The sequence below is a fragment of the Culex quinquefasciatus genome, chromosome 2, assembly GCF_015732765.1.
Source record: "Culex quinquefasciatus strain JHB chromosome 2, VPISU_Cqui_1.0_pri_paternal, whole genome shotgun sequence".
In the NCBI taxonomy this organism is placed as follows: domain Eukaryota; kingdom Metazoa; phylum Arthropoda; class Insecta; order Diptera; family Culicidae; genus Culex; species Culex quinquefasciatus.
In genome coordinates, this window is record NC_051862.1 from 19378949 (window position 1) to 19523127 (window position 144179).

At 33.8% G+C, this 144179-nt stretch overlaps 2 protein-coding genes across 3 annotated transcripts in view; both read left to right on the forward strand.

The window, feature by feature from the left end:
- The first annotated feature begins 37092 nt into the window (after window positions 1-37092).
- Window positions 37093-91642, forward strand: LOC6053881. 2 transcript variants are annotated; one of them, XM_038256192.1, is made up of 5 exons: window positions 37093-37236; window positions 78175-78381; window positions 78444-80061; window positions 88584-89286; window positions 89671-91642. In XM_038256192.1, the coding sequence occupies exons 1-5, from the start codon at window positions 37182-37184 to the stop codon at window positions 90871-90873; spliced, it is 3786 nt and encodes a 1261-aa protein (XP_038112120.1). In that variant the 5' UTR covers window positions 37093-37181; the 3' UTR covers window positions 90874-91642. The 2 variants fall into 2 exon arrangements, with proteins under 2 accessions (XP_038112120.1, XP_038112121.1); XM_038256193.1 differs by having other exon boundaries at window positions 88614-89286.
- An 18824-nt stretch (window positions 91643-110466) lies between these two features.
- LOC6051224 (tetraspanin-2A) overlaps window positions 110467-144179 on the forward strand; it is a 108195-nt gene continuing 74482 nt past the window's right edge. The window contains exons 1-2 of the mRNA XM_038254638.1: window positions 110467-110689; window positions 110759-110917. Of these exons, the coding sequence (XP_038110566.1) occupies window positions 110819-110917 (99 nt within the window). The 5' untranslated portion in view covers window positions 110467-110689; window positions 110759-110818. The remainder of the gene's footprint in view (window positions 110690-110758; window positions 110918-144179) is intronic.

Sequence of the window (144179 nt, forward strand, 5' to 3'; positions counted from 1 at the left end):
TGCAATGTCTGTAACAATAAAGTTTTGTATTTTTGCATTTTTGTATTTTAGTATTTTCATATTTTTGTATTTTTGTATTTTTGATCAATCATCATGACAGTCTTCAAAGTCAAATCTTTCAAATCAATCAAACTCTTTCAGATCCTTTCACGAGTGATGATGAATTTCTCGCTTCATTTCCGCCACACTTTTTATTCTGAAATGTCACCTTTCCGTTGATATCTCCACATACGAAACCCCTTCAAACTTGTCAACTCTTGCGTATCACCTGTAAACATCGCCGCGCGCGTGTCTCGTCGCGTGACGCCTCCCGAAACTCATGAGTAATGAAATTGACTTGAACCCCCTTCTGTCAGTCACGGAAAAAAACCCCACGCGCACGGAAATTGATTGAGTTTCGGTAAATTTCGATTCCAATCAAAATGCAAATCATATTACTCGACGGCGGGGCTCTCCGCACCATATGTGGAGGATCTTTTTCTGGCAAACAACCCCCCTCCCAGAATGTTGAGTTTTCCTACCTGGTGTTTCCAATATCTATTTTTGAGGGGTTGATGTTTCGACCGCGACGATGTTTGCATTCTATGAATCTCTGATGTTGCACTGCAGCGACGAATCAACGTCACAGATTGAGGCTCTTCTCGAATCGAGTGCAACTGCAACTCGTGGTTGATGGCATGATCAATTAGTTATAATGGTGGAGTGTCTGAGGGAGATCTAGGGCAATCGACGAGTGGATCGTTGAGGTGACATTAATCGACTAGACGATGCGAGGTGGTAGAATGCTGTCGGCAAAATCTCTTGATCATCGATCATTAGAAGGTGATGCGCTGAAGTGGAGCGTGAACAAAATAGGTGGTAATTCTAGAACTCATCAGGGAGTGGAAATGGTGCTTCCAAGGCCTTCGAGTTCAGATTTACTGTTAGATAATTTTGAGAGATTGGGGCATGAGTAGAGCATTCATGAAATATCAGAGCAATAATATTTCATAACTCTTAACATAACTTAAAAACTGAATAATTAACAGATTTGACAGATATTACTTACGCAAAGCTAAAACAAAGATATCAACAAGGGGAACAATATCTAACTCCATCGTGCCTCTAATGTTGCCATATCAGCACATAGACGTTCAATTGCAGCTCATAAAAGACATTTCCAACTGAAATCGAGTGATGAATTGCGCAATATGAAGGGAGCAAGCAAGTTTCTACCAAATGTTTTTGTAAAGTCTTTAGTTGTTTAAATAGTGAAAATCAGTAAATTTGATGGAGTTAGGAGCAAATGTTTATCCTACCAAACATACGAAAATTTCCCTTACATTTTTTTTAAGGATTCCTTGATAAAAAATAAATCTCTTCAGTCTTAAAAACTCGCTGAAATTATCCTTTGAAGTAAATTTAAGAAATTCTTCTAAAGAAAACCCACAACAGACTTCCAAAAGTCAGATTACTATTGATGGGAGCTGACAAACTTTTCAATTAATTTCAGAATGCAGAATAAATATTTTAGTGATAAAATCTTAAAATAAATAAAAAAAACTCAATATTCTCAACCCAAAAAAAAATAATATTTAAGTTTTTGAAAAATCATATGAATTATGAAATGTTAAGCTTAAATTTGCAATTTCAAGCTTGAGATTCTGCGAAACCAACCAAATTATCTAAGAATTTATGGAAATATTCAAATCTATAACTCTATTTTTTTATATTAAGGAATGGTTTAACATAACCCTTTGGCGGCATCCATAAAGTATGTCACGCAAAAATCGGCCAAAATTAACCCAATAGTAACTACAGGGTGACCACCCAAATCCCATTTTCAAATTCCCGACTTTTTCCAGACTTTTCCAGAATGCTCAAATAATACGCATTTCTTATCTCAAGAATGATTTCAAACAAAAAACTTTCCATAAGAAAAGTTAATATTAACCACCGTAAAAAAATTAAGTTAATTTAAAAATAATCCAAGCATAGGCATTTTTTGTAAATACAGAAACTAAACAACAATTGAAAAAAACATCACAAATGGAACTTCATTATTATGATTCAGAGTAGAAACAAAAACAATCAGTCTTTGAAAAAAATATCGAAATTTCAGCAATACTTATACATCCATGTTATTATTTAAATTGGCAAAAGTATAGTTTTTGATACTTCGTTTCAACTGGAAATGACAAAAAGTTAAAGATAACTGCACTTAAAATTTCGTTCCTATTTTTTTTTAAACTTCATCATCATTTTAAATCAAAGAATGATTAAAACATAATTCCTGAAATAATTCATTCAAAGGATTTAGAAAAATGTCAACCAATTCATAATAAAATTTTCCTGGTTCCCTTTTTAATTTTATAATTTTTGATATTGTTTTTTTAATTCAATGTTAATTTATGTAGTGGTCAGTATTTAACTGTTTTTTTTTTCAATGAACATTCAGTTAGATATGACCACTTATTTTAAGCAAAATGTTTGAAGAGACAATTTTTCTAAACAGTTTTGCAATAAATCTAAATTTCTTGGATTTTTTTTTGCAATTTCAAAATTTTCTTTATGTTTTCAAAAACGTAAAAAAGTTTTTAAATTTTTGATTTTATTCGATATTTAAGTTTTCCGAAAACTGAAAACCAAGCTTTATGTATATTAGTAATTTAACCATACTCACAAAAAAAGTTTAACGGCAACATTAAAAAAAAACATATTTTAATTACTTAAAGAATTTAGCTAAACAATTAAAAATATTTACCAAAAAACCATTGCCAAACTTAAATTAGAATCTGTTTTCAAATATTCAATCTATGTGACAAAATTAATTAGAATCATAACTCTAAGCTGGCCATAAGGCTCTATTTTTACAATAGTTTTTACTAACTTTACCTCTTGTATTATAAACAAAAATTTATAGAGATCATATGATTCATGAAAAATATTATGAAGATCTGTGTCAAAGACTCCAATATTAATTAAGATTTTGAATGTCTTAAACAGCTTTTCCATACTCAAATATATAGAAATAGTGAAAAGAACCTTAAATTTAAAGTAAGTTTATTGAAGCAGAATTGATTGAATTCAATTTGAGAATTCTGGAGTTTTTTTTGAAAAGGTCCAATAAACCAAATTTCCAGTTTTTGTTTTTTGGGTGTTTTTGTAACCGCCTTGAGTCAGGGGTATTAAAAAACACCCAAAAAGCAAAAACTGAAAATTTGGTTTATTGGACCTTTTAAAAAAAACTCCAGAATTGTACAAAATATTACAAAATTATTTAAGAGTTAAGAAAATAATTTTCAATCAAGCATGCTTATAATTCCCGACTTTTCCCGACTTTTTGACAAAAAATCATAAATTCCCGACTTTTTCCCGATTATTGGCGGATTTTGGAGAATTCCCGACTTTCCCGATTTCCCGACTTGAGTGGCCACCCTGAATATTATAGGAAATTTTTGGAATTTTTCGATTAAAATATTTTTAAGTAATACACAAATTAAGAATTAACTTTTAAAAAATCAAAAATCTAGAATCCCCTGAAATAAAATTAAAAAATTACAGAAATAAAAAAAAATATTTTTGTGTAAAATTTTAATTTTTGTTCCTTAGAAACTGAACACAATGCTTCGTATTGTAATGACTCTTCAAGTTAGAAAAGTTAAAATCTCTATAAATCGACGTAAGTCGCATATTGACGTTTTAAAAGAAACCTGAGGGCTTTTGTTATTTTGATTTGGTTAACCGTGGCGGATTTTCTTGAAATAATTCGAACTGTCAAAAATCCACCAAAGCATCTACCACATTGATCGCACAAAAATCTGTGGTAGAAAAATATCCACCGGTAGATGCTTTGGTGGATTTTTGACAGTTCGAATTATTTCAAGAAAATCCACCGCGGTTAACCAAATCAAATTAACAAAAGCCCTCTGTTCTAAAAATAAACAAAACCAGGAGCACGCACATACTATTTGGCTGATATAAGTCAAATGAACTCTGACAACAAAAATTGGCCGTATAATTAACATTCCGTCATTAGTTAAGCTTTCACAATGAAGATAAGACTGCTTGGAATGTCAAAACAGCAATTAAGATTTAGAAAATACCCTTTGTAAACAGATAATGACAGAAATGATAGAATTAACTATACAAAAATCTACAGACACTTACCTGCACTTAGGTTTCAAAGTTTGATGTTTGTAAATTATCAGCACCTTCTCTTTGAAGTCCGTAATTGGCGCGTAATTTCAATTCAATCCCTTCGTTCACCTCATTTGTCTAACTTTAGGCGCATTTTTAGCGCATTCCTTCGCCTCACCATTAATTATCCGATCCCATTACGCTGTCAACTAGCGCTCATCATCGAGAGGATCTCTAGTTTTTCCCGCCGCAAAAGAACCCTTTGACGTCAGCCGTCTTGCCTTTTTCCTCGAAATAAGCGCCTCGCGTCGGCAATCATCTACCTATTAACGCGCCAATCTCCGTGCTAGCTGCTTCCCTAATTATGCAAAAATATGCTAATGCCGATTTATTCCTCCTAGTTTTCGCGTCCCACCCATCAAAAGTGCCGTGAAGCGTGAAGCCGTGAATCTTCCGCAAAGTGAGGAAAAATCACTCAGTTTTTCCGATGTTTGCACTCACTAAGCTAAGTTTTGCGCTGAGCGATGCGAAATTGATGGCACTCTCTTTGCTCAAATGTGGAACAAATTTGCACTGCCACTCGAGAGCGGTAGTGCCATTATTTTAATTTTCTGCTTTTTTTCGAGCAAATGAGAGACTTACTATCCCCCTCACCAGGTTTCGAAAAACTTGGCAAAACTGGAAGGCGGAAGTCGTCTCAAGTGGAGTTGGAAGAAACGGTCGCTCTTCATGTCCAACAAGGAGTAGTAAGGAAGGAAAAATTCGAAATAATTATTCATGCCACAATTAGTGTGGTCTCTCTCTGCTGGAGCTTTTCCAAGGAGTGCAAACCGCTGCTGCTGCTGCTGGTCAAAAAACCGGAAGGAAAACCTGGAGCGCTGCAGCCACGAAATAATGAAATCAATTTAAATCCCTGTCAGAGCAACGTGGGACGACCCCATTGTGTAAATTTTAAGGGCAGGTCTCGTTAGCAAAGGAACATTTGAACACCCCTAGCAACCTGCGTTGATGCGTGCAACTGACTGTGAAGAGGCGACCTCTTCCCCTCCCCTCGGGAAAACTCAAAGAAAACTGCATTATTTTCCGTTTTTAATTTGAGAAAACCGCAACACGGACAAATTTTACGGTGCACTGGGTCCCCCCGGCTTTGGTTTGTGAGGTTTGACAAAGCGGTTGACGGCTTTTGTTGGACAGAAAATGGGGGCGGTTTTGCCTTCGACAATGCGCACTTTGAAGGAAGCAGGGATCTTGACGGGGTCATTATGGTGGGTTTTGAAGAATTGTAATGGTTTGAGTGGAAATGCTTTGAAGAAATCTTGAAGTTCATAAACTTAGAAATCTGAATCTGCTAAATGGATTAGATTGATAAAACTTTTTAATTTTAAATGCCTCGAATATTTTCATATTTCTATTTCCAATAATCATGTAATATCAAATCTCCTCTTGTTATTTTTAATTGCATTCACATGTTTGATTTGATGAAAACTAACGCCAAATCTGTTCCAATGAATGTCAATCTATAATTGGAATTGAAATTGAGCCCTCGCCTACATTCCAATAACTGTCGATCGGACGAGTGTTTGACATTCTATTGAGTTGTGACTTTGTTTCTCTTTTCTGAAAACATAAGTCCAGACTACAATGATTGCCGATTCGGGATGAGTTTTGAAAAATAAACGTTTACGTCAATTTTATCAATTTTGTCAATTATGTCAATTTTGTCAATTTTGACAATTTTGTCAATTTTGTCAATTTTGTCAATTTTGTCAATTTTGTCAATTTTGTCAATTTTGTCAATTTTGTCAATTTTGTCAATTTTGTCAATTTTGTCAATTTTGTCAATTTTGTCAATTTTGTCAATTTTGTCAATTTTGTCAATTTTGTCAATTTTGTCAATTTTGTCAATTTTGTCAATTTTGTCAATTTTGTCAATTTTGTCAATTTTGTCAATTTTGTCAATTTTGTCAATTTTGTCAATTTTGTCAATTTTGTCAATTTTGTCAATTTTGTCAATTTTGTCAATTTTGTCAATTTTGTCAATTTTGTCAATTTTGTCAATTTTGTCAATTTTGTCAATTTTGTCAATTTTGTCAATTTTGTCAACTTTGTCAACTTTGTCAACTTTGTCAATTTTGTCAATTTTGTCAATTTTGTCAATTTTGTCAATTTTGTCAATTTTGTCAATTTTGTCAATTTTGTCAATTTTGTCAATTTTGTCAATTTTGTCAATTTTGTCAATTTTGTCAATTTTGTCAATTTTGTCAATTTTGTCGATTTTGTCAATTTTGTCGATTTTGTCAATTTTGTCAATTTTGTCAATTTTGTCAATTTTGTCAATTTTGTCAATTTTGTCAATTTTGTCAATTTTGTCAATTTTGTCAATTTTGTCAATTTTGTCAATTTTGTCAATTTTGTCAATTTTGTCAATTTTGTCAATTTTGTCAATTTTGTCAATTTTGTCAATTTTGTCAATTTTGTCAATTTTGTCAATTTTGTCAATTTTGTCAATTTTGTCAATTTTGTCAATTTTGTCAATTTTGTCAATTTTGTCAATTTTGTCAATTTTGTCAATTTTGTCAATTTTGTCAATTTTGTCAATTTTGTCAATTTTGTCAATTTTGTCAATTTTGTCAATTTTGTCAATTTTGTCAATTTTGTCAATTTTGTCAATTTTGTCAATTTTGTCAATTTTGTCAATTTTGTCAATTTTGTCAATTTTGTCAATTTTGTCAATTTTGTCAATTTTGTCAATTTTGTCAATTTTGTCAATTTTGTCAATTTTGTCAATTTTGTCAATTTTGTCAATTTTGTCAATTTTGTCAATTTTGTCAATTTTGTCAATTTTGTCAACTTTGTCAATTTTGTCAATTTTGTCAATTTTGTCAATTTTGTCAATTTGGTCAATTTTGTCAATTTTGTCAATTTTGTCAATTTTGTCAATTTTGTCAATTTTGTCAATTTTGTCAATTTTGACGATTTTGTCAATTTTGTCGATTTTGTCAATTTTGTCAATTTTGTCAATTTTGTCAATTTTGTCAATTTTGTCAATTTTGTCAATTTTGTCAATTTTGTCAATTTTGTCAATTTTGTCAATTTTGTCAATTTTGTCAATTTTGTCAATTTTGTCAATTTTGTCAATTTTGTCAATTTTGTCAATTTTGTCAATTTTGTCAATTTTGTCAATTTTGTCAATTTTGTCAATTTTGTCAATTTTGTCAATTTTGTCAATTTTGTCAATTTTGTCAATTTTGTCAATTTTGTCAATTTTGTCAATTTTGTCAATTTTGTCAATTTTGTCAATTTTGTCAATTTTGTCAATTTTGTCAATTTTGTCAATTTTGTCAATTTTGTCAATTTTGTCAATTTTGTCTCGTTTCGTTTTGTTCGTTTTGTTCGTTTTGTTCGCTTTGTTCGTTTTGTTCGTTTTGTTCGTTTTGTTCGTTTTGTTCGTTTTGTTCGTTTTGTTCGTTTTGTTCGTTTTGTTCGTTTTGTTCGTTTTGTTCGTTTTGTTCGTTTTGTTCGTTTTATTCGTTTCGTTTGTTTTGTAGATTTGTTGATTTGTTGAATTTAAACGAACTTTTCAGCAATTCACTTCATTTTTCTAGGTTCACTCTACACATTCACCTGCTCTCCTCAGCAACCCCGTAATTAATCCATTTAAAGATTCGCCAAAGTAAGCCGGTTCATGCAGCCCAGGTTTCACTGTCATGGCCTGCTCAGTGATCGATCGGCGCAGAACCGCTAGACGGCCTCCGCGTCTCCGCGAATGGAAAGTCAAGGCCTGCTGCACTGTATTTTGACGAAGCTTCCTTGGCATTGCTTTGGTTTTTGTTTCAACCAGCTTAAGTCAATCCTAAGATCATCGTCTGGCGGCTCGCGTCTGTAGGTCAATATCGAGAGTAGCTGAATTGACCTGATTTCGCTGTTTGTTTGAACTACTTAGAAAGGAAGTGAGAGGTTCAGACCGGTGACCTTGCCGTTGAAAGCGGCTCATCCTCGTGGCTTTTTTAAAGAGTTGACAGCTTTGCTTACTATTCGGTGCAAAAAAAGCGGCCCACCTGATTTGCTGAACCCTTCTCAACGCTGCTGCCAGGTGCCTCATTAAAAGCAGGATGACTTATGACGAAGCATTCAATTAACTTGATGTCGAGCAACTAAGATCGACCTGAGCCCCGGAGTCCGTCTGTTGAAAGCCTACCTCGCAAACGGATGGAGTTGCTGGCTGTCAGTCAAAGTGACAGGCCGGTGCTAATGAGGAAATTAGAAATGTTACAAATGATATGATGAGCTCGGTGACGAGAGGAAGACTTATGATGGCTGTTAGTAAATTCATACACAAGGTAATAGTTTGTTAAGAGCAAGTCTTTCAAGACTGGTTTAGAACAATTCAATGCTGGTTCAATTGGCAGCAAATGATTTCAGACAAATAGAACTCGTTGAAACTTTCCCCTTCAATAGAGATTCTAAAATCGCTATCGCCGTACAAGAAATAAGCTCTATCAGCCTTCCCTTGGGAAGGAGGGGGACCTTCCCCTAATTCTTATCAAGCCCCCACTCCCCCCGTTCGATTATCAACCCCGAATGCTTCAACTTTTGATTATTTTCTGCATAGAAAAGTTGATTCCCTTCCCCTCCCAGAAAGATTCAAGATGGCGCCACAGATTGTGAGAGGTAGAAAAAAGAGTCGAAACTTTGGCAATAAAAATAGATCCTTTCTCCTTATTCTTTTTTTTTCGATTTCGCCTTGAAAAAGAAGTTTCCCAGAACGAGCAAACAATGAGAATTTCAATTGTTGTAGAAAGTTTTATTTGCATGAAGAGATGGGGGGAACGCTTTCTCTCTCTTTGTCAATATGTTATGCGGGTTAAAAGTTTCTTGTTTTTTCAAACTCATTTGAAAACAACTCTTTTCAAAATTCATATTTTTTTTTGCTAAATTCTTTCATTATAAATTCAGACAATAAAACTAATCATCGCCTTTTGTCATCATCATTACCGATTCTGAACGGATTTCTTTCTTTTGTCCAACTTGTCACTGATTCGGCCAAGAACCGAAGTTTAACGACTGGGCATTAAACTTTCTCTTTCTTTCGCCGATAATACCAATAAAACTACAGCAACAACTTCTCCTACTCCAACTTGTCCAGCAAAGTGGAGGAGGAAAGTACCTGTTTTGTGCGGGGAATGGCTCCTGGAGGATTATTATTATCGGGACATTATATCATCTCTTCGTCTGCTGGAGACGATAATCGGTTTTTGCTTGGTTCGTACGACACGACACGCAGGCAAACACAATGTGCTCCACACCGAAGACGAAGCCGAAGGGATAACAATAGGTAGCAATTTGCGAACGTGTCCGGAAAATGAGATCCGGGAACGCTGGCGGTGACAGGATTTTCTTTTTCTTTTTTTTTTGTAGGGAAAAGAAAAAAGGGGATAACTTGTGAGAAAAGTAACGTACTCATTGTTTGCAGGGAGGATATGTGCGTTGATTGGGTCACCGGAGGATTATCTGATGTATGCTCGAGTGAATAATATGAAATTTTATTGAAGGGATTTAACTAACTACTTTTTTTCATTTCTCTTTTTCAGATACTCAATACTGTTATTGTAAGTATTCATTTTAATGTAAATAATTTTTATGTGTATTAGCCCTAAAAATTCTTGTTTTATTTAAATTTAAATAAAAAAAGTTCTCCGATCGGGCTCAAAACTATTCTACGTGTTCTTTGGCCAAAATAATGAGAACCGTATTTTTTGTGATTGGCCATTAAAGTATATATCGTGCTAGGGTAGCAAATTTTCATCATTTTCCGCAAAAACCACTTTTTTCAAAAAATCATATCTCCGCGCCATTTTATCCGATTTAAGCTGTCTTAGACGCAAAAAAAAGGTAATGAGTTTGGCTATCTAGCGTAACATTTTCCTGTGTTTGAAAATATTGTTATCGGATTCCTCGGAAAATTTCACATAACATATTAAAAAATTGGCGATGCCGAACCGTACGTTTTCGAGATATGATTTTTTGAAAAAAAATTAAAAGCTAATTTCTTCGACGCGTCACGCACAAAAACAGGAAAATTATAAAAAAAAGAAAAAAAAAACTAATTTTCGTAAATGAGTTTGGTGCCCAAACATGTATAGGTCATCACTGAAATTTTGAAGGTATCGCAGTTTTAGTGAAAACAGTTGAGCAACTCTCTACGAAATCGGCTGATTTCGACCATTTTTATTTTTGTATTTTTTTTTTATTTGACTTTAACTTTGTATTAAATATTCAAACAGCTGTAACTTTTGAGTGAATTTTCTGATCAATTTGGTGTCTTCGGCAAAGTTGTAGGTATTGTTGAGGACTTTTGAGAAAAAATAGGTACACGGAAAAAAAATTGCTGATTTTTTTATCAACTTTTTTTCACTAAAACTCAATTTCCCAAAATACGTATTTTTTGATTTTCGAGATTTTTTGATTTGTTTTAAGGGACAAAAATCCGTAACTTTTGAGCCACAGCGAAACTTGGTCAAAAAATCTGCCGCCGAGTTATGAATTTTTGAAAAAACAGTGATTTTTGGAAAAAATCCAAATTTTTATGCAAAAACAAGTTTCACATTATTTTTAATGCAAAATTGAATTTGCAATCGATTTTTTGATAAAGGGCTCCGTTTTCAAGATATAGCCACCGAAAGTTTGATTTTAGCGAAATATATGCAGTTTTTCAATTTTTTAAAATAGTGACCATGAGTAACCATTTCTAAAAATATTTTTTTGAAAAGCTCAGAAAATTTGCTATAAAACTGTCAAAGAGACATTGAAGATTGGACCTCGGGTTGTTGAGATAGAGCCGCTTTAAGAAAAAGAAACACGAAAATTGAAATTTTCTTAATCTCATCAAAATATCCCACCATTTTCTAATGACCATATCTCAGCAAATAATGGTCCGATTTTCAATGTTAATACATGAAACATTCGTGAAATTTTCCGATCTTTTCGAAAAAAATATTTTTAGAAATGGTTACTCATGGTCACTATTTTTAAAAATTGATTTTTTTAAATCAAGACTAACATTTTAAAAGGGCCAAACATTGAATATTACGCTCAGTTGATTTTTTGTCGATTTCGTAATTTTTCCTGTTTTTGCGCGTGGTGCGTCAAAAAACTCAGTTTTTATTTTGAAAAAATCATTTCTTTGAAACGTACGGCTAGACATCGCCAATTTTTTATATGTTTTGTGAAATTTTCAGAGGAATCCCACAAAAATATTTTCAGACATAGGCTCTTTGGTCCAGACACATTGAAATGCCATTTTAAGTTTTCATTCGACTTTTTGAAATATTAAGCTACAATTTTGTAACTTCTTACTATTTCCCCCAAATAGCCAAAATCATTACCTTTCTTTTGCATCTAAGACAGCTAAAATCGGATGAAATGGCGTAAAGAAGATGATTTTTTGAAAAAAGTGGCTTTGCGAAAAATGACGAAAATTGTCATTTTATGAACCACCCTAGAACGATGTAGGTCACCCTACTGGCCAAACAAAAAAATACGGGTCTTATTATTCTGACCAAGGAACCCCAACAAAAATTATGAGCCCGATCGGAGAACTTTTTTTCGATTTAGGTTCTTATCAAATGGAAATACTGCTATGATGTTTCCAAATATAGAAAACTTTTTCCAATTATCAGGTTGTGTTTTTTTTTTTTATATTTGCCATATAGTTTTTGGGATTCAACAGTTTGCATATATTTTTTTCTTTAATTTAAAGCTCGCAAACAAAAAGTGCCGATTTGTGCTCCAGGCCATACATTAAATGTATTTATAATTTGACTTTAAATTTTGGAGACGATTTTACATAAATTTGTTCTACGATTTACTTTTAAGCTGACATTTTTTTTTTGTTTTCACTGTTAAATAAATTCATAAGGTAAAATGAAAAATTATATTTTTTTTATAAGTAAACAAATTATAATTTTTACTGTAGTTCATTTTACGTTCTAACGAAGTATTTTTTTCGAATTTTTTTATGGTTAGGAAATCATTTTTAGCAAATTATTGTAACACTAAAATTTTTACTTTATTTGTTTTATAATTTTCTTCATTCATTTTTTCTATATTTTATTGCATTTATCTAGCTAACTTTCTGTGTTTCTTAGTATTAGGCTTTTTCTACTATCTTCTTTCATTTTCTTTTGCATATTTACTGTTTGTAATACTTTTCAGCTTCTTTTTTGAAGTTTGTCTTTTTTCAATTTTGTATATGTCAAGCTTTTGGTTAATTTAGCTTTCAAGTCTCATCAAACTATGTCAAAACATGTTGTGAGACATACTTATTTTCTCTAGAAATATTTAAAATACTAGTCAATAAACACAGCATAGGTAATCCTAAAATGATTTTTTTTTATCAAAACCCGTCTAGAGGTGAAAAATATTGCTTAATAATATCAGTATTGATACTGTTTTCCTAACGTGTATAAAATGAGATAACATTTTCAAATAATAAAAGGAATACTCATTATTTACATGAAAGCTTTACTTTTATAGTATAGATTTTTTTCTTTGTGGTTTTTATAGTTTTATGAAACATGCTTAGACAAATTTTTTTTTAATATTTTGACTGTATGTAACATAAAATTTTCACAGCAATACAAAAAATTACAATTTCTTGGTAATAAAAAATGTGCTTAAATTAATCACAAAATTAAGCTTATAATTTTGTTTGAGATAGTTACTGAAAAGTTAGCAGATGTTTCGGATTTAAAAATAACCCCTTGACACAAAATATTCATGAGCAATTCTCTCAGATTTTAGTCATTCGATTTTTTTTGTATTTTTTAATCCGGCTTAAACTTTTTTGGTGCCTTCGGTATACCCAAAGAAGCCATTCTGCATCATTAGTTTCAAAATCGCAAAATATAGAGAATTTTTTCAGTTTTACAAAAATATTTTTTTCACAGGTGGGCAAACATGTGCACTTATTTAAAAAATTAAAAACTACGAGTATTTTCAAAAAAGTTACTTAAAAATGGCTTAAACTTGAAAACGGTGCACCTTATCAAAATTTCACTCAAGTACTTTTTGATTGCAAATTTGATTTTACATTGAAAAATGAAGATGAAAATTTTTTGCGATGAATATTTCGACTTTTTGAAAAAAAAATCAGAATTGATTAAAAAATTCATAACTCGGTCGAAGATTTTTTGCACAACTTGGAAATTTCTGAAAAGTTGGCATTTGAAGTCCTTTAAAACATATCAAAAATTAAAAAATGTGTTTTTTTTTCGCAAATCAAGTTTTAGTGACAAAAAGTTAAATAGAAAAATAACCAAAAATGTTATACCGTGTATCATATTTTTCCAGTGTAGTCCATTTCCATTCCTACAACTTTGCCGAAGACACCAAATCGATCAAAAAATTTCTTCCAAAGATACAGATTTTTGAATTTTCATACATCGTTTTTGTATGGACAGCTGCCAAATTTGTATGGAAAATTATATGGACAAACTAATGATGCAAAATGGCTTCTTTGGGCATACCGAAGGCACCAAAAAAGTTTCAGTCGGATTAAAAAATACAAAAATTAAAATTGTAGCAAAAAGAACGATTTCGTAGAGAAGTGCTCATGTATAAAAGAATTTATATAGAGATTTTTGTATCATTTTTTGCATTTTTCAGAACAAAACATTTTTGAATGTTTTGAACAAAAAAATCCGACTATTTGTTTACATTCTGATAAAAGAAAACATGGAAATCTTCTTTAAAGCGTATTGTGCCTAATTTTTTAATTTTTTTCTTTTTGTACAGTTAAAATAAAGATGTTTGAAACCAATCATTGACGCACAGAAAAAAAGTTGAATTTTGAAATGTTGAAAATTTGGGAGGTGGAATATTACCTTTTTTTTAATATTACATGAAAATGTGTAGAAATGTGAACCTGATGAATATTCATTGAAAACTGATGTCGAGTTCATGTCAAGTTCAACACAAGATTTGAAATCTCTTAATCCAATATCATTCAGCAAATACAAATTGCCAATTCATTGTGTGAAGCAATAATTGAATCGAATTCCTTCCATTATTCGATTGAGATGAGCGCGATGAACCTTTTATTGAAGAAATCGTACAAGTCCGATTAAATGCAATATCATCTCTTACAAAAGTGAAATGCTCAAGGATTTAATCGGAGTGTTAACTGACGTTCGACAGCTCTTGGTTGCGAGCTTTTGCTTGGTGAATGTTTTACATGTTCTAAAACGTCAGGCAAGAATAAACTTGCCGATTCACTGCACTTTAGCAGAATCAACTCAATTCCATTAGCAAAATAAGTTCAAATCGCGTCACGCATCAGTTGAACTCCAATCCCGACTAGCAAAAAAATAAAAAAGATTGTAGTCCAGCTAACTCTCTTTTGATCCACTTTTCAGATCGGTATTATTTCAGGTTTTTCCCATTTCAATAATGGAAATGTAATCAAGAGTTATCTCCGCTGATGCACTCTTCTTTTCAGACAAACTCCGTTTGAATGTTTGGAGTGCTGACCAAATATGCAAAAAAAAAACAAAAATAAATAAAACAAATCTCAGCTTATCCAGTGCGCGAGCGTGAGATTTAATAACAGTCACTAAACGTGTGTGCTCCAGTGTGAGATGACAAAGAGAGTGAGGAGGTGTGCACGGCGAAGCGTGAGATTTAATTTTCAAATAACATTTCTGGTATGTTACCAGTTACAGAGTGTAACCCACACACAAGCGCACACATGTTCTGGCATCGTGAAATGCGATTCCCGGTGCTTTCGCGTAATCAAATGGACGTTTTTAATTTCATTAAGAGCACTCTTTCCATTTTACGCTGCAATTGTAGAACCAAATATGGGTGTAAACTGTTTGAGTGGCTCGTTTTGTAAAATTCAAATTTTGAATTTGAAAATAAAAATGACAGCCAAACAAATCTGGCAACACTGCCCAACACTCTTTCAATTTGAATTTTGATTGATTCCCTTGCCAAAATCGGTTCAAAATCTGCCATCACTGCACTCATTTCGGTTATGAAATTAAACACACAGAATTTTATCACCCCCCACCACCATCACCAACTGTATGGCGGGGTTGTAATTGTTGCCCTGAGAGTTTCCTTCTTTTTTTTTTTTGCTCTCTTTTGAGGGGAAGCAACTTTCGACCGGTAATAATCGTAAAGTGCGGGACGCGAAATTAAATTTACTTTTTCATTCAAATTGCAGCTGCCGAGAGTGGTTCATAAAAAAAAGTGCTCACACAAATCGGAAACGGGAATTATGGTTTTCTGAGCTTTTGAGAGATGAGTTGAGTTGAGTGCGTAAAGTGACTTGGTCTTTGAGTGGATAATGGATGGTGATAAAATGAATAATGTTGGAAAATTTTGAATGGTTTTGGATGCTTTTATTTCAAAAGTGCTGCAATTGGATATAACAAAGAAAAACAGTTAATTTACTTGTAAAAAAAGGATTGCCCCAAAATGATATCATTTATAAATTGAATAAGATCAGACTGCTCAAATTAGGAATTATGTATCCAAACCGGAGGCCGCTTTCAAAATCAAAACATGTTTTCAATAATCTTTCTGAAAAATCCACCCCACTTCGTCAACACTCAAGGAAATCTTGAAATCATCATCATTATTCGCATTGGACCATCAAAGCAGGACTCGAAGATTTAGGATATTCCTCTCACGTATCACCCGGTGAGGAAAGGTTATAGTTTTGATGGAACGTTCCCGCTCACTAAGCTGACGATTGCCGATTCTAGTCCTGGGGCAGGCCCTTCAGACGATGAGTCGCATAAAAATTTCGAACAAGGTCGAGGGAATCTTCTTCGTAATCAGCGATTGCAGGGTGTTACTTCAACTTATTTTTGTGAAATTTGATGCAATTGAGTTAATATGTTTAATTGATAGAATTGAATTTGTTTTTAATCTAATTTTAATTTTTTGGATTCTTGCATAAAAAACCAAATTTTTAATTTCTAGCCCAATTAACAAAATAACAAAAAATCGCAAAATACTGTCTGAAATTTAAAATGTCAATTCATAAAAAAATATTTTGTTTCTGAATTTATTCTTGAGAAAAAAAAACTTTTTTGTTCTCTTATTTTATAAAAATATTCGACAGGAGGAATGGGTTAAGACAAAAACTTGAACAAAATTGAAACTTAAATTACATGAATTTGAATTATAAATTGTTTAAAAAATTGTCAATTACTCAGTAACGTTGTTTTACAATCATCATTAAATACCAAAATAAATTTTTTACAGCAAAACGAAAAAAAAATCCTTGGTTTAAAAATTTTCATACTATTTTTAAAATTATTATTGAGCAAAAGTGTTTTTTCACGACATCCTGAAATTAGTCAAATATGATAATTATGTGAAATAAAGTGAATTTAAACAACCTTTTTAAATGAAAAGAATAATTCACAATGCCTTTTAATTTTAATTACAATAGTTTTAAATTGGAAAACGTCTTATTCAAAATTTGAAGAATTATTTGGTTAGTTTGCAAAAGGTCGTAACAGCCACAGCGTTCACCGACACTTTGATAGATCTAATTTTATTGTTTCTAAATTGTTCGAAGACCGATCGGAAAACGACTTTATTTACAACTGTAGCATAGGACCTTTTGAAAACTAACCCAAGAATTGAATGGAAAAAATACATTTAGAAAAAGTTAACATTAACTAACAAATGTAGAAATTTTTTAATTAGGCCGTTGCAAATATTTTTTGGAAGTTCATGTCGCCTTTCCCCCTCCCCCACTCTCCCATTCAAAATTGGTACGTAAAATCAGGGGACAAAAATTTTTTTTTTCAAAAAACTTAAAAATTTTCTTGAAAAAAAGAGGTTTTGCAATTCCGTCGTGAAACTATTTACTTTTCCTGTCATTCTTGAACGACGAAATAGCCTACTTTTCTGTACCAAAAATAACAGAATCGAATAGCAACACTTTTCAAAATAAATGCTGAAAAGTTCTACTTTTCAGCACTCAAATGGGTGCTAAAAAGTTGAACTTTTCAGCACTTGGTTCGAAAAGTAACAATTTTCAACATTTTTTTGATTTAAACGATTTATTGACAAAATGCATGAAAATTTGACATAAAATTTCACTCAGTGTGTGTTTTTTGGAATTGCATAAAATGTTGTATGGAACTCGTTGCAAAACCTGATTTTTTCAGCACTCTTCGTATTTATCCTACTCGGTGAACCTCGTTGGATAAATGTATGACTCGTGCTGAAAAAATCCTCTTTTTGCAACTTGTTGCATAAACTACTATTAATGAACTGAAAATTATTTGAAATACGACAATATTTCAGTTTTTTTTGTGAAATACTGTTGTACAGTGCTGCAATTTTTTTTCGACATAAAATATTTCCGCAATACTTTGATAGTTTAAAGACTAAAGATTGCTAAACATCTGGTCAGGTGTAAAATGCATTTTAAAACACTTTCATTATTTTAATACCAATTTAATTTAAATTTTAATATTTTTTTATTTGTTTGAGGGACATAAACTTCAAAAGATATTTGCAATGGCCTTATTAAGTCATCCCAAAATGGAAAAGAAGGAAAGATTGCATTTTTTCCCTTAATTGAACATAATTTCAACATAATGATATTTTTTTTATCTTAAAAATATTTTTTTCCCGAGTCCCGAGATTTTTAACAAAATTTGATGCTTTGGTTTAATGGTCGCCGTGATCATTAAAAATCTAAAGTTTATTTTTTAGTTCAAAGCTGTTGTTATATGAGTCATTCCATGTCAAGTGAGTAGACTTTTGAACTCGACCTTCACCGATTTGGACCATTCCACGATTTTTGGCATCACCCTCTTTTTTGAGATTTTCTAAGCAACTTGTTTTTTCATTTACTCATGATTTTCCAACTACTTAGCAAATCACTTTCTTCAGGCTTCATGTTATAGCAAATTGTTCTAGGGATTAAAAAAATGTTTCACAATAAAACTCCCAGCTTAGGCTTGAAAATGTGGTTTTGACCCATTCCCTATTTTTGCATTTTTTACCATCGTGTTCCCCGGACAATTTTACATAAAAATCGGAGCAAATCTCAAACTTAAATGAAATAGCAAATCAGAGTAAATATTCTAACTTGTTTAAAAAAGAACAAAAATGTTCAAATTGGTTATAAATTTGTCAATTTCTTTTTAAATCATATGTTTAGATTTTCTTAGGTGGCTGGTTCAATTATATAAATCAAGAAAAAATTTAGCTGATTGAATAATAACATTAATTAAACTAATAAAATGACTCTCAGCAATTTTACAAAAAAAAAATCATGGTCATAAAAATATTTTTGACGTTCCGTGGAATTTCCTTGGATATAGCAATTTTTGTGCGATAAAAATAATCAAGCCCATTTATTATAAAAGCAGGGAAATTTATTTTTAAAGATATGCAATTATTTGCAATTTCTGTGCAATAAATTTTGGAGACTGAAAAAAAAAGCTCCAAATTTTCAAATCAAGACTAACATTTTAAAAGGTGTTAGTCTTGATTTGAAAATTTTGAAAATATTGTTTTCGAAAAGATCGGAAAATTTAAAAAATATTTGATATTTTAACATTGAAAATCGGACCATTAGTTGCTGAGATATCGACATTAAAAAATGGTGGGCTGTTTGGGTGAGACTTAGAAAACATCAATTTTCCTGTTTTTAAACCTTTGCATTGCAATATCTTAGCAACTAAAGGTCGTATCAACAAAGTCCGAATAAGCAAAATATAGAGAATTTTCTCAGCTTTTCAAAAATATTTTTGTCAAAAGTGGACAAACATGTACACTAATTAAAAAAAATGAAAAACTTCGACTATTTTCAAAAAAGTCACCTAAATATGGATTTAACTTGAAAACGGTGCACTTTATCAAAATTTCATCAACATACTTTTTGATTGCAAATTTTATTTTACATCGAAAAATAAAGTTGAAAATTTTTTGCGACCAAGATTTCGATTTTTTGAAAAAATCAGTATTGATTGAAAAATTCATAACTCGGTCAATGATTTTTTGCACAACCTGGAAATTTCTGAAAAGTTGGCATTTTATGTCTTCTAAAACATATCAAAAAATAAAAAAAAAATTAAAAAGTGTAAAAATCAAGTTTTAGTGATAAAAAGTTAAATAAAAAAATCACCAAATTTTTTTACCGTGTATTATTTTTTCCCAGTGTAGTCCGTATCCATACCTACAACTTTGCCGAAGACAACAAATCGATCAAAAAATCCTTCACAAGATACAGATTTTTGAATTTTCATACAACATTTTTGTATGGACAGCTGCCAAATTTGTATGGAAAATTATATGGACAAACTAATGATGCAATATGGCTTCTTTGGGCATACCGAAGGCACCAAAAAAGTTTCAGTCGGATTAAAAAATACAAAAAAATCGAATGACCAAAATCCTAGAGAACTGCTCTATTGTAAAATGGGGACTCGACTGTACGCTTATATCCCGATGGTTATAATTAAAATTGTAAAAAAAAGCGTAGAGGCATAGTCTGGGACACAACAAAAATTACTGCATACTTCATTTTATTTAAAATACATATAGGAAATGTAAATAAAAAGCACATCCAAAGTTGACCCCAGAAAAAAAAAACATTTTTTAAAACATTGACAAAATTACTTAAAACAAGTCAAAATTCTAACCCTAAAATTTTAAAACATGTAAAGAGTTCTTCTTTCTAATGCTCTTTAAAGATTAAAAATTGGTTGAAAATATGATTTTTGCATTTTCTTTAGATCGAAACTTGTCTAGAGGCGAGGAAGGGTTGTAGAGGGTTAATATTACCTCTTTTATGATGTTATATTACGACGATTAAGATTAAAAAAGTGGCATTACAACGAAAAAATGATAAATTTACATAATTTTAGAATTGAAACTACACATTTTTCCTGACATAAAAGATGTACTCATTCCCAGATGTCTTTGTCAAACTACCCGAGCAGACGGAAATAACTTGGGAATGACAATATTTGATATTTAAAAATTGTTTTTTATTTATAACAAGATTTGTTATTCGTCGTTGTGATTTTTTGTTATTTGATTGTTATTGTAGTAACAGACTAATAACATTTTTATTTATTCTTCGAACAAATCTTTCTTATTATTTTTTGTTATTTTAACAATTAATCCGATCAACCCAATAACAGTTGGCGATGTTCTTGCATAACAAAAAATGTTATTCCAAAATTGTTTTGGCATTCAATCAATATCAGACCAATAACAAATTGTGTTATGATAACATGAACTGTTATTCGACTCTTATGCAAAAATGGATTTTGCAAAATATTCCATAACACTTTCTGTTATTTTAACAGTATTTGTTATTGAAATTGCATGAATTTTGTTATTACCGTCTGCCCGGGTAACGGGTACAAACGTTGAGTTTATCCAGTTATTTCGGTGGAGACAGCATAAAATGCAAAAATTAGTAGACACCATGTTTCACGTAAGCAATTTTTTGGGAATGGCCTAAAGATTACATTCCTTGATTTATAAAATTGAACAAACACAACCACGACGCAAGGGGATCCAAATTTCGCCACGTTACACTATTTGCAGAGGATTTTTCCAATCTTCACGCCTCACCCAAGGTTGCCCGCCAACCTTCGGGGCCCACACCAATCCGTTTCGGGACCGGTTTTGAAGAGGTGTTTCAATTAATCGAGAGCCAACACCGACCGTCATCAGCGAAACCCGGACAAGAGGCAACCACTAAACAGCTCGTTAGTGGCAATAATTCAATTAGCAATTCGATGGCGATGGCGGAAAGAACGGGTAACTGTACTCTCTTGGTTCAAGGGGGCTTGGTCGATTTGTTCAAGGCTTGTCAATTCTAGCTGACCAGCACCAGGTCTCTGGGGGTGGTGCGCCTGATACACACGCCTAATTGCTCTTGTGGCTAGGATCATGGCCCCTGCAGAACCACATGTCAACATGCACTTCTAACGGGGGGTTTCGCGCTGCTGTGCCATTGATCACATTTGGAGGAAAATGTCATAAATTAATGCGCCTTTAGGTGGGGTTGCACGGAAAAAAAGGACTGCGGAGTCAGGTAGCTTTTTTGACGAGTCTGATATCAGAGTCAGAGTCAGAAGGCAGAAGTCAGGAGTCAGAAGTCAGAAGTCAGGAGTCAGAAGGCAGAAGGCAGAAGTCAGAAGTCAGAAGTCAGTAGTCAGAGTCAGAGTCAGAGTCAGAAGGCAGAAGTCAGAAGTCAGAAGTCAGAAGTCAGAAGTCAGAAGTCAGAAGTCAGAAGTTAGAAGTCAGAAGTCAGAAGTCAGAAGTCAGAAGTCAGAAGTCAGAAGTCAGTAGTCAGAGTCAGAGTCAGAGTCAGAAGGCAGAAGTCAGAAGTCAGAAGTCAGAAGTCAAGAGGCAGAAGGCAGAAGTTAGAAGTCAGAAGTCAGAAGTCAGAAGTCAGAAGTCAGAAGTCAGTAGTCAGAGTCAGAGTCAGAAGGCAGAAGTCAGAAGTCAGAAGTCAGAAGTCAGAAGTCAGAAGTCAGAAGTCAGAAGTCAGGAGTCAGAAGTCAGAAGTCAGAAATCAGACTCAAAGTCATTCGAAGCAAGATGAATGATTTTAATTTTTTTTCCGTGTCTCTGGTCAGCTGCCCGGAGGTTTGTTGTTTTTGTCACTGCAGAGCAGGCCGCACTGCAAGATCAGAACCGGTGTGATAAATGTCCCGGAATGGGGCACAGTTTTACGAAATCCTAGGTCAACACAACATACACACTCGACAATGAGCTGTGCGCAATTTGATAGTTTGTTTTTTATTTCTTCTTTTTTACTAAGCCTAAAGTTTGTCGCTGGTATGTTTTTCAAATGGGAATAAATTTGTGGTAAAATATTGGTCATTTGTAATTAGCTACTGCAGTGCCTAGTGCCTAATGCTGCTATTCAGAGGTGGACCAATCCTTGATTGCCGAGCTTAATGACAACGGCGCAATTGCAGCCAGCCCAGCAAAGCTGGCTCGGATTTGGACTATTTGGGGCTGGCGTTTCAAATTACGCTGTTTCTCACGCGCGTTACGGAGTTGTCGTGCAACACCCCCCCTGTGGAAATGGGCTGAGTTGTGGCAATTATAAAACGATAACTTTCGACAACGCCTGAGTTTGGTGTTGTTTTTAATTACTACATCACAGAGGCGAATTGGACAAATTATTGCACTTGATTTAGATCCAACAAGGGGACCAAATGGTATCCATTAGGTTGTAATTGTTAGCAGTGATGTGTTGGATTTTGTTTTGATTTCAGCTTTTGGACAATTTTTATGTGGTTTTACTTTTTGAAACGAAGCAATGGCTTGGAGATACAGCAATATTCAAATAGTTTACGCCCTTTTCAAATGTCATTCTCGTATGCAACTGGCTGCACACCACCAACAAACCAAAAAGGTTCTTCACTACACTGCGTTTCACAAACTCATTCGAAGATGTTGTCACCGCAGTTTTCATGAGATCTCCAATCCCAAACTCTTCTGGCTTGAGCTTTCTGCCGCAACCGTCATTAATCTTGTGGCCAAGCTTTCAAGCTCTGTGCGCAATTGTTTTGTAATTTTTTCCCCGCTCCAAACCCGTCCAAGTGGTGGAAAAACCTCGACGACAAGATAATCTGCAACGGTTGGGCAGCAACTCTTGGAGTGTCGTTTTTCCTAAAATGGCTTATCAAATGTGACTCGCTGGTTCGATTGTGCTGGCAGCACCGTCGAGTAGATGAAGATGACTCTGTTTAGAGAGGTTGTGATTGCGCCAAGTTGGGAATGAAAAATCTGCTTTGGAGGAACATATTTCAAGAAAATGGTCGTTTGTAAGGACCGTCGATGGGAGGGAAGTTGTCCTGTTGAAATTTTTTTGGTCAACTGAAAAGTTTAATTTTCAATCTTTCCCTTTACACAACTCAACAGTCTTCAGTACCAAGATTGTCACAATTGCCATCTCCAGTTCAACGATATAGGCAAACTCTTCGGTTGAAGCTTCCCCCTAACATTAGTTAAGCTCACTGCTGTGACAGGTTTCGCTTTTTCAGACTGAAAATACAGAGAACAACCATTGATGATTTGCGCAACACCCGCAAAATACGTCGCAAATGTTTAATGTCAGGGAGTCGATTTGAAAAACGAGGGAAGAAACAAAAAAGTGCAACCTTTTCGCGAAGCAATTAAATCCAATCCAGTAATTACGAGAGGTCTCTCGACGGTGCCAAGGAAAATCGAGAAAAACTTTTCTCCTCTCCTGACAGGTGTGGGAGCTAGTCCGATGTACTTGGGGGTGGAACTTCTTTTTTTTTCCTTCAACTTCCTTGATGGACTCCCGGGAATCTTGGCGAATCGGAAATTAAACGTCATATAAAGTTTTCCTCTCGATGTAACTCTGGGGCTGCTGCTGCTGTTGCGACGTTCAAGGTGAGCGGATGCAGTTTGATAACAGGGTGGCAACTAAATTTAAAATCGTTCTATTTTCATCCGTAATATTTATGAAAATTGCGGACCCAATTGAGTCTCTCGATAGGAACCAATCGAGCATTGAATCTTTTGTGGTTTCTATGGCAAGTTTTTGCTCGAAGCTAGGCGTTTAAAGGCTTGAATGGGGAGAGCACCCAAACCTCTTTCCACTCCAACGAACCTTCCACCCCAGGGTTCGAACTGACGACCTTTGGATTGCGAGTACAACCACCGACCAACGACTCCACCGTAGCTACCATTTTTATTGGTTGTCTAATTTAAGTCAGTCTTCAACAAAAAAAAAAAAGATAGTTCTAAAAACTAACAAAAAGAAAATTAAACGAAATTGTTTTACTCCTTTTTTAACTTAAGATTTAAACATTCAATGCAATATAGCAAAATCATTTTGATTTTGAATCCTTTCTACAATATTGGTCTAAGTTTGGTCACTTTCAAAATTTTCACAAAACTTCAATACTTCATTCAACAAATTAAGGCAAACGATAAAAAATGTGATAGAATATATATTTTTGGATGCTTATAACACCGATCTTCATTGAAGTTAGGTCATTTTATGGACTCTAAAACAGTTTCAAAAATGTTTGCCAAAAAAGGCACTTTTGAACCTAAAATTAATTAAAAAAAAACTAACTTAATCCACCTATGTGGTTGGTGCCTTCCTCACTCATTTCCAACAATGGGTGATATGTGATATGATGGGTTTGGACACAAATTTCGTCTAATTTCGTTAAGTTCTGGAATACAAAAACAAAAATTCGGTCAAGTACAAAAAGAACAAAAAATATTTTTTTTTATTTAAAAATAACTCAATTTATTGACAGGAGACCAAATAATGAGTTTTGTTATTATTTTTTTACAAAAAAACAAAGAGGGACATTTTTTGTTACCATTCTGTAACGACATCCTGCTCGGGCGGTTGTACAGTCATGCCTTGGTTTAGCACCGCATATGGGGGAGGCAAAACCGAGGCGTGCATAACTGAAGCACAGAGCTTATAGGATTTTGGCTATATGGGAAACATTGGCTATAATCGAATAAAAAATCATGCAAACATCAAAAAATTATAGTGTTTTAGAATCGGGATGGTTGCCGCTATCCATTGTTATCAAAGTTACATGAAAATGTTTACAAAAATCCGTATTTGTCCTGTATTTTGAAAATGCAATTTTTCGCTATAAAAAATCATCAAAATATTTCTTATTGCAATGGGTTGAACATTTTGAATGTCATACAATTTTTTTTGAAAATACTGATTTTTTTCACAAAACAACGTATTTTTGAAAAAATAATCAAAATTTCAGTTTTTTGCAATATAGGTATCAAATGATTGGGACTTTTCCATACATTTCGAATGTAATAACATTTTTTTTTTGAAAATTCTCAATATTTTCACAAAATTACGTATTTTCGGAAAAATACTCAAAATTTCAGTTTTGTGCAATATGGTTGTTAAATTATAAAGACTTTTTCATACATTTCGAATGTAATAACAACTTTTTTAAACAATTTTAAATTTTCACAACGCGTATTTTCGATAAAAAGACTGAAAATTTCAGTTTTTCACAATATGGGTATCCAATGATCGGTTTTTTTTTTCGAATTGTAACAACAACCTTCTATGAAATTACTCAAAATTTTCACAAAACTACGTATTTTTGAAACAAAAAACACTCAAAATTTCAGTTGGGTAACAAATGATCGGATTTTTTTCAAACATTTCGAATGTAATAAATTTTGAAACATTATTTTTTTTGAAATTTACGTAGTTTTCTAAAAAAATGTATTTAAAAAATATAGTTGAAAGCAATTCCTTAAAATATCTCGATCATTTAATCATATTGTGAAAAACTGAAATTTTGAGCAATTTTTTTTTCGAAAATACGTCGTTTTGTGAAATTTTTTAGTATTTTACAAAAAATGTGTTACAACTTTCGAAATGTATGAAAAAAATCCCGATGGTTTGATATCCACATTGTAAAAAACTGATATTTTGAATGTTTTTTTTTTTTTTCGTAAATATGTAGTTATGTCAAAATTTTAAGTATTAAAAAAAATGATACTTCATTCAAAATGTATGAAAAAATCCCAAGCATTTGATAACTATATTGAAAAAAATGAAAATTCCATTTTTTTTTACCGTGCATCATTTTTTTCAGCGTAGTCCTTATCCATACCTACAAATTTGCCCAAGACACGAAATCGATCAAAAATTCCTTCAAAAGATACAGATTTTTAAATACTTATACATCATTTTTGTATGGACAGCTGCCAAATTTGTATGGAATATATGGACAATATGATGCAAATGGCTTCTTTGAGCATACCGAAGGCACTAAAAAAAATTCAGCCGGATTGAAAAGTACAAAAATTAAAATTTAAGAAAAAAAGCCGATTTCACAAAACATATTTGTGTATACAACTTTCAATCTTTAAAACGGATTGAAAAGCAGTTAATACTTGGCTTGTTTACCCGCTTCTCACAAAAAAAATCAAAACAGATTGATACTGAGTTTCATACAGGAACATGAAATAATCATGCCGAATTCAGTATTTTTCCTGAGGAAATGATGCTAGAAAATATTATCCAGAGAGTTTTTTGTGTATTTATTTTTGTTTAAAAATATTTTAAAATATTAAATTTCATTAATGTTTGGTTTATTTTTAACAGTGGTACAAGGCTAATGAAGCGTTTTTGACAATTTCTGCTTATTTTTTTTGAATTTGGCTTGAAATCTGAAATTTTGCTTTTAATTTATTTATTCTAGTCTACAGTAGTTAACATTATCTTCTTTAAATTTGTATATTCTAGCGTTTTAATTAGCAAACTTTTCATTTGATGCATGTTTGAATACTACAACAATTTGTAAAAAATTAAATGTGAATTTTCCGATTTTTTAAAGTACATCTTAGGTTTGATCAATTTGCTGAATTCATGTTACCGTAAAACGGGGTGACTTTGATAGCCGGGGTGACTTTGATAGGTTTGCGATTTTTCCGCAAAATGAAGAGTACTATCAAAATACGTAAGGAATGGTTTAGAAACATACTGACCGTGGTAGAGAAGTGTTCAAAGTACCTCAAGAAGAACTTTTCATAAAATTTTGACAAGTTTAAAAAGTTAGTTAACTATAGTTAAGAAAATGTTGATGAAAGTCATTATTTTAAACTTCTCAAAGTGTCATGATTTTCCCAATGAACATTATTTTTAATCGGAAAATGGAATGCATTTTCGGATTCTTTGGACAATTTTCCACTAGAAGAAGGTTAAAAAAGTTTGTAAATAATAAATAATATGTATTTTTGAAACACATTTAAAAAAAATCTCCAAATTTATATGCAATTTCAGTTGAACAAATTTCATGTAAAATGTGAAAACTTGTAATTCGTGCTTTGAATTCAGTATAAAATGCAATATAAATCGATAATTTTATAAACAAAACTAGTTTTAACAAATTTCAAGCAAAATTCCGACTTTTTAACAATTTTACCTAAAATTTATATGTATTTTGCTTAAAAGCTTATACATTTAGTTAACTAAATATAAACATTGATTTTTTTTCTCAAAAACTATATCAGCTTCTTTAGTGATGGTACATTCAACGTACAAATAATATTTGAACATCTTAAATATGATTTTAACAAAAAAAACTATGACTATCAAAGTCACCCCGGAATTAAAACTAAGAATTTTTAACGTAAATATTTTTCTAAACATTATTGAAAAAACTTTTATTCCGAAATAGTACATGGACTTTGTGTAATCTACCCCAGTACATGTTTTAAAAATAATAATCTCGAGAAAAACCTTACCTGTTGGAAAATATTCTAAAAACAAATTGAAATCCTATCAAAGTCACCCCGGTTTACGGTACATAGATCGTCAGTTTTGCAAAAACTTATGTTTATGTTTATTCGTCGAGATTTTTCAGACAAAAAAATCTCGTATCAAGCTGACACCGCTTGCAAAGAGACCCTGAGCATTGATATAATTAAAAAGAAATTATAAAGTTTATACTTGGAGATTACTTTCGATTCGATTCGCACAGAAGAAAGCATACAGCAAAAGACCGTCTGACTGGAAGAAACTGCCGGAAATAGTTGCTTCCACTCGAACGATGACAAAAGGTCTAGCGGAAAAACGGAACTTTCGGTGAAAACTATTTCCCCGCAGTGATGGATGGGAAACCCATTCATCAGCAGTAGGGGGAAAAAAACTTAAACTTTTCAAATAAATTTCCCGCATGCACCTCCTTTTGAAGCGCTCGCGTTCGTGACTAAGTCTCTCTTGCTTCAGACAAATTAAATATTGAAACTTTTTCTGCACCCTCGTTTCATCAAAGTTCTAATTCGTTCCACCTTCGAGTAAAGGGTAATTTCTCACCACACACACACGGTGTGTACTACAACACAACCCCTTCTCTAAGTACAACTTGTCAAACGTAATTACCCGTGACGGTGATTGATAGCACACGGTTTCTTATCACCTGCCAGCATGGAGAAGACCACCGAAGCCCAACCTGTCTGTCCCTTTCAGTGGGAATTGCAGCAAAAGGGTAAGAAAAGCTTCAAACGTCAAACCATTTTCCACGGCTTGACGGCCAGCCAGAATGACACAATCAGCCGGGTCTCCTCCATCGGGGTTTAGCTTTCAGTAGCTTTTCCTAATGTGGCTCATCAAAGGTTTATTGCGGTGTGTTTTTTTTTGTAGAATTTTTCATAAATTTTCATACATTATAATTATTTTTCAAAAAAACAAAATCAACCCCACCGTGAAATTGGCTGAGCCTAATACCATCTTCCTACAAGTATTTTTTTTTTCGCTGTTCAATCCAAACCGCTTCATGCCCTGTCAATCATCGGCCGTTCAGGCTCAGGCCGTTTCCGTGACATGGCAAAGGGCCTGGCCAGCAGCACCCTCACCACCCCCGAAATGACTGACAGTCAGTGTGGTGGAAAACGCAAACCACCGAGCAGAAACCACCAGGACAGGTGAATTGTTGGTGCCATTTCCGATGAGGAATGCCACCGCGATTATCGAATGAGAATGAACCCGCGGCTTACGGGTTGGATAATTGTGGCTTGGCGTGGCGTGGCAGGGGGCCAAAGTCAGGCCGACAAAGAAGCCGAGCTTTTCCGGTGCTAAATGTTTGAAAGGGGTTCCTATTCTTGATGAAGGGTGGAAGAAGGCTAATTGTTTCAAAATCAACTAATTTCAACACGTTTTAGCGTTGAGTATTTTAGTCAGGATTGAGGAAAACAAAATTGTTCAAAATTGTAAATAAATAAAAGAACTAGTGTTGCAAATAAGAATCATATTACTTGCTTAAGAATGAAAAGCAAACATAACTTTCAAAAATGTGTTTATTTGACTTATTTAAACATTTGTTTGTTTAAAATTTATTAGCAATTGTTTTTGACGATTGTAATTATATACCTTGATATGATTTTCTCTTTAAAAAAACAATCAAATGTCAATGGTAGTTACCATTTTTTTTTTAGTTTAATTTCCTCAACACTACAATGTGAAAAAAATGGATTCGAATATCCTTTACAAAAAATACACTTTTTGCGTAGTTGTTTTCCTTTTTTTCAAATATTTTCAAAAATATTTTAAAATGATTTCAAACACACACCAAATTTAAAAAGTGTGAAAAAATAAAATCATTTTCAATTCGTTATTCTTTGAAATTCAAAGTTTACAAAAAAAATATATTTTTTGCTCTCTAAAGTCAAGAGCCTTAAAGTCTTTTATTATTTGAAAAATATTTGCAGCGATCTATTTTTCCAGTATGAATAATTTGCTTTTTTAGGCTTTTTTTTTTAAAAAAACTTTATCACTGAAAAGTTGTTCTTGAAAAATACGATAGTTTTTGCTTACTTATTCATTTAAAAACAGAAAATAGAAAAAAAAAACTTCAATTTGAAGTAAACGGAGCATGAAAGAAATTTAAATTTTGTGTCTTTTTGTACATTTTTAAACAACAATTCAAGTATTTTCATAAATTTCATAATTTTTGGAAATAGATAATTTTGATTTCTAGTGCCATTTGTCAGTTTAAAAATACAAATTTATAGTTTTAAACTAAAAATGGCGCTAGAAAACAAAAATATCCATTTCTAAAAATTGTTAAATTTATGAAATAACTTATATTGTTGTCTTAAAACGTACAGAAAAACACTTAATTTCCATTTTCTTTAGTATAAAAATTATAAAAATTAAATTCAAACATGAAGAATTTTCTTGTAATATGTTAAAAATTTGATTTCGAGCTTTTTTTTTTAATTCAGACAATCAATTTGTTTATTTAATTTTTCATGAACAGCCTTAAGGGCAAGTCATGGATCTATTTTGAAAAGTCGTAGTGGGCCGGATAAAATGGCATCACGGGCATTTTCAAAAAATACAGTATTCTTTGTAAACTTGGGAATTTAAATTGAAAACTCTTCAAAGATAAAATCAAACCAAACCGCATCGTTTGTTTCCATATTACAAATTATGACAATTTGTTTAGGATTAATGATTTGTTAGTGAAAAAAATGGTAATAAACTCATATGGTGAGAATTTAGATAAAAATCTAAGAATCTAAAACAAAAAAAAAATCAAGTCTGAAACACATTTAGCAAATTAAAAAAAAAATCATTAAAAAATTTAGAATTTTGTTAAAATAACTTTAACTTTAAACTTACTTCATCAATAAGTGAGAGATTATTTTTTCAAATAAGTTTATTTCAAACATTTCTTCAAGCTAGTTTTTGTCGATAATTGCTGATAAAATTATCGTATTTTTTTTCTTATCGTTATTGCCTAGCGATTGTAAAATGGCAACATTTTGTTTTGTCCTGTAAAAAACTATCTATTGGTTGAAAAAAATCTTCTCACTTTTTTTCTTTCTTATTCACGTATTTATGTTATTTTCATCTAATAAAATAGGCAATTCAACAAGCTTTTTGTTATTTTCTTAATGTAGTTTTTGTTGCAACAAACTTCCAAGGACTTATTATTCAGGGCATAACAAGTAAGGTTATTAACGATAAAATTATCGACAATAACGATAATCTATCATAATCGTATCGTCATTTCGATATTTTAATCGGCGATAATCTTACCAACTAACCAATTTTTCAAATCATTCTAAAATCGACTTAATTTAACCATATCATTTTAAATTTTCATTGCTTCACTATGAATATATTTTTTGAAATTGTAGTAGAGCAATTCCAGCTAAAATCAGGATTTTATCTTGTATTTTTGTACCCGACCCTCTCCGATTTCAATGAAACTTTGTAGACATGTTATCCTAGGCCTATATAAGCCATTTTTGTGTATATGGAGCCAATAGTACTCGAAAATAACATTTGAGAAGGGCTTAAGGTATTTTATATTTTAGTTTTTTTTTGTAATTTAAAAATTACTGTATCTCGAAGCCGTTGCGTCGTATCAAAAAGTGGTCAAAGACAAACTTGTAGGAAATTGGACGGGCTTTCTGAAAAAATACACTGGAACAAAAATACACGCCACATCTGTGAGATTTTTTGATTTTTAAGTCTAAAACTTAAATTTAAAGGTGATGTCACGATTTTTTTTCGTTCAAAATGTTTGAAGGAATAGCCTAAAATGTTACAAAAAGACTCACTAAAAACGCAGGATGGTATGTCTCTCCTAAAAAATACCAAAATCATTTACTAAAACTGTTTTTTGAAAAGTGGTCCAAACGACAATATTTTTGAAAACCGGTAGTGGGAATCGATTTTCCAGACAATTTTACATAAAAGTCTTCATATTGACCATTTTCCTATGTCCAATTCTTGGGAAGATACAGTGGTTTTAAAAATGAAAATGTTGAAAAAACGGGTTTTTTGGTGGTTTTTGGCAATTTCTATATGACATATTTGGTTTTTTAGTCTCGTAAATATTTTTAACGGAAAGCTCGTCCAATTTCCCATAAGTTTGCCCTTAACAGCATTTCAATTGGATGTAAGGGCTTACAGATATAAGCTTAATTACATTGCTTATAACTGAAAATAGAATATTTTTTTTCAGTGTGGTAGAAACCAGGATAGTAAATTTGATTACGTAAATATAAAAACGATATAAAATAAAAAGCTGTCAAAGGCATACTTATGAGAAATTGGACGAGCTTTCCGGTAAAAATATTTACGAAACTGAAAAACCAAGTCTGTCATATAGAAATTGCAAAAAAAAAACACAAAAAAACCAGTTTTTTCAACATTTTCATTTTTAAAACCGCTGTATCTTCCCAAAGATTGGACATAGGACAATGGTCAATATGGAGACTTTTATGTAAAATTTTCTGGGGAATCGATTCCCACTACCGGTTTTTAAAAATTTTGACGTTTAGACCACTTTTCAAAAAAAAAAAAAACAGTTTTAGTAAATGATTTTTGTATTTTTTTAGGAGAGACATACCATCCTGCATGGTATTTCCTCAAAAATTTTAAGCGAAAAAAATCGTGACATCACCTTTAAATTTAACTTTTAAACTAAAAAATTGAAAAATGACATAAAAATGGCGTGTATTTTTGTTTCAGTGTATTTTTTTTCAGAAATCCCGTCCAATTTCCTACAAGTTTGTCTTTGACAATTTTTTGATACGATGCAACGGCTTCGAGATACAGTAATTTTTATATAACAAAATACAAAATATTTAAATATCTTACGCCCTTCTCAAATGTTATTTTCGAGTACTATTGGCTCCATATACACAAAAATGGCTTATATAGACCTAGGATAACATGTCTACAAAGTTTCATTGAAATCGGAGAGGGTCGGGTGCAAAAGTACCAGAAAAAATCCTGATTTGAGCTGAAATTGTTCAAAACTACCATAATTTTTCGAAAGTAGGTACTCAAATTTTATTTTGATGGGTGGGTATGAAACGAAACGAAATTTCGTAGGCTTTTAAACTTATTAATTTTTTTTTAATACTGAAATTTTCACTAAATTCCGTGTTTCTACGAATATACTAATATTTTTAAGATTTACAATGAGGGTATAAAACGAAGCGAAATTTTGTATGCGTTTTTACTTTATTAAGATTTTTGTTGAAAGAATATTTTTTGCAATAAAAAACTTATATGAAAAACACTTCATTTTTTTTAAATTTGCAAGGTATCAAACAAACCGGAATTTTGTATGCGGTTTCATATTATCAGAGTTTTTTCTTGTTGAATTCTAACTTTTTCACAATAAACCGTATTTTTTAAGAATACTCAAATTTTCAAAATTTTGTTATATGGGTAAAGGAAGTGAAATTGTGCATGCTTTTTCATCATATTGAACAAGGTTTTCCAGAAGCGTTTATTACTTGCCAGTTTGCCAATTAATTACTTAAATTACTGGTCCAAAATGATTAATTTCATAAATTATTCAATTACTTTTCACCGAGAAGGAAAAATATTTAATTTATTATAAAATAAATTTAAGTATTCATTTCTACGACATATTTATTAAAAGCTCATTCGATAGCTCTTCCAAACATAAAACTTAATAAAATAAAAACACTCAATATCAAGCAAAGGACCGACAGTATTGTTTTGTTCATAGTCTTAAATTATGCTTTTTATTTTATTTTTGTACCAATCTGTATATTGGGAATTTTGCGTAAATTTTTTATTGAAAATAACAGAATATTTCACAAAAGTTTTTCTCAGAAATATTTGGATTTTTTTTTCAGGAAAATAGCTCAGCTCTTAAAAAGGGATCTTACAGGACTGTGAATTTCTGCAGATTATGAAAAAATATAAAAAAAACGTAATTTTATTTTAATTGATTTTCAAATGGCTTTCACTTAAAAACTTTGCTTTTATTAGTAATAATTAAGTAAATTTTGGTTTTATTTATTTGATCGACATAAACTTCAAATAATTTTGACTACCTAAAAGAAGGAAAAGCATAAAAAATTAATCAACTCTAATGCAATTCTTGCAAAAATTTCATATTTTAAAATGGATCGATTTTGGAATCATAAAACATTTTTCACTGGGTAATATATCATGGCTTTGCCTTTTGTTATTAATCAGCTTCGCTATTAGGATGTAACAAAAATGACTTTTTGGCGGGCATTCAAGGGTTTGTTCCGGTGGGACGTGATGAGCGTTCCGGCCTTCAATTTAAATGGGATTAAACCAGTAAAAAGATTTTTCAAAAATGTCACTTTTGAGGCATTTTGCCAATGCGTTTACCAAAACATCACTGGCGTGTAGGCCAGATCCTTGCGCATCTTTTGGTATGTATAACTGGAGCTCGGTACAGGCCTTCAAAGTTTGGCATTTTTTCAAAAAATCGGTCCCGGCAAAAAAGATATGCGTTGCGCCTCGCGACGCCCTAGACGCCATTTGATTTTGCCGGGCCGATTTTTCGAAAAAATGCCAAACTTTGAAGGCCTGTACCGAGCTCCAGGGTTCTCCAAATGTCAATGTTATACATACCAAAAGATGCGCAAGGATCTGGCCTACACGCCAGTGATGTTTTTGGTAAACGCATTGGTGGCCAAAATGCCTCAAAAAGTGACATTTTTGAAAAATCTTTTTTTACGGGTTTAATCCCATTTAAAATTGAAGGCCGGAGCGCCAGCTCCTGTTACGTCCAATCAAGCTCATATTTTGGATTTGAGCTTAGTATGCCCACCGGAACAAACCCTTGAATGCCCGCCAAAAAGTCATTTTTGTTACACTCTATTCGCTATACATCATGTTGATTATAAATTTAAGGAAAGTTTTAGGAGAGAGCTATGGCGAATTAGGCCTTATAACCTTATAACCAGCATAAAGTCAAAGTAATTACTAATTACTTGCCAGTCTGAGGCCTTGCTGGAAACCCTTGATATTAAAGTTATTTTTTTAAATACGCAAAAAAATCACAATATACCGTATTTTTTCGAAAGTTCTCAAATTATCAAACGATGCAAAAATTTTGTATACGGTTTGACTTTGAGTTTTTTTTTTTGATACAAACTAAAATTTTCACAAAATCCCGTATTTTTCAAAATACTTAAATTTTCATTTTTTTTTAATTTAGTTAAAAAAAGAAACACTAAACGTAAATTTCCGCACTGTGATCCAAGGCTACGCCCATACAGTCCCGTTGGGATTTGGGAGGGGATGTATTTGTTTATTTCATTTTTAAAATATCCTATGCCTAACATTTGAAAAAAAAGAATGATCAAAAACTAAGCAATGAACAATTTTTTTTTGAAACCATTTTTTCTTCAAATTGATGGTTAGAAAGAAATTATTTTCAAATCACACTTCATCCCTTCTCAATCACGACCACCTCGCCAGCCAGGAAGACTCAATTAAAACAAGGTAATGGTAATTTCCACATCATTTCGCTGAAAAGTCGGTGCGGGGTGGTGCTGCTGCTCTGTCAGTGGGTTGGGTCTTCTTTGAGCAACTTTGTGCCGACCGATCTGGCTCGCATTAGCTACCGTTTCAAGTCGTCAGCGGAAAAAAGAGTCTAGTTGAAAAAGGCACTCTTGGAACGTTAATTAGTCCCGCGCTTTCGCTTCACCACGTGGACTCGCACCGGCGCGAAGGATTTTTTTAATTGTCTTGCGGTTAAGCTTTCACGATTAAAATGGCGAGGGGTAAAAATTGCAAGAATTGCAAAATTTCAGCTAATCGCTCGGCAGACCTTTGGGTGCAACCTTTCAGTTTATTATCCAATCAAAAGAGGGGCGCCCCATCCTTAGAAGCGCAGCCCGAAAAACCTCAATTTTAGAGGCAAAACCATGGGCAATACTTTGGACGGAAACCGCAAACAAAATCTGTTTGTGGATGCTTCTTCGGCCGTTTTGGACGGGACTTGTGTGTTTTCCTGTCCAGCTTTGGAACGCTTTGTTGGCGAAAAAACAATTAAACACAAGCGGTAATAGCTTCCATTAAAAGTGTTTAGTGGTTTTCACCTCCCGGGGACCTCCACCACCGCCAACCTGCTGTGCTCTGTACTAAAAGTGAGTATGCTAAAACTCCCTTAAACTACCCTCCCCCCGCCTGACCTGACCTGGTGGTTGTGGTGGATGGCAGCAGCATTTTAGTGTGCATAGACTCATAAAAATCATCGCCGAGGGCACACCGAAAAACGGTTTTGAAACGTTAAATTTAGTGACATTGTTTTAAAATTAAAATAAAGAATTAAGATAAACTTTGGAAAATTATAAAATTAAATTTAATTCAATAAATGACAAATTAAATAAACGACAAACTCACCCAACTTAACGGTTCCCATCCCCGTGGACCAAACCCAACCACCCCCTCTGGCAAAGTGTTGGTGGTGGTCGTGTAACGGTTTTATCGTTATTGGAGTTGGTTAAGCAGTTTTGTGCACGCGCGCTTTCGAGGGAGGGAAGGTTTTTTGCTCCTTGCTTCCTACCTGGCTCTTTCTAATTAAACAATTAGAAGCACGAGAAATGGCCCGGTGAGTGGAAAGGTTATGTAAAAATAGAACTTTATTGAATGTTTAATAATTTAGCTTGAGCTGAAATTCACAAGGATATTTTGTAAAGGATGATTTATTTTTAACTCAAAGTATTGAAAAAATACAACGATTTCTTGAAGAAGTAAAGTTTGAAAAGTTCAGCCCCGGTCATAATTTCTTTCACCGTCCAATCGATCCCATTAATCGGCCTTTTCTCAAATCACAACCTCACACACACGCGTCAGTCTGTGTTCACCTCATTACACGGATCACCAATCGGTCAGTAAGTCTCGGGCACCTTGCTTGAGCCGGGGCGTGTCAATTCCTGAAGCCCCCCGGCCAGCACCCATCGATGACCGACGAAAGTAAAACTCTCCTTCGACGTCAAACGTGCCGCGAATGGCCAATTTCTGTCCGAGTTTCGAACCTGTAACAAATTATCTCACCTTTTTTTTTTTTGTTTTGCTTTTTTGCTACCGCACCTGACAGCCAACTCCGCGTTACGTCACTCTTTTACGCGGACCTCCATTTGCCGACAATTATCCGGTCCGTGACTTTTCCACAGACCGCCTCCCTCCTTCGTTTGCTCGCGAGGGAAAATTGATTAGGGAAAATCTTTTTCTCTAAACAGGCGACAGGGGTGTGGTACACACCTAATTGTCGCAATGTTGTCTGTAAATTGCACAAATTCAATCGGGGACACGTGTTGAATAAATTCAATTAGCTTCACTTGTCTCCTGTCATAAAAAAAAGTAGCGAAACAATTTTAATTAACAGATTTTTCCGGTTTTTCCTCTCCGATTTCGTTACAGATAACGGCGCAACAACAACGTCTGCAACACCTGTGCAACATCTTGACTTAACTGAAACAAACGCCTGAGTGACGCAACCGGAGCGACACCCGTTCGAACATATTTCGTGTAGCACGTTCCGACTTGAGTTGGAATTTTGTGATCTATAACCGTTTTTCTTTTATTTTCCAAATTTAGCATTAAAAAGATTTTTTTTCGGAGATTGTGTTAAAATTAAAAAAAAAGAAGGAAGAAAGTGTTTCAGGAAGGTTTTTCAGGAAAATCAGGAAGAAGGAAAACACACAAACGTCGAGTTTGGACGAACCGTCTCATCAAGTAGATGGTCACAAAAATGAGGCTCCACGTGGAAGTGGCGCTATGCGTCATGATTAACGGTGAGTGTTTGTTTATTTTTACAATTTTATTTTTTATGCGTTCTTATTTCCCTAGTATAAAAACTTGTATTTCTAGCATCTAAAAAATGTCATAAATCTCTAAAATCTCTAAAATCTAAAAAATCCCTAAAATCTCTAAAATCTCTAAAATCTCTAAAATCTCTAAAATCTCTAAAATCTCTAAAATCTCTAAAATCTCTAAAATCTCAGAAATCTCTGAAATCTCTAAAATCTCTAAAATCTCTAAAATCTCTACAATCTCTAAAATCTCTAAAATCTCTAAAATCTCTAAAATCTCTAAAATCTCTAAAATCTCTAAAATCTCTAAAATCTCTAAAATCTCTAAAATCTCTAAAATCTCTAAAATCTCTGAAATCTCTTAAATCTCTAAAATCTCTAAAATCTCTAAAATCTCTAAAATCTCTAAAATCTCTAAAATCTCTAAAATCTCTAAAATCTCTAAAATCTCTAAAATCTCTAAAATCTCTAAAATCTCTAAAATCTCTAAAATCTCTAAAATCTCTAAAATCTCTACAATCTCTAAAATCTCTAAAATCTCTCAAACCTCTCGAATCTCTAAAATCTCTAAAATCTCTAAAATCTTGAAAATCTCTTAAATCTCTAAAATCTTCAAAATCTCTAAAATCTCTAAAATCTCTAAAACCTCTAAAATCTCTAAAATCTCTAAAATCTATAAAATCTCAAAAATCTCTAAAATCACTAAAATCGCTAAAATCTATAAAATATTTGAAATCTCTAAAATCTCTAAAATCTCTAAAATCTCTAAAATCTCTAAAATCTCTAAAATCTATAAAACCTGTTCAATCTCTAAAATCTCTAAAATCTTGAAAATCTCTAAAATCTCCAAAATCTCTAAAATCTCTAAAATCTTTAAAATCTCTAAAATCTCTAAAATCTCTAAAATCTCTAAAATCTCTAAAATCTCTAAAATCTCTAAAATCGCTAAAATCGCTAAAATCTATAAAATATTTAAAATCTCTAAAATCTCTAAAATCTCTAAAATCTCTAAAATCTCTTAAATCTCCAAAATCTCTAAAATCTCTAAAATCTCAAAAAAAACTAAAATTTCTAAGATCTCAAAAAATTCTAAAATCACTTAAATCTCAAATATTTCGAAAATCCAAAAAAAATCAAAATATTTTAATAAATTTCAAAACCTAAAAAAAAGAAACTCAATAACCTCAAAAACCTCAAAAATTACAAAAAATCTAAAAATCTCAAAAACCTTAAAAATCTCACAAACCTAAAAAATCTAAAAAATTTTTAATGAATTTCAAAAACCTTAAAAAAAGACACCCAACAAACTCAAAAATCTCAAAAAATTCAAAATTGTGAAAAATCTCAAAAATCTTAAAAATCTCAAAAATCCCAACAATCTGAAATTCTTGCAAAAATCTCAAAAATTTCAAAAGTCTCAACACTCTCAACAATTTCAACAATCTCAAAATCTCAAAAATCTTAAAAATCTTAAAAATCTCAAAAATCTTTCAAACCCAAATATCACAAAAATCTAAAAAAAAATCAAAAATCTTAAAAATCTCAAATATCTAAAATATCTCAAAAATCTAAAAAATCTAAAAAATCTCAAGAATCTCAAAGATCTCAAAAATTACAAAAATCTATAAAATCTCGACAATCTCGAAAATCTCAAAAATGTAGAAAATTTCAGAAAAAAAATAAAAAAAATCTTAAAAATCTTAAATTTGAAAAATCAAAAAAAAATTTTTAAAAATCTCTATAATCTTAAAAGTCTCAAAAATCGTAACAAATTTGAAAAAATTTCAAAAATCACAAAAATCTTAAAAATCTCAAAAATTTCAAAATTGTAAAAAATCTTAAAAATCTTAAAAATTTAAAAAATCTCAACAATCTCAAGAATTTCAAAAATCTCAAAGACCTCAAAAATTTCAAAAATCTCAACACTCTCAACAATTTCAACAATCTCAAAATCTCAAAAATCTTAAAAATCTTTGAAACCTTAAATATCTCAAAAATCTAAAAAAATTCAAAAATCTCAAAGATCTCAAAAATCTCAAAAATCTATAAAATCTTGACAATCTCAAAAATCTAAAAAATGTAGAAAATTTCAGAAAAAAAATATAAAAAAATCTTAAAAATCTTAAATTTGAAAATCAAAACAATCTGAAATACGAAAAAATCTAAAAAAAAATTAAAAAATCTTAAAAATCTCTATAATCTTCAAAGTCTCAAAAATCTCAACAAGTTTGAAAAAATCTCAAAAATCACAAAAATATTAAACATTTAAAAAAATTCAAAAAAATCAAAATTGTAAAAAAATCTTAAAAATCTTTAAAATCTTAAAAATCTCAAAAATCTCAAAAATCTCAAAAATCTCAAAAATCTCAAAGATCTCAAAAATCTCAAAAATATTAAAAATCTCAACAATCTCAACAATCTCAACTATCTCAAAAATCTAGAAAATCTCAAAAATCTTTCAAAAATCCTTACTAAATATCTTATCAACTTACCATGACAACAACATAATGACCCGGCTGCACTACTCATTCTCTAAACAAACCTCCTCGGAAGCAACTCCCATAACTTAAGGCCGTCCCACCACCACGTGTCCACATGTCCTTTTTCCCTATCGCGAGCACCTTAAGTTGACCTCAACAAATTGGTTTGCAAATGTGGCACGGAAATTAACGATACATAACGGCCAGCAGCAGGCCAAGTTTGTCCCCACGTACCGTGCTTCCTTGGGACAAAACTTTTTCCCCAGGTCGCGCCACGGTGGGTTCGTTTTCAGTTGACATAAATAACCGAAAGGGAAGGGGGAAGAAAAACCGGTTCTTAAGAACCAACAGTCGGTGTGTTGAAAGGCCCAACCCCAAGGTTCCGAGACCGAGCCCATGAGAAATTAGTTTCCACAAAATAAACTGTGGAAAATAAGTCGTCCCGGTCGTCCCGCCAAGCTTTCTTGCTTGGCCAGGAGTTCACCGGGAGGCAAATTATTCCCCGGGGACCGGTAGATGGCAGTTTTCATTAAAGTTTCCACTTTTCCGTCGGCCGAGGACGACTTGCCTTTTTGCTCCCAGAAGGACCCCCCGGTGAGCAGTTGCAAATTGCAGTTTGTCGTCCGTCCCACCACCCGGTCCCAGTCGGCAAACCGCCGCCGCCGTCACCGCGGTGTGTAATGACATTTGCATAACTCTTGGCGTGACAGTTTTCGTTCGACTTTTCTTACATAATTTTCAAGTGGGGGGCTCGGGCCTTGTTGTTGGTGGAAAATGGCGTGCTTGTAATAAGTCAGGCTGCGGTGGGACAAAAAATGAGGGAAAGGGGGCTTGGAAAAAGTGGGACAAAACCGCATCAAGGAATCGACCAGGTGAAGGACGATTTGTGGAAGGTGTCTTGACTGAAAATCTACAAGCTATGGATGTGAGACAAATTTAACCACTTTGTCACATCGTTTAATTTTAAAATTATTCAAATTCCTCCTTGTTCAAGCTAACTTTAATGCTTTGAGCAATTCAACTCAATATCAAGCAGCACTAACTTTAATTTCCCCTTTGTCCAACCTTGCCCTCACCCCCCATGGTGGGACAACCTGACCCATTTCCGAAATGCAGCTAAAATTCATTATCTGTGGCCAAGTCCTGCCCGTTCCCAACTCCCCAGAGGGACACTGTGTAGTCCTTGTCGGAAAAGTGCAACGCTTGCGCTTCTTTCTTCGTTGGACTGCAACGCCGTGGCCGTCCCACCGGAGGGTGAAGTTGACCAGCCCGGACTGCAACCAGGCGAGATAAAAGGAAAACAGCACGCAAACATTTAATCAAGAGCAAATTACTCCCCGAGCTGCTGCACTATACTTCTTCCCGAGAGTTGCAACAGGCGAGGGGAGGGTTGTCCCAGCGGGCCCCAGTTCAGAAGACGTTGTGCATTGTGTATTGTTTTTTCCCTGTGTAAGTTATGCATAACTTGACGGTTTCGATAATTAATCACTTCTGCTGGTGGGGGGCTGCTTCACAGCAGCACAGGTCGTCTCGACCGAGTTTTCATCAGCGACGTTGGAAAACTCGGGGAAAATCAATTTTCAGCATTTCGTAATTCTCGTTTGAGGGGGGGTTGGGAGGCGATACTAAGTTGGAATTACTAATAAGCTGCTTGCTGGAGAAGGAATTGGGAGGAGTTGGGAGAACGGGGTGTATAATTGAAGTTGCTCCTCAAAGAACTCTCATTACAAAACAGACTTGGCGCACGTGGGAGCACTGCGAGTGGGAGCGCAAGTCATGGCGTTGTTAATCGGAAAATTGAGTGGAAATTTCGAAAAGGTTTCGCAGGCAGGGAATGGAGCCCACACACAGTTGTGCAAATGCAAATGAAGAAGGTGGTTGATGTTTGAGGGTTATTAGATGAATGAACTTTTTGCAATTTGAAACAAAAGTTGCGTCATTATATCAATATTTTAAATTATTTTTTTTGTCAAAAATTAGAAAAGGATCCTCAACAACTTCAAAAATGCAGACATGTTATTTAAAAAAAAACAATTAAATTTTTCTGAATCTTAAATATCGAAGAAGGTGAAAAAAATAGTAAAGATAAACATTTTTCAATTTCATGTTTTTGAAACTAAACTGGAACTTTTTTAAAGTGTAACTTTATTCCAAGTTGTATAGCAAAAAATAAATACAAATTGTATTTGCATGAAAAATGACAATAACATTTAATTACAGACTTTTGAAATTATTTGAAACCATCAAAATTGGCAGAAAAAGACTTTTTTTAAATTGTAGTAATTCTCTACCAAAATCAGAAATGGATTTAATTTGTATTTTTTATTTTGCTCAAACTTTGTGGGGCCCTTCCCTTTGACCAAAGAAGCTTTTTTGTGTCATCTCCATACAATTTTGGCTGCTGTCCATACAAAAATGGTCCGTACCTATTCAAACAGCTGTAACTTTTGAGTGAATTTTCTGATCAATTTGGTGTCTTCTGCAAAGTTTTAGATATTGTTAAGGGCTATTGAGAAAAAATAGGTGAATACACGGAAGAAAAATCAAATTTTTTAATCAACTCTTTTTTCACAAAAACTCAATTTCCCAAAATACGTATTTGTTGATTTTTGAGGTTTTTTGATATGTTTAAGGGGACAAAACCCCGCAACTTTTGAGCCATAGAGAAACATGGTCAGAAAATCTGCCGATTTTTGGAAAAAAACGAAACAAATTAAACTTAATTTTTTAATGTAAAATTGAATTTCCAATCGAAAAGTTCTTTCCAGATTTTTTGATAAAGGGCTCTGTTTTCAAGATATAGCCACCAAAAGTTAGATTTAAGCGAAATATTTGCAATTTTTCTATTTTTAAAAATAGTGACCATGAGTAACCATTTCTATTTTTTTTTTTTTTTTGAAAAGTTTACATAATTTGCTATAAAGTTGTCTAAGAGACATTGAAGATTGGACCTCTGGTTGCTGAGATGCAGCGGCTTAAAGAAAAAGAAACAGGAAAATTAAAGTTTTCTAAATCTCACCCAAACAACCTTTGCTATGATTTTCAATGTAAAAACATGAAAAAATTGTGAAATTCCGATCGCTTCGAAAAAAATATTGTGAAAAAATAAATAAATCAAGACTAACATTTTTAAAGCGCTTAATGTTTGGCCACATACGATAGGCATCACAAATTGCAAAAATATCGCATAACCGAAATATCAGAAAATTGCTCAAATATGAACTTCATTTAAGAAAGTAAAATCAGATTTCAATTTAATTAGTACTTTACAGAATTGCGAATAAAGTGCACCGTTTTGGAGTATAATCCACGTAATGTAAGATATTTGTGAAACGATGATTTGCAAAAATTTAACAATAACAAAATGTTTTTGAAGTACTTTTTAAAACTAGAAATGGAGTTAAATTATTTATTGGATCGTGATTACATTTTTTTTTCAATTGGGACGTTTTGGTAAAGTGTCAAACTGCCAAATATGATTTGCCTTAACTGGATCCAAGCAAATTTAACTTAAGAATGTGTAAAAAATATCGCTTTTTGTTAATTTTTAAAAAATGTTTTTAATTTAATTGCTTTTTGAGTGATTACCTGTGATTTAAACAACTAGGTATTTTTTAAGAGTATACAAGCAACTGTCGAATTTATATACAAACATGTATGGACTAACAAATGATGCAGAATGGCTTTTGAGGTCATTATGGAACACTCCTACAAAATTTTGCGCAAATCATAAATTCAAAGAATTAAATTCAACAAAAAGTACTTTTTTATTTGAGTTCTGAAAAGCTAAATTTTTTAACACTTATTAAAAAAATTGAGCAATTCTCTGAGATTTCGGTCATCCGATTTTGTTGTACTTTTTAATTCGGCTGAAACTGTCCATAAAAATGATGAAAGAAAATTCAAAAATCTGCATGTTTTGAAGGAATTATTTGATCGATTTGCTTTTTTCGGGAAAGTAGTAGCTTTTTGAATAAGGGCTACACTGAAAAAAAATGATACACGGTAAAAAAACTTAGTGATTTTTTATTTAACTTTTTGTCACTAAAACCTGATTTGCAAAAAAAATACTATTTTTTATATGTTTTAGGGGACATCAAATGCCAACTTTTCAGAAATTTCCAGGTTGTGCAAAAAAACTTTGACCGAGTTATGAATTTGTTAACCAATACTAAATCGAAATATTGGTCGCATCATATTTCGATGTAAAATCATATTTGCAATCAAAAAGTACTTTAGTGAAATGTTAATAAAGTGCACCGTTTTTAAGTTATGGACATTTCTAAGGTAACTTTTTTGAAAATAGTCGCAGCTATTCATTTTGAAAGAATTGCCCATATTGGACCTCTTTTGAAGAAAGTATTTTTGAAAAGCTGAGAAAATTCACAATATTTTGCTTTTGTAAACTTTGTTGATACGACCACGATTTTTCATAATTTGTCCCGGGAATTTCCAAAATTAAAAAAAAAAACATCTGGACATTTAGATTTGGTTGTGGAAATAGATGAGCAGTTAAATACCTCACAACAGATAAAAATTTTAAATCATTTTAATTTGTATTCGGCATATATCAGCATGATTTGGTGTAATAGGGAAAACTATTGAAATTTTAGTTTACCGATCTGCAAAACGCCCAGCAATTTAAAAAAAATGATTGAGGTATCTAGGTATATTTATGATTTGAAATAAAAAAAAATCAAATTATTTTTCATCAAACTCTGCCATGTGGGAAATCAGAACAAATGAAACAAATATTTGACCATTTTTTGCATGATGTTTTGAATAACTTTGGTTAAAACAGGAACAGAACAAAACGATTTCACAGAACACCGATTTTTAAATTTATTGCTCTAAAATCTTCTTACCTATTCAGACTGTATTCCTGTTTTTTTCCTAGTTGGTGATAGTAACTTAGAGATAATTTGTAAAATATGTTTTTTGCAAAAGTTTTTTGAGAAAGTTGAACTTTTCAATACAAGTGTCAATAAGTATTTCTTTTTCAATTTTAACGGTGAATTTATTTAACACATGGATGTTTGCAAAAATCCATTAAAAATGCGTTTATTTAAATTCAAAAATTATCTAAAATTTTATCTTGACTGGTGTCGTTTTATTTGTTGTCGCCTCTTATTTTTTATAGATATTGTCATGTCATATAAAAAAAAACAATATTTATATTAGTTTATTTATTTTGAATCACCTAGTAGTTCCTTTCAAATCCAAATCACAACAAAGAACAAAAAAAGTTATTTTAATTCCCTTTAAGTAATTTAAAATGTGTCATCCTTGTTTAGATATGATTGAGCTGATTCTATGATTTTTAGCTTGAAAACATAACAAATATAATAAAAACATAGATTTTATGACTGTTTCATAAATTTCCCGGGATCTCGGGAATTCCCGGGATTCCAAGAATATTTTTCACGTTTCCCGGGAAATTCAAAACCCTGGAAATTTGGAAGCCCTAGCTGAGATATTGCCATGCAAAGAAATTAAAACAGGAAAATTTATGTTTTCTAAGTCTCAAACAACCCACCATTTTGTAATGTCGATATCTCAGCAAGTAATGATCCGATTTTCAATGTTAAAATATGAAACATTCGTAAAATTTTCCGATCTTTCCGAAACCAATATTTATTTTTTTTTAAATCAAGACTAACATGTCAAAAGAACGTTATATTGAATGTTTGGCCCTTTTGATTTTGTTGCCACTAAGAATGTTTTTCAAAATCTTGGAGGAATCATGAGTGTAACAAAATTGAGTTTTTGGCGGGCATTCAGGGATTTGTTCCGGTGGGCATACTGAGCTCAAATCCCAAATATGAGCTTGATTGAACGTAACAGGTGGCCACCAATGCGTTTACCAAAAGCATCACTGGCGTGTAGGCCAGATTTTTGCGCATCTTTTGTAATATATAACATTTAAGTTTGGAGCACCCTGGAGCTCGGTACAGGCCTTCAAAGTTTGGCATTTTTGCCTTTCTTACTAAAGAAAGGTATAGGGTTTGCTTTTGGCTCCGACGCCAAATCCAGCTTCGTTCCCAAATCATTTCTCGAGAAATATTCATTCGAAAAATCTGCAAAAAATCATGGACGATCGATTTTCGTCGACAAGTTGTCAAGTTGAGCTTTACATGCAGACGCGAGCAATGCTGGCGCTTATAGAGTTTTGATACTAGATTACCCCCTTTTAGTGCAAGTTGCTTTATCGATTGCTCGTTCTAAAGCCCTATGCTCATTCTTTTGCCTTTCTTTTTTGTTTTGCTCATTCTCTGATCTATCTCTGAGTGAACGAATTTCTGGTGAGCGTCCAAGCTGCCCATGCGCCAGTGACAACGCACATCACGGGTTTGGTTTTCTAGCTTCGGTACGAGCCTTTTTGTGTTTTAGTATTTTGGTTCATCGTATCGGCTCGTCGGCAATAGAGTTATCTACGTGCGCATGTATTGCGTATACGTACACGAAAAAGATTGAGGTAAAATTTTGTACCGGCTAGCAAAACTAATGGTGTGCTAGTGCGTGCGTTTGTCGCAGCCCCCTGGCACCACTGTAAATGTCTAGAACGTTTGACAGTCACCAAAACCTCGAAGAGCCCACGCATTAGTATGTGTGAAGAGCCCACCATAAACAAAGCATCGGATAGAGAATGTGCATAAGTATGTGTGAAGAGCCCACCATCAACAAAGCTTTGGTTGAATTAGTATTGGTGTTTTCTGATTGTTTACATCAAAATAGGGAAATGGCGAACGCGAAAGAGGTTAACCAAAAATAATATTTGGTGTAAATTTATTATAAAATTCACGCGAGTGGCCTTTTTATCTTGGGCAAATTTCCGGGCATATAATGTGTGTATGAGGCCGGAGTCGAAGGAGCTCTTGAATCGGATGGCGGGATGAGCAACCGGAGAAGCAGGAGTAGTTTTAACCAATTTAGAGGAAAAATCTGAATCAACCGGGAAAATCTGGGACTTGGGATCGAAAATTTCTTGGAATCGACTCGGTTGGAACATTCTTTAAAGAGTCCTGGACATGCAGCAAGTGTTACATGAGAAAAAGTACATTTTTAAGAAACGTCTGTGCACTTTGTTTATTTTTCAAAATCTGACAGTAGACACCTTCGTTTTCTTCTTTGTTTTCTTGATGTTCGTCATCGAATATTTTGGTTTCATAAACATGGCGGCAGTGACAGAGGGCTGGTTTGTCGTAGTGAAGTCTCACCGAGCGCTCAGTCGCAGTATGCTTCCCAAACCTAAAAACGCCTAAATGCATACTTCATCATTTTCTGGCTTGCTTATTGAAAGCTCACAATTTTGCCTGACGCCTAAATGTCAATTTAGTTAATTCCAGCAGGCGTTTCAAAGCTTTCAAGAACATTTATGCGGTTTAACGTTACATCGTTTACAACACGGCAAATTCTCGGGTGTGGAAAAACTTCCTGCCAGTCATTATGTAACCACTTTAACGCTCTGAAGCAAGAAGGAATTGTTTTGTTTTCTCGTTAATTCTTGATATTTTGAAAAGTGCAAAAAACACTCAGAGAATACAAACAATTTAGCGATAGGCAGAAAACATTACGAACATCGCAAATTGTGAGCTAATTCTCTGCCTCACAAATAATTTGTTCTGATTTTAAAAATCGAAAATGCTTGTGTGCGAGCACAGCTTACACCCGGCCATGGCAAATGAGGCAAAAACCAGCGCTTTTCAGTTTTATGAAAAAATCATGTTGAGTTTTGAATTGATTCATGAATGGACCATTCTTTATTTTGCTATTTCTTTGAAAAAAAAAAATCAACTGCCGTTATCTTCCTTTTGTAAGAAAGGCTCTATCTCACCCCAGGTGGGATTAAATCGGGTTTTTTTTCGAAAAATCGGCCCCGGCAAAAAAGATATGCGCCCGAGACGCCATTTGATTTTGCCGGGGCCGATTTTTCGAAAAAATGCCAAACTTTGAAGGTCTGTACCGAACTCCAGGGTGCTCCAAACTTCAATGTTATATATTCCAAAAGATGCGCAAGGATCTGGTCTACACGCCAATGATGTTGAAAATAAACGCCTGAGTGGCCAAAATGCCTCAAATAGTGACAGTTTTGAAAAAAAAGTATTTTTACGGGTTAAATCCCATTTAAAATTGAAGGGCGGAGCGCCAGCTCCTGTTACGTCCAATCAAGCTCATATTTGGGATTTGGGCTCAGTATGCCCACCGGAACAAACCCCTGAATGCCCGCCAAAAAGTTATTTTTGTTACATCCTAGTAATAAGGTTCAAAATTCTTCCGAGTAGTCCAGTATCAAATGTTATAATTTGCTTCAAAGTACACGTGGGACAAAAATGTTTTTTTTCTGAACAGTTTAGACATTTTTTTTAAATTATGCATTCGACCTTCTCTCCACAGGACACACACGCTTTGTGATCAACCTTGTGTGTCCTTCTTCTAGGCTCGATTTCCCAAGCACCAGTGCCATCTAATTTGAATTTTTAATCATCTGCTTAAGAATCTATTCACGTCCCGTTGGTGTATCAGGTCGGTGTTTGACCAAAGAAAGCGGCTCCTTTCGGAAAAACCTTGACACCAAGCTTAGAAACTAGAAAAGAAGGTACCTTCCTCTACGTTGCACACGGTGTCTGTGGAGGAAACACACGCTACTTTCATGGCCGTCCGGTCTGCTTTGGGGTGGCTAATGAAGTGGAAGTTTTATTCTTTCCGTTTTTTTTTTTGAAAAAGGAATTTTCAATTTCTACTCCAACGGGTGGTCGTTGCAAAGCTAATTCCACTCACAACCATGTATGAGTTTGTGGTGCAGGGTTGGTGAATTTCGCAAATTGCTGGTTTGCGTGACGAACTGAATTTAAATAAAATTACGCTTCAAGGCGAGGAGGAAAGTTTTCAGTTTGAGTGTGGACTCTATTGTGGATTTTTCTTTCAGGATGGTCTGCTTCGAGGGCAGATTTTGAGTTTTGAGGTGGATTATAAAAGTTTCTAGTTTTAGTTACCCGTGGAGTTTATTACTTAAAATCTGTTTTTCAACTTCTGCAATCTCTCAAATGTCTTGAGTTTCTGGAATTTCAAAAATTCAACAGCTTCAATCCAGAAAAAATGACAAAATGCTCAGCTTATTTTCCCTCTGGACACATTTGCACCAACGCAGTTGCAATTCGCAAAATGCAACGTCTATTTACCCAGAAGGATTCCCCCCTTCGTGTGTGCTTGTGTGATTCTGATAAACATCGCCACTGACTGTGGCGAAATTCCGCAAGGACGACTTCATTCAGATCCTGAGCGCACAATCCCAGGCTAGTTCCTCTAGTAAGTAGCAGCTACTAAGCAAACATCACTCTTCATGAACACACACACACCGATTCGAGAATGGTTTGCATACATGCGTTTTGTTCGTCCAGCTTTGGAGGAAATGCAGCTTTGTTTTTCGTTGACAAGTTGATCTTGGATTAGGGAATGCTTTCGTTGCTGGCAAGGGAAACGAGAGAGCGGATTTTTGTCGGATTTTTGCAACTGTACTGCACAAAAAGAAGGGTTTTTTTGCTGTTGTAGAGTCTTTTTAAAAAGAGATTTTCAAGCAGAGCAACATCGTTGGACATTGGAACTCAACGGACAAAGTTGAAAAATTACAATTTTGTCAATTCGGTCATAAGATGCTCTTTGTACAACTGATTAACAGATCTTCGTGTAGGATTGGGGTGTTTCTGGATGATCCATAATATTCCAACATGTCTGAAAGATATCCATCGTAGAACAGTGAAGCTACCTTAAGCTATTCTAATGGTGAATACACCCATATAGACCCCCGTTAATCATGTAGATATGACTTCTGGGAGTTCTTGAATGACCATGAACATTCCAACATGCTGCAAAATATCCATCGTGGCTCACTGAACTACCTCAAGCTATACCAATAGTTAAACTACCCATAAAGACCCCAGTTGATCAGGTAGATATCCAAGTCATGACTTTCGGGAGTTCTTAGATGACCAAAAGCGATCCAACAAGTCAGAAGTGTATCCATCGTGACTTCACTGAAGCTACCTGAGGCTAAACCTATGGTTATACTACCCATATAGACCCCCATTGATCAGGTAGACATCAAGGCTCTCATGTAACATTTTTAAACCAACTAGCCATCTCCTCCTGGTTTTATTGAGGTTTTATGGTAGCATCTTGATTGCTTATTAGCTTTATTTCGGCAATCACGGCAACCAATAATCGAAAGCTAATAATCAGGTTCTAACAAGGTTTTATGCATCGGACATAAAACTTGGTGACAGTATAAGCCAAATGGCTTTTTATATGGTTTTATGAAAGTTTTAATAAAGTCTTGAAACCCAGATGGCAATGCCATGTCAAACGATTTTATCGCATGCTTCTTTAAAACTAAGGGTGTTGTAGCTGTCAAGTGCCGCAAGGCATGCAAAAAGCTCACTTAAAACCATAAGCTCCTAAAAGAGCATTTAACGCAGCCAAATAGCAATGCTTAAATATGGCGCTTAACGCGTGGTCTGATTGAATGTTATTGACCGCCATTTTGGAAAAAAATAAAAAAATAGCAAATTTGATTAAAATTGGATGAAAACACACATTTACGATTAATTTAAAAAAATGCAAAAAAATGTAATTATTTTTTTATTTAAAACCGCAATTTTCTTCGTTATTGGTTTTATTTCGGCATATTTCAGCATGAGCTAATAAAAGGTTTTAAGAAGGTTATTATTATTACGCCTTGGACATAAAACTTAGTGACCATAAAACCCAAGTAACATTTTTATCCAGGAGTTCTACAAGAGCTCTTCAAGATAGCTACAGCGTAGCAGTTTGGACCGCGGTAGGATTAAACTCTCTTCAAGTACTCTTCCAATCTCCTGAAGAAGTTTTGAAGAGAATTTTATCCTACCGCAGTCCAAACTGCTATGCTGTAGCTATCTTGAAGAGAAGTAGAACTCCTGGAAAAAAATGATACTTGGGAAGCCAAACGGCTTTCAAATAAGGTTCTTCCAAAGATTTAAGAGTGTCTTGAAACCCCGAGTGATGCCAAACGGTTTTATCGCTTGCTTCTTTAAAACCAGCTGTAGTTGTCAAGTGCCATTAGGCATGCAAACTGCTTACTTAAAACCATAAGCTCCTAAAAAAGCATTTATCGCGGCCAAATAGCAGTGCACAAATACAGTCATGCCTCGATTTAGCACCGCATTTGGGGGATGCAAAACCGAGGCATGCATAACTGAAGCACAGAGCTTATGGGATTTTGGAGACATTGGCTGTAATCGGATGAAAAGTCATGCAAGCGTCAAACAATTATAGTGCTATCCGTTGTAATTGTAGTTACATGAAAATTTTCACAAAAATACGTATTTTCCTGTATTTTGAAAATGCAATTTCAAATATTTCCGCAAAAATATTCAAAATTTAAGTTTTTTTGCAATATTGGTATCAAATGATTGGGATTTTTTCATACATTTGGAATGTAATAAGAAGATTTTTTGAAAATGTTCAAAAAATTTACAAAACTACATATTATAAAAAAAAATACTCTAAGTTTCAGTTTTTTACAATATGGATATCAAATGAACAGATTTTTTTCATACATTACGAATGTTATAAAAACCTTTTTTGAAAATACTTAAAATTTTCACAAAACTACGTGTTTTCGAAAAAAAAACACTCAGTTGGGTAACAAATAATCGGATTTTTTGCAAACATTTCGAACGTAATTGAATTTGAATCTTTGAAATTTTGAGTATTTTTTCAGAAAACACGTAGTTTTGTGAAAATTTTGAGTGTTTTCAAAAAAAAAAGTAAAAGCTTTCGAAACTTTTTGAAATTTCTCGATCATTTGATAGCCATATTGTATAAAACTGATTTTTTCAGAATTTTTTTAGTATTTAAATAAAAGTGTTGCAACTTTAGAAATGTATGAAAAAATCCTTATCGTTTGATAACCATAATGTAAAAAACTGAAATTTTGAGTGTTTTTTTTTTGAAAATATGAAGTTAAGTAAAAAATTTGCGCATTAAATTTTTTTAATACAATATTAAAAATGTATGAAAAATTCCCAATCATTTAAAATCCATTCTAAAAAAAACTGAAAATTTGAGTATTTTTTCGAAAATACTTAGTTTTGTTATTTTTATGTTTTAACAAAAAAAAAACATTGTTATTACATTCGAAATGTATTAAAAAATGTAATCATTTAATACCCACTTTGTAAATTTAAAAAAAAAACGTAGTTTTGTGAAAAAAATTGTATTTTTTAAAAAGTTTGTAATAACCTTCGAAATGTTTGACAAATTCCCGATCGTTTGATACCCAGTGCGCAGTGGCAGTGCGTGGCCGAATGGTTACGCTGTCCGCTTTGTAAGTGGATGATTCTGGGTTCGATTCCCGTCTGCTGCAACCTTCCATCGGATGAGGAAGTAAAATGTCGGTCCCGGCCTTGGTTGTTAGGCCATTAAGTCATTCCAGGTGTAGGAGTCGTCTCCATGCCATAAGTACAAACAACACACCAAACCAAGCCTACTCCGGTGGAATCGCTGGCGGCGGTTGGACTCGCAATCCAAAGGTCGTCAGTTCAAACACTGGGGTGGAAGGTTCCTTGGAGTAAAAGAGGTTTGGGTGCTCTCCCCATTCAAGCCTTCGGACTCCTAGGTTCGAGCAGAAACTTGCAATAGAGACCACAAAAGACCCGGGAGTCGTTAATGTGGATGGTTTGATTTTTTTGATACCCATATTGTAAAAAACCAAAATTTTGAGTATTTTTTTTTCAAAAATGCGTAGTTTTGTGAAAATTGTTAGTATTTAAAAAAATATTGCATTCGAAATGTTCAAAAAATCCCGATCATTTGATACGCATATTGTAACTGCAATAATTTTGAGTATTTTTTCGAGACAAATTGCATTTAAAGAAAAACAGGACAAATACGTATTTTTGTGAAAATTTTCATGTAATTGAGCAATTCTCTGAGATATACGTAATTCGATTTTTTTTGTATTTTTTAATCTGGCAACGTTTTAAGACGTATGAAGTGTAATTTTTCCATAACACCTGAATAAGGTTTAAAAAAATATTTTATTAAGGCTTTAAGGAGTTAGTTAAAGCTCATCTTTTTAAGTTCCTATGAAGCTTTTATAAATAGATCGTAACAACTTTTTGCGTAAGCCCTTTTAAGAGGGGTTTGACAGGGTTCTGGTATTCTTGTTACGATTAAGGTGAAGCCGTTGATCATTTTCAAAAAAATATAAAAAAATGTGTGTGTTTAACGAATTTCAGCACCAAAAGGAATCAACATGTGCCGGTTGTTGCCTTCTTGAAGCCACTGAAGGAATTTTTGATCTTAATCAATTGTGCTTCAAAATTTATATACTTTTGTGGCACAGTCATTGACGTCCTAGTTGGCAATCATTGATTAATAACGATTTTCATAACTTTACAAGGAATGGGATAATCGTTACGAAAAGGAATCAGCATGTGTAGGACACTATTCTAAACAACTTGTTGAAGGAATTTTGTCAAAATATTGAAAGCGACTTTGAAGGAAAAATCATGACAATAATGGAAGTCTTCACGTTAAGTGGTTTTGGCTGATAGGTTTTAAAGCTACGATAAAGCTTAAAATGTTACTTGGGGCTATAACTTCAGGGAGTTCTTAGTTCCCCAAAACAAGGTAAAGTGTCAGCAAAATATTCTTGCTCGCCACTAAAGCTACCTAAAAATGGCTCGAGTTCTTCAGCCATTCAAACCAACCGTCAAACCCTCAGTTCAACAAACTCCACAATCTCTGCCAACCCTGTCCCTAATCAAACCAATAACGATTCATAAGTGACGCAAGCTGGCACCTGTCCTTAATCCTGACCACCACCACAACCATGGTGCTTCGCCGTCGTTGTTCTAGCCGTCGTCGTCGTCGTAGAACTGGGATATTATTGGAAATTGGTTAACACAAACGATTGCCAGGACCGCAACACAGAACGGCGGACAACACATCTGGTGCCGTCTGTCGGGGAACAAGCTTTTAAGGTGAGAATGTTGTGCATTACAACAGGACAGAGCGTTGGCGTTGAGTTGGGTTTAGGAGAGGGTAGGGGTGCAGTAGGTGTCGTCTAGCCTGTACCCATTATCGTTATTATCAACATCCTTTGGTTCGTGTAGTTCGGAGCGCTATGCTTGAGTGGTGGAGCGCACGTGGGTTAACCCTCGATTGACGCTTTTGATGGTTGTTTGTAGCAAATATGTGACCATGAAGATGACCGTTAGAAACGTCGAGGTCTAAAAAATTGAAGAGTTAAGAAACGTAACCTCAATTCAGTTCCAGTGAAGTACCAAGGGTTACTAGATCTCAACTGCCAAATGTTGTCGAACTTGTTCGAGGGGAGCACATTGCACACTGTGTGAGTGTGTGCGTGTGCGATTGTGGTCATTAATTTGCCCACACAGAGAGCATTCCAGGCATGTCCTATTATCATGGCGTCATGTTCGAGGTAAATTTATTGGAATTTGATACGGCTGAGCTGTGTCTTCTCGGGAACCGACAAACCGCCTGCACAATCCCCTGCTGTTTGCAGTGTTGTTTTCGGAGATAATTGTTTGAATGGATCAAATCGACCCCGGACTCTCTCTCTAAGGATGATGCCTTCAGCATGAACACCTCCTTGCTCGGCTTGTAAGCTTTTCTAAGCTTGACAAGCAAACAAGCACCGGCGATAATGGAAACTACACAAAACCACGTGGCCATTGACACCTTCTTCGGTTGTTGACCACCGTGCTCGTTTGCACTCCAAGGATAAGAGGATTAAGGTGACAACCATGCTGTCAACTTTGAAAAATAAATCACTCAAAATGACACCAATTTCATGCCACCTCAAATTTAAATGTCCCTTTTCCATTACCACAATATGACAAATTCATGTTCTAAACATTCCTCCAAACGACCTTCTCTTCAACTCCCTCAAGTCACATATCCCCCCTCGAAAAAAATAAAACATAAAAATAAAATCCTCCATGTAAATAAACCTATCCCTTAGCCTCAATTAGCCAAATGCAACCGCCCCAACGTCACCGTCATCGTCGTCGTTTTGGTCAGAGTGCTTTTTTATTAGCCACTCTAAAATGTTTATCCTCGACGCCACGTGGAAAAACCTTGTGACGATGTCACCGAAAAACCCGTGTTTGCAAGCAGCAGTCCTCGAACGGAATTGTCGTCCCATTTCGGGTTAAAATCCTTTTATGGTGCTCGCTTCCCCTCAGTGCAGTATTCTTTTCTTTTATTTTTATTTGCAAATTTAAAAAAAGGTGGAGTGATACTTGGGATCTCTTTGACAGGTGGCATTACCTTTTAGCAGGGAATTAGCACCGTTAAGGGGATGAGTTGGAAAGGGATCAATTCATCTTGAAGTATTGCTTGATTTGAGATGAAATATTTGTAAAATTATTTAAATGTTTTTTTTTTTCTTTTTCTTGTTATCCATGTTTAAAAGTTAGTAGTTCTCTACGAAATCGGTCTTTTTTCTTTAATTTTAATTTTTGTATTTTTTAATACCACTGAAACTTTTTTGGTGCCTTCGGTATGCCCAAAGAAGCCATTTTGCATCATTAGTTTGTCCATATAATTTTCCATACAAATTTTGCAGCTGTCCATGCAAAAATAATACATGAAAATTCAAAAATCTGTATCATTGAAAGAATGTTTTGATCGATTTGATGTCTTCGGCAAAGTTGTAGGTATGGATAAGGATTACCCTGAAAAAATGATACACGGTAAATTTTTTGATGATTTTAAATTTTACTTTTGGTCGCTAAAACTTGATTTGCAAAAGAAAAACACCTTTTTTTATAAAAAAAAATGATATGTCACATGCCAACTTTTCAGAAATTTACAGAATGTGCAAAAAAACTTTTTTTTTTTCGCAAAAAAACTTTGACCGAGTTATTTTTGAATCAATACTGATTTGAAAAAAAAACTAAATATTGGTCGCAACAAATTCATTTTTCAGCTTCATTTTTCTACGAAAAATTGAATTTGCAATCATAAAGTACTCCGGTGAAATTTTGATAAAGTGCACCGTTTTGAAGTTATAGACATTTTTAAGGTAACTATTTTTGAAAAAAGTCGCAGTTATTCTTTATTTTTATATTAGTGCACATGTTTGCCCACTTTTGAAAAACATATTTTGAAAAGCTATGAAAATTCTCCATATTTTGCTTTTTTGAACTATGTTGATACAACTTTAAGTTGCTGAGATATTGCCATGCAAAGATTAAAAATAACATGAAAACTTACGTATTCTATGTCTCACCTAAAAAAACCCACCATTTTATAATGTCGATATCTCAGCAACTAATGGTCTGATTTTCAATGTTAAAATTTGAAACGTTCGGGAAATGTTCCGATCTTTTCGAAAACAATATTTTCAGTTTCGAAATGTTACTCTCGATTAAAAAATGAAAATATTGTTTTCGGAAAGATCGATAAATTCATAATTGTTCAAAATCAGACCATTAGTAGCTGAAATATCAACATTAAAAATGGTGGGTTGTTTGGACGAGATTTTGGAAACATAATTTTTTTCTTTTCATAAACCTTTGCATGGCAATATCTCAGCAACTAAGGGTCGTATTAACAAAGTTCAAAACACCAAAATAATTTTCTCAGATTTTCAAAAAAAATTCCAATAGTGGGCAAACATGGGGATTTATTTAAAAATAGAAAAACTTGGACAATTTTCAAAAAAAAAAATACATTAAAAAAAGTTTTAACAATATTTACGTAAAAAAGATTTTTTTAAGGAACTTGATTAAAATTGATTTTTGAAATAAATTAGTTGGCAATCAAAAATCATTTTATTTTTTAGAGCAACTTTTCAGTGATAAAGTTTTATTTAAAAAAAATGGTTTAAAAACCATTAATCATACTTTAAATAAAGAATGCTGCAATTTTTTTAGCAATTAAAAAATATATAAATGGGTCAAACAATTGATTAGCAACAAACAATATATTTTTTTATAAACTTCGAAATTCGAAGAATAACCAATTGAAAACTATTTAATATGTTTTTCTGTGTGTTTTTATTTTTATTTATCAAATAGTTTTAAAATAATTTGTAAAATATTGGAGTAAAGGTTGGCAAATAATGTTTTTTTTTTTTTTGCAAAGAAGATTTGAATCCAACTTTCGCTTGAATAAATTTTATAATGCCTTTTTTTCATATTTTGTGTATATCAGGGTATTCAATTTCAATCAACAAAAACAATTATAATACAATATTATACAGAATACATTACAAAATAAAAACCTTTTTGAAAGTTATATTTGTATTTCTTTCTCAAAATCAAAATATGTGAATCATATTTGCAACACCAGATTACTAATTTGTTTACTAAAAAGGACCGAATTAAAATTATATCATGAGAACAAATTGTTTACTTTTTCAACTATTATCAAGCATTACATCCGGCCCGCCACTGCTTCAGAAAAATCAAATCTGGTCAAAAGATTGGGCACCTCTGCTCTAGAGCTAATAGTTGGCATTTTTATATCCACATATCTAAATATAAAAAATAAAGAGGTGAAGTTTGGTGAAGTTGAGTTTTTGTGATGAAAAGTTAAGTTTAAAAATAATTGTTTTTCAACTGTACATGTTGTTCGAATGGTCCCAATCATAACTAGGCTTACCCTAGTAACATTTTTAAACTTATAGGTTTTATCATGGTTCTGAAAACCCTCATACGGCCTAAATAGGCTTTTATGGCCTACTTAAAACCTAAAATGTTACTAGGGTAGTGATGATTTTTCACGCTCGAAAATTGCAAATTTCACGGTGACCTCAATTTCAAAACACAAATTTTCACGCAAATTTCGCGGAACGTGAAAAATGTTAAAATAACTCTGAAAATCTTATGTTTAAACTACTTTTCATGCTTCATTATAAATTATTCTTCAAAAAACAAAAAAATCTTTCATAAATTTGAACGTGACACAAAAAAAAATTCTCTTAATTTTTAAAAAAGATTCCACTTAGTTAATGGATGGGCTCCAAATATATTTTGAAATTAACTGCAAGGCATGCGTTTTCTCATTTATTGAACTGCTTTTTTTAATTATTCGACTTATAAAGTTTAAAAGTTTTCGCTGATTTGCTTCATTTTATTGAATTTAATATCAAAGCAAGATTTAACAATCTTGTCCACCAAAAATTAGTGAAATAATTTGAATGTTTACCAAATTTACATTTTTTAAAAAAGTTTTCATATCCTTTTTCAAAATTTAAATTTTACTCAAAAGTAGAAAATAATATAGTTTGTAACGAAATCAATTTTTTTATACAAAATGCACATGAAAAAAGGTCGCTATTTTTTTTAAACTTTAACAGGAATTATCCACCCAATTAATCAAAAATCGTTTAAATTACACAGCACTCAGAAAAAATCTGTTAAGCTTAAAAAAATAATAATTTCAAAGCTTTCATTTTATTTTGAATAATACAAATCATGATTCTTTTAATTTATTTTGAAACCACACCTTTCAAATAAAATAGCGGTAAACTTGTTATTACAGCGAATAAAAATATTACTAAACTTAGTAAGTTACTAAAAACACTGAAAAATCTGAACCATTCTTCAAATGATTCTTATCAAACTATTCAATTGAAAACTAATAAAATTCACTTAAAGAGTATGTATGGATGAAATATTTACTATGTTGTTATTAAAAAAAAAAACAAACATGATTTGAGAAAATGGATAAATTTCACGAATTTCATGCCGTCCACGAAATCGTTAAAAAATCACAAACCCTATGTTAGTAATTGAACAAGGGAATTTACTCACTTAATTCTACAGGCGTTCATAAGATTATGTTTATTCCTATTTGAGTTAGATAAATCATTTTGAGAAAAAATCGTTACAGTTTCACACAAACATAAAATTTCACGGGATTTCGCGGAAAAAGCCAAATTTCACGGATTTCACGCTGTCCGCGAAATCGTGAAATTTCACTAACCCTAATCATAACCTACATTTTTTCCAAGACACCAAATCGATCAGAGCAGCGTTTCTCCAGGTAAAGATTTTCGAATACTTGCATAGCACGTTTTTATGGACAGCCCCCAAATTCGCCCCGTATTCGGAGCTATCGAATAGATGGATAAGGTTGAATCCAAATCAAAATTACAAAAATTTAATACAGTTATCTCTTCTGTAATTCTATTGAAATGCTGTTTTTTTTTTTTTTTTTTTTTTTTTTCTAGGCACTTTTTTATATTCTGCTCGCTTTTTAAAATTATCACCATTAAATGAAATCGTTTGCCTTTCTGTTACAAAAAAATGCATAAACAACATCCAAACAAGGGCAATTTAAAGGCAATTTAGAAGAAAAATACTGAATTCAAACATTAAACATATCAAATAAATTCTAAAATACAACATTTTGTGACGTTTGTTAAGATCAAGTTAAGATTAGGCAAAGAATCTGGTTTTCCACATTTGAGCCATAGAAAAGTATGAACAAAAAGTTTTCCACCGAGTCTTGATTTTTTGAAAACATGAGTTTTTTTTTGGAAAATAATAAACATTGCACTTGACTTTTTCTATTTAAATTTTTAATGTAAAATCAAATTTAAATCGAAAAGTATTCTGCAGGTTTTTGATAATGAGCTTCTTTTCAAAATATAGCTACTTGAAGTTTTATTTTAATTGAAAAATTCAAGTTTTTTGATTTATTCAAGTAGTGTTGATGATTCAAGAATGGGATTACACTTTTTTTCAAAAAGTTGAGTTCCAAAATGAAAATGCCTAAGAGACACTGAAGATTGAACCTCTTGTTGGTTGCTGATTACAGCGAATGAAAAGGAACTGAGAAACTTAAAGTCCTATTTTCAATTTAAAAAAAAAAAATAAACTTCTGAGAAATTTTCTGATCGTTTTGAAGTAAAATGGCATCAACTCTCACATTTTATAACGAGCGTAAAATTGAATATTTAAAATTATTGTTGAATAATTATTAAGTGTAAGTCTTGCTTCCACAACCTCAAATTTTTTTTTCAAAAAGATCGGAAAATTTCATAAATTCTTCATTTTCTAACAACAATTTTCCCGAAGACACCAAACCGGTCACGAAATTCCTCCAGATTTTTGAATATTTACCTGAAATTTTGATTTTATAGTCATAGGAAAAGTCCCCAAAAAGTTTGTGCCAATCCAAAAAACATAAATTATATCAATTTCTGATTTCGGTGGATTGGTTTTCAGATGTATTTTATATATATTTTTAAATATGAATGTCCAGAAACCGTCGAATAGAAAAAAAGCTAGTGAGTGTATGTGTGTTATTTGTTAAAATTGATAAAAAAAATAAATTTTTGATTTATTTTTAAAAAAACAAACGTATCTCAAATTTAACAGATTTAACCACAAACTTCAACAACACCTACTTTCCGCCACGTGGATGTCATCATGTTCAGAAAGAGTTTCCTTTTCTGCAAGCGGGGTTGGTAATTGTTCTCCCTCCCACCTTCCCAACCCCCTCCCCACCAAAGCACCCATTTGTCACTCACCCTAATCCTCACGTGAGTGATGTGAGTTTTGAAAAGTGGTCGGAACCCATAAAAAACCGCGTGCGTGTGTGCGTTTTCGGAAATAAAAGTGTTGTTGAAGGATTTCTATTTGCACGACTGTTTGCAAAGTGTCGTGTTTTTTTCGGTGGTGAAAATGAAATCGTAAAAATCGCACCGCTCCTCCCCCTTCTTGGGAGGGGGGTTTCGCAAGCGAAAAACGTTTTTCCGCCCAATGAGCGCGTTAATGGGCAATGTATGCGGAGGGGCAGTAAAAATTCACGACCACAATAAAGGAGCGAGCAAGGTGAGCTTTTATCAAAAGGGTTTATTAGGGGGAGGGTGGGTTTTTCGAGGGGAATGATATTTTGTAAGGCTTTTATGGAGGATAAGTTTTGATTTGTTGTATTACCTGATGGGGTAATGGGAGGGTATTCAAAATTAAGGAGTGTTTGAAATTTAAAATTTTATGATCTTAATTTTGAGAGGTTATCAACCATTTCAAAGACAGTTTTCTGAATGTTCCTTTAATAACTTGTCATTGTGAAGTTTTTAAGAGTATAATCACAAGACAAGATAACGAACAAAATTTGGAAATATTAATCAAAAACTTATTTTGAAATTCTTGCTAAATAATACACAATTTACTTTTTAAGCGAATTAAACTGTATGAAGAGCTTCGACCAGTAACAAAAGGGTTAATTAAACGGTTTTCCACAAACAATCTCAGCTCAAACTGCCACTTAAATCCCATCAAACGGCATCGCTCCCCTTATCAAATCGCCCATTTCCCACCAGAGAGATTACACCTTTAAAAAGACATTTTCATTTGCCTTCCCAGGGCTCATTAGGCCCCCTTGAAAAGCCCAAAATTTTCACCCCGGACCTAGCGAGACAAATAAAACCAGCGGAAAAGCGCAACGAGTGGAAAATCTCTCCCCTTTTTCACGATTTGTTTTTCCCCCCGTCGAACTCGTCTCGCCAGCTTGGCGTCAGAGGATTTTTCTCCTCTGCTCTGAAATTTGGGATGGGGGTGGAAATTCATCGCGAAAATATGAAACAATGTTTCTGTTATCGGTTTTTCCTCGCGCGCGCGCGGAAAAGTGAAAGTGAGAGAGATCTTTCAAGAGGGTTGATTCCGACGACAGGATAACAAGTGATGTAGAAAAATGGAGAAAGCCAACGACGACAATCCTTTTCAGCGCGAGGATTATTGCTTTGTTGTTTTGTGGGGGAGGTATTTGTTAGAGGAGATAAGCTCCGGAAGCGTTAATTTGACAAGTCGACCAGAATAAAAGGATGGAATTTGATGTTTAAAGAAATTTGGGCAACATTAAAGCATAAATCAAGTGAAAATACTTAAAAACAAATGAAACGAAAATGTTATCTTAATCATTTGGACGTTTTGACAAATTATTCCCCAAAACGCCTAAGTTATGACAGAAATGACAAAATTTGACAGAGTTGACAGATTGTACTTACCTGAATTCCTATCACAATTTTACACTCTTTGTACTTACCATATTTCCGGATCTCGACACATCGCTGAACATTCTTATGGAACTTTGCCCCTAAATGTTGAAGTCCGTAATCGAAGTGAAGAAACTCAACTTTTGCTGGCAGCACCGTCCACCCGTCGTTTTCTTTGTTCTAGACACTTCTTCCCACCAACCCCAAGTCCGAGGTCCCTCCCCACACGACGCCGTAACTCTGTAATATCCGATCCAATTCAAACAAATTTACATAAATATCCCACTTTATTGTGTCCGACGCCCAGCACGAAGCCACTCGAGACACGTGCAGTCTGCAATTATTAGCCCAGTGTGCCACCCCACTTGAAGCTTCGAAGGGAAGCTAGCAGTATCGATTTCGAGGCCCAGACATCCTTGTGGCAACCCTTAATTGCCACTCAACTGTGTGTGTGCGGAGTGATTAAAGTCGCAAATGCGCCTACGGTTAGGCAACCGGCACCGCTTTGGTTTGATTTAAGTTTTCTTTCGAAGCGGAATTCAATGAGTTGTGGGTGCCCAATTATATGCAAATTGAGTTGGCGAAACTCTCTAATTAAACTTAAACGTAGTTCCCTTTCAGGAGCGATTTCCATTCCCGATTGCGCAAGTGTTTTTGGAAAGTTTTGGTTAGCTAATTTTGCGGTCCGTTTCCTGTTTTTCAAAGGATCTGATGCAAGCTTAGCTGCGCAGTGATGCAATTAAGCGATTGTTTTCGAACGATTATTCGCTAATTTTTATTCCAGTTTCCAGAAATCAGTTACTTGAAATGTATAAAATTTAGTGCCAATTTTGTCAATTTTGTAAATTTTGACAATTTCGAAATTTTTTTCAATTTTGTCAATTTTATCAATTTTGTCAATTTTGTCAATTTTGTCAATTTTGTCAATTTTGTCAATTTTGTCAATTTTGTCAATTTTGTCAATTTTGTCAATTTTGTCAATTTTGTCAATTTTGTCAATTTTGTCAATTTTGTCAATTTTGTCAATTTTGTCAATTTTGTCAATTTTGTCAATTTTGTCAATTTTGTCAATTTTGTCAATTTTGTCAATTTTGTCAATTTTGTCAATTTTGTCAATTTTGTCAATTTTGTCAATTTTGTCAATTTTGTCAATTTTGTCAATTTTGTCAATTTTGTCAATTTTGTCAATTTTGTCAATTTGGTCAATTTTGTCAATTTGGTCAATTTGGTCAATTTTGTCAATTTTGTCAATTTTGTCAATTTTGTCAATTTTGTCAATTTTGTCAATTTTGTCAATATTGTCAATTTTGTCAATTTTGTCAATTTTGTCAATTTTGTCAATTTTGTCAATTTTGTCAATTTTGTCAATTTTGTCAATTTTGTCAATTTTGTCAATTTTGTCAATTTTGTCAATTTTGTCAATTTTGTCAATTTTGTCAATTTTGTCAATTTTGTCAATTTTGTCAATTTTGTCAATTTTGTCAATTTTGTCAATTTTGTCAATTTTGTCAATTTTGTCAATTTTGTCAATTTTGTCAATTTTGTCAATTTTGTCAATTTTGTCAATTTTGTCAATTTTGTCAATTTTGTCAATTTTGTCAATTTTGTCAATTTTGTCAATTTTGTCAATTTTGTCAATTTTGTCAATTTTGTCAATTTTGTCAATTTTGTCAATTTTGTCAATTTTGTCAATTTTGTCAATTTTGTCAATTTTGTCAATTTTGTCAATTTTGTCAATTTTGTCAATTTTGTCAATTTTGTCAATTTTGTCAATTTTGTCAATTTTGTCAATTTTGTTTTGTCAATTTTGTCAATTTTGTCAATTTTGTCAATTTTGTCAATTTTGTCAATTTTGTCAATTTTGTCAATTTTGTCAATTTTGTCAATTTTGTCAATTTTGTCAATTTTGTCAATTTTGTCAATTTTGTCAATTTTGTCAATTTTGTCAATTTTGTCAATTTTGTCAATTTGGTCAATTTGGTCAATTTTGTCAATTTTGTCAATTTGGTCAATTTTGTCAATTTTGTCAATATTGTCAATATTGTCAATTTTGTCAATTTTTGTCAATTTTGTCAATTTTTTCAATTTTTTCAATTTTGTCAATTTTGTCAATTTTGTCAATTTTGTCAATTTTGTCAATGTTGTCAATTTTGTCAATTTTGTCAATTTGGTCAATTTTGTCAATTTGGTCAATTTGGTCAATTTTGTCAATTGTCAATATTGTCAATTGTCAATTTTGTCAATTTTGTCAATTTTGTCAATTTTGTCAATTTTGTCAATTTTGTCAATTTTGTCAATTTTGTCAATTTTGTCAATTTTGTCAATTTTGTAAATTTTGTCAATTTTGTCAATTTTGTCAATTTTGTCAATTTTGTCAATTTTGTCAATTTTGTCAATTTTGTCAATTTTGTCAATTTTGTCAATTTTGTCAATTTTGTCAATTTTATCAATTTTGTCAATTTTGTCAATTTTGTCAATTTTGTCAATTTTGTCAATTTTGTCAATTTTGTCAATTTTGTCAATTTTGTCAATTTTGTCAATTTTGTCAATTTTGTCAATTTTGTCAATTTTGTCAATTTTGTCAATTTTGTCAATTTTTGTTTATTTTTGTTCAATTTGGTTCATTTTTGCTCATTTTTTTTTCATTTTTGTTATTTTTTGTTCATTTTTGTTCATTTTTGTTCATTTTTGTTAATTTTTGTTAATTTTTGTTCATTTTTGTTCATTTTTGTTTATTTTTGTTCGTTTATGTTCATTTTTGTTCATTTTTGTTCATTTTTGTTCATTTTTGTTCATTTTTGTTCATTTTTGTTCATTTTTGTTCATTTTTGTTCATTTTTGTTAATTTTTGTTAATTTTTGTTCATTTTTGTTCATTTTTGTTCATTTTTAGTGTATTTTTTCCATTTTTGTTCATTTTTGTTCATTTACAGTGTATTTTTTTCCATTTTCAGGCATTTTTTTTCAATTTTTTTTAATTTTGTTCAATTTCGACAAAGTTGCTTTCAATAATGCATTTGCAATTTTTTTAGGATTTTTTAAATTTCATAACTTCTAATGATTTTTTTTCTACTTCTCCAGCTCCAGCAAAATAGCTGCAAATCAAGTTCAAACGACAAACTTGTCTCAAAACTTTTCCTCAAAACTGCAAACAGCAGCCAATTATTGGCGTTTGCATAAATCAACAAATTTTTGAGCAAACAACAATTGATATAAATTTGCTAATCAATCTTCTTCACACAACCACAAATTCTTCACCCTTCCCCTCTCCTCCTCTAGTTTTGTCGCAATCCCTGCTCGAGTGTTGTAATTTAGAGTTAGAGAGCTTGCTCGGGCAAAAAACTCGATCTTCGCCCCAAAAAGCTCGTAATCCCCGTCGCAAACGCAAAATCCCACCCTCGAGCGATTCTGATTCCATCCAGCCAAAATAAAAAAAAAATAAAAAGCTGGAGATTGGGGTGAGTTCTCTCGAAAAGTTTGTCTATCAGTTTGAACCGAATCAGCCCGGAGGGGGGAGGGAGCAAAAGTGTTGGAAATTGGTACTCGAACTGAAAACTTGCTCGATGTCCCGGGTTTTGCAAGGAGTGCAATGTTTGCTTTGAGTGCTTGGCAGTTGAAGAACAACCTGATGCTGCAATTGGTACTTTTTGTGATTTTGGGTTGTTGGTTGGGGGAGAGGGGTAGGGATTTGGAACCAGCAGCAGTCGTCAACGCAAGTGCCATGAGCATCAATTTTTAACTGGAACGAGCAAATTGTTATTGGTTTAGGGAAAAGTTTAAACGATAATAGAGTCTCGTTGGTGAAAGAATCAATAAAAAAGTAAAAGATAACATGTAAACGACTTACAAATTTAGGAAAAAATCAATTATTCAACATAAAATAAAACAAGTACAAAATTGACAAAATTGACAAAATTGACAAAATTGACAAAATTGACAAAATTGACAAAATTGACAAAATTGACAAAATTGACAAAATTGACAAAATTGACAAAATTGACAAAATTGACAAAATTGAAAAATTGACAAAATTGACAAAATTGACAAAATTGACAAAATTGACAAAATTGACAAAATTGACAAAATTGACAAAATTGAAAAATTGAAAAATTGACAAAATTGACAAAATTGACAAAATTGACAAAATTGACAAAATTGACAAAATTGACAAAATTGACAAAATTGACAAAATTGACAAAATTGACAAAATTGACAAAATTGACAAAATTGACAAAATTGACAAAATTGACAAAATTGACAAAATTGACAAAATTGACAAAATTGACAAAATTGACAAAATTGACAAAATTGACAAAATTGACAAAATTGACAAAATTGACAAAATTGACAAAATTGACAAAATTGACAAAATTGACAAAATTGACAAAATTGACAAAATTGAAAAATGAAAAATTGACAAAATTGACAAAATTGACAAAATTGACAAAATTGACAAAATTGACAAAATTGACAAAATTGACAAAATTGACAAAATTGACAAAATTGACAAAATTGACAAAATTGACAAAATTGACAAAATTGACAAAATTGACAAAATTGACAAAATTGACAAAATTGACAAAATTGACAAAATTGACAAAAAAAAAATAAAAATAAAAAAATGACAAAATTGACAACGTTGACAAAATTGGCAAAATTGACAAAATTGACAAAATTGACAAAATTGGCAAAATTGACAAAATTGACAAAATTGACAAAATTGACAAAATTGACAAAATTGACAAAATTGACAAAATTGACAAAATTGACAAAATTGACAAAATTGACAAAATTGACAAAATTGACAAAATTGACAAAATTGACAAAATTGACAAAATTGACAAAATTGACAAAATTGACAAAATTGACAAAATTGACAAAATTGACAAAATTGACAAAATTGACAAAATTGACAAAATTGACAAAATTGACAAAATTGACAAAATTGACAAAATTGACAAAATTGACAAAATTGACAAAATTGACAAAATTGACAAAATTGACAAAATTGACAAAATTGACAAAATTGACAAAATTGACAAAATTGACAAAATTGACAAAATTGACAAAATTGACAAAATTGACAAAATTGACAAAATTGACAAAATTGACAAAATTGACAAAATTGACAAAATTGACAAAATTGACAAAATTGACAAAATTGACAAAATTGACAAAATTGTCAAAATTGTCAAAATTGACAAAATTGACAAAATTGACAGAATTGACAAAATTGACAAAATTGTCAAAATTGACAAAATTGACAAAATTGACAAAATTGACAAAATTGACAAAATTGACAAAATTGACAAAATTGACAAAATTGACAAAATTGACAAAATTGACAAAATTGACAAAATTGACAAAATTGACAAAATTGACAAAATTGACAAAATTGACAAAATTGACAAAATTGACAAAATTGACAAAATTGACAAAATTGACAAAATTGACAAAATTGACAAAATTGACAAAATTGACAAAATTGACAAAATTGACAAAATTGACAAAATTGACAAAATTGACAAAATTGACAAAATTGACAAAATTGACAAAATTGACAAAATTGACAAAATTGACAAAATTGACAAAATTGACAAAATTGACAAAATTGACAAAATTGACAAAATTGACAAAATTGACAAAATTGACAAAATTGACAAAATTGACAAAATTGACAAAATTGACAAAATTGACAAAATTGACAAAATTGACAAAATTGACAAAATTGACAAAATTGACAAAATTGACAAAATTGACAAAATTGACAAAATTGACAAAATTGACAAAATTGACAAAATTGACAAAATTGACAAAATTGACAAAATTGACAAAATTGACAAAATTGACAAAATTGACAAAATTGACAAAATTGACAAAATTGACAAAATTGACAAAATTGACAAAATTGACAAAATTGACAAAATTGACAAAATTGACAAAATTGACAAAATTGACAAAATTGACAAAATTGACAAAATTGACAAAATTGACAAAATTGACAAAATTGACAAAATTGACAAAATTGACAAAATTGACAAAATTGACAAAATTGACAAAATTGACAAAATTGACAAAATTGACAAAATTGACAAAATTGACAAAATTGACAAAATTGACAAAATTGACAAAATTGACAAAATTGACAAAATTGACAAAATTGACAAAATTGACAAAATTGACAAAATTGACAAAATTTACAAAATTTACAAAATTGACAAAATTGACAAAATTGACAAAATTGACAAAATTGACAAAATGACAAAATTTTATTTCTCTGACATTTTTAACATTATTGACATTTTTGACATTTTTGACATTTTTGACATTTTTGACATTTTTGACATTTTTGACATTTTTGACATTTTGACATTTTTGACATTTTTGACATTTTTGACATTTTTGACATTTTTGACATTTTTGACATTTTGACATTTTGACATTTTGACATTTTGACATTTTGACATTTTGACATTTTGACATTTTGACATTTTGACATTTTGACATTTTGACATTTTGACATTTTGACATTTTGACATTTTGACATTTTGACATTTTGACATTTTGACATTTTGACATTTTGACATTTTGACATTTTGACATTTTGACATTTTTGACATTTTTGACATTTTTGACATTTTTGACATTTTTGACATTTTTGACATTTTTGACATTTTTGACATTTTTGACATTTTTGACATTTTTGCCATTTTTGACATTTTTGACATTTTTGACATTTTTGACATTTTTGTCATTTTTTACTTTTAAGACTTTTTGCCTTAAATGTTGTGAGAGAATCAATGAATATGAAATGAGTCAGTTGGAGAGTGAGTCAATTGGCAAGTTTTTATTATTTATCTTTTCAACAGGTTAAAACAATATTGAAGAAAATAATAACTTTGACATTTTCAGCCCGAAAATAACACTTCCAAGTTGACTCTATTTTTACGCTCCTAATTATTACGCACGTACAACTTTTGCAACAGATCTGCTCACACTTGTTATCGCAAAAGCTCGCTCGTCATTAGCCTGAAACTGAGCTGAACCAAATCGCTGTTTATTTATTATTAGAGCCAGCACCATCTCCCAGTCTGGGAGGCTGCCAGCGATCCCCGCTGAAAGTCTTTCCTATTATCCACCGGGGAGCAGCAGCATCCAGCATCCTCCAACCAAAGAAACGCCAGTTGATCCCCCGATGGCGATGAAAATGATGCAAATTGTTGGCGTCAATATTTGAGGAAATAATTATGAGAACACGAACACAAACGAGCTCGAGCTCCCCGAGTCCCCTGCCCTTGGGGAACCGGAGAACTCTCGGAATCTTTGCCTGAAACGTAGCTTGGTGCGTTATGCGCGGTGGGTTGAAGTGAAAGTTATGTAGAAAAAAATGATAAAGCACAAAATTTCCTGAAAGCTTTATTCAGTATTACCAATGTTGCTAGATTTTCACAATATTTTTGAAATACGCCTCTTAGTAAACGGATTCGAACAAACATTTAATCAACTTCACTTTAAATGTAACATCACATTGCAGAATTGCCAAAATATATGTTATGTTCAAAACGATAAACACAAACTCAAAACAAAAAAAAAATTCAACGACAAGATAAGTATTTATTTCTTTTGGCAGGGTTGCTAGTTTGTATTTTTAAAATGTATCACTATTGTTTCATTATTTTTATTTCCCCTAAGTCATTGTATCTTATGACAAGGTTGCCAGATTTGTAAAACATTTTTGACAAGAAGTTAGGTAACAATTTGTATTTAGATGGTTGTAATATTTTCAATCAAAAAGCATGACGTTCAACTTAGAAAAATGATTTAAACTCCACATAGGTGCTCAAAACATCAGGCAGGGTTGCCAGCTACTCCAAAAAAAATCCTTGCTGGATTTATTTTCAAATTTATTGAAACGTTTGAACTGTAAATTTAGAAAATATTTTTAAAACAATCTGTTTAAAACACACCGCCAAATCGTGCTCTTTGCATAAAACATTAATATGGCACCGATTTTATTAGTGCTTCTCGTCCGGGTCGTCCCCGGCGGGATTGGAGGCACAGAATTTTGTTTGAGTTGTTTGATATTGATGAACGTCGAGGATGAAGGTGTGACTTCTCCCCCCCTCCCCAAACGCCCCCAGATTTATGCAATCGCGACACAGTTTGCAAGCGCCCCTTTCCAAAAAAGGCGTGATTGACGGTGCGGAAATACTCAATTTGCAGGCTCCAGTAATTGATTATGAACGCGAGCGCAGAGTTACAGAGTATCCGGAAACCGTGGCCGACGACTTCGTTACAGGATATGTGTATTTTCGAACAACTCAAACACGTGATTTGGAAATTTTCCGCTGTTTCCACGCTCAATGGGTTTGTCCTCCTCCCCGCCATTGTTGATTGTGATTGATTTGCCCAAAAGCGGAAATCGAGTGGCGTCGATAATTGCCACGAATGTAACCATCAATCAATTGGCGATGAGTGATTGGGATAATTTGTGGAAAATTGGGCACTCATCAAAAACTGTTGTTTTTGTTTATTAGTCCAGATTCTGTTTTGGTTCTCCCTATTTTTAAATTTCACAAAAGCGCAATTCTCTGAGATTTCGGTTATTAGTTTTTTTTTTGTATGTTTTTTTAAATCCAGTTGACACTTTTTTGTTACCTTCGGAATGCCCAAAAAAGCCATTTTGCATCATTAGTTTGTCCATATATTTTTACATACAAATTTGGCAGCTGTCAAAAATTTAATGTGAAAATTCAAAAATCAGTATCTCTTTATAACATTTTTTGATCGATTTGGTGTCTTCGGCAAAGTTGTAGGTATGGATAAGGACTGCACTGCCCATGTTCGCATGAATGTCCCATATGCAAAAACAGCAAGCTGAGAAAAACGCATTTGAAGTTTGTCCCACACATAAAGCTACGAGTTAAGTTTTCACGAAAAAACTGAATTTCCTCCTGATTTATAGAACAAAGTACTGGATGTTATAAGCTTTTCTGAAAGATCACACGATTTTGAACAAAACTGCATCAATAACTCAAAAGCGATGAAAATGCATATGGGACATTTATGCGATCAGGGGCAGTGCACTGAAATGAAAGATAGGGCGAGAGGGGGTAATATGCATCCCCGAGGCAAAATGCACCCACTGCTTTTCTCGGTATTGGGAAGAATTTTACGGGAAAAAATCATGGAAATTGGAAGCTTAACATTGCAAAACTATGCTGGAAAAATAAGAGCATCGTAGTATAAAAACTGATTAAGTTATTTGCAAAACTATAAAATTTTGTGTTTTCATCTAATTTTTATTGAACTTTCAAAATGATTTTTGGATAATATAAAAAGCATTTATTGATATTGTAAGTGTTGATTTATATAGTTTTCGCCATAATCTTCAGTATTCTTGAGATAGATGAGTCCGAAAACATTAAAAAATTATTTTTTTATTTAATTTTTTGCAAAAAGCGTGATTGGGGTAAAATGCACCGTTGTGATGCTCCTTTGTAAAAACAGCGGTGTCATCTAGTGGTGACTAGTGAAAACTGCTTCAACCCGGTGCATTTTGCCCCGTTGTTGTAGTGCATTTTGCCCCAAAGTTGGGGTGCATTTTGCCCCGCGTGGTTATTTGAAATGAATCAAAAATGTTTTTAGAAATTTGATATTTTTGATCAATTTTGAGGTTTTTTAAGACTGTTTTTTTCACATGGATGCCGAAGAATATTAGTTGTTTTGTAGCATCAAACAAAATTCTTCCATAAAAATGCTGTTACAGTTGGGAAATCACAGTTTTCCCTTGAGGGTTGCATATTACCCCCTCTCCCCCTACATGGTCGAATATTTTTTGGTAATTTTAAATTTCACATTTTGTCACTTAAACTTGATTTGCAAAAATAAACACTTTATTTATAAATGCCAACTTTTCAGAAATTTCCAGAATGTGCCAATAATCTTTGATCGAGTTTTGATTTTTTGAATTTCAGTGACAACAAGTGAAATTAAAAATCATTTTTGTATGGATAACTGTTTCAATTTCAAACCAAATCGGTTAAGGTTGAAGGATGGCTATAGTCGCTAATAACTCGTCAGGGTTAATTCGAATCGTTTTGCGGTCTTCGACAAAGTTGTTTGTCGTAAAACTTTACATTTGAAAATAATATTTCTCAATAATCCGACCCATTTAACACCACTTTTTCCTGGATTTTTGGCTCAAAATTGGCACAGTTACTTATTTTTGCCTTAAGAGTCGAGTGATTTTGCAAAAAAAAAAAATCCTTGTCACCCTAATGAACAGTTGCCAAATTTGTATGGAGGCTTGTATGGACGATGAATGATACAAAATGTTCTTAATGAACAAATTGAAAAAGGAAAATTTTAAAGAATATATACATATATTTACAAAATGATATAGGGTATATGGCCCTATTTTGGACCTACTATGCAAAGCGTCAACATATTTCGCATAGTTCTCAGGAACGGTCTAACTAATTTGGCTCGTTTCAGGATTGTTTTGTGCCTTAATTTATGCTTAACAAAGTGTACTATTGAAAATTTAAAATAATTTAACCATTCTATTGTAATAAGCATTTCAAGTAAAACATTTTTTGGATGCTTTTTGGACTTATTGAATGTATTTTGGAGACATCGCTGAACCTATTTTGGACCCACACTCTGATTGGTTGAAATTTGGACAACTCGAATTGCGGCGTGCGGCGGCAACACTCACACTTACAAAAACTCGGTTTGATAAACCAAAGGGCCTATCCACGATTATAATTTGGAAAATATTTATTTCAGAAATTAAACAATTATGATGAAACAATGGATTTGAATTTGAAAACGTGTTTTAATCATGTTTAATGGAAACTCACGCATCTTTAGCAGGTCTCTGTCCTATTTACAATTTGCATATTCTTACGACCTAATTTTTCTAGCATAAGAACATAAAAGACAACCCGTTATTACTCGCAATAAAAACACCTTATTTTAAAATTAAATGAATGACACAGATACATAACAAGTTACAATGAAAAAAAGTTCTAAATTTTACGCAGAGCTTATGTTCAAATATTATTAAACAATCAAGAAATTTTAAAGGGAGATTATAGCTTGTAACTTGGTGTGAAACTTTCTCATCTGTCATGTTAAACTTTACAGTTGCTTGACAAAAAGTTTAACTACATGTTGCACTTTAAAAACAATGTAATATTTGAACAAAATCTTTGTTTGAATACCAAGGTGCCTTTGATAGTCATAGTTTGTCTTGTTAAAAGCAGATTTGAGGTTTTCAAACATTATTTTTACTACGAACTTACCATCACTTAGGTTGCTGATATAATTTTTAAGAAAATCATTTATGTCAATACTTAGTTAATTATGTTTATAAGCTTTTAATATAATACATATATATTTTAGGTAATATTGCTTAAAATTCAGAACTTTGCCTGAAATTCGTTGAAACTAGTTTTGTTTATTAAATTATGGATTCATATTACATGTATAACTGAATTTAAAGAATGAATCAAAAGTTTTCACATTTTAAATGAAATTTGTTTTACTGGAAATGCCTTTAAATTTTGAAATTTTTTTAAATTATGTTTCAAAAACAAATAATATTTAATAATATTTATATTACTTATTTTACCTTTTCCTTGTAGAAGATTGTCCGAAGAATCCGAAAATGCATTCCGTTTTACGATTCAAAATCATGTTCATTGAAAAAATCATGACACGTTGAGAAGATGAAAATAATGCTATTTATCAACATTTTCTTAGTTATAGTTAACTAACTTTTTATACTTTTCAAAATTTCATGAAAAGTTCTTCATGAGGTACTTTGAGCACTTCTCCTTCACGGTCAGTATGATTCCATACCATTCCGTACGTATTCCATTTTTACTCTTCATTTTGCGGAAAAAAATCAAACCTATCAAAGTCACCCCGGCTATATGTCTCAAATCATAAAATTCATAATGTTAACATCGCATTAACCTCTTATGCTTATTTTTTCGAAGATTTTTATTTTTCTAGCTGGTTTAGTTGTGTTTCTAACATGATTGACACGGTAAAATTTAAAAGTGTAATTTATTATAAACCAAAGCTGCCAATTGTGAAAAAAAATCGTTATACCTATATTTTTAAAAATTATATATAGATAAATGTGCAAAAATCAGATAAAACTTACAAAAAATATATTTTCCATATGTATATTTCTCTGATTAGTTTACAATACGTCTTAAAAGCCATCACGATCTCCGACACATATTTGATTTTTTTTCTGAACCAAACCAAATTTTGTTTGTTTTCCAGTAAAGAGCAGTTAAGAGACGTGTAGATGATAATTCAAAGCATTTTTAATTTATAATTCGTAAATTGATCGAGAACTAATCGAAAAATTGATTTGTTTACAACTAGCGCATAGGATCTTTTTAAAACTAACTCAAGATTTTTAAATTGAATTCATACGACTTTTCAAAAACCACTCGTAAGCGATGTTGACAGCTCCTGTCACGGTGACAGCTGACGATTAAATGAACTAGACCCTTTAGGTTTTTCAATCGTTTCCCCTTCAATTCCAACAGGGTAGCCAGTTTGCATTTTTTGAAGCAAAAATTTAAAATATATGCGGCTAAATTGGTGATAATGATGTTAAGACAAAAATAAATCAACATCAGTTTAAATTTTGGGATACTTTGAAATCGGTCCTAACAATCATCTAAATCTCTAGCATCAATTTGCATTTTTATCGTTTAAAAGACATATTTTCATTGTTTCTGTTAATCATTTGCTTTTTAAGGCTTAGATTTCATTGAAATAATTACAGTAAAGAAATTCAATTCAAAATATTAAATTGAAAAATTTCAATCAATGAAATATCGAAATAAATTGATAAACAAAACTGGCAACACCTTGTTATGCATGTGTTGGTGATAGCCTTGAACCGACGGCAAAGTAGCTCCAAAAACTGATCCAACGCGGCTGATTTGAAAAAATATTTTGAAATGAGTTTTTTTCGATAATAGAATAGTTATTTTAATGGTTTAGTGACGGAAAACCAGAAAGAATTAAATAAACAACAGTTACATTGCTCGCAAACCGGACGAAATTGCTTGGTGTCAGTGCAAAACAGAAAAAATCATCAAGGCGTCCCCGCATAATCAAAAACCATCGGGGGAATAGTCCAAACTATATTACTACTAAAAGAGATGTAGTTACCACATACTTAACCATTATCATATAGTTACGGCACTACACAAAACCATAACGAAACTGATCGTCAAATGATGACGTTTTTATTAAAGTAAATCTAATGATTCTAACTAATTTTGAACTATTTGGGGTACAATAACCTTACACTAAACAGTTCGGATTGTTTAGACAACTTGACTCAACGAAAAATGTACAAGTCCAAATAGTTCAAACAATTTATCAACTTTATTGAGAACAATATAGCAAAATTCCACAGATTTTAGATTTTTATAGTCAGAACCTGTAAGAACTAAAAACCTACTATAAATGCTATAGTAGAACACAATTGATGGCGGCCACATTTTTTTCGATAAGTTGGTATAATCCAAATAATTTGTCAACTTACATGAAGTAAAATTACTATACCATACTATTTTGAATTAAAAATTTCTATAAGTCCAAATAGTTCAAACAATATTTCAACAGTATGGAGTACAATTACAGTTTGTTATATAATCCAACTATATGTTAAACGATTGGTACAAAAATTTCAACTTTTATCAAGTAAATTGATCACAGTCGATTCCTCTGGATGATAGAGAACCTTCAACACCCCACTTCTCCTCAGATTATCAGAAAACTCCCCAAAAGAAGAAAAATGTTACGAGGGCTCATGAAATTGACTTTCACTATTCCAGAAAAAGTAGGCATGCTGTTCTTACCATACACCAAAAATATGTGTACTACATGGTGGACTATTACTGTTCACTATAAAATGAGTCAATTGTTTGGACTACTTGGACTTATCGAAAATACTTGCCCCGAGCTTGCTCCCTTCTAACACAACATGTCACCAAAACCACTGAAAAACCACCAACAGATATAGATCAATCGGATAAGGCGGCAGCAGTTCGGCAGCAACGTAAATAACATCACATATAATGGCGGTAAACATTCACCAACTATCGATAGAACTTAAAATCAAATTTGATTATATCCGAAGTAGTTATCACAACAATAGTAGGGTTCATTTTTGCGGTCTTTTTTAAAGTGTCGGCAAAGTAGTGTCGGTAAAGTAGTTTTTCAGAAACTATATAGGGAATAGTCAATTTTTGGGCAATGACTATTTGACGTAAAATCCAAGTTTATAAAAATATTTACATATGTATGAAAACCTCATATAGTTTTCTGCCTAACAACTAATTTCTCATATAGTAAAATCGACCAAAACTATTTTGGGAATGGAATTAATGGTTTGATATATCGTACATATATAGTTGGGTTACAATTTAATGAATAGTAGAGACCATTTGATAAATAGTTGAGTAACTATTTGTCATAAAGTAGTTATATAGTTCATGACTATGCGGGTCGCGAGCCAAATCTGATAACCCGCATAATCAAAAACCATCGGGGGAATAGTCCAAACTATATTACTACTAAAAGAGATGTAGTTACCACATACTTAACCATTATCATATAGTTACGGCACTACACAAAACCATAACGAAACTGATCGTCAAATGATGACGTTTTTATTAAAGTAAATCTAATGATTCTAACTAATTTTGAACTATTTGGGGTACAATAACCTTACACTAAACAGTTCGGATTGTTTAGACAACTTGACTCAACGAAAAAATGTACAAGTCCAAATAGTTCAAACAATTTATCAACTTTATTGAGAACAATATAGCAAAATTCCACAGATTTTAGATTTTTATAGTCAGAACCTGTAAGAACTAAAAACCTACTATAAATGCTATAGTAGAACACAATTGATGGCGGCCACATTTTTTTCGATAAGTTGGTATAATCCAAATAATTTGTCAACTTACATGAAGTAAAATTACTATACCATACTATTTTGAATTAAAAATTTCTATAAGTCCAAATAGTTCAAACAATATTTCAACAGTATGGAGTACAATTACAGTTTGTTATATAATCCAACTATATGTTAAACGATTGGTACAAAAATTTCAACTTTTATCAAGTAAATTGATCACAGTCGATTCCTCTGGATGATAGAGAACCTTCAACACCCCACTTCTCCTCAGATTATCAGAAAACTCCCCAAAAGAAGAAAAATGTTACGAGGGCTCATGAAATTGACTTTCACTATTCCAGAAAAAGTAGGCATGCTGTTCTTACCATACACCAAAAATATGTGTACTACATGGTGGACTATTACTGTTCACTATAAAATGAGTCAATTGTTTGGACTACTTGGACTTATCGAAAATACTTGCCCCCGAGCTTGCTCCTTCTAACACAACATGTCACCAAAACCACTGAAAAACCACCAACAGATATAGATCAATCGGATAAGGCGGCAGCAGTTCGGCAGCAACGTAAATAACATCACATATAATGGCGGTAAACATTCACCAACTATCGATAGAACTTAAAAATCAAATTTGATTATATCCGAAGTAGTTATCACAACAATAGTAGGGTTCATATTTGCGGTCTTTTTTAAAGTGTCGGCAAAGTAGTGTCGGTAAAGTAGTTTTTCAGAAACTATATAGGGAATAGTCAATTTTTTGGGCAATGACTATTTGACGTAAAATCCAAGTTTATAAAAATATTTACATATGTATGAAAACCTCATATAGTTTTCTGCCTAACAACTAATTTCTCATATAGTAAAATCGACCAAAACTATTTTGGGAATGGAATTAATGGTTTGATATATCGTACATATATAGTTGGGTTACAATTTAATGAATAGTAGAGACCATTTGATAAATAGTTGAGTAACTATTTGTCATAAAGTAGTTATATAGTTCATGACTATGCGGGAAGCAACGAGGCTGGAATTTTTGGACCTAATCGATGTGCTAGGAAAATGAAAGGAAGTTCGAATGGCGTTGGAAAAAGTGGCTGAAAAAGCGGAAATAATCAAAAATGTTAACATTTTTGGAAGAGGTAAGATAAAAAACGATCCTGTCTACACTTTCTGTTGGTTGGATTCAGTGAATTTGTACTTCAAAAGCCTGAACTACCTCGCTTAATAAAAATAGGTCCAAAATAGGTACTAGGTCCAAAATAGGGTCATATACCCTAATTTTTTTCTGGAGTTGTTTCCAAGATTGATGACATTTGTTTAAAATCTATAGATTTGCGATCTTCAAACACGTCTAGTTGAAAAAAAGGCTTAGATATTGTTTTTGAAAGAAAGTCTTATTTTTAACTTAATTTCTAAATCAAATTTTATCTCTTCTCCAATTTCCAGCACTCTTCGTCCACTCGGCCGTGTACACGCCGGGCAACGCCCCCGTCTACAACCCGAACGCCGCCGTCGAGGCGATCCTCCCGTCGCAGGTCAACAACCCGGGCTACCTGGTCACGCAGACCGTGTACGGCTTTCTCGATTTCACCACCACCATCGGCAACACCGTGATGATCTTCTCGCCGCAAAGCGCGGCCCCAGCTGTCACCGGTAAGCGATCCTCAACACCGCGGCAAAACTTTGGTTCTTGGTTTTTTAACGTGTCCTTTCAGAGCCCCCGAAGACGACACCGGCAGCGCCGGTGATCGAAACGTCCCCACCGACGACGACCACGACGGAACCGGCCCCGGCGGAGGAGATCAAACCCAGCCGGACGGTGATCCTGCCGGCGGTGCAGCCCAAGGAGAAGGTCAGCGTGGTGCAGGTTCTGCCGGAGGCTCCGAAACCGTACGTGGTCAAGGCGAACGCCGCTCCTCCGACGGTGAAGTTTGTGCAGAAGGCCGTCACGCCGGTTAAGGTGAAGCCGGTGGCGAAGCCGAAAACGAAGGTGGCGATCGTGGAGGTGACACCGGTGAAGCAGGTGGAACCGGAGGAGGAGGAGCCGTTCAAGGTGCAGGTCATCAAGCCGGCTGCACCGATCATCAAGGTTATTGGAGCCAAGGTGGAGGTTACGACGGAGAAGGAGATTGTTACGCCGGAACCCGTGCAGGAAGTTGTGCCTGAGGAGGAGGTTCAAGAGGAAGAGGAGGACGAAGAGGAAGAGGAACAACAAGATGAAGTTCAGGAAGAGGAGGAAGTCAAGGAAGAGGAATCAGTGAAGGAGGAACCTGCACAAGAGGAACACAAGGAGGAGGAAGTTGAAGAAGAAGAAGAGGAACAACACGAAGAAGAAGTGGTCGAAGACAAGAAGGAACCTGCCAAGACCGTTGAGGAACCGACGATTGACGCCGAACAGAAGGAACACTCGCCGATCGTGTTCTCCAGCATTACGGAAGAGAATGAAGCAGAACACGAAGACGAGCACGATCAACACGACGAGGAAGAACAGGACGAGGACGACGAGCCCGCGCCGGTGCTCCAGATTGGCAATAACATCGCTCCCGAGCCGGAGTACGACTTTTTGTCCCGCCAGCCGTCCGAATTTGTGGAAGAAACGTACCGAGTGGTGAACCTGAAGCCAACGGCCACCGCTTCACAGGCTGGTGCCGCTTCATCCGCCCCAACCAAGCCGAAAGGCAAACGGGGACAAGGTAATAAGAAGCCCCGCCCGACGGGACTGGTCACCAAGCTCGGTGGAACCGTGGTCAAGGACGGCGCCACAACGGTCCACGAAACGAGCGTAATCGGCACCTACATTTCAGGAAAGTATGCCCAGGTCCTACAAAGCACTTCTCATGTATTTCAAGGTAACGCCGCCGCCGCCGCCGCTCCCGCCCAAAAAGGTCCCGCTCCGGGTCCCAAAAACATCAACCCAAGTCAAACGCTACGAATCTTGAAAACGGCCGCACCAAACCCCAACAAGACCCCGCGATACAACGCGGAACTGGCTTCAATAATCACCCCATCCCCGTCGCACGCGCAAGCCCTCGAGGACACCGGTCTCCCGCTGGAGAACCTATTCGCGGCCCAGCCAGCCTCGAACTTGGTGCGGCCATCGCGCCGACTTGCCGGACCCGGAGCCGGCCTGAACGGCGGCAGCTTCAAGAACCGCCTCAAGAATCGCATCGGCAAGGACGACAGCAACGATCTGCAGGAGCGATCGGACCAGGTCGACGAACCGGTCGGACCTCCAGTGGCGGCGGCCGCCTCGGCGCCAAGCTTTGGTAATGGGAAGAAAACTAACCGATACCGTAACACGCAAACCGTCAAGCCTAACAACGTCGGCAAGAAGTAAGTACCGAAGGAGGGGCGTTCGAATCCTCCCTTATAGAAAAATCCGTAACATCACACTATTAACTAGCATGCGAAAAGTGAGTCCCCGAAAAAAAAGTTTCCCCGTTTCCCGAGTCCCAGGTGCGGGATGTTGGATTGCGATGGGGTGTCACTGCATAGAAGGTCTTGTTTTCATTTGGGATGTTCTGGAAAGCTACATGGTTAGCATAGGTGAGGTAGCTAACTTGTGTCTTTTTCTGAGTTTGGATAGTTGAGGTTAGAACTTTACTTTACTTTGGTTTTTGTCATTTACATTATGATCCTTCTAAGTGTCTGTCACAACCCAGTGAGAAATGTAGGGTCGATGCAGGACTGATCCTAAAGACGATTAAACCTGTATCAGGCATACGATTCGTACTGGGTTGTGAAAAGCACTCCGATCAAGCATTTACCCTTCAGACCTGATGGGTCATATTGCCTCAAAAATCAAAATTTTCTAGTTTATAATTTTCGTATGGTTCTAAAATCATTTTCCCATCAGTATGAAAAAATAAATAAATTGTTTTCAAAAATCCAGCCTTGAAAGTTAAAGGCAATTGAATATCAGCAAATAAACAAGGCACTCATTGAGTAAATTTCAAAAATACATGTTCTGATATCAAAGATCATCAAGTTCAAACCTATTCCAACCAAATGAATAACTTTCGATGCCTTGACCTTTCTTTTTGATAAATAAAACGAAATAGTTTCCTGAACTCGATCAATCCTAAACTTAAGATAAGACTAAAGATTAAGTACCCAATAACCCTAGTTTCGTTTTATCACCAGGCGAAGACGATTATATAATCGTTATCGATTTGGTTCCACCTAAGGGACCATCCACGTGGACACTTTTTGGGAAATGTCAACTCCCCATCGTGGGCAATTCCATACAAATAAAATCTTTTTTTGTATACCAAGTCGAGATTTTGGGTTCTGATTTAAGGAAATACAAAACATTGAATTTCCAAATGTCGGAAAATACATTTTTAAATTTTGAATTGAAAAAAATATAGAATAAACCAAATATATCAATATGAAATCTTATTTTAATTTCAAATAGTCAAGTTTTAATTTGACGGAAAAACTTTTTCATTTATTAAATATTTATGTTTTATTTCGTTTATTTTTAAAATAAATGTAACTTTTTGTTTGGATTACATTTTAAGGTTAGGTACACAGTAAAAAATAATGTAAATTTGGAAGCTGTAATTTTGGAAGGTTGAATATTACCTCTTTTATGATGTAATTTTACCTCAATTTAGACTGAAAAAGTGGCATTACACCAGAAAAGAGGTAAAATTACACATTTCCAGAGGTAAAATTACACCTTTTTTCTTACATAAAAGATGTACCCCTTCCCATATGTAATATTACCATGATTTTTTTTTCTGTGTGTACCTACTTTATTTTGTTAATGGTAAAATATATCGTTTCAGCAATTCCCTACGAAAACATCGGGATGTCCGATCGGGGCAATTTTTTTTCTGGGGGATCCTTGGCCGAATTAATTAGACCCGTATTTTTTTTTGATGGCTCATTAGGGTCACCTACGCCGTGTTAGGGTGGTCCGAAAAATGGCAATTTTCGTCGATTTTCGCAAAAAAAAAAACACTTTATTCAAAATCATATCTCCGCACCATTTCATCCGATTTTAACTGTCTCAGACGCAAAAGAAAGGTGATTAGTTTGGCTTTTTGGGAAAAATAGTAAGAAGTTTCAAAAATCTAGCTTAACATTTGAAAAAGTCGTATGAAAAGTTAAAATGCTGTTTTGATGGTCTTGGGACCAAAGAGCCTATGTCTGAAAACATTTTTACCTGATTCCTCGGCAAAATTTTACATAATGTATTAAAAAATGGTGAAGCTATATTTTCTAAACTCTGAGATACGATTTTTTGAAAATAAAAACTGGGGTTTTCGACGCGACTTTTTTCACTAAAACAGCGAAAACTTGAAAATTTCAGCGATGACCTGTTAGAGTACCAAAAGTTGCGTATTTCAATTACGAAAATTGCTGAAATTTTCAAGTTATCGCAGTTTTAGTGAAAAAAGTCGATTTTTTGCCGTTTTCGTCATTTTTTCCATTTTTGCACGTGGCGGGTCGAAAAACCCAGTTTTTATTTTTTGATATATAATGTAAAATTTTCCGAAGAATCAGGTTAAAAATATTTTCAGACATAGGCTCTCTGTTCCCAAGACCATCAAAACAGCATTTTAAGTATTCATACGACCTTTTCAAATGTTAAGCTAGATCTTGATATTTTTTCCAAATAGCTTAACTAATCACCTTTCTTTTGCGTCTAAGACATCGAAAATCGGTTGAAATGGCGTGAAGTTATGTTTTTTTTTAAATATGTGGTTTTTGCGAAAATTCTCGAAAACAACCATTTTTCAAACCACCCTAACACCCTAAGGGCCAAAAAAAAAAAAAAAAATACGGGTCTAATTATTTCGGCCAAGAATCTCCCAGAAAAATTTTGAGCCGGATCGGAGAACTTTTTTTTTTTCAAATCATGCTGTTTTGTGGGGAATTGCTGATATATTAAATTTTAATAACTTTCATTAAAATAATTAAAAAATGTCTCCAACATTCAAAGTTAAATGATTTTTTTGATTATTCCTCTTTTTTTATTAATACCAATTTTTTTCTGTTTGTTGATGCATTTGAGTATTTTTATTGTTCCTGTAAAATTTCAATTCAAACGTTTTTTTTTTTTTTTAAATTCTTTTGTTGATTTCAAGAAGACAAGAGGATTAAAATACAAAAAAAAAACGGAAAAAACATTTATTTTAGCAAATCAGTAATTTTTTTTATTCTCAAAGTATATTTTATATGCTTTTGAATACGTGGGGAAAAAAAAGTTACATAAAATGATTTTTAATTTCAATTCATACCTCTGATATTGAGTTGAAAAAAAAAAACACATTTACTCGTATTGACTATTTTAAAAATAGTATTTTTAACTAAATAGCTACATAATTATTAATATCAAGAATATGACAATATTCAAGTTTGTCTAAACCTACTCTACAATCTTTGATAAGGTTTTAATTGTATTGGAAAGAAAAGAGCCAATACTTCAAGAAAACAATTACTTTTTTATTTGACTGCTTATTTTTTAAATATTCTGGGTGTCATCTTTGCCTGTGTGTTTGAATCTTGTTGAAAATAATTTTGTATTTTTTTTTTATTTAAGTAATGCTTTTTGAATGCAAAATGCAGAGAAAAAAACGTGAAATCAAGTAAATTTTTAAAGAAACATGTTGTAAAGTAATAAAACCACAAAAAAAAACGTTACGTTTTGATCAACATCCCACCACACACACAGACATTTGCTCAGAATTTGATTCTGAGTCGATAGGTATACATGAAGGTGGGTCTAGGAGGTATAATTGAGAAGTTCATTTTTCGTTTTAATTTTAGATGAAGAAAAAAAGCTTAAAATCTAGACTTTTTTTAATAGGTCCTATAAACATATGAGTCACAAAACTTTATTGGACCTTTAAAAAAAACTTTTGAAATAATCTACAAAATCATGGAAATCTAAAAAATAAAATAAAAGATAGGTTTACTCGAAAGTAGCAAAATCTGAAGCAACCTTAACATTAAAAGCATTAGGACCAGGGATGGAACAATCGCAAAACAATCAATATCGCTGGCGAACTTTCTTCACCCGCGAACGAGACAGGAGGCAAATAACAAAAAAGAAAATCGCTCCCGAAATTCTCCAAGAAAAGGAATCTGCTGATGATGTTTTTTTTTGTGAATTTCCTTGTCAGCACTGCTTACAATCGTTTACAAAACATGACAGATCATTTTTCGACGTGTGTCGTTACAGTTGTAAGTGTAGTAGTGAAAAAGATGTTACGCCGAACAATCAAGATGAGGATTTTTGTTTAGATTCCTTTTACCGATCTTTCGTGCGCGAGAGAGGAGAGCCAATCTCTCTTCGGATTTTTTTTCTCTTGATGAGCATCCAAAGATTTTCTTTTGATGATGATCATTCCATCGCTGATTAGGACAAAAATAATTTTGGAATTGATCGAGTTCAAGAAACATCCGAAGCGGCACCCCATGCAACCCGACCTCCAATCATTTTTCTGTTTCACATTTCCGTTCCATATTTATTTGTTTGAATTTTGTTTTGTTTGACGTTTGTTTGTTTGTTTGTTTGATTTGGTTTTAACGAATGAGTGAAAGATTGCTTGCTGGTTCAAATTGGGACAACACTTGTGACACTTTACAACACTACTCTCACTACACTAATGCACGATCGATATATATTTATAGAAACTGACATTACGTTACGGTAACTACGAACTACTAACCAAAAACGCATGAAACATTATTTATCTCCATTATAAGACATATTTATTTTATTCAACGCATGACACAACACGATCACATATATTTTGAAACGCTATGCTTGCCAAACGAAACAATATGTATTCGCATAAGTACACATTTAATTGAAATTCAAGATAATTTTTAAAATCCATTCATGATTATTTTAAAAAAAATCACAAAACCACATAAAATTCGCAGTACATAATTTCCTATAGCAATAGAACCTTTACCGTGGTCATCACTCAAATCCACCAACGTAAATTTACACCCCGCACAAGTGCCATTGTCAATCAGTGCCTTTGGGTCTGGTTTTGGTCCCCGAAGAGATGCAAAATAAGGTCCTCTAATTTGACCCAAACAGTACAGATTTGGGGCAACCCTGAATCCAATGAGGATTTTGGTTTTTTCTTCTTCGTCTGAAAATAAAACTTTTCCATGTTGCTTGACTGTGTACATGAAGCAATCCACTGAGTTGTTCAGATAACTCCACAAGATGCCTTTTTTCGACTTTGAGTTAAATTTAAATGAGCTGAAGCTACCAGTAAAATCGCATGTCCAGTTTGGATATTTACCATAATTTAAATCATAACTGTAAAGATCCTCCCGATACTCATTCCATGGTTTCAAATCGAACTTTGCGTAGAGATGTTCAAAATTCACTGGTTTGTAATCATTTTTCATGAAATCTTTCAAGGTGACTCTATTGCAGACAAGTTCGTACAATTTGGAAAATTGTATCAAAACGAAAAGAATTATCAAAGTTAGAATTGTTTTCATGGTGGCGACAAAGTTCCAACTAAACATAAAAACTAATTGTTTCTTTTTCGTTTCTTAAGTTTGTTAATACTAGAAAAACTTTTGCATTTGGTAACACTTCTTGAAATTACTTAACTGAAATGAAATTTTGATGACTGTTTTGACTGAACTCGACATAAAACGTTGAAACTAATATCACAAACTCCCCCGCGGACTAACCGGTTTCTACTTTCAGTACGACTCGCACTAGACCTAGCGTGAATGCGTAAGTATGTGTTTGTGTGTTTGAGTGTCCGAGTTTGCATTAAAAAAAAAGGTAAAATGGCCGCTTTTTTTCTGCGCACCTGTTTGATCCAAGCTTCCCAACTAGCCAATGTCCCGATTCACCCCGTTCCTTTGTTCCCACGAGTTCCCCCACACACCCAAGCATGCCTGTATATATAGTGTTATGGTTACTGAGAGCGCTGAGAGCGTGGCACGCACACAACACCGCGTACAATGCACACCACAATCTCACGCACACATTCGTACACGGTGTCACGGTGGGTCAAATTATCTACGAAATAAAAAAAAACACTTTTTATATTATTTTTTTAATCCGACTTAAATCTTTTTTGGTGCCTTCGGTATTTCCAAAGAAGCAATTTTGCATCATCAGTTTGTCCATATAACTTTTCATACAAATTTGGCAGCTGTCCACACAAAAATGATTCATTTAAATTTAAAAATCTGTATCTTTTAAAGGAATTTTATGATAGATTTGATGTATTGGGCAAAGTTGTAGTTATGGATAAGGACTGCACTGAAAAAAATGATACATGGAAGTTGTTTAATTTTTTATTTTTTATTTCACTTTTTGTCACTAAAACTTTATTTGCAAAAAAAAACTTTTTTTTTATTTTTCATAAGTTATAAGGGACATCAAATGCCAACATTTCAGAAATTTTCAGAATGTGCAAAAAAATCTTTGACCGAGTTACACATTAACGAATGAATACTGATTTTTTCAAAAAATCGAAATATTGGTGGCAAACATTTTTTAAGCAAATTCGATTTTCCTATGTAAAATCAAATTTGCAATTAAAAAGTACTTTAGTGAAACTTTGATAAAGTGCACCGCTTTCAAGTTATAATCATTTTTAGGTAGTGCCCATGTTTGGTCACTTTTGAAAAAAAAATTTTTTTAAGGCTGAGAAAATTCTCTTTTTATTTTGAACTTTGTTGATACGATCATTAGTTGCTGAGATATATCCTTGCAAAGGTTTTAAAACAGGAAAATTGCTGTTTTTCTAAGTCTCATCCAAACAACCTACCATTTTCTAATGTCGATATTTTAGCAACTAATGGTCCGATTTTCAATGCTAAAATATGAAACATTCGTGAAATTTTCCAATCTTTCCGAATACAATTTTTTTTAAATTAGGATTCAGGAACAAAAGAGCCTAATATTTAATGTTTTTTTCTTTTGAAATGTTAGTCTTGATTTAAAACAAATTTCAGTCCAAAAATTTACCAAAAATTTACCTAAAAATGGCTACTTGCGCACTTTATCAAAATTTATTTAAAGTCAAAAAGTGACTGCAAATTCGATTTTAAATAGAAAAATTAAGTTTGAAATTTTTTGTGACCAAAATTTAGATTTTTTTTTAAATCAGTGTTGATTCAAGAATTCATCACTCGGTCATAGATTTTTTGCACATTCTTTAAAATTCTGAAAAGTTGACATTTTATGTCCCGTAAAACGTAAATGAAAAAATTTGTTTTTTTTTTTTGCAAAGCAAGTTTTAGTGACAAAAAAATAAAATTAAAAACCACAAAAAAATTATCCTGTATCATTTTTTCAGTGTGGTCCTTATCTATAGGGGAGAGTGGGGAGACTTGATCCCCTTTTTTTGTATCGCACATAACTCTGTCAATTTCTCACAAAACTATGAACTTTTTGCATGAATTGAAAGCATAGACATTCAACTATGTTTGGCTGATAAGGGTATTTCATCAGATAAACTCTTAGAATAATGACAAGCGTTTTAAAAAAAATATTTTAAACCGGCATTTTCAAAATGTTGGGGGTAATTTGATCCCCCTTTCAACATTTTGAAGAAATCTTAAGCAAAATGTTTCTTATTTATCCAAACTTTTAATTTTATATAAGTTACAGCAATTTCACATTAAACCTGTACGTTTGTGTTCAAAATATAACAAGTTTAGCATGAAAAATATTTAAAAACTTAAAATTTTCTTTTTTAGACCAAAATTGAGCATGTTTACAAAAGCTGGTAATTTTTGTTTACAAAACTTTGGAAAAATGGTTCAAACTGCAATAAGTTATGTACAACTATACTAAAGGAAACTATGTACGAAAACCCAGCCCAATTATTTAATCTTGAGGCTGATTCGAGTGACTGTAAAAATGCAGGGATCAAGTCTCCCTAAACGCACTTTTTTTAAACAATTGATTGTAAAAATAGTATAACGATAAATTTAACGTCAAATGCGTGAGGAGTTGATATGTTTATCAAACAATTCATGTATAAAAAATATTTTTTTGAATAATTTTTGAGTGTTTTCTATACTTATCAAAACAAAGAAAAAAGATCTCTTGGAAGTCTTTTGCAGCACTTTTTAGAAAAATGTGTGTAACTCAATCTAAAATTTTTAATTTTTTTTTCTCTGTTTTCAACAATGAGTTTTACTTAATTTCGCACAATTTTCTAGAACAAAGCTAATTGTTTTACCCACATGCTGACGAGATACAGGCTTGGGATCAAGTGTCCCCGGGGATCAAGTCTCCCCACTCTCCCCTACCTACAACTTTGCCGAAGAAACCAAATCGATCAAAAAATTCCTTAAAAAGGTACAGATTTTTGAATTTTTATATATCATTTTTGTATGGACAGCTACCAAATTTGAATGGAAAATTATATGGACAAACTAATAATGCAAAATGGCTTCTTTGGGAATACCGAAGGCCGGATTAAAATTACGACAAAAATCGAATGACCGAAATCTCAGAGAATTGCTCAAAAGACAAGAAATATTTAAATACTTGAAATAATTATTTGAGAAAAATGGAGAATTTCGTGCTAGAATTTGATTTTTACTAAATATTGATTTGAATTGAAATTTTTTTTAATTTTATTGAGAAAATTCGGCGTAAACAAATTTTTAACATTGAATTTAAGAATATGATTATTTTTAACTAAGCGCTGTTGACAAGATTAAAGAGTGAAACTTTGACCCACCGTGATCCGCACACTGAAAATACACCACACCACACGGTGACTGTACATATGTTTTTCTTTTTTTGTTCTTTTTCTTCTACCCCTTCCCCACCTCCACCTTCCCCATCACCCCACCCCACCCCACCGAAAACCCACCTCTAACCCCGTTTGCAGCACTCGCTATAACCGATTCTCTACATCTAGTGTGGAACTGGCGACGGTGTCCGTTTTCAGTGAACCTGCGAGCAGTACCCCTGCCTATGCCAACAACCGGCGCCACAAGCAACAGTCCTCTCGAAACAATTTCAAGCCAAGTTCGTCATCCCACAGCAGCTCACCATCATCGCCATCCCAACGAGATTCAGCGCCCAAGTACCAGCAGCAGCACCACCAGCAACAGCAACAGCCGGAAGCCGACCGACGATCGTTCAAGCCGAACCTGCGACCGACTCCGCCGGAGGGTTCCGACTCCACCACCTCGACCAGTCTGTACAAGTTCAAGCTGAACCGATCGCCGGGCCGTTGGCAGTACAAAAGCCCACCGAAGCCGACGGTGAACATCCGCAAGCAGACCGGCGCGACGAAGCCCAAGGACACGGTTGAGAATCTGACGAACGCGCCGATTTCGGACACTTCCGTGCAGTACAATGAACTCACCCAGAATGGGGATGGGCAGCCGGAGAAGGTCGTCGATTCGGATGTGGATCTGGACCAGAGCGGATCGGTCAATGGGAACGTGCTGAACGAGGCGGAGAACGATAACCAGATTGAGCGCCGGTATCCGGTGGAGACGATCAAGGTGGAGATTTCGACGCCGGTCGACTTTAAGGATACGTACTACGAGATTGCGACGATCAAGTCGCCGTACACTTTCCAGGTGAGTATGATTTTTGGGGAATTGTTCAAATCGACGCTGTCGCGCTATCTTGTGGTTTGTCGCTTTTTGACGTTCCGAGAAAAACGCGTTTTAATGTTTGGCCTTGAATAAACAAAAACTAGGGCATGCAATTTAAACAATAACAAACACATTTTGTTAGTCTGACCATTCTGTACATTGTCCCGAAGTTTGGTTGAATTTGGTTGCCGGAGTCTCGAGTTATAATTAAAATGTCCACAATAGTCAGGCATGTACGTGTGTCAAACGCGTTCTGACTGAAATCCCTTTGGTTAGTTGTCGCACTTGCAGCAATTAGAATAATGCAGGATTGAAATCGAATTCTGGGAATCTGTAACACGACTAACTTGCTTTTCTCCTCTCCAGGTTGGCACCATCAAAAACACCCGCTACATCACCGTGACGTCAACGTTCGAGAAGACGCTGGAGCAGGAAACCGCCACCATCACGCCCTCGCTTACGGAACCCCTCACGGAGAACATCCTCGCCACGACCAGCCACATCGACAAGGAGAGCAACCTGCTGGACTCCAGCATCGCCACACTGCCTGCGATTACGCTTTCCGGTGATACCGAAACTCCCCCGCTGGAGACGCTCACGGAGACGTTCAGCACGACGCAGGAGATGCTCAAGACGCACATCTTGCCGGTGATTCGGGACGGCACCGATACTACGAGCTACACGCTGATTCAGACTTATCACGTTACGAGGTTGGTGACGGCGACGAAGACGCTGCCGCCGATGGAGTTGTACCAGTTTGTGCCGTCGAAGACGCTGAATGAGTTCAACAGTCGGTTGGACGAAGCTGGGTCGGAGTTGCATCTGGAGTTGGAGTTTGGCGATGAGAACGATGAGGACGAGGACAAGCCGAAGCGGGAGCGACTGCCGTCGGATTTGGATCTGTCGAGCATTGGGTCGGACTTTGATTTGAGCGAGGTTGACAAGACTAACATTCCGGAGAAGTTGCGGCCGAAGAAGAAGGTTTCGTCGCAGAAGGACGCCAACAAGATCACGACCGAGGCTCCGGTCACAACCCCGAACTTGACTCCGGATCAGCTGCAGCAGCTGGCGCTGCTTCGACTGCTGAACCCGGCTGCCGCCGCTCAAATCCCGTCGGTCATCACTTCGTCCAAACCAATCGTCAAACTGGAAACCGTGTTTGAATCGCACGTCCTCCCCATCATCAACGGTGCCAACACGATCTTCAGCACCATCTCCCGCCCCATCGGAACCATCACCAAGACCAGCTACGAGGTCGTCACCACGACGCTGCCATCGCTCCCGATCCCACCAATCCCCCAACTGAACCCCTTCCAGATCCAACCAACCCAGCAGCTCCAGCTCCAGTCGACCCCGGTCGTCACGCAAACCGTCGTCACCGAAACCAACAGCAAGATCCTGAAGCTGACGTTCGGCGCCAAGACCGCCTACACTACGCTCTACTCCACGAAGGTCGTCCCAACCCAACTCACGACCTACTTGACGCAATCCGTGGCCGTCCAACCGACGGCGGCCGCCTTCCCCGGGTACTTCCCGGCGCCGTACGCACCCTTCCCGTACGTCGGTTAGGAACGTCCCACCCCAAAACCCCACTCTAGGCTAGAATAACGAATTTAGGACAAAATATTTTAATTACGAAACCCTCCAACTATCCACACTCTAGAATTACGGGCGGGAAGATACGAATCGCGCGAAACACGCGCAAATTGATCCCTTCCGGGGTGCGTGACGCGGGCGAGCAGCAGTGTTGCCACACGCAAATTTACCCATTTTCTGCGCCGGAAGTGGCTTTGGAAGGAAAGAGTCTCAACTATGGGTTGATTGTGGCCATAAATTGGCCTTTGGCGTGACGTGAGGAGAGCGTTGAGGAGTTGTTGTTGCGGCAAATTATAGGTGTGTGTGGGTAAGTTGGAACTAGAAAGACGTCGAGGGGTGCAACGATGGAGTTGAGAACTTTGGGTTGATTTGAAAATAGATTTCAATCGATTTTTCAACTGTAGAACGATCGAAACATTTAAAACTGTTGATTTCGGTGAAATTCTACCGAAATTTGGTAGGCAATTTTATAATCACCACAGAGTTACACATATTTGACAGTTTCTATTGTTTGGTGCTATGGTTCGCTCACAACAAGATGGCTCTTGCAAGATTATTTAAGAATTTCAAGTAAAATTATCCAAATTAACGTATTTTTATGTGTGAAATCACAACCAAAATGATGAGGCAAATCTATCCTAATTTTCATAAATCCACATTTTAAAAGATATTTTGAAACATCAAAAACTCACCACGGCAATTATAAATTCACCACAGCTCGTTTGACAGTTGCCTCAATGTATTTCCGCACTCACAACTAGATGGCTCTAGTTATAAATTATTTTAGATTATTTTTCTACATGTCCCATTATTGATTATTTGTTAGCCTGCAGTCGGCAATTTGGGCGTCATCCATAAAGTATGTCACGCTCTAGGGGGGGAGGGGGGGGTCTGAGCAAGTGTGACATTACGTGTTATAAGTATAGGAAAAGCGTGACAAAGGGGGGGAGGGGGGTAAATTTTGGCAGATTTTAGCGTGACGTACTTTCTGGATGAAGCCTTGCTTAAATTATTAAATTTGTTCACAAAATGCTTGAAATATCATTTTGTTTAAATATTTTATTATATGTATACATTTGGAATGCTATTCTTGCTTATCTTTTTTATCTAACAGTTTGAACAGGCTTATTATAATTATAATATTATAACTTTTGTAAATAAAAGTGCATCGCTCACACACCTTATTTTAACTGACATTTTTAAGAAAGGAATACACTTTTGTTTACAAAAGTGATGTGCCCTTTTAAAATGTTAGGTTCCAAGTTCAACATGATTTAAACAGGTTTATTTAATACTTATTTTTTTAGAAGTGTTTTTAATTTAGTAAGTTGAAATGTCAAATAACTCTTTTGATTGGCAAATATTAAATTTTAAGTTTATTTTCCAACGTTGATTCATTTGCTTAGTTTACCTATCTTGTTTCCTCTGTCAGAGAAAAGACTATAGTTGTTAACTTACAAATTAAGTTCAACAGTTTCAAATTACTGAAAACAAATTTTCAACCCTCAAAATTCAAAATTTTATTTTGCTTGTTTTAAATTCTTTAAACAGTAATTCATAAGACATTTTTCAACCATATTCCATGATTTTTGATCGATAATAGGGTCAATTCCAATTTTATTTCAAGTTTTTGTCTCTCTTCCCTTAAAAATTTTGCCAAAACATCAAAAAGCGTATTAAAATTATTGCCATCGAAAAAAATTAAATTTGCATTGGAAAACAAGTGAAATTGATCGTAAACTATTAAGAAAATATTTTGTAACGTTTTTTCGTGCACTTTTATATAAAATTGATGTTGATAAGTCTTCTACAAATTAGAAATTTTGAAAGAGTCGTTCAGGAAGCAAAAATTTGTGACAGGAATGTTTCAAAATTTTTGTTGTACTTTTGTTCAAAATCACAAAAAGGTTTTAAATATTAAATAAAGACTTTCCTTGTCTCTCTCTCGACTTCGACCAAAGCTGAGGGACAAAAAATCAAATTTGTACTTTTAATATTATTTTAAAAAATCAGTAAAAATATTTGAAAAATTCCCATAAATGTTATGAAAAATATTAAACCTGTCAAAAACAAAAATGTAGTCCATAAAAAAATTGTTTTTGACCCTATATTCTGAGCAAAATTTCCTGGTTATGTTCAAGATTTGTCATAATATCGATTATCCAAATTTTAAGATTCACGATCCAAACACTTAGATCGGTGATCTTAGCCTGCAATCTCAAAAAAATTAGAAAATTATTGCTAAAAAATGGAATAAAGCATCAGAAATTAAAATAAAAATCTCAAATTTTTAAGTGTGTCAAAAAAGTTGAAATTGAAACCTAAATAATTGAAAATTGTTTTATGTAAACGAAATCAAATTAAAAAAAAATATTTAAAAAAAAATTATTGGGAATCTTGAAATTTATATGTTTTGATATGGTTAAACTAGCTCGATTATCCGAAGTTAATTTTATTTTTTTTGTTTTTTTTTTTTAGTTCAATTATTCGACATTTTATGGGACTTCGAGTAATCGAGACATAAACATACTTTTATCGCATTTTTTTTTATTTTAAAAATTTAATTCAAATTCTGTGATTCCATTTAAAGCAAACTTGAGTTGTTAATTGCCTTTTAGCTTGCCAAATAATTTTTTTTCAGTATTTCTACCACACCATTTTAGCCACCATCTTGGATTTAAAAATTCTATGTCAGTTTAGACCATGTTTGGGGTTATGTTCAAGCTTAACTTTGAATTTTTTTCGAGGCCTTCGGATAGTCGAGTCTGAACTATAGTTACTCATGATGAATTTGTAGATTGCTAAATATTTATATATGTTGGTGACATGATTTTTGTTTGATATAACTAGTTTTTTGTAATTACTTCGTATTTGTGATTATGTTTTGAAAAATCAACAATTTTTTGGATTCCCATTATTTTCTTGATAAAAATGAATAACAATATATAAAAAATAAATTATTTGTGTAAAGTTAAAAATAAATATAATAAACAATACTCACCAGTTTAACCCTTTCAGACCTGAATTTTCAAAAAAAAAAAATTTTTAGTCAATGATGGGAAAATGATTCTTATGACCATACGAAAATTACAGGCTAGTTTTGAAAATTTTGATATTTGGGTCATATATGACCCATTAGGCTCGAAAGGGTTAAATCAGTTATCTCTTTTCCTCACCAACAACACTTGATCACTTCACATCAAGTTTCACCACGATATCCAAATCTGAAAACTTCAATTTGACGTCCGCAATCGAGGTGAAACACCTCGGCAGACCCCTCTCAACCCCCTGAAAAAAAGTCCGATTTGCAACGCACGAATGACTTATGGGCAAATGGCGGCAAACGCACCAGACAGCTGGTACCACCCCTCATTATTCCCTTCAAAGAAAGGGGGGCTATTCTGATCCAATCTACGTTTCTTTTTTGCACGTTACACCCTCAAGTTTTTACCCGCTTCGTGACTTCCAGTGGAGTTCTTTTTTATTTTTGCGGCTCGCGGAAGTAAACGCCGGTGGGTGGGTGGCTAATAACAACAACTATAATTTCGAACCGAGCGGTGGAGTTCTAGGACCATCGTAAAAGCAGGTGCTTATTCCACTGCCGACGCCGCTGTTTATCAACATAAATTTACTTGATGTACGATTATCACTTGTTTATGGGCTTTTCCGAGGAGTTTTTAGCCGCTCCATTTGGAGGGGGCGGATCCTTTTACGAGCTCTTTGGGATCGCTTTTATTTTGAGAAAGGGAAGAAATTGATCTATTTTTATCAGAAAAGAAAATCGCTATCAGAATTTGAACCAATCGCAAGTAGTTTTGGTTAGGAACAAAAAAAAACACAAATCTAACATCCCCACAAGATGCTAACCCAAAGTTTGGCCATTCACCGAACTAAGTCGCAACACAATAGTTGTCCTCCACAAACAATAAAACGAGTGAAAGCTTTTTCTTTTTGCCAAGAGGAAAATTCAGAACAAAAAAGTAGCATCATCATCCAAAGAAAAAAAAAAGACGAGCACTGGTCGTAAAATGAAACCAAATGGCTAAAAGTTTTAGCAATTGCACACCCGGATGATGGTGGCGAGTTATCCTTTCGTTCATTACCTCCAGATCCTACGCTGAAGAGCAAGGAAGGAGTTTGATGTGCTTTGGTTCAACAGCTTCTATTGCCCGGGATTGGATCGTTGAGCTTTTGATGGACTGGAACGAGCAGTTCGTTTCCCTTTTTCTAGTGTGATGAGGCAATTGAAGGCGAATTGCTTTGGGATTGAGTTGAGAATTTCTAGCTTTTTTTTTTTATTTCCTAACTCTACGTTTAAAAAAAATAGTCTAATTTTGCTCTAATTTGACAGCTTGACAGAATTGACAGATTGACAGTACTTACCTTTCTCACATCAGCTACTCCTAACAGGTTGCAACACTTCACTTCAAATTTTGTTCAGCAAACTGCTACGAAATTTGAATTTGAAGTCCGTTTTAGAGGTGACGATTTCTTAAAATCGCCCAAATGTATGCTATTGGTAGAGCTCTTCCCAGCTACTTCCAACTAATTGCTCCCGACTACTTACCCGAAACCATTGTCCCACGAGACAACACCACAAAACTGTCCTCTCATCACACTTCAAGCTTTGACAAAGTCCCTGCCCAAAAATGTCTTCAACCCCTTCGAGGGAAAAAAAAGACGACAAAACAACTCAGCAGTCACCAGCTGGCCCCCCGTTAAAAGGGTTCCAGTGTCCTTTGGCCCTACGCTCGCTCCCTCACCGCTGCTGTCGGTCGGTTGTTTACTTCGGAGAGACACCCGACCGAGCAGCGACAGCAAAGTGCCATTTGTCACTTTTTGAGAGGGCCAACAACAGCAGCCACTTTGTAATGGGTGATGGGACCAGCAAAGCGATGTATTGTCTTGGGAAATGGGTGGGGAAACTTTTGAATTTTTTGCATGAGTCGTTTCGTCTTATTTTATTTAACATCTGTTTTCCGATTAACATGTTTTTTCTTCGATTTTCGAAATTTCTTGTAATTTACTTTTTTTTTTAGATTTCATGTTAGAGTTTTGGGTGGGTCTCGTGGCGCAGTGGTAGCGGCTTCGGCTGCCGATCCCGATGATGCTATGAGACGCGGGTTCGATTCCCGCCTTATCCACTGAGCTTCTATCGGATGGTGAAGTAAAACGTCGGTCCCGGTTTCTCCTGTCTCGTCAGAGGCGCTGGAGCAGAAATCCCACGTTAGAGGAAGGCCATGCCCCGGGGGGCGTAGTGCCAATAGTTTCGTTTTCGTTTCGTTAGAGTTTTTGATATTTCAAACAAAACAATGCGTCAAACAAGAAGTCTAAACAACCAGCCTGTCTTGGTCACGATAGTTGATGTTTACATAACAAAACGAACAGAATGGACAGATGTTGTAAACGCTTCAGTTTCGCCAAGGTATAATAGATTTGAGCTCCCTTATCAAGCTTCAATCGACAGGATTAAATTTAAATGATTTTTCTGTGAAAGAATCCAGTTGAAAAAATATACTTTCGCAGAAAATCAAATAAAATTTGAATCTTTCAGTTGGAACGTGTTCAGGGAGCCCAAATCTACCATAGCTTGACAAAAGCAAAGCATTTACTGATATCAACTTTAAAAATGTCGGGTAGTATTCACACTTCGCCTTTGGCCTGGATACAGATACAACGTAAACATAAAGTGAGGTGAAATTACATTGAAAACTAGGTAATATTCAGCTATAGCCTTTCCAACCTTCTGAAGTTCAATTTTTAGTTGTGTAAGATATGATTATAAGAGATCCAAAACATTTTTTGAACATTTTAATTTGCTTAGTAAAATTTCTTAAGAGTCAAAAAGACTCAAAACTTTTTCTATCACACATAAAAAAATGCTAAATTTTGGTAGTATATTAAATTATTTTAAAAGCATGTTTAACTTTTTTTTGTGGAATAAATAAAATTACACATGGAGAGATGTAAATTTACACATTTTTTGAGTTAATATTACACACATTTTCTTACTCATAATTTGCCCTCATTCCTAAATTTGATATCATGACAATTTTTTGAACTGTTAATAATTTTTGTTCTTTTTTTCAATTTCCATGTTTAATTTAAATTTATGTTTTATTGGTTATTAATCAAGATGCAATAAGTTCTTTTCCATAGATTTTTGGATTTTCTTGCAGTTGTGTGTTGCAAAATAGTCCACTCTGAAACAATTTTTGCTTTAACTAATGCAGTAACAAGAGTACGAAACAAAACTTAGTAAAAGTTTGGAATTCAAAAAGGGAAACTGTATGATTTGCTCAAGTGTTTGCAAACTTTCTGAATGTTGTTTAATTTTCAAAACGCATTTGAGTATGCATAGTGAAAAAAATAAGGTTAATAATTTTTATTACCTCTTTTTTAAGTACATTTATGAGGTTATTTTTAGCGTGTTCTTTGTAAATTTACCTTTGGATTATGAAGAAAATGTGAAATCAAGATTAAATTCTCAAAACAACCCGTGAGTCATGAGTTTTAGTTACAATTATTTATGAAAATTTTAAGTGATCTGCAAAAAAAAGTAAAAATGCATTCAAAATTTTAGCTTCCTTTGCAAATTTTGAAAATCAGAGTATTTTAAAAAAATACAGTATTTTATGAAAGTTTGAGTTTTTCAACATAAACATATCTAGTAAACTAAATATACAAATCAAATTTCGTTTCGGTTGGTAACCATAGTTCAATTCATGAAAATTTGATTGTTTTCGAAAATTTACAGAATTTTGTGAAAATTTAAGTATTAAAAAAATTCAATGAATGAAAAAAAAACTGTGAAAATGTTACTACTTTTGATACCCATTTTGCAACTTATGAAAATTTGAGTACTAAAAACGGTATTTTGCATTTAAAAAAAACTCGAATAATGTGAAAATGCCTAACAAATTTTGCATCGTTATGATAGCAATATTGATAATTTTTAAATTTTAGTATTTTGGAATAAATTAGATATTTTGTGAAACTTCAGGTATTTTCCAAATAAAAAAAACTCCGATAATGTGAATAACCATACAAAAAATAGCTTATACAGTATTTTGTGAAAATTTAAGTGTTTCTAAAAAAACTCAAATCACCTGAGAACACATATCTAATTTTGCCTCGTTTGATACTCAATTATAAAATTTTTAGTGTTTTCGAAAACAATACGAAATTATGTCAAAAATTTAAGTATTTAAAATTGCTTTAATTTAGTGAAAAACAAACAAATTGTTGCATCGTTCGATAGTCATATTGCTAAGTATGAAAAGTTGAGTAGTTTAAAAAAAAAAAATATTTTCAAAAAAAAACTCTGATAATGTGAAAATGCATTAAACATTTTGCATCGTTTTCATTTATATCAAAAGATTTTTTTTCCAACAAAAATCTGTTATTCGATTATAATTTCTGAGATTAAACCAACACAAATTATTTATTGAGAACCATTATGTGCCGTGAGAAATTGTGCTCCAAAGCATTTCAACTTGATCTCAATTTTCAACCCTCTTTATTTTCCCAAACTCACACGCAACACATAAAAAAAAACCCCTCTTGACTGCTGTTGCGCCAGCACTTGCATCTTCAAACTCCCCTCCCTAATTGACAGCTCCTTTGTGCCGTGGCACCTTTTTCCCAGCCTGTGAAGTCACCCCCACGTGTGAAGCGAACGCACCCCAAGGTTCGCCAGTGCACACACATCAAAGCAAACTGCGAGTTTTTCCGCGACGGGGAAGGAAAGTCACTCTCTTTTTATTCGCACCTCCCCTCTTGGAGGTTCAGAGTTCAAGTGTCAACTTCAACACACTCGCACTCAAAAGTTGTCGCGAAAGGGGGTGAAAAACACGACAACACAGGTGATTGCCTTTGGTGCATTACTTTTCTTTTTCTTCCGAGGGTTTGGTTTGGGAAATCGCGAGGAAAATGTGCGCGCCTTTTTGAAACTAACCAAGTGAGCGTTGAACGCAGCTTGGTTGTCATTGTTTCAGCGCGAAGGGTAAGTGTCACATTTGTGTGACACAATGAAGCTCCGTTTGATGGTGACAATAATAAGGGGGGAGGGGATGAAAATTGAGGTTTCTCGTTGTTGTGGTGGGTTTTCCCTCACTTGCGCTCAAGATCGAGGGGAGCTGCAACTGTCAAGGGGGCGTTTGGTTGAAGTTTTTGAAGGGGTTGGTTGAGGACTGAATTATTTGTTTGTAACTGTGTCACTTTTTACTTATGGATAAGTTTCCTATGTACTTTTTGAATGCATTGTTAAATTTTCAAATTATATTATAATTAAAACTAGAAGTTTTCGCGTTACAAGAATTTCGCAATTCATCTAGAATTTTTCGTTTGAAATCTTTTAAAAATTAAATGAAGTAACTTAAAAACTCCTTCTTAGGGGAAATTCTCGTATGTTTGGCAGGTAAAGCACTCGCTCCTAACTCCATCCAATTTGCTGATTTTCAATATTTAAGCAACTCATTTTGCAAAACTTTTCATAGAAACTTACTTGCTCACTTCTCATTGAGCTATTTATCACTCGATTTCTGTTGAAAACGCTTTTAATTAGCTTTAATTGAATGTCAAAGTTCTGACCTGCCAACATTAGATGCACGCTGGAATTAGATGCTGTTCCCCTAATTAGTACATACTATGTTTTTTTGATTTTCTTGTAAACTTTTATTCAAAAGAATATATTTTTTTAAGTATTTATATATGAATTTTTGCTTAATTTGTTTCAATAGATGTTGTATTTTTAAACAACAAAGTTTTGAAAGTAACTTTTTGAATAATTTTAAATGGTCTTCAAAACAACAATCAAAACTGTAATGTTTTATTTAAAGTATAGAAGATGTCCGAAAAGTTATTCCTTTGTGGGCTCGATGATCTTACAGAGTTGTTCGTGCATCAGTCTTCATAACCTTAAATTTAAATAACCTTAAATTGATTATCTTTTTTTCACAATTTCCTGAAAACCCTTGCAACTTGAGTTTTTAATATTGAAATACAATTTAGACCATTTTGAAATGTTTTTTTAAGAGAATTAAAAATTTAACATTTTTTTTATATTTTAACATTGAAAATTGGACCAGAAGTTTCGGAGCAATTTTCAATTGAGAAAATGAAGACTTATTAAAAAAAACTCAGGAAATTTCATTTGTTTCAATTTAATTTTTTTCAATTTCATTTGCAATAATCTTTCTCAGCAATAGTTATTTCCAATGTTCTCAGCTATTCGAAAATAAACATATTTCCAGAAATTTACATAGAACTCAGAACTGTATCTTTTCTTTTTTTAATAAAAAAAATAGCCTTGAAATGGCTTTAACTTGAAAACAAAGCGACTTTTCCGGAAAAAAAATGTTTTTATTGAAAATCCGATACTTTTCAGAATTTTGTATTGCTACAAAAAAAATTATGTGGCCAAAAAATAAAAAAAGAAAATTTAAAATTTGAAATAACAAGCCTAGGTTTCAACATTTTAATGAAAAAAGTGTTTTAAAATGCATTTTACAGGCGTACAGTTGCTTTCCAATGATTTGTTTTGAAAATATCAAAGTACTGACGGATTTTTTTTCGCAAAAATTTTTTTTCGTGGGACTTTACATTGGTATTTTATGAAAATTTAAAATGTTTTCAAAGGAGTTCAAACATGCTAAATATGATTATAAACGCGGGAAATGCATTTTAACTGGTTTTCAGTTGATTAAATTTTAGTTTTCATTAAAATTTTGAAGTTTTTCAAAAAAAATATTGTTTTTGCCCCTTGATTATTCAGGCCAACTTTGAAGGGGGGTGGCGACATAAACTTTGAAAAATATTAGCACGGCCTAACCAAAATTAAAAAAAATGACTCAATAACTTGAAGCACATTTGCCTCTTACGACTGCGCATAAAGTTTGTATTTATAATGAGTTTGTGTAATTTAATTGGATTATACTTTTCAAGTGAACTATTAAACAAAGAGTATACAAAAAATAGTATTTTTTTTCTTTTATAAAGCCGTTGCAAATATTTTTCAAAGTTTATGCAGCCCCCCCCCCCCTCCTTCAAAATTGATCTGATAAATAAGGGGCAATTTTTTTCCAAAAAACTTCAAAATTATCACGAAAAAAAATGCATTTTTCTGCATCGATAATCATATTTAGCATGTTTGGGCTAGTTTAACAATATTTTGAATTTTTATGAAATTTCAATGTACTGCACCGCAAAAAAAAAATTCGCAGAAATAAAATTTTAGTCACTACTTAGAAATTTTGGAAACTTATAACTGCAAAACAACTGGACAGATACATTTTAAAACACTTTTTTCATTCAAATATTGAAACCGTGGCTTGTAATATATTTTTTTAAACTTTTTTATTTTTTTTTTGCCTCTTAACTATACTTTTTTACATCCAAATATAATCTTTAAATGGTTTTAATTTGGAAATTGCACTTTTATTAAAAAAGAATTACTAAAAACATATTTTTTTTTTTAAAGACATTAAATATTTTTTTATTTTTTATTTAAAAAAAAATATTTTTTTTTCCAAAATTTATATCTTATTTTTCCCTGTAGCTTCAAAGTTGACTTGTATGGAAAAGCCAATGATGCGAAATGTCTTCTTAAGTCACAGGGAAGCTCTCCTTAAAGCTTAGCCAAATCGAAATCTGGAAATCTATCTTCGGTTTCGTGGAAAATATTTTTTTCAAAGCAAAATATAGTTTAAAAATTCTGCTTTATTTTTCAAAATGATGTGTTCAATATCGAAAGATTTGCAATTTTACACAAATTTAAAAAAAAAATCAATGTAGTGAAAATACCTTTCATTTGATATGTTTAAAATCCGTAAATTGAAGAAAATTTACTTTCCGACATTTTTTTTTCTCAAGCTGTAACGTTGAGAAGGTAAACAAAGAATTATCTAAACAATGTTTCAAAAGAAATTATACAAAAATTTCATGTAAAGTATTTATCATAATTGTAATAATGAATCATAAGTTTAATAATAGTTCGAACAACAATTCTGAGATAAAATAATTCAACTATTTTTTACCTTCATCATTTAAGTTTTTAGAAAAAATCTTTGTTTTCTGGAAAATTCCTTTCCAATTAACATAAAACTATGATTTTTTTTTAAATTCAGAAGAAAACTTAACTAAATTTGGTTGGATAACTTGAGACTCATTTTTCTTTAAAAAGTGTGGAAAAATTCTAAGTTTATATAAAAAATCTCTTATGACAATTTAAAAAAAAGCAATGTTGAAAACAAGTTAAGAAATATTTATATTAAGCATAAAAATATTAACATTTTTTTTTAAATTCCAACTTTTAAAATTATTAAAAATGCTTAGAAATGAGCTTGAATCAATTTCCTTGGCATTCATTTTTAACAAATTCCAACGTATCTGCTTAAAATTCATTATCTGAGAGAATCAAAATAGAAATAAAATTGAATTTGACAAACTGTTTCTTCCCAAGTCCAGTAAAGGTTTAATCAACAAAATTGAACGTTTAAACAAAAACTATAGAAGCGTTTCCAACGTCAAAAATATATTTCTAACTGATTTTTATGTTTTTTTTTTCTCAAGGATTTGCCATAATTTGCTTACCTGATTTTGAAAATAAAACCGGAATTAATGGTTGAAAAATTTATCCAAAACTTGAAACTTTCAGAAAATTTACCAAAACAAAATCAGCTAACTTCACTGAAATGGTGAGTTTTTAGTTTTCTAAATATTATTTTGAATATTTTGACTTGTGAATTGGAGTATTAGTTATTGTTTAACTTAAAAAAAATGTTTTTTTTTTTACTTTTTACGCGAACAAAAATTAAAATTCACTAATTTAAGGGAAAATCAGTTGAAAAATTAGAGGAATGATCAGTTTTGATAAAGATTGATTTCTGTTTACTAATTTTTATTGATTTTAAAAATCGAAAACATCTTTAAAATTTGGATCAAGTTTTGTTTTTTTTTTTTTAAATTTGAACTACGTAACTTTTCTACCAAAGCAGAATTTTTCTATTTTTTTTTCTAATGAAATCAATCACTTTTAGAAACTGTAACTCAATTCCAATTTGCCAAAAGGGTTCAAAGCTCTCTCCACCACTCTTCTCTTTAGCTCACATCAGCCCAAACGTAACTCGTCTAATCCACTTTCACCGTTGTAGCACGACTCCTCCACGTCTTTCCAAATAAATCAACAAGTTTTCCAAGCGCCTTCTCCGCCACCCATTTTTGGACGAGTTTTCGCGTCAAAGTTGAGTGAAAAATACAACATTTTCACTTTGCTCACTAACAGGAAAATTCAATCTCCACCCTCTCGAAAAAAAGTGGAAAAAGTAGAAAAAACACAACAAGTCCCGAAACGAATTAAAAGCCAACATGTGTCGTACAACGAAGCTTTCCCGTCGCACTCTCTAATGACACTGCCGGCAACACACTGCCAAAATTCACACACTTTCACTCCCGATGGATATCGGTTTCACGTGGGATCTGTTGATTTTCACTTCTTGTTCTTGTTGTTTTTTTTTTGTGCTGGTTCAATTTTCCACCCGGGACTCTTACATCACTCAGACACTCGTTTCGACAAAGTCTGCGGGAGTCTGAGCAGTGATGACGATGGCAGAGTTCAACGCTCCAGCGCTATCTTTGTGTCTGGGGGAAAGGAAAACTTCAAGATCTTGAGTTGGGGGAAAACTGGATAACATGAGTTTCCTTTCAACTGGCTGAGGAAATGTACACGACTTTCCCTGCGGAGTTTCCCACCCAGACAGAATTGGGAATCTGTTTTGGCGGACACTTTTTGAGATGCTCAACTCAACAAGCTCGAAAGAAAATGGGGAAATTTGCGTGGAAATTCCTCCCAAGAATAGCATAAAATTGTGAATTTTCTCAAGAAAAAAAAAACACCAATTCGTTGACATCCCTAGCGCGAAAAGTTCACCCGAAATGTCATTAAAATCGTTTGTAAATATTTTATAGGATTACTTCCGTTTTAATTATAATGCCCCCTCACCCCTCAATCTCCCAAAAAAAAAGACAATCCATCAATTCATTTGCATTCCATAAATAAAATTACGCGTTCCGGCGGGAAAACACAATCGATCCCTCCCCTTGACCCCGGCTCGATTTGCGGAAAAGCTAATTTAATTTCGACTCTTTTACTTTTTTTGCGCCCCTCCCCCCAAACTGACACTGCCCGCCTACACTTTACTGTGTAAATAATTTATTTTATTTGCTCTTCACATTATTCCGACTCGCCGAGTTGATAATAAATTTCAACGGAATTCAACGGTCACACGTACACAATACTCAAACTATACTGCGCAAAAAAGATGAAAATTGTGACAGAAAGCAGTGCGAAACATTTGCCGTTAAAGATTAAGTTTTACGATAAATTTAAGCGAGATGTATACACCTACTTTAGAAAGATGATTTATGATTAGACTATTTTTTATCTCCTAGCTTTTGTCGTGGTTTTCCTCATTTTGTTGCTGGTCTTTAATGTTTTTCTCAAGCTGTTGTAAATATGTTTAAACTTCCATTTTTTCAATTTCTTTATATCAAGATTATCTCCTAGCTAGTTTTTAAGAAAAAGAGAGTGCTGAAGAATGATATATTTTATTATTATTTTTTGGTTTGTCGCGAGATGCAGAAGAAATTCGATTATATACGTTTAATGTTTTTAAATAAAAGTAATAAATAAAACCGTGTGGATTTGTTATTTGAAAGAAAGACCCAATGCATTGCATTGCATTGCAATGTGTGAATAATGATAAAAATGAAAATAACTTGTAAAATAAATTGACCAATATATTTAATTTTAAAAAAAAACCTCTTTTTATTATTATTTATTTTTATTTTATTTTTTCAATAATTTTCAGCCTGAAACGGGGATGAGATAGAAATTTGGTGTCAAAGGGACTTTTATGAAAAATTGGACGCCCGATTTGATGGCGTACTCAGTATTCCGTAAAAGCGCATTTTTCAGCAAAAAAGCACTAACAAAGTTTTTAAAACTCTGCCATTTTCCGTTATCTGACTGTAAAATTTTTTTGTCATTATATGGGAAATTTAATGTACTTTTCGAATCTACATTGACCCAGAAGGGTCATCTTTTTATTTAGGAGCAGTTCTCTAGGATTTCGGTCATTCGTTTTTTTTTTGTATTTTTTAATCCGGCTGAAACTTTTTTGGTGCCTTCGGTATGCCCAAAGAAACCATTTTGCATCATTAGTTTGTCCATATATTTTTTCATACAAATTTGGCAGCTGTCCATACAAAAATGATATGTGAAAATTCTAAAAAAATTTTTTTCAATTTGGTGTCTTCGGCAAAGTTGTAGGTATGGATATGGACTACACTGGAAAAAAATGATACACGGTAAAAAAAAATGGTGATTTTTTTATTTAACTTTTTATCACTAAAACTTGATTTGCAAAAAAACACTATTTTTATTTTTTTAAATTTTTTGATATGTTTTAGAGGACATAAAATGCCAACTTTTCAGAAATTTTCAGGTTGTGCAAAAAATCATTGAGCGAGTTATGAATTTTTGAAACAATACTGAATCAAGACTAACATTTCAAAAGGGCCAAACATTCAATATTACACCCTTTTAAAATGTTAGTCTTGATTTGAAAATTTTGAAAATATTGTTTTCGGAAAGATCGGAAAATTTTACAAATTTTTCATATATTAACATTGAAAATCGGACCATTAGTTGCTGAGATATCGACATTGAAAAATGGTGGGCTGTTTGGGTTAGACTTAGAAAACATCAATTTTTTAAACCTTTGCATTGCAATATCTCAGCAACTAAAGGTCGTATCAACAAAGTCCGAAGAAGCAAAATATAGAGAATTTTCTCAGCTTTTCAAAAATATTTTTTTCAAAAGTGGGCAAACATGTGCACTAATTTTAAAAAATGAAAAACTGCAACTATTTTCAAAAAAGTCACCTAAATATGGATTTAACTTGAAAACGGTGCACTTTATCAAAATTTCACTAAAGTACTTTTTGATTGCAAATTTGATTTTACATCGAAAAATTTCGATTTTTTGAAAAAATCAGTATTGATTCAAAAATTCATAACTCGCTCAATGATTTTTTGCACATCCTGGAAATTTCTGAAAAGTTGGCATTTTATGTCCTCTAAAACATATCAAAAAATTTAAAAAAATAAAAATAGTGTTTTTTTGCAAATCAAGTTTTAGTGATAAAAAGTTAAATAAAAAAATCACCAAATTTTTTTTACCGTGTATCATTTTTTTCCAGTGTAGTCCATATCCATACCTACAACTTTGCCGAAGACACCAAATCGATCAAAAAAATGCTTCAAAAGATACAGATTTTAGAATTTTCACATATCATTTTTGTATGGACAGCTGCCAAATTTGTATGGAAAATTATATGGACAAACTAATGATGCAAAATGGCTTCTTTGGGCATACCGAAGGCACCAAAAAAGTTTCAGCCGGATTAAAAAATACAAAAATTAAAATTGAAGAAAGAAGACTGATTTCGTAGAGAATTGCTCTTAAAACAAAATTTAAAATTTCGTGTTTTTTATAACTTTGCAGGGTTTTTTTAAGAGTGTATTAATGTTCTACAAAGTTGTAGATCAGACAATTACAAAAATTTTGATGTGTATACATAAGGGGTTTGCTAATAAACATCACGAGTTATCGCGATTTTACGAGAAAAAAAAATTGAAAATATACTTTTTGTCTGAGACTATTAAAAATGTAACCACATGGTATATGATTGGTCCCAACAAATTTTATAAACATGAAAACCCTTCCGAAAAAAAAAACATTTTTAAAATGAATATATTATTTTCCATAAGTTGCCTTCTTTCAGATAGGAATTTTATCTCTAACTTTTACTATCAAATCAGCAACATATGTTTTTTGGGGTTTTAGATGTTCAATTACACACAAAAAAATATTTCCGAATGTTACATCATTTATGATGTAACACTTTTGCACGTTACTAAACATTTAAATTTAAATATTATTTGATGTAAATTTGCAACAAAATAAACGTAAAAACATGATTTTAAGTGTGATTCAACCGTTTACGTCGAATCTCAAGTTTACATCAACTGTGTTTACTAGAGCGTCCAATTTCCCGGGGTTACAAAATTTCCGGGAAACGGGAAATTTTCAACAAATTTCCCGGGAATTTCTGGAATTCCCGGGAAATTTTAAATTAAACGAAAATTATTCTGATCCTGTTTTTGATGAATATTTTGTAACAGAATTGTATAGAACAGCAACTTTAATTGTCAAAATGAGTGTGAGGATCAATTAATGGCTTGAATGCTTGTTAAAAAAATCATGCAACTTTGAGAAAATGATATACATTTTTTAATTTTTAAAGCTGTCTTGTGCCAAATAAAAAAATAATAGTGGATTTTTTGTTGAGAAGTACTTTTTTAATCAATTTGGGACAATAAAAATCTATGCTCCATTACAATAAAATTGCTTTTAAATTTGTCTTAGTTACCATAAAGTTGTAATGAGAAAAAAATATCATACACAAATAATGTTTTTCATGGCAAATCAGAATTTTCAATTTGTGAATAAAAAGGTAACCGTTGAATTTGCGTTAAAAATCTTATTTCTAGCGTGATTAAACTTGAAACACTATTTCATGAAATCACACTCAAAGTTTTACAATATTTGAAGTGAGTTTTTGAAAAATGGTTGCATTCTTTGGTTGAATTTCATATGATACGAAGTTGTTTTTAATAATTTTTCATGGTTCCTTTTATGGAATGATTTTGGTTATATGGTTAGATGACCTAATATTTTCATTAATTAGATAAAAATAATTTTCATAGTGTAAAAGTGGTTGAAATTAAACGATATTTTTCATATTTTAAATTTATAACTTCAAACTGTTATTTCTCAAATACTTTTAAACAAGTTCTTGTCGAACAACCCTTTTTTTAAAATTTGATTATATCAATTCAATGTTTCATCTAATTTGGTCAATGGAAAAATGGTGAATTTCTTATTTTCAAATGTTATAACAAAAAAAAAGTTAAAATAGTTTGTCAAAAATAAAATAGGTAATCTTCATTCCAAAAAAGCGAAACTTTTGTTGTCCAACATATAAGCAAACAATATTCCTAGTTGTGAATGCTTCAGAAATAAATATTATCTGAATTAAACCTTGACATGAAATTTACCGACAAGCTGATTATTTCAATATGAACAATAGATTGAAATGAATATAATCAAATAAGGTTCTCTAATTATTATTTTTTGTATGATTTCAAAACATTGATGCCAAAAAGGTTGCAAAATGTATACTTCCGCTTGTATTTCGGGAATTCCCGGTAAATTTACAAATTTCCCGGGAAACGAAAAATATTTTTTCCGGGAAATCTCAGGAATTCCCGGGATTTTTTCCCGGGACGGGAAATTGGTCACTCTAGGGTTTACATGTGATTGATTATTTCCGAGTCGAGTAAATTCACATATTTTTTTCTGTGTATAAACTAGATTTGAAAAATATTAGAAACTAGTTACAATATATTTTAAATGTGTCTAAGAATAAAAAAATATTTTTTTTTGAAAAGTGTTTCTATTCGATTCTTTTTTTTTGTTGTAGAGAAAAGTAAATAATAAACAAAAAATATTTTTAAAGTTAGATATGCAATACAACTCATCTTTTCATGAGTCGTTACACGCTTTACACAGTTCGTATCTAAGAAAAGCCTTTAAAATTAAGGTTTTGAATTATTTCTTATATTTCCTCTTTACTTCGATAATGTAATAAATGTTTAAAAATCTTAAATACTAATCAAACTTATTTTTTTAAAGAGATCAAAGGATAATTATAAAAAAAATATCTCAGGTTAAAACTTTTTTTACTCAAAATGTTGAAGTTAATCAAAAGTTATTGGTCCAAGCAAAGCAATTTTGAGCTGCATTTTTTTCAATTTCGATATCATCTAAAACAAATAAAAAAAACTTTTTTATTACTTTATGCGACAAAAACTGGTTTCAGATATATACGATTTTTAAATATGGGTCATTTCAGGTAAACTGAGTACACTTTTGGACTCAACCTTCACCGATTTAGACCAAACTTGGAGGGAACGTTCATCTTTTGATAGTTAACAGAAATCCCAAGTTTGGTGCTGATTGGACCATCCCTCTATTTTTGGCACCACCTTCTTTTTTGACGATTTTCTGAAAAACTTTTTTTTCTTTTAATCATAACTTTGCAACTATTTGAGCAAAAGACTTTCTACAGGTTGCAATATTTGAATATTTTTGGTGACACTTTGAATAATTTATTTACATGGATTCAAATTCTTTGTGAGGCTGTTTGGTGAATTAGCAAAGTCTTAGAGAAAATAAAAATGATTAATTATCTCAGCTTAAAAAATGGCTTTCCATAGTAAGTATCGTAATGTAAAAAAAAACGATTTTAGGGAACCCACCTTTTAGTGAAAAACAAATGTGTATTTTTTAAAGAGTGGAGTATTTTTTCTGAATAGTTCAAGACATTAACATTGTATGGACACTTGTATGGGAAAACAAATGTAGCAAAATTGCAATTTTTGACATTAGGATTGTATGGATAATGTTTCATCCAAATAAAAATACAGAGAAATTTATGTTTTCGAAATCTTGGAGAACAACTCATTTGAAAAAATAAACTAATATAAATGATAATTTTGCTTTGTGGGATAGACTTTATAATTTAATTTCTCGGTGATCTCATCGTGATTCTATTTTTTTAGATTTCAAGTCTAAAAATTCTCAATCGTTTTTAAATATCACCAATTGAAGTGATTCGTGAAAGCAGTCTGGATAGCGACAGTATTTTTTTTTTAATAAAATTGAAGTCCAATTTTTTAAATCGATTAGCTCAGCTGCTCTGTGTTTGATCAAACTTTAACCAATCAAAAACAATTATATTCAAAACATGGCCTTAATTCTTTTCATTCGCTCAAGATGTTTTTTTATAGGTGATCAATTTGCAAAAAGTTCTACATAATGCCTAACAAAATTATTCTACAAATTTTATTTTGACTCAGATATAATATTTCCTTAGATTTCTAAAGTACTTATCAAAAGATTCTATGTATCACGGGATTTTTATGCTGTTAATAGGACGTTTTGAAAAGGTAAACTGTGAGACGATGTTTTCAACTTTCAAATTAAAAGCTTAAATCAAAAACTGTCTGGAAGTGAAAATAATGTGCAGAGGGTTAAAATTCAAACCGCCTTTTCTCTTTGCATTCAAAATTCCATGCAACTTGACTCTGTTTCAGAACTCACCGCTAACGCCTGGCTTATCTAATTCGCCCGAATTTCTTATCAGTCGGTACTCACTGTGGACCCTCCCTGCCGCTCACACTCACCTGTTGAGGAATGCTATTCGCACAAGGCACACTTGCTTGCAACACCCCTGTTTAGTTAGCTGCTTATCAGCAAAGTGTCGCACACCGTAGATGTGGTTGTAATAGCTAGGTTAGCTTGGCTTTTGATTTTTGGCACTTTAGTTAAATTTTTCTTTTTTCAAAAACAGCTTAATTTTATACACCATTTTCAAATTGAGTCTACTAGAAGCATACAATAAAAACCATTTTGTTTAAAAATGACAGTAATAGGTCACCCCACCCTACCCTCAAAACTACAACTCCTTATCTTTCGTTGAGAACCGTTTAGCGCGGACCACGATTTCACCTGCCCCTCCTGGCTGAGTTCAGTCCATTATCGGTCGCGAAGTTTGAAAGGGTCGTTTGAGCAAGTTCTCGGATCGCGGCAAGTTTTCCCAAGTGAGTGATTACGGGGTTGTGAAATCTTGAAATTCAGTGATTTTGATTGTGTTTTTCGTGCATTTCCAGGAAATTGGTAACGATTTCGAAGAATTCGAGGAAAACTAAAGTGTGTTGCAAGGTGTGACAATGGCTCGCGGGGAAGGCAAAGGTGAAAGTGTGGCCAAGCTGGCCAACCAGATTGCGGCAATCAAGTACACGCTGTTCAGCTTTAACATTGTGGCTTGGGTAAGTTTTGGGAAAGGAAGTGGTTTTTCTTTTATGATTAGCCACAATTAGATCATGCGTCATCACCTCCGGATCGATTCAGAGGAAATTCGCCCCTTAGGAAATGAATCGTTAGTGAAGTGTTAAGTGAGTCACTCACGAGGGAGCACGACTTCCCAGTATTGGTGTGTGTGACATGTTGGAAAGGATCTTATCTGGTTTGGCAGACGAGCAAACTGCCGCTGATAAGAGCACCGATAGATTACCCAATGTGGGGTAACCTTAAGCAAAGACCACCTTGCAGTCAGTGTGAGACTGAGAGTAGTGTGGGCAAACAAAATAAATAATTGATGCATATGCTGAAGCATGCTTGAATTGATGTCTGATTCATGGTTAGTTGAATTTTCTTCAGCGAAAAATGTTGATTTCTGTATTGAGTATTTGATAGAAAATAAACTAATTAAATATGATTTACTCTTATGTATCTAGAAACATTAAGTGTTTCTTTCACTTTTCAGGCAATCCTAATTTCACCAACAATCATTTTAGAATAAAAATAAAAAAATGTTTAGAAAACAGAATCAATTATTCACAGGTATTTGCATTTTTGATCTCTTTGGATTTAATAGACCATGATATATTTTGTTTTATTCATGTTTAATAATTAAAAAAAAATCTTTTCTATATGGCTATTGCAAATTTTATTTAAAGTGTTATCCCCATGCCTTTTAAAATTTTTCCAATTAATTATCCCATAAAAATAGTAAGCTGCATAAATGATTGTTGCAGAACAAGATTAGTAAAGTTAAAAAAAGCTTTGCAATGTGTTAACAAATTGTAAATTTTGGAATTATAAAATGGAAAGGAATGGAATTGTAATTGTGTTGACAGTATCATGACTGTTTTCATGTTTAACACTTATTGTGACACTTTAAGCAAAGAAGCTTGAAAATAAGGCTTGATATTCGGAATGTAGTTTATTGGCCTGTCTCCCCCTGGATTTCGCTCGGAGCAGGAGAACAACGTGTTATTATTAGCTTCTCGGTGGTCAGTTTATTTTTTATTGAAAAAATGTTCTTTTTCCATGAAAATTAATTGTTTTTTTTATCGGATATCGTCTTCAATTGAAAAAAAAAATAAAATAAATTCACAATAAACGTAGTTTTCCAATATTTTTGAAATTCAATGGTACTTGAAATCATACTTAAAATATGAATTATTGCATTAGGCCGATGCAAATATTTTTCAGTTTTTGTTAATTTTTCAAATTGAAATAAAAAACTTTAGTCTCAACATTTGAATGCAAAAGGTGTTTCAAAATGCATTTTCACTAGTTCTGTTGATAAGCAATCAATAGTTTTCACAAAAATGTAATGTATAACTTTTTGCGGTACTGTACATCAAAATATAACGCAGGGCAATGCATTTTAAATTAAATTTATTCCAACTAATTGCACTTGAACTTAAATTGAAATTTAGAGCCAACTTTGATTGGGGTGTTGATTTTTCTAATTATTTAAAAAAAATCAGTAAACTATGTATTTTCGAAACAATCTAGATAAATGTTTTTTTTTATGTTAATGATCTGAAATTTTGCTTTAATTTCGATAAAACTTTTTTAAGCACCCACATTTTTCACAAAACTTCGTGTTTTTGAAAAAGAACGGAAAAAATAGATTTTATAGGTGGATATCAAATAAATGAGAGTTTTTCTTACATTTCACAAAGTAATTTAAATTCCTGAAACTGCTTTAAATTTTCCAAAATAAAGTCTTTAAAAAAATAAACATTATAGTTTTTTAAAGAACTTTTTGAAACGATCAGGATTTATTTATACACTTCGATAAAAATAATACGTTTTTATAATACTCAAATGCCGTTATCAGGGGTGACATTTGGTCTGTGGGGTGAGATTGGGTCATACAAATTTCAGCATTTTTGTATGACCCAATCTCATCCCTAGACCCAATGTTACCCTTGATGACGGTATTTAATTTTTGAAAACAGGACTGAACATTTAGTTTTGGTTGGGAATTTTATAAATTTTGAAACGTGAGTCATTTCAAAAACATGTAGTTTTTTAAATATTCAGCATCAAATTTTCAGAAATATTTCATGCATTACAGTAGTAATGATTTTTACATACTAAAAATTTTCACAGAGCTACTTATTTTCGAAGAGTACTCAAAATTTGAAATACGGAAAATGAGATATCGAACGATTTGAAAAATTTAAAAACAATTTGAGAGTTATCAGACAATTTTTTGAAAATACTCAAAGCATTCACTAAACTTCGTGTTTTTTAGACAATTTCAAACGTACAGTTTATTTTTTTTTTGAACTTATAATCTCTTTTATATTTAAAATTTTTACAGAACTACGCATCTAAAACTATTGAGTTTTACAGCATTGAAAGATTGTATAATATTGTTTTCTAAATGTTTGAAAAATCCCCAATTATTTGATAAATCCAATTTGTAGAAATAATATTTTTTCAGTATTTTTTTTTCGAAAGTAGGGGAAATATGCCCATTTTAATCACTCTAAGCCGTTCGACCAATTCTCATCACTTTTGCCGTTTTCCGCTATAAAATCAACATTTTCAGATGTATCAACAATGGAGAGTTGCTTGCTCACTTTTGTTTGAGCTATTTATTGCTTTGGAACCGTCAAAAACACTTTATGAAAGCTGTAATTCATGATCAAAGTGCTGATAGGCCGATAATAGAAATAGGCTGAGAAAGGGTATAGTTCCCCTACTTAGTTTTTTAATCATTTACTATTCAAATAAAAGTATTTTTATAATCGAAATATATGAAAATTTCGTTTATTTGATGCCCGTACTGTAAAAAAAATATAGTTTTATCGAAAATCTGTAGATTTCTGAAAATTTAGAGTACCTTCGAAATTTTTTTTTATTTCTTTAAAAATGTATGTTCATATGTGCAATAGCGTGGTTCACGTTTCTATGAAAAAGACAAAAGTTGTTATTTTGTCTTGCATCAACCGGAATTTCGTTCTTTTATGTCCCCAGAAGCACTCCTGAAAATTTGAGCCCATTTGGTAAGGTCTAGGAGCTCCAGTTTTAATTTGAAATTTATATGGGATTTTGATTTATTTTCCATGGGAAACTATCTTTTTTTACATTGTATTAGGAATTTTTTTTATAAATCGATGAAATGACTTGATTTTTATAGTAGGAGATAGGTTTTGAACTGGGGAACAACTTTGTAGAACATACCAACATGCTAGGAAGTGACCCTTTAAAGATACAGATACAGATACGTTTCACCCCACACAGTAAAGCCCCTTCAAAAGCCACCATCTAAAAGTATCTGTATCTTTAAAGGGTCACTTCCTAGCATGTTGGTATGTTCTACAAAGTTGTTCCCCAGTTCAAAACCTATCTCCTACTATAAGAATCAAGTCATTTCATCGATTTATAAAAAAAAAATCCTAATGCAATGTAAAAAAAGATAGTTTCCCATGGAAAATAAATCAAAATCCCATATAAATTTCAAATTAAAACTGGAGCTCCTAGACCTTACCAAATGGGCTCAAATTTTCAGGAGTGCTTCTGGGGACTTAAAAGAACGAAATTCCGGTTGATGCAAGACAAAATAACAACTTTTGTCTTTTTCATAGAAACGTGAACCACGCTAATGTGCAAAACTAAAAAAAATAAGTATTTTTTCAAAGTTAATATTCTATCCAAAGGTTTGGAATCTGCTAATCATTTGACACCCATAGTGTAAAATACTGAAATTGAGATAGGATTTTTTTTCTATAATACCGTAAACCGGGGTGACTTTGATAGGATTTCAATTTGTTTTTAGAATATTTTCCAACAGGTAAGGTTTTTCTCAAGATTATGATTTTTAAAACATGTACTGGGGTAGGCCACACAAAGTCCATGCATTATTTCGGAAAAAAAGTTTTTTCAATAATGTTTAGAAAAATAGTTTCGTTAAAAAATCTTAGTTATAATTCCGGGGTGACTTTGATAGTCATAGTTTTTCTTGTTAAAATCATATTTAAGATGTTCAAACATAATTTGTACGCTAGATGTACCATCACTAAAGTAGCTAATATAGTTTTTAAGAAAAAAAATCAATGTTTATATTTTGTTAACTAAGTGTATAAACTTTTAGCAAAATACATATAAATTTTAGATAAAATTGTTAAAAATTCGGAATTTTGCCTGAAATTTGTTAAAACTAGTTTTTTTATAAAATTATCGATTTATATTGCATTTTATACCGAATGCGAAGCACGAATCACAAATTTTCACATTTTACATGGAATTTGTTCAACTGAAATTTGCTTATAAATTTGAAGATGTCTTTAAATTGTGTTTCAAAAACACATATTATTTATTATTTGCAAACTTTTTAAACCTTCTCCTGGTGGAAAATTGTCCAAAGAATCCGAAAATGCATTCCGTTTTCCGATTAAAAATAATGTTCATTGAGAAAATCATGACACTTTGAGAAGTTTAAAATAATGATTTTCATCAACATTTTCTTAACTATAGTTAACTAACTTTTTAAACTTGTCAAAATTTTATGAAAAGTTCTTCTTGAGGTACTTTGAGCACTTCTCTACCACGGTCAGTATGTTTCTAAACCATTCCTTACGTATTTTAATTGTACTCTTCATTTTGCGGAAAAATCGCATACCTATCAAAGTCACCCCGGCTATCAAAGTCACCCCGTTTACGGTACGTAGTTTTCTGTTATTTTTTTATTGAAATGTTTTAAAAATTCCCGATCAGTTTTACTTATATTTCAAAAACTAAAATGTTGAATATCATGTGACGATTCATTTAAAAAAAAAACATGAAAAATAAGTATTTTATTTGCAATGGATAGCTGACTTCATCTCGATTTCAAAACAACATAATATTATGAAGCTTGAATAATTTTTCATTGAATTATGGCCAATGTCTTTCCCATAAAGCCAAAATCCCATAAGCTCTGTGTTTTAGTTACGTAAGCTTTGGTTATGCGCTGCTAAACAAAGCCATGACTGTTGTTATGTTTTTTTTTTTATTAGATTTTTTAATTATTTTTTTTACTAACGTGGATGGGATCATCACAAAAAAAGTAAAACATTGATACACTGTAAAGAGTACAGTTGAAAAGTTGCAATAAAAGGTTTTTTTTAATGATTCGTGTCATTCCTTATAAAAAAAAAACATTCTTCTGCGTTATAGCAGATTCGAAAAGAACGTAAAATTTCCCATAAAATCATTTTTTTACAGATTTGAACAGTGAAGTAACAAAAAATGGCAGATGTTTAACTTTTTTTTTTATTTTGAGGATGCTAAAAATCGGCGTCCAGTTTCACAAACAAGTCTTTTTGAAACCAAAGATTGAAATCATCATCATTTTACATTGCAAATTGTTGTGCACTTCTTTTTTCTAATGTTCAGAAATGGAAAAGGTAGAACTGCCTTAATATTTAAAAATGGACCTTGGATTTGTGACAAGTCGGGGGTCGGGGCAATTGTTTAGTGTTAGTTTCTTGTTTCTTAGAAAAATAAATGTATCCCAAAATAAAGCAATAATGATCGTTCAAATGACAACAAGGTCAACCGAGCAAAATAATGAAACTTTCCATCAGCAAAACTTTTCAACTGAGCTTAAAATTCCCAACTTTTATCTAGTCCATCCCAACTGCCTTTGATCATCTCAAAAGTGTGGGGAAGAGAGAAAGTGCATTTTCCAAACTCTGTTTGGGACGAACCATTTTTTCAACCGCACACAAACAAGCGCAATGCATTTTTATCCTGCTGCATTTTTTCAACCAAAACAAGAAGCAGCAAAAAAAAAAAAGCGGGACAAGATTTTCCCCTCACAAAAGGATCACCGCTTTGACGAGCGGCGAGTTGTCCTCGTTGACGTTCACCGCAGTGGAAAAAGTGTGCAATTTTCCAAGTTTTCCCCAGCTGAAGAAGAAGAGTCATTGAGCCAAACCGGAGGCAGCTTCGAGCTTTTGAACGGGACAGATAAAACCCTTTTTGAAGCCGAGCGGTGCTGGTGTTGTTGTTTGTGGTCGGTGGGTTTTCCACCTTCTTGGGTGCAATTCAGCGTGCAGTTTTGGAAAATCAACTCTTCTTCTACGTTTTGTTTATGATGGTTTTTGGTCGGAGAACAGAAGACTGAGCACAGAAGAGCTGACAGTTTGCACCGGTGCCTTCGAAAGGGGAAGGTCTCGAATCGACGAAAATTGTAGAAAAGTTACAATATTGAATCAAATTTCAAAATAATTGTCATGAATTTTTTTCCCAACAACAGCACACTAAATTTCCATGCAAGCTAAGGAGAAAAACCTTTTTTTTTAGAATTAAAGAGATTTTCAAGCTTGTTCATGACTTTGACCAAGATTTTATATCCATACAAAAAAAACTTATGGTATCATTTGAAAACTAACGCATAATGTTAAGGTTTTTTTAAGGTTATAATTAAAAAAATAAGTCTTCGTTCAGTCTAAGCCAAGCAACCATTTTTTAAATGGGCAGATCAACCGCGTAAAGTGACTGCTAAGACGATTCGACAAAAACAAAAACAATAACAAAAACAAAACCAAAACCAAAACCTTTAATGATTTTATGATTTTATGATTTTATGATTTTATGATTTTATGATTTTATGATTTTATGATTTTATGATTTTATGATTTTATGATTTTATGATTTTATGATTTTATGATTTTATGATTTTATGATTTTATGATTTTATGATTTTATGATTTTATGATTTTATGATTTTATGATTTTATGATTTTATGATTTTATGATTTTATGATTTTATGATTTTATGATTTTATGATTTTATGATTTTATGATTTTATGATTTTATGATTTTATGATTTTATGATTTTATGATTTTATGATTTTATGATTTTATGATTTTATGATTTTATGATTTTATGATTTTATGATTTTATGATTTTATGATTTTATGATTTTATGATTTTATGATTTTATGATTTTATGATTTATGATTTTATGATTTTTTGATTTAATGATTTTATGATTTTATGATTTTATGATTTTTTGATTTTAGATTTTATGATTTTATGATTTTATGATTTTATGATTTTATGATTTTATGATTTAATGATCTTATGATTTTATGATTTTATGATTTTATGATTTTATGATTTTATGATTTTATGATTTTATGATTTTATGATTTTATGATTTTATGATTTTATGATTTTATGATTATATGATTTTATGATCTTATGATTTTATGATTTTATGATTTTATGATTTTATGATTTTATGATTTTATGATTTAATGATTTAATGATTTTATGATTTTATGATTTTATGATTTTATGATTTCATGATTTTATGATTTTATGATTTTATGATTTTATGATTTTATGATTTTATGATTTTATGATTTTATGATTTTATGATTTTATGATTTTATGATTTTATGATTTTATGATTTTATGATTTTATGATTTTATGATTTTATGATTTTATGATTTTATGATTTTATGATTTTATGATTTTATGATTTTATGATTTTATGATTTTATGATTTTATGATTTTATGATTTTATGATTTTATGATTTTATGATTTTATGATTTTATGATTTTATGATTTTATGATTTTATGATTTTATGATTTTATGATTTTATGATTTTATGATTTTATGATTTTATGATTTTATGATTTTATGATTTTATGATTTTATGCTTTTATGATTTTATGATTTTATGATTTTATGATTTTATGATTTTATGATTTTATGATTTTATGATTATATGAATGGTTTTTTTTAAGGAAAAAACTTGCAATGGTTTGAAAAGTATTTTATTTATTTTCTTAGATTGAAAGAGATACACAAGCTTGTTCATGATTTTGACCAAGTTAACTTCATTACAATTTAAAAAATTTAAAAATTTAATTTGAAATCATATCGCTCAGCAAAATTTTTAAAGGTAAGCATATCGTTCAGCACAATTTTCAAAGTAAGCCGCTTAGATGAAATATATTAATTTTGACAGTGCTTAAAATAAAAACTCGCATAGGTTTAAATCTAAATAATGTTGAGTTATTTTTATTTTGAGGTAAAGTTTAAAAAATACCAATGTGCTGATCGCAATCCATATTCTTAAAAACTGACTTGTATTTGTTGATATCTGATACCATACTTGTATTTGCTGATTTAAAATATCTTAAATTAAAAATAAAAATACCATATTAGCAAATGCATTCCACACAACAACAAAATTCTTAATGCTTCTTTTGCCTTTAAATTTGCACCTTTTGAGTTTGCTAACAATTTTGAATCCAACGTGGCTGGGTCACACCTGGGCTTTGTCACATCTAGCACTGGAATCGTTTCAACCGGTAGGTATTCAGTAAACGCAGCAAAGGGAACCCCGATATAAAACAGACGTTGTTGAGCAGCCTTATCAACGTAAAATCCAACTATGACTTCGTTGCCAAATGGATCATCTATCTGCAAATCACCTTTACTACCGTTTTGGAATGAGTACACGTAGCAATAGGGTGCGTCATCAATTTGTTGAATATATCCCTTATTTTTGAACCAGTTAATCCTCAAATAGCCAATGGATTCAAACAGAGATGTACCGCACAAAGCTTTAGAGGAAAAGGTCATTCTTTCTTTAAAGTTGTGCACCTTGCTGGGGCCTAGCCCCCTTAAGAGTTCATCGTATTTCACCACATTCTTTTTATCGTTGAGATAATTCGTATAATCACTGCAATTTTTTGTGAAAGATGGTAACAGCTTTGAAACTAGAAGCACCCAAATGAGGATACACGTCTTCATCGTACCCCAGCTCTGTTGTAAATAAAACAGTTCGGTAGGCTTGTTTCCGACAGTTATATTGAAAAGTTTTTGGTGTTTCCGATAGCGTGGAAAGTGGAATGTTGCTGAGTGACCACATCAAATACTTTCTCTTTGACGATTGATTGACAAATCTTGCGAGTACTGAAAAATGGTCTAAAGCTAAATACTTTTTCTTTAGTTAATGTTGAGTAATTCTCTGAGATTTCGGTCATTCGTTTTTTTTTCTGTTTTTTTTTTAATCCAACTGAAGCTTTTTGGTGCCTTCGGTTTGCCCATAAAAGCCATTTAGCATCATTAGTTTGTCCATATGATACATGAAAAGTCAAAATCTGTAACTTTTGGAGGAACTTTTGATTGCTTTGGTGTCTTGGGAAAAGTTGTAGGTATGGATTTGGACTACAATGAAAAAAAAAATGGTACGTGGTATGAAATAATTAAGTGATTTTTAATTTTTCTTTATGTAACTCAAACTTGATAGGCAAAAAAACATTATTTTTTATATGTTTTTAGGACCATCAAATGTCAACTTTTCAGAATTTTCCAGAATGTGCAACAAATCTTTGATCAAGTTATGAATTATTCAATCGATAGCGATACCTTTAATACATAAATTATTCAGAAATTTATGGAAACATGTGAAATTTAATGAGTCATAATTATTTATTTAAAGAACTACATTTTAAGGCAGCAAATTTCTCACACATTTATTGTTTATGTTTGTCACTGACAACTTTCACCTACTCAGAATTAAAAAAAAAAAAAAAAACAAAATATTTCAACAATCTCGTTACACTTTACTCGCTCTCACAACAGCAGTTTCTCTCTGGTTCTAGCCCTCAACAACCAAACCGCCGCCGTTTGCCAAGCGCGATAATGATGTTGTTGAGGCACTATTGCTCTCTCTGGTTGGATTGAAAGTGACGACGACGAATTGCTTCTTTTTTCCCTCGTCAAAGTCCTCCTCCTGTTGGGCACAGGAAAACTGCTTTGTTTTTGTGCTACTGGGAAAAGTTGCTTACGGTTGACTGGTCTGGTCGTCGTTTGACGAAATAGTTTCCACTTGAAAGGACTTCTGTGCGCAATTGTGTGGATTTCTGGCAATAAAATTGTTTTTTGTTTATTTTTCACAAAATTTTGAGATTAAAGTTTTAATTTTATTTATTGGTTTCCATTTAAAAGTTACCTGACTTAAATTAACAAAAGTAGTGACAGAACTGTGAAATATTCCAGAGAATGAGAAGTCGACAAAAAAAGTTGAAAACAACCCAAGTGTTACCTTTAAAAAACTATAGTTGTAATAAAAATCTCAAAACTTTTCACGCCTTCTACCCAACATCCAAGTTTCTTTTTTCTTTCAACAAAACTTTTCCCCAACCCACCTAGCTTGGCAAAAAAAAAACTCGTAAAAAGTGTTGAGGGCGCAAAAAATAAAAAGAGTGAAGCAGTTTGAGATAATAAAATCAGTTGAAAGATGGTGCGAAAAAGGCGGAAGAATGACAGCACCACCACCTCTAGTTATGAGGGCGCAATAGTTGGTGAGAATAGTTCGCAATGCCCCCTTACCCTTTCCTTGCAGTCATTAGAAGAAGGTCTTTCTTTCTTTCCACGATGCCGACGAGTTTATGGGAAAGAAAAATAGCCACTAGAAAGTGTTTCACTTTAAAAACTTGTGTGAGTGTGTTAATATTTCGTAGTTACAGAAAGATACGAAAAGACGATGCCAAATTATAAATTTTGTCTGGCTGGAAAAGTTGAGGTTTCCTGTGTCGCAAGTAGAGGTAGAGGTTGCTTGTTTGAGATTTTAGTTTGGTAGTACAATTACTTAATTTGTGTCATTTGGATTATATCAAAAATAAATTAACTTTTTTTCTGCTTTACAACTTTGAAGAACAATTATATACTTAAAAAAAACCCCTGCAAAGTTACATAAAACACAAAATTTTCAAATGAAAAATTTTGCTTAAATGAAAAATGACTCTTCTGGGTCAATGTAGGATCGAAAAGTACATTAAATTTCCCTTAAAATGACATGTTCCAAATTATTATACAGTTGAGTTACGGAAAATTTTAAAGTCTTTTTTTAACTTTTTAGTGTTTTTTTTTTCGATGAAAAATACATTTCATTTGAATTTTAAGTACTCCTATATTTGGCCACCAGGGTGTCTATGCCAATTTTGAGCAAAAAAGGTTCAGGTTTAAGGATCGCTATTGATCGACGAATCGTAAAAAAATATGGGGAAAAGCAAAATTTTAAATTCCACCTAAAGGTGGCCTAAAATAAGTCGGAACATTGTTAAGTGTGAAATTCATAGAGTAAATTTTACGACCAACATTTTTTTTCGAAGACCACAAAACGATCCGAGTTGACACCGAGTTGAGTTAATAGCGATTTGAAGAAAGCGTTTTTGTATGAAGAGATTTTTTTCTCCAATTTTAGCGATCTATAGCGGCCTTTCAACCTCAATGGATTTGATCACAAATTGACACACTTACATATATTTACCTAAAAGATTGCACAAGGGTTATTATCCCTCTTTTTTGATCACCGATATCTCGGGAACTAATGGTCCGATTGGTAATATCTAAAAAAAATGTGCAATTTTATGACTTTTCCATTTACAAATATACAGTAAATGGATACAGTTCAACATTCGAAAATGTCTTTAAGAGTTATTTTTAGCCTTTTAAAAAGAGATCCTTAATTTTTATTTTTGTTTTTATAGAATTTTTCAAGGGTTTCCAGAAGCATTTATTACTTGCCAGTCTATTAATTTTTACTCAAATTACTGGATCAAAATGATTACTTACTTTATTACTTTTCTCTCTATTTAAAACTTTTGATAAATATGAAATAAATTTTATTATTTCTATTAATGGAACTAAACAGAATAAAACAATGAAGTTATTTACAAATAACTCGCAAAAAATCAAGAAAAGTCGAAATTTTAAATTTTCTGGTTTAATTTTGTAAAACATTATGGATTATGTGAACTTCGACTGTTTTTAATGTTAAAATGAGCAAAAAATTTTTCAAAGGTTTCAAGTTTTACATTTAAAATTGAATTTACAGTTTTCGAGATATTGTCAATTGAAAAATGTTGACAAATTTGCGTATTTCGCAAAATTTAAACATTAGTAGATGAAAACTAAAAATTGTTATTACTTGCCATTGTTTTAACAACTCTCAATTGAAACAAATTGTTTTGCATTCATTAGTTTTTTATAAAGCTACGTATGGATGATTTTACTTATTTTTTCGCGAGAAATTGTTTTAAAAGAACTGATCAATATTAATAAACAAAATGAAAAAAAATAATAAAAATTAAACAATTCTTTAAACACCAAAAATGCGCATGACCAAATGCGATTTTCACCCGGATTTTGATTTTAAATTCTGAATATGAGCTTATAATTGCGGACATAAATGATTAAAATAATTTGTAAAATCTTGTGGAACTATTTAAAAAAATAGTATTTAAAGATATTTTTAAATGTATGGATTGACAAATAATAAAATTCGTTTTCAAATCGTTGCATACTTGTAAACAGTTTCATTTTTTTTTTTTATTTGGCTTCTTAGTAGAGCAGTTCTCTAGGATTTCGGTCATTCGATTTTTTTTTTGTATTTTTTAATCCGACTGAAACATTTTTGGTGCCTTCGGTATGCCCAAAGAAGCCATTTTGCATCATTAGTTTGTCCATATAATTTTCCATACAAATTTGGCAGCTGTCCATACAAAAATGATGTATGAAAATTCAAAAATCTGTATCTTTTGAAGGAATTTTTTGATCGATTTGGTGTCTTCGGCAAAGTTGTAGGCATGGATACGGACTACACTGGAAAAAAATGATACACGGTAAAAAAAATTTGGTGATTTTTTTTATTTAACTTTTTATCACCAAAACTTGATTTGCAAAAAAAAACACTATTTTTATTTTTTTTATTTTTTGATATGTTTTAGAGGACATAAAATGCCATTTTTTCAGAAATTTCCAGGTTGTGCAAAAAATCATTGACTGAGTTATGATTTTTTTAATCAATACTGATTTTTTCAAAAAATAGAAATTTTGGTCGCAAAATTTTTCAACTTTATTTTTCGATGTAAAATTGAATTTGCAATCAAAAAGTACTTTAGTGAAATTTTGATAAAGTGCATCGTTTTCAAGTTATAGCCATTTTTATGTAACTTTTTTAAAAATAGTCGCAGTTTTTCATTTTTTTAAATTAATGCACATGTTTGCCTACTTTTGAAAAAAATATTTTTGAAAAGCTGAGAAAATTCTCTATATTTTTCATTATTGAACATTGTTGATACGACCCTTAGTTGCTGAGATATTGCCATGCAAAGGTTAAAAAACAGGAAAATTTACGTTTTCTAAGTCTCACCCAAACAACCCACCATTTTTTAATGTCGATATCTCAGCAACTAATGGTCCGATTTTCAATGTCAATATACGAAACATTTGTGAAATTTTCCGATCTTTTCGAAAACAATATTTTCAAAATTTTCAAATCAAGACTAACTTTTCAAAAGGGCCAAACATTCAATATTACGCCCTTTTAAAATGTTAGTCTTAATTTGAAAATTTTGAAAATATTGTTTTCGAAAAGATCGAAAAATTTCACAAATGTTTCATATTTTGACATTGAAAATCGGACGATTAGTTGCTGAGATATCGACATTGAAAAATGGTGGGCTGTTTGGGTGAGACTTAGAAAACATCAATTTTCCTGTTTTTAAACCTTTGCATTGCAATATCTCAGCAACTAAAGGTCGTATCAACAAAGTCCGAAGAAGCAAAATATAGAGAATTTTCTCAGCTTTTCAAAAATATTTTTTTCAAAAGTGGGCAAACATGTGCATTAATTAAAAAAAATGAAAAACTTCGACTATTTTCAAAAAAGTCACCTAAAAATAGATTTAACTTGAAAACAGTGAACTATATCAAAATTTCACTGAAGTACTTTTTGATTGCAAATTGGATGTTACATCGAAAAATGAAGTTGAAAAATTTTTGGGACCAATATTTCGATTTTTTGTAAAAATCAGTATTGATTGAAAAATTTATAACTCGGTCAATGTTTTTTTGCACAACCTGGAAATTTCTGAAAAGTTGGCATTTTATGTCTTCTAAAATATTAAAAAAAATAAAAATATTTTTTTTGTAAATCAAGTTTTAGTGATAAAAAGTTAAATAAAAAAATTAACAAAAATTTTTACCGTGTTTTATTTTTTTCCAGAGTAGTCCGTATTCATACCTACAACTTTGCCGAAGACACCAAATCGATCAAAAAATTCCTTCAAAATATACAGATTTTTGAATTGTCATACATCATTTTTGTATGGACAGCTGCCAAATTTGTATGGAAAATTATATGGACAAACTAATGATGCAAAATGGCTTCTTTGGGCATACCGAAGGCACCAAAAAAGTTTCAGTCGGATTAAAAAATACAAAGAAAATCTAATGACCGAAATCTGGGAGAACTGCTCATGAGTAGTTTTTATTAATCTTTTTTGATACGTATTAACTTATTCTCTTTCTACTTTATTGATTTCAAAAGACTCGTTAACTTTTTTTTTTAGTTTAAGCCATCCTAGTTTTTGTCGAAAGTTAATTATTGATTTGTGTTTTAAGCATAATTTTTTACGCATATCTTGAAATTTTTAAGCATGTTTCTTTTTTTATTTAATATGGCGATTTTGTCAAAACTAGACAAATTCACAACGGCTTACTCCAAGGCTTGATATCTCACCAGCGAATTATACACGAAAAAAATTATCTCCTCCTTCCTACTCAGACAAACCGACGACAATTTATTTCCATTAATCTTTCTCATTCAAGTGTCGGGTTGGTCCTTTGGTTGGTTGGACGGGGACGCTCTCTCATCCCTTACCCTTACGACGGAATTAGTGTGCAAACTTTTTGGCTTTTGGTGTTGGCAGCAAATGAATAAATTAATTAACGAAAGACTGCCAAAGTGTCAGAGCAAAAAAAAAAAAAGAGCTGGTGGAAATGTCTCCTTCCGGTGTGGTTTCAGGGGAGGGTGAAAAAAAAAACTGGCGAGAATCGATGATTTATGGCCGACCACTAATCTGTTGCCTTGAATTGGGAAGAGTAAGAGAACAAAGTGGGATTAAGTTTGGAGGACATTGCCTTAATTTGTTTTTGTGGAGAGGATTTTTTTTGATAAATTGGATTTGTTGGGAGGATTTGAAGAATCTTTTAAAATTTAATGTTTGAATCAACTATTTTGTTCAAAGTCAGTGCAAACTCCACTCTCAACGAGTTTTTCCTCGTTTTCTCACGTTCACTCCAGGTGTATTTGTGGAAATATGTGAGCTTGTTATCTCGAGTTATTTACCGCCAGTATCCAATTACGAAATCTTCCTCTCAACCCCTTTATGGTGCAGAGAGTCCTTAGCAAGTTTTCCCTCTCGACCAGAGAATTAGATCTGCCACCAAAAAGCAACTCCTTCTTCGTACACGTGTATGTGTGTTCCCATCCAGGTGTGTATTTTTGCGCTGTGTGCACCACTCTCTCATCGTAAACCATTAAGTCTGTGTTTTATGACTCAATTTTGCAGTCCCCAGAATGAGTTTATTTACGAAGATGAGCACGAATAATACACCTTTTAATGGGCAACCCCCGTCCCTCCTCAACAACACCGCAGCTTTTTTGTACGATTCTTTCCCCCCAAGTTAGGCAAAAGCAACTTTTTTTGCGTTTTTGGTGGCAAGGAAAAGATCAGCAAAAGCTTTAGGTAAATATATTACAACGTTTTAATCACTGTTTTTCTTGGGTGGGAAAAAGCAAACAAAAGTACACATGAGAAAAGTATTCCTCCCTCCCCCCCCCCTCCCACCTAGGGGGGTAAAAGAAAATTCCCAGAAATGAAAACAGTAGGAAAAGTGAGCGCTCTTCATTTCACCTTCGCAACAGAGTGGGGTAATTTATTCTGAAAAAGTACCTCTCGTATTGTTGTAAAAACTCCAACATAAATCATGGAAGATTTGACGGGAAAAATGAGACGAAAGTCCCCTTTCCCTCCACCCTCAAAAAACTCCAAGTTTAACAGCTGAAACGACTCCCGCTCCCGAGAATATGTTATGGAAAACACTTACGCGGGGAGCCATTTTCCACTGATTGGAGGAAAATGAGCTTTGAGCAAAGATAGAGAAGACATACATTGGCGAACAATATGCGACCAGAAAAATAAATTGATTCCAACCGATTGCACTCGTATTTGCATCAATATAGAGTGCAGGATGAGGGGAGGCTTGGGGAAAGTGAGGTATGTTCAAGAATTTGTATTTCTTTAATTTCTTGTTAAACTTATTATTTAATAAAAAAAATATGTTTAAACTAAAATTCAAACAAAATTTATCACTTCCAACAAATATATCGTTATTGGACAATGTTGAAAAAATAATGCACCTCATTCATTTATGTCTTCATTATTAATGCAGTCAAATGAATTCAAGCAAACTTAATGAAATTAAGAATATAAAATATGTACAGGCAAAGAATTTTTAACTGTCTTAAAATATATTCCATTGTTTTAAATTCAAAGTCAATGTTAAGAGAGTAAAACTTTAATAGAGCCTTTGTTATGTTATGTTTAATTATGATTAAATTAACATCCAATAATGCTTTTAATTTGATTTATTTGGCATTTGAATTTGGATTTGTTCGTGTCTCAATTAATATAATTAAATCGTTCTCTGTTAAGAATTACTTTAGTATTTTTTATTTAACAAGTATTTTTTCGAATGAAAACATATTTCTCAAAATCTCAAAATCATTGTTTTTTGCAAAATGGGTATCAATTGATCGGTATTTTTTCATATATTTCGACAATAACAACACAATATTTTGAAAATACTCCAATTTTTCACAAAAATACGTGTTTTCGAAAAAATATTAAAAATTTCCATTTTTTACAAATGATCGGGATTTTTTCGTAAAATTCGAATTAAACCGTGGCTGACTGGTCAGGGTGTTCGATTTGTAAGCGAATGGTCCTGGGTTCGATTCCCATCTGCTCCCAACGAGAAAGTATAGGAAATATAAATCATGAAACTCTGAACGTGAATGAAAAATCAATGTCGCTCAAGTCGGGGTTCGATCCTCCGTCCTTTGGATTGGTAAGCAAAAATGCTAACCACTATGCCTTCGCGACTTGGTGAGCTATGATTGGAATTAGGAATACTGTTACTATCAACTATATACGCGCTGGGTCCTTGTTCATTTGACAAGGGTTCGGAAGTTCTAAATAACGTTTGAATCCGATTGGTCTAAACGTTCTTCAGGGCGGGGCTTGTCGATAAAACTGAAGTTACATCACGCTCGGCTAGCCAGCGTAGAAATGGGTCACCGAAGCTCGGCAGCGCTAACACCTTCCAAATGCCTATGCGTGTTATTTGCATGTATAGAATGTAGATCTAAAAATACATGGAAACAACTCAATTTGTAAGAAGCGACCGCGTGGTCCCGTTTGGTTGGTTGCACACACACACACACACACACACACACACACACACACACACACACACACACACACACACACACACACACACAATAACAAAAATTCTTGAAAATACTCCAGATTTTCACCAAATTTTGTATTTTGGAAAAAAAAATAAAAAATTTAAAATATACGAATATTACAAAACAGATACGAATATTAAAAAAAAACTGAAAATTTTGTAATTTTGAGTAAATTTTGAGTATTTTCCAAAAAAATGTGTTATTGGTATCGAAATTTATGAAAAAAAAAACCGGATAATTTTAAACCCACCTTGTAGAAAACTGGAATATTGAGCTTTTTTCGAAAATACCTAGTTTTATGAGAATTTTAAGTACTTTCACAACTATTTGTTGTTATTTTCGAAATGTATGAAAAAATCCCAATTTTTTTAGAGTCATATAAAAAAAACTGAAATTTTTAGTATTTTTTTCAAAAATACATAGTTTTGTAAAAATTTTGAGTGTTTCCCAAAAATATGTAATAACTTTCGAAATGTATGAAAAAAACCCCGATCATTTGATGCCCATATTATAACAAACCTAAATGTTGAGTACTTTTCAATAATACGTAATTTTGCGAAAATTTTGAGTTTTTTCAAACATTTGTGTAATAACTTTGGAAATGTATGAAAAAAATCCCAATCATTTGATACTCACATTGTAATTTTCAGTGCTTTCTCGAAAATACGTAGTTTTGTGAAAATTTTGAGTAATGTATTCCTTATTTCGAAATTCAAATTCCATATTTTATTTTTCAAGCGACCAACAACATTTTCATAAATGCTTATATTTATTTTTATTTCTTTAATCAACAACAATTGCCAACTGTAGAGCTACAGGAAATGGCGCAAGTTTTGATATTCGTTATGTAAGTTTTATTTTTTTGAAAAAATAGTGATTTTTAAATTGAAAAGTTCACCCGAAAATATCTCTTAAAAATATTTTTGGAAATAAAACTGAATTTAGAATTAAAAATACTATTATGCTTGTTGATAGATATAAAGCCATTTTCCAGTTAATATTTCCAAAAAAATGTCCTTTTTATATTATTTTTTTAATAATTTTCATCCTCGCCCATCCACGAAAAAAATATTTTTGAGAAACTGAAAATTCTGTTCTATTTTCTTTTTACAGAACATTGTTTATCCGATCTTAAGTTGCTAAGATACTGTCCACCTAGCTATTAGACTCTACATTTTCAAGCGATGATATCTTTTAAATTATTGGTTTGAAATATCCTCAACCTTTTGAAGGTTTTTTTTCATGTTTTTTTTTTTGACAATTATTTAAAAAAAGCCAAACAATTAATTGTGAGTTAAAAAATGAAGTCATGATTTAAAAAAAACGAAAAATGTATTTTTTTTATCATAGAAAATAGTTATGGAAACATTTTCGGGTGATTTTTTTTATACTTTCCAGGAATCATTATTTTGATCACAAAATTCTAACTTGGTGAAAACTAAACGTCTATCATACCTGGGTAATTCTCCTCCAACTTACACAGCCGTTGCTCCGACCCCTCTTCGATTTGCGTGAAACTACGGCTACGATACGGCTCCTTTCATTTTTGAACATGCGAAAAAAGAGGCGTTTTTCAATAATTTGCAGCCTGCAACGGTGATGAGATCGAAATTTGATGTCAAAGGGACTTTTATGTAAAATTTTACGCCCGATTTGATGGCGTACTCAGAATTAAAAAAAAATACTTTTCATTGAAAAAACACTTAAAAAAATTTAAAAACACTGCCGTTACTCGATTGTAAAAAAAATTTGAACATGTCATTTTATGAAAAATTTAATGTTCTTTTCGAATCTACATTGACCCGGAAGGGTCATTTATTTATTTAGAACAAAATTTTCCATTTTAAAATTTCGTGTTTTTTCTAACTTTGCCAGGTTATTTTTTAAAGTGGTATTATGTTATACAATGTTGCAGAGAAGAAAATTGCAAAAAAATAATAATATTTAAACATAAGGGTTTTGCTTGTAACCACCAAGAGTTATCGCGATTCTACGAAAAAAAAGTTTTGAAAAAGTTGGTCGTCGTCGATCATGGCCGTTCATCGTCACCTGCGACAGACACGGACGACGAAACAAAAAGTATTTTTTTCAAAACTTTTTTTTCTGTGAAATCGCGATAACTCGTTATTTTTATACGCAAACCCCTCATGTATATGTATCCAATTTTTTGTAATTGTCTGCTCTACAACTTTTTAGAACATTATTACACTCTTAAAAATAACCATGCAATGTTAGAAAAAACACGAAATTTTAAAATGAAAGTTGTTGAAAATTGAAAAAGTCCCTTTGACACCAAATTTCTATCTCATCACCGTTTCAGGCTGCAAATTATTGAAAAACACCTCTTTTTTCGCATGTTCAAAAATGAAAGGGGTCGTACCGCCGAGATATAAAAAACGGACCTCGGATTCGTGATCAGGGACAAAAGTTACCCCTTAGGACAAAGTTTCACGCAAATCGAAGAGGGGTCGGGGCAACTTTTCCCGATTTCGTGTGAGTTGGTAGAGAGTTACCCAATTATCATAACTTATTGCTTTTAATTTTGGGATTACTTTTCAATGGTAATTTAGGTTACGGGCATTTTTTTTTCAATTTACACGTTAATTTGTGGTGTGAAGTCAAGTTTAGTGAAAACGAAGATTGGAAATATCAAAATAATAACAAGCGCAGATTTGGAATTTTTAAATTTAGTCATCGGAAACATTTTTTTGCAGTATTTTGATGATTAGTTGTTTTAAAAAGACGTAGTCTTATCTTATTATTATATCCCCTACAAACGCATCTCTTTAGGAAAATATCTTATGATCGAAACTAAACACACACACGATGCCTCATAGCAATTTGAATAACTTTTCCAACAATTTACCTCCCGTCCTTACCGCAAGTTCCGTTTTTTCTGCGCTGTAGCTTTGGAAGTATTTTTCAATTTTCCACCGAATCCATCCATCCATCTCGCCGTGGGAAGGGGAGGGAATCGGGAACAATATATTTCGAGTACGATAGGGGGAGAGAAAAGAATAGTACACGAAATAGGCAAACTCTTTCGTTCTCTCCAACTTGGGAAGGAACAAATATAGGATGTTACTTTCGCAAATAGACTGGAAAACCTGAAACGTAATACTTTGCAAGTCTCCTCCCATTCGGTGTTTTGCGTGAAGAAATTGTTCCCTGAGCTGACGAGCTGTGGGCTCAATTTGGGGGTGGTATTTGTTTTGAAATAAATCAACATTTGAATCTTTGAAAAAACTTGAAGGCAAATGAAAAAATCTGAGAATATCTCCTGGATGTATGCAATAAATAGCAATTTAACAATTAAAGAGACACAGAATTATGTTATGAACCTCATAAAATCCTCACAAAATTGTGTAAAGCCGCTGTTTAGGCTTAAGGTATTAGTTAGGTTTAGAACCCCTGATCTGTGGATCATGTTCCTCTTTCTATCGCGATCACTTGTATTGTATTCAACCCCCACTGATAAAAGGCACGATCGATGGCGATCGGTCAGTTGCCACGCACACTACCTTTAGCTTGACCCGTGATATCGCGAGAATACCAGAGCAGCTTTAGTAGTGTACTGACCACGCGCGCAAGAACATCTACGCGATCCTCGATCAGTGTCGTTCGACACCAAATAAAATTAGTGGTTTGACCCAATAAAACGTGTTTTGCGCAATAAAGTGTAGTTTATCGTAAACGCCGCGTGTGTTGGATTTTTTGGCCCGAAAAGGGTGAAACTGGGGTTGAAAACCCCCCGAAGACCGTCTTCAAAGTGAGCACGTGCGTGTGCCGGAAAACGAACGTCTCCGCCGATCCGAACGACGTCGTCCGCTTGCGTCCTCCCCAGCTGGTCCGCGGTAAGAACTGTACATTTTGTGGTCCTTCGAACCGGATGTCGAAGGGCATCCGGGGACCAAAGACCGCTGGACAGGAGTGACGCCGCGGGAGAAGCGCGTCGCGAACAATAGGCTCGCATCGGACAAAAGTGACCCGCGAACGGGACAAAGTGCGAGTGTGAACAATAGTGGTGCGCGAGAAAAGTGCGTGTAAAAACGAAGAAGGCGCTGAAGAAGAATAAGCGGCGGCAAGGCCGCGCCGCGGAAAACCGCCATTGCTGTTGGCGGCCACGCGTTCCTGTGAAGATCATCGGTCGCCGCGTCGATCGCCGCATCGCTGACGCCGGCTCGAAGCTGGTGTGGAGCAAGAACGAGATCAGCGTGGGAGTAGCAGTTTAACAGAAACAGGACTAGATTAAGAGCATGAACTTTGGTTGGTTTTGGTGTAGGGAGGTTTTGCATGCGACCTGTGGCACGTCAAGCATGAGACGTACGCTGGAGAATTAGATGGATTGAAAGGTGGATCGTGTACAATTTTGCGAATAAATAAACGACAACTTCAATTGAAACTCCGTTTGCTTGCACATTTCTTGGAAAGCTACTAGTCCTTGAGTTGGGTTCTCCAGATTGATGGTCTTGGGTTCTGCTGGCAATTTTTGGCTTGATGTTCGCTGGGTCGGTTCCCCTTCGCTGCAGTCTGATTATCTGTTGTTCTGTCACTCTGTCAATCGTGGGACGTTGAGTAGAATCGCGTTCGTGTTCCGGTCGTGCTGTTTCCGGTTGGAGCGTTCCAGTCGGAGATTTGCGGAAAGTGTAGCAGAAAAGTGGACTTTAAAATCAATCAATCAGTGCTCAAAGTGCCAATAAGAACACAACTTGTTATTTCGTAGATTACAGTGAAGTTTTCTTTTCGTTTTGTGTTAAATGTTCAGTGTCTAGTCAGAACACAATTTGTTATTTTACGTACCAGACGAAAAGTGTGCAAAAATGAGTGAGCTTAGAGATTTGAGGAAGCAAGAACAGCAGCTGCGGAATACTCTCGAGTCCGTAAGCCAGTTCAAGAACAACTACAAACCGGAAGTGCATGCTGGGGAACTTGTGACTAGGATCGAGATGTTGGATGCAGCGATGAAGAAATTTTACGTTGTTCGGAGGAAAATTGAGCTGATTCTTGAGGAGACTGATGAAGAGGAAGTGGTGGCTGTGAAGGAGACTCCGGAGGAGAAGAAGGCTCGCCTGTCTGTATGCACTGACGAACGTAATGCTGAGAATGCGCATATATCCAAGGAGGTCGAAGACATGTACTGTAACTTGAAGTCTTCCCTAAAAGCTCTGCTGCCGAAGCCAGTGGAGTCAAAAGTGGCCGAAACTCAGCAGAACGTCCCCGTACAGCAGCACACCAACGCACTGTCTCACGTGAAGCTACCGGAAATTAAGCTGCCCAGCTTCGGAGGTGAACTTTGCGAATGGGTCACATTTCGTGACATGTTCCTGAGTTTGATTCACAACAACGATCAGCTCACAGAAATGGACAAATTTAGCTATCTTCGTTCTTCGCTGTTCGACAAGGCGTTGCTGGAGATTGAGACGGTCAAGATGTCCTCCGAAAACTACTCTATTGCGTGGGATTTGCTGCAGAAAAATACGAGCACAAAAGCTCATCGTGAAGGCTCATCTTGACGCGTTGGTTGCTTTAGAACCGATAAAAAAGGAGAGTTACAATGCCTTGAATCACCTCATCAGCGAGTTTGACCGAAACCTTCAAATGCTGGACAAAATCGGGGAGGACACTGCACAGTGGAGTACCGTTCTGGTGCACATGGTGTGTTCCAGATTAGATCCTGCCACTATCCGTCACTGGGAAAATCATCACAAGTCCAAAGAGGTGCCCAAATACACGGATTTGGTCGAGTTCTTAAGAAGCCAGTGCTCGATTCTCCAGGCGGTCAAATCCAACAACCCTGAGGTGAAGAAGCAGAAGTTTACAACAGGTCACGCGTTTGTGCAGGCGAAGCAACAACATCAACAGCAACAGCGTAGGTGTCCGTTCTGTAAGGAGTATCCCCATTCAGCTTTTAGGTGCCAGAAGTTTCAGCAAATGACTGTCCAAGAACGTTACGAAGCAGTCAAGCGAAACGGGCTGTGCTTGAATTGTTTGTCGCCGTTGCATCTGATTCGGAACTGTACAAGTGGGAGCTGCAGGCATTGTAGGCAGAAGCATCATACTATGCTGCACATCGGATCAACGAATAGTGGAGCAGCATCAGCGGTTCAGCATAACGGTTCCTCCGTCCCACCCTCACAGAATCGAACACAGAACAACACACAGACACAGCCAACTGGCCAAACCCAACACAACCAACCCACTCAGAACAACCGACCATCACAATCACTTTCCATAGCAAGCACAAATTCGCAAACACAACCACCTAACACCACAGGTCGCCCCTCCCCCTCGAACGCAATTGCATTATCAACTACAACCGAACAACCATACCGCCAAGTTCTGCTCTCAACGGCCGTAGTGCGTCTTACTGATCGCTACGGAAACACTCAATACGCGAGAGCCCTGCTGGACTCTTGCTCGGAATACTGTTTCATCACGACGAACCTTGCCCAAAAGTTGAAGCTGGTCGAAGCTGCCAGCTGCCTGTCTGTCGCAGGCATCGGAGGTTCGGTGGTACAGTCAACGAAGGTCGTAGAAGCAACAGTATTTCCGCGATCTCTGCGTATCTCGCCGTACTCGGACAACATTCAGCTGCACGTGCTGCCGAAGCTCACGTCTAGACTTCCAACTGAGAAGATCAACGTGCAACAGCTGAACATTCCAGATGATCTCATGCTCGCGGACCCCGAGTTTTACAAGCCTGGTCCGATTGACATCATCTTAGGCGCAGAGTTCTACTACGATCTACTGGCAGATGGAAGATTGAAGCTCTCAGATGAAGGACCCACACTTCAGCATACCGTGCTAGGTTGGGTAGTTTCCGGCAGGATTCCCAGCAGCTACAGCAACATTCCGAAAACGCTTGCGTATTCCTGTCACAACGTCGACCTACGAGAGCTAGTCAGCAGATTTTGGGATTTGGAGTCTTGCAACACCCGGAGCGCACACTCCGTAGAGGAGTCGATGTGCGAGGAGATTTTGCGAAAACAACAGTTCGAGATGCAGAAGGCAGATTTGTAGTTCAGCTGCCGAAGAAGGATTACGTAATGGAAAGATTAGGGGACTCCAAGGACATCGCTCTGAAACGGTTGGAAGGCATGGAACGTCGGTTCGTAGTGAACAGCACGCTAAAAACACTGTACACCGAGTTCATTCAGGAATATCTAGCCATGGGACACATGGTGGAAGTGCCAGAGGATGATACTGCTCAGCGCACGTACTTTCTACCTCACCACGCAGTATTAAGACCGGAGAGCACAACAACAAAACTCAGAGTCGTCTTTGACGCCTCTTGCCGCACAACTACGGGTGTTTCGCTGAACGACGGACTGATGGTTGGACCAGTCGTCCAGGACGATCTGTTGCCGATCATTCTACGGTTCCGTTGCTGGAAGTACGCGCTGGTTGCGGATGTAGCAAAAATGTATCGTATGGTGCGGATGGACGAAGCAGATCAACCTCTTCAACGGATTTGGTGGCGTGACAACCCTAGCGATCCAGCCAAGGCCTACCAGTTGACCACAGTAACCTATGGCACTGCGTCGGCGCCTTACTTGGCTACCAAATGTCTCCAGCAGCTATCCGTAATCGGACAAGAAAGCCATCCCTTGGCGGCGAAAGTCGTTGGGAGAGATTTTTATGTTGATGATCTTCTGTCGGGAGCAGCAACCATCGACAATGGGATAGCGCTCGTCGAGGAACTTGTGGATCTTCTGGACACGGTGGGTTTTACCCTACGAAAGTGGACTTCGAACAGTTCAGAGATTTTGGAAACCATTCCGCCAGAGCTTAGGGATGAACGGAACATCTTGGAGTTGGATTCATCTTCGTCGTTCGTCAAAACTCTAGGATTGATTTGGGAGCCCAGCACGGACAGCTTCAGATTCAAGGCACCGAAGTGGAAATCGGAATCGCCAATCACCAAGAAGGTGGTTCTCTCGGACACCGCGAGCATTTTTGATCCAGTTGGACTCATCGGACCTGTTGTCGTGCAGGCTAAAATATTCATCCAGAAGCTTTGGCAGGAGAAGTACGGTTGGGATCAAACCCTGGCAGAGGACCATCGAAACTACTGGTTGGAATATCGTCGGAATCTGATGGCGTTGGATACACTCCGTGTTCCCCGTTGGATTGGTTTTAGTGGATGCTTGGCAAGCGTACAGTTTCACGGTTTCTGTGATGCTTCACAACAAGCTTACGGAGCTTGTCTGTACCTGCGAGCAGTTCAGGTCGACGGACTGATCACGCTGCACTTGATCACGTCGAAGTCCAGAGTTGCGCCTCTTGAAGACCTAGCTCGAAAGAAGAAGAAGCGTGACATCACTCTACTCGAACTATCAGCAGCACTACTGCTCTGTCATCTCTATGACCTGGTCCGTCGTAGCATTCAGCAGGAGATTCAAGCATTTTTCTGGACGGACTCGATGATAGTGCTATGTTGGTTAGCTTCACTTCCGTCCCGCTGGAAACCGTTTGTCGCTAACAGGGTCTCGGAGATCCAACACGTCACCGTAGACGGCGTGTGGTCTCACATCGCCGGAGTAGACAATCCCGCTGATATCATTTCACGTGGTTGTACCCCGGCCGAGTTGCTGTACAAGCCAGAATGGTACGGTCGTCTGCAATATCTACTTTTGGAACAAGAACAGTGGCCAAAGCTCGGCAATCGCGCACCAGAATCAGAACTCGCTTTAAAGGAGGAGAGATCTACAGTTTCGTTGCCCGCTCGAGCTCGTCCACCGAACGAACTCTTTTCTCTGCGTTCCAACTACCACGAGCTCATCCGTCTGGTCGCGTGGGTTCGTCGCTTTGCGCATAACGCCAAACGTACAAATCGAGATTGCCGGAGAACTGGAGAATTGTCGCACGTGGAGCTACGAGAAGCATTGACGTTTTTGATTCGGGTGGCACAAACAGAAAGTTTTCCCGAAGAAGTAGCGGATTTGACCAAGAAGAAGCCGATTCAACCCTCGTCGAAGCTGCTTGCGCTCAACCCTCAGCTGATAGACGGAGTCATGCGCGTCGGCGGCCGGCTGACGAACGCACCAGTTCCTGAGAGTCGCAAGCACCCGATCATCCTGCATCATCAGCACCCATTCACCAAGATCGTGATGTCGTACTACCATTGGATGCTATATCACGCCGGTCAGCAGCTGCTGATCGCCGCAGTACGAGGAAGTATTGGCCAACGAACATTCGAAGTCTGGCTCGCCAGACGATCCATCGGTGCGTAGACTGCTTCAAGACCAAGCCACGTGTGCACGAGCAGCTCATGGCTGACTTGCCGTCGGTACGCGTCTGTCCTGCAGCAGCTTTTCAGAAGGTCGGAGTAGACTTTTGCGGACCGTTCTACATCCGATACCCAATTCGGCGCAGTGTACCGGTCAAGTGCTTTGTGGCAATTTTTGTCTGTTTGGTCACGAAGGCGGTTCACATGGAAGTAGTAGCAGATTTGTCAACCCAGGCGTTCCTGGCCGCGTTCAAGCGTTTCGTGGCCATCCGAGGAAAACCACAGCTTGTCATGTGTGACAACGCTACCAACTTTGTAGGAGCAAATCGAGAACTGCAGAAGCTACTTCAACAGTTGCTCGATCAGCTTGCACAGCACACGATAGTACGCACCGCAGAGGAAGATGGGATAGAATTCAAGTTCATTCCGCCCCGCTCCCCCAACTTTGGTGGGTTGTGGGAGGCGGCGGTAAAATCATTCAAGGCACATTTCCGCAAAACGATAGGCAGCAGAACGTTGACGTACGACGAGTTGCACACCGTAGTCCAGCAAATAGCAGCAATTCTCAACTCGCGTCCATTAACTCCGCTGAGTAACGATCCGGACGATTTCGACGCTTTAACGCCCGGACACTTTTTGACTGGACGGCCGCTCGCTGCTGTTCCAGAGCCCGATCTTCAAGAGATACCAGAGAATCGTCTAGCGCTGTGGCAGAGAACTCAAGCATTCGTACAGCAGATTTGGAGAAAGTGGAAGACTGAGTACCTGTCGAACCTGCAGAACAGAACCAGATGGACGAAACAGCGGGATAACATCAAGATCGGAACCATGGTCCTACTCAAGGAGGACAATCTGCCCCCGCTCAAGTGGAAGTTAGCACGCGTAGTAGCAGTCTACAAGGGCTCGGACGACAACATTCGAGTAGTAACCGTCCGCACCCATGATGGCAAATTCGACAGAAGCATCTCCAAGATCTGTGTCCTGCCGATTCAGGAGAACATCGACGAAGCTACTGACGAGAACTAGAAGTGGTAAATCCCACGAACGTGACTGTGCGGCGCGCAAGTCATGACGGTCGGCGCTACCTTATCGGCCACGTTTCGTTGGGTACAAGCGTGTCGGAGTGGTAATTCCCACTAGTTGTGGCTGTGCGGAGCGCAAGTCATGACAGCCGGCGCTACCTTATCGGTCACTCTATGTAGGGTTCACCCACACAATTTGCAACCTTTTGATGTCCAACCCGATCACGCCCGTGATACGGTGAACCAATTTTGAACAAACTCGCCCAACCCCAAGTCCAAGCTTTCCACATCAATCGAATTGGTTATGGTTGCCCTAGTCTCGTATCGTCAAGCATGTTTTATCTCTGGTTTCGGTGCATGGTAACAAACGCAAATGATAAGCCCTAAATCGCCTCAAAATCAAGCAGCAAGACAACACAGAACACTCAGCCCGGCAGCGGACGCGTTGCTTGGCCAGCTGATTCTGTACTCGACCGACAAACGGAAGGATTGATCACCCGGACGTCCACGGTCATCGCAGTATCAGCGCAGTAGAACCTTTGGACAGCACATCAGCGGCGTACCAGTCGTCGTCAACGGTGCTGGAGGCGGCTGCGGAGGCCTCCACGGCCTCCGCTCCAGGCAAGTTGTTTCCATTTACTTAATTTCGTGGTAAAAGCGGGTTTCTCATCCGCAGCAATCGTCACCATCGACACCACCTGGCACCCAGCGCTGCTGGCGTGTGCATCGACGTAGAACTCCAGTGCATCGGCCAGTGCACTCGAGCGTAGCAGAGCATCGTAGAAGACACCAAAAACACCTAGAACCAGTTCAGCAAGCAGAATCAACCGTAGAAGTACCGTCGCAGTACTGTAGCAGTCGCAGCACTCGTAACAACCTTGATGGGTTGCATCGCAGCAGGCCTTGCCTCAAGATCGGTGCAAAAGAACAAAATAAGAAAAGCCTTAGGCATTGTGTAGAGCTCGCACAGTGATAACAAACAAATCTTTTTATAGAACACTCACACTTAGATACTAGAAACCAAACAAAATGATAACAGTGCCGTATGAAATTTCTGTATAGGTTTAGGTTTGAAAAGCGTGGCCTTTCAAGGCGGCCGGCATGTTTAGGCTTAAGGTATTAGTTAGGTTTAGAACCCCTGATCTGTGGATCATGTTCCTCTTTCTATCGCGATCACTTGTATTGTATTCAACCCCCACTGATAAAAGGCACGATCGATGGCGATCGGTCAGTTGCCACGCACACTACCTTTAGCTTGACCCGTGATATCGCGAGAATACCAGAGCAGCTTTAGTAGTGTACTGACCACGCGCGCAAGAACATCTACGCGATCCTCGATCAGTGTCGTTCGACACCAAATAAAATTAGTGGTTTGACCCAATAAAACGTGTTTTGCGCAATAAAGTGTAGTTTATCGTAAACGCCGCGTGTGTTGGATTTTTGGCCCGAAAGGGTGAAACTGGGGTTGAAAACCCCCCGAAGACCGTCTTCAAAGTGAGCACGTGCGTGTGCCGGAAAACGAACGTCTCCGCCGATCCGAACGACGTCGTCCGCTTGCGTCCTCCCCAGCTGGTCCGCGGTAAGAACTGTACAGCCGCCACAAAAAGTCAAATTAAGCAAATAGCACAATTGCATAAAATAACCAAAATTGGGTGGTGCTGGAGGCAGTCGGAAATCGTCAAATTAAACCCCGCCAAAGAGTCAAACAGAGAACAAAACCGTTCATATTTACGACCGTTCGTAAAACTCGTCAAAAAACACCACCCCACAATGGGAAAACATTTCCCGGCCACACAGAATCGTTAAAACTTAACCACACGAATACAATAAAGTCGGCTGCGGCAGCAGTCGCATACATATTTATTCTGCTGCTTTTTTGACGACTTTTTTTCTCTCTATTGTGTCGATTTTGACGGATTGGAGGTTGCTCTCCCCTTCCCCCGAAAGACGCCGTAAATCTTGGAAAAAATTTCCCTTTTCGGAAAAGAGAACAAAGTTTGTATCTAATTTCCAGCTCTAACTTTCGCTTTGTTTGGTGGCGGGATTGGCAGTGTAAAAACAATAAAATTGAGCTCGAGGAAAAGTTTTCCCTCGAAGGACAAACACAGGAAGCAGAGAGCGGAAACTGGTGCTGGGAGTTAAAGCTGAGCGGGAAGAGTGGGGGGAAATTAATCGAAGAAGACTTTTTATTGTTTCCTTTGGAAAGAAGTTTGATGCAGCATCTTCCGATGAGATTTGGTTGATTAATCTTTCGACTCACTTTGATTTGCAATAAATCGGAATGGCTACAATGAAGATAATGACTTATCCTAGTACTATTGTACTGAAATTACAAGACTTGACAACAAAACATACCCGATCAGCAAACATCCTATCCGCTTCAAAAGAACAATCTTCATCCAACATCTAGTCAATCAAAGTTGAAGTCCGTAGGCGAAGTATTGCTCTAGAAATCTCAACAAGGTTTCCCTGATCCAACGTACAAACCTTTGTCGAGTCTTATCAATTAACATTATCAATACAATTGAGCTTCGCTTCTTGTTCAATATCTCCAGCAGCTGCTTGTTCCGTGTTGAGCAAAGTTTTCAATTGTCTAGCCGTTTCCATTATCTTGATTTTCCCGAACCAATGAAACAATGAAACCTCATCGGGGGAGTTTTCCGAGGAAAATAAGGGAAAGTTTAACGTGTTCAATGTTGCAGGATTGCCTCGGGATTTCATATCGAGCGGTTCAAATAATTAATACATTAAAATGAGCGGGGGACTGAGTTTATTTTAACCAATGATGCAATTGAAGATGTTTTTTTTTCAATTCCCAAAATAATCACTAATTTCTTAGTGAACAAATATTCGAAATCATAATTAAACTGATGGAATTACCCTCTCTGATTTCAATGAAACTTTGTAGACATGTTATTCTACGCTTAGGTAATTACCTAAGCTTAAGCCATTTTTGTGTATATGGAGCCACTCAATAATGACATTTGAGAAGGGCGTAAGTGTTTTAAATATTTTTGCATTTCGTAATTTAAATATCGCTGTATCTTGAAGACAAACCTGTAGGAAATTTTACGGGCTTTTCAAACAAATACACTAAAAGAAAAAAACACACAATTTTTGTGAGATTTTTTAATTTTTAAGATTAAAGTCAAATATGAAGGTGAGCCCACGATTTTTTTCCTTAATTTTTTTTGTGAAAATAGCCTTAAAATAATACAAAAATAATCACGAAAAATGCAGGATGAAGCAACACATCTAATAAAAAAAATACAAAAATCATTTGCTGTAACTTTGTCATGAAAAGTGCTCTAAAAGGCAAAATTTTCAAAAATCGAATACGGGAATCGATTCTTCAGACAATTTTACATAAAAGTTTCCATATTAATCACTGTTCTAAGTCCAACCCTTGTAAAATTACAGTGGCTTTAAAAATAAAATGCTGAAAAAATAGGGTTTTGGATGGTTTTGGCAATTTTTTATACAAATTCCTGATTTGAGCTTGAATTGCTCAATGACAAACTTAATTTTTAGTCTCGAAAATATGTTTACCGAAAAGCTCGTCCAATTTACCATAAGATGGTCTGTGACCACATTTCAATTGGAAATATGGGCTTACAGATATAAGCTAATTACATTGCTCATAACTGGAACCAGAATATTTTTTTCAGTGTAGTTCAGTGGATGGTAGTAACCTGGATAGTCAATTAGCTTTTTTTGATGATTTAATCATAAAAAAAAATCGGTAAAAACATTTTCGAGACTGAAAAATTCTGTCACAAAGAAACTGCCAAAAACCATCAAAAACCCTATTTTTCAACATTTTTATTTTTAAAACCGCTGTAACTTCACAAGGATTGGACTTACGACAGTGGTCAATAAGGAGACTTTAATGTAAATCTCAATCGGTTTATGAAAATGTTGGAAACTTTTATGTAAAATTGTCTGAAGTATCGATTCCCGTATTCGGTTTTTGAAAATTTTATTCATTTTGAGCATTTAAAAAAAAAACAATTTCAACAAATAAATTTTGTATTTTTTTTTTAGCTATGTTGCTTCATCCTACATTTTTCGTGAGTGAGACATCTAAGGCTATTTTCACAAAAATTTTGAACGAAAAATATTGTGGGCTCTTTCTTCATGAATTTTGGTTGAATTATAACTTAAAATTTAGTTGTTTTATTGTATGTTTCAGACCGTTTTTAAATAATTATCAATTAAATTTACGCAATTTATGTTTAAATATCGATGAAACAAAAACAAAAATAAGCTTTGCATGCTGACAGTTTAAACATTTTAAAAATAGACTTGTACTTAAAAAAAAGTTTCACAAGCCCAACTTAAAAAAAAGTAAACATTATGGAAGTTAGCAAGATTGGCAGAGAATAATATAAGAACAGTTAACAACTAAGAAAAAAAAAGTGTGTGATTTTCGGATTTAAGCCATTGTTTTCCAAATTATCACAGAAAAGTAAAATGGAAAATCTAATTAATTGTTGTTAATTTAAAATGCCCAGTTTTTTTTCGATATTTTTATTATGCTTGGCAGTGAATTACCCATTTTAAAATCAATTCTCAAATGCCAAATGCATAAACATGAATGAAAAAAACCATAAACCAAAGAAAAGGATGTTCCTTTTTTATTTATTTATTTTTAATGGGTAATTTGCATAGATGGCATATGGGTAATTTGCATAGATATACAAAAATGGCAAGCTGACAAAAAGCGGTACCGTAAACTGGGGTGACTTTGATAGGTTTTTCAAATGCCCGTCAAATTAATATTTAAACATTTTTGAGAGTTTTGAGTATGTAAGCATTAAGGGAAAGCTTATTATCGAACATACATTCAAAAATGTGACTGTTACATTGGATGTATCAAAAATAGTGGCCAAACAAATTTCTATCAATGTCACCCCGGGCTATCAAAGTCACCCCAGTTTACGGAACGTAAATATTTGAAAAGCTGAAACTTCTGAAGGAACTTTCTGATCAATTAGAAGTCTTCTGTTAAGTTGTAAGTATCGATGAGGTTTTTGTATAATTAAATAGATAGAGGAAAATTATTTTTTTATGCTTTTGAATTTATTTTTGCAAACAAAAATTGCAATGTTTTATGATTTAGGGGACAGACATCAAAACTTTAGAGCCATAGAGAAGGAAGAAAAAATGTTTTGCCAAAAATTGTGTTTTCGGAAAAAAAGAATTTATTGTTTAAACATTTTTTTGACTTATGTTTTTAATGTAAAATACAAATTTAAAATTGAAATTTTTTTTACAGTTTTTTTTTTTGAATGAGACTTAAAAATTTCAAAAATTATGTTTCTTTTCCTTTTATTCACTGTATTTCAACAATCAGAGGTTCCATGTTCAATTTCTCTTTAGCAATATTATTGGAAATTTTCTGATCCCTTAAAAGAAAAAAAAACAGGAATTTAAAATTATTGACACTTTACAAAAAACCGAAATTTTATCAGCAGAAATCTTGAAAACGGTTCATTTTGTAGAAAAATCTATGAAGTATTATTCGATTGCAAAATTTGATTTTATATCAAATAGTGAAGTCAAAAAAATCTTTTGACAAAAATTTAGATTTTTTTCCGAAAGCATCACAAACCTAACTCCAAACCTAACTCTGC

Bases quoted from the DNA above. Each gene is read 5' to 3' on its own strand.
- LOC6053881 (XM_038256192.1), top strand. From the start codon at position 37,182: ATGGTCACAAAAATGAGGCTCCACGTGGAAGTGGCGCTATGCGTCATG. The intron at 37,237-78,174 runs GTGAGTGTTTGT...TCCAATTTCCAG, and splicing joins GCTATGCGTCATGATTAACG to CACTCTTCGTCCACTCGGCC. The intron at 78,382-78,443 runs GTAAGCGATCCT...GTGTCCTTTCAG, and splicing joins CGCGGCCCCAGCTGTCACCG to AGCCCCCGAAGACGACACCG.